Source organism: Leuciscus leuciscus, assembly GCF_965113295.1.
Source record: "Leuciscus leuciscus genome assembly, chromosome: 14".
Taxonomy (NCBI): domain Eukaryota; kingdom Metazoa; phylum Chordata; class Actinopteri; order Cypriniformes; family Leuciscidae; genus Leuciscus; species Leuciscus leuciscus.
Genome location: NC_138738.1, coordinates 37,031,792 through 37,151,121, shown reverse-complemented (window position 1 = coordinate 37,151,121; position 119,330 = coordinate 37,031,792). Strand labels below are relative to the sequence as shown.

At 40.5% G+C, this 119,330-nt stretch overlaps 2 protein-coding genes and 2 long non-coding RNA genes across 6 annotated transcripts; 2 read left to right on the top strand and 2 right to left on the bottom strand.

Moving 5' to 3' along the window:
- Positions 1-10,471: 10,471 nt before the first annotated feature.
- Positions 10,472-11,768, bottom strand: LOC309474002. 2 transcript variants are annotated; one of them, XR_014197166.1, is made up of 3 exons: positions 11,512-11,768; positions 11,177-11,221; positions 10,472-10,999 (listed from the first exon to the last, which is right to left on the bottom strand). It is a non-coding gene; the product is annotated as an uncharacterized lncRNA (long non-coding RNA). The 2 variants fall into 2 exon arrangements; XR_014197167.1 differs by lacking the exon at positions 11,512-11,768 and having other exon boundaries at positions 10,472-10,997; positions 11,177-11,406.
- Positions 11,769-29,697: 17,929 nt separating this feature from the next.
- On the top strand, positions 29,698-34,908 carry LOC309513939 (uncharacterized protein). Its single transcript, XM_082190049.1, has 4 exons — positions 29,698-30,045; positions 31,166-31,324; positions 33,498-33,587; positions 33,703-34,908. Exons 2-4 carry the CDS (start codon positions 31,292-31,294, stop codon positions 33,973-33,975), a joined length of 396 nt encoding a protein of 131 aa, XP_082046175.1. The 5' UTR covers positions 29,698-30,045; positions 31,166-31,291; the 3' UTR covers positions 33,976-34,908.
- Positions 34,909-41,509: 6,601 nt separating this feature from the next.
- On the top strand, positions 41,510-42,806 carry LOC309474244. Of its 2 annotated transcripts, XR_014197263.1 has the most exons (3): positions 41,510-41,766; positions 42,057-42,101; positions 42,279-42,806. It is a non-coding gene; the product is annotated as an uncharacterized lncRNA (long non-coding RNA). The 2 variants fall into 2 exon arrangements; XR_014197264.1 differs by lacking the exon at positions 41,510-41,766 and having other exon boundaries at positions 41,872-42,101; positions 42,281-42,806.
- Positions 42,807-59,697: 16,891 nt separating this feature from the next.
- LOC309473910 (uncharacterized protein) lies at positions 59,698-118,995 on the bottom strand. Its single transcript, XM_082136171.1, has 14 exons — positions 118,933-118,995; positions 103,133-103,261; positions 102,370-102,498; positions 101,753-101,944; positions 95,249-95,365; positions 94,799-95,029; positions 94,513-94,607; positions 94,315-94,365; positions 93,700-94,072; positions 93,422-93,601; positions 92,428-92,664; positions 91,362-91,556; positions 90,423-90,516; positions 59,698-59,928 (listed from the first exon to the last, which is right to left on the bottom strand). The coding sequence occupies exons 2-11, from the start codon at positions 103,236-103,238 to the stop codon at positions 92,630-92,632; spliced, it is 1,509 nt and encodes a 502-aa protein (XP_081992297.1). The 5' UTR covers positions 103,239-103,261; positions 118,933-118,995; the 3' UTR covers positions 59,698-59,928; positions 90,423-90,516; positions 91,362-91,556; positions 92,428-92,629.
- Between the last annotated feature and the right edge of the window lie 335 nt (positions 118,996-119,330).

Below are 119,330 nucleotides of genomic sequence, written 5' to 3'. Positions count from 1 at the left end.
TAATTATGAAAGTTTTCTTTATTTTTCAGTGCATTTGTTTTACAATATATGGCTATTAGGCTACTGTCATGAGATTAATATTATAACTATTATTATGTAGTAGTGTAATATAGACAGACACTGTTACTAAAAGAGGTTTGATTTTTTCTTTGTTATATTTGCACACTTAATATGGGTTGGAGCTTTTAATTTTGAACCCTCAAACTGCACCAGATTGATGAATTTAACATTAAAATGCACAACATTTTCTTAGGGGGAGCATGCCCCCAAACCCCCCTAGAAAGACTTAGGTCCACCCACCACAGTTTTACCTAAATTCCTGTGAAAAACACTGGTATTGCTATGCCAATGCAATAAATGACAATTTTGTACTTTTTTCATCTGTTAACTCTCACTCGTTTATACTCACTCATTACATGGCATTAGTGGTTTTAATGAATAGGAGTTGAACAAAAACATATTCAAGGCCTTGCAAAGATGGGTGGTGTTTATGATCATATATAGTGGGCCAGTCTGGGCCAAAATGCCAGGGCCGATTTTCTGTCCCAGTCCAGCCCTGGTTGAACCTCCTTATTGAAACGGGCCCTGGCCTATTCATTTGTAGTTGTTTGTGTGTGGGTTGTGAAATGCTTAAAAACAGCGAAAAGAAAGTCTCAAAATCCAAATGAATCAAATGAGATCGACTCAGAAAAGACGTCAATGAATGCACGCGTGTCACCTGATCCACACATGCACATCTTCTTTGTTGCATGCGCAAATTATGATACACTTATACAAAGGAAAACATTTGTATTCACAAAAATGTCTCCATTTGTACAAATTGCTACACATTCAATTTTAAATTTTGCACACGCAAGTTGAAAGGCATGGATAAAAAATGTCTGCAACGTATTAAATTCATTGATAAGTGTGCTTGCACGTGCTAATCATTTTGATACTATATTCATCCCATCATATGGACACTAATATTTTGTCATCTACAAGACAGTTGTTTCGCCGATCCCGAAGTGAAGGTAAAATTCAATGCAACAACACTAACAAAAAACAATAGGTTACTGTCGTAACCCCGGTTCTCTGAAACATCGAGTGGAGAGATCCACCTATGGGAAGGGCATCCGTACCTGACCTCTGCAGAAGCATCCAATTGCACCAAGTCTGGCTAGACAGACAGAAGCGCGCAGCCAATGCCAGGTAAGGCCACACCCCCTTACCTAAGGCATATAGCTGTCAGGCGCGCTGCTATTCCTCAGTAAGTATATTCGCTTCTCGTGCGGCAAGCGGGGCGAAGCTGGTGGATCTCTCCACTCGATGTTTCAGAGAACCGGGGTTACGACAGTAACCTATTGTTCTCTTTCATCATCTCGTTTCGAGATCCACCTATGGGAGAGACATGGACAGCTCCCCGATTGCCCAATACACTCACAGTGAGGTTCTGAAGGCCAGAGAAGGACGGTCACCTCAGAGAGGCGGTGCCTGACACGTCCCACAAACATGACCCTGCAAGGGTGATGCCACGCTAAACTGCTGTGGACAAGCAGGGCATGAAACATGCATGAGACCCATACATGATAATGGCCCCCGCACCACCAATGCACATAGCTAAACCCAAGAAGGAATGCGAATGCTTGGTGACAGGAATGAACATGGCCAGCCGGCCCATTCACTCTTCGTTGGTTAACCCAACGGGGCTGTGGGAAAGGGCTAAGAGGACCCTACCCCTAGGACCGAGTGTGCCACCGAGGTTCTGGTGACATCCAACCGGTAGTAACGCTCAAAGGTATGAGGAGAGGCCCAGCTGGCCGCGGAGCAGATGTCTTGCAGTGGCACTCCCCTGAACAAAGCCCAAGAGGCGGCTAAGCCCCTTGTAGAATGAGCTCTGATGCCCCCTGGGGGCTGCACTCCCTTTGCTTCATAAGCCATAGTATAGCGTCCACAAGCCAATGTGAGAGGCATTGCTTTGAAATGGGACTCCCCTTGTGCGGGGGAGCCCTTGAAACAAAGAGCTGGTCGCTCTTGCGGAAAGCACTTGTCCTGGTCATACATGCTTGCAGAGCGCGACCGGGACACAGAGCATTCAGCCCCTGATCCTCCGAAGAGGCAAAGGGTGGAGGGTGAAAAGCGGATAGCTCCAAAACCTCCGAAGTGAACACAGGGAAGCATTTCGGCATGAAGGCCGGGTTAGGCTTAAGGGAAACCTTATCTCCACTTAGGGAGAATTTGGCGCACGAGGGTTGAACCGAGAGTGCATGTAGCTCACTGACCCGTTTAGCAGATGCCAAGGCCGAGAGCAAAGCTGTCTTGAGGGACAGCAGCTTAAGGGAAATACTTCCCAGAGGCTCAAAAGGATAAAGAGACCGCGCTTCCAGCACCATGGAGAGGTCCTACCCTGGAACAGATCTCCTGATGACCGGCAAAGAGCGGCGTGCACCCTTCATAAAACTGCGGGTTAGAGGGTGCTGCCTGACGGTGGAGCCCTCAAAACCCACATGACAGGCTGAAAACGCAGCCAGGTAGACCTTAATGGTGGAAAAGGACCTGCCTCTTTCCATGAGGTCTTGCAGGAAACACAAAATATCAGGCACCGAGCACTGATAAGATGTGAGACCACGCCCATCACACCACCCTTCGAACACTTGCCACTTCCAGCCATATAGGGATCGTGTGGAAACGGCCCTGGCATTCTGAGTAGTGGCGATTACACGCGGCGGGAGCCCCAGTGCATTTAGGTTCGTCCTCTCACAGGCCAGGCCCAGAGAGTCACCCTGTCCGGGTGGGGGTGGTAAATCTCCCCGTTGGCTTGGGACAGTATGTCCGTGCGAGGGGGAAGGCGCCATGGCTCGGCGTACAACAGAGGGATTATCTCTGCCAGCCACGGGGCTTTGAGCCACCTGGGTGCTATCAGAATGAGAGACAGGCCGTGCTCTCTCACCCTGGCCAGTGTGAAAAAATCAGGCACAGGGGAGGAAAAGCATACAGCAGCACTTTGGGCCATGGGTGGGCCAGTGCGTCTGCCCTGAGGGGCGCGTCCACGTCCTTTAGTCGAGAAGAACATAGGACAATGGTGGTTTTCGCGCGAGGCGAAAAGATCTACGGCTGCCTGTCTAAATCTCATCCATAACATCTCCACTATCTGCGGGTGAAGACGCCAATCCCCTTAGATTGGGTTTCCCCTCGATAGCAGATCCGCGCCTCTGTTCAGAATGCCCGAACATGAGTCACGCGTAATGACAGAAAAACCCGTCTGCTCCACACCAACAGCCTGTAAGCTAGAGCGTGGAGTTTCGACGAGCGCATGCCGCCCTGACGGTTGATATAAGCCACTGCCGTGGTATTATCGCACCGTACTAGAACGGGATGTCCCTGCAGGCGAGGCAGAAAATGATTCAGAGCTTTCCAAATGGTAAAAGCTCTAAATAGTTCATGTGCGCTGAACGTAGTCTGCTCAGCCACAGACCGTTCACCATTCTGCCTTCCTGGGTGGTTCCCCAGCCTGTTAAGGACGCATCTGTCGTCACAACTTTCCGCATCGTAACCGTCCCAAGGGGGTTCCCCGAGCGTAAAGTTCTCGCTCTCCCAATGGCGCAGGGCCGCCGAGCAGGCGCGCGTCACTGTTACCGAGCGGCAGAGATCGCGAATCGGGCTGAAATGTAGTGACAAAACCCATTTCGTGAACGCTCTCATTCTCAGGAGACCCAACGGCACAACTTGGATAGATGAAGCCATGAGACCCTGCAGCCTGAGGCATGTGCGATATTGTACTCTCGCCCCTTCTCTGAACTGAGACAGACAGTTCATCAGAGAGCGAACGCGCTCTTGAGAGAGACGCGCTCGCAAGGAGACTGAGTTCAATTCCAAGCCCAGGAAAAAGACATTCTGACTGGGAGTCAGATTGTTTATGCTCGCATTCACCTTGAACCCGAGGGATGTGATGTGCGCGAGCACCCGGCCGGTGTCCAGCGACACCTTCTCCTTCGATTTGGCTATGATGAACCAATCGTATATGTAATTCAGAATTCTCAGCCCTGATAGTCTCAGGGGCGCCACGCCCGCCTCCGCACACAGACAGAAAGTTCGGGGACTCAAATTTCGCCCGAACGGAAGAACTGTGAATTCGTAACAAATGCCTTGGTAGGCGAGACGAAGATATTTCCTGTGTGGAGGGTAGATACTTATGTGAAAGAAAGCATCTTTCAGATCGACTGATGTGAACCAGTCGTTCTGCTTTATGGCACGGGCGAGAGAGCCTTGTGTCACATTCTGAAATTGTATTTCCTCAAATGTTTGTTCAACATTCGAAGGTCCATATAGGGCGGGGGGGCACCACGCCTTTTGGAAACATAAAAATACCAGGAAAAAAAACCATGGTTTATAAGATTGGGTGGCACCATCTGAATCGCTCCCTTGTTTAGGAGGGAGGAAATTTCCTCTTTCAGAATGTGTGAGGCATTTTCTTCTGTGTAAGAAGAGAGAACACCGTTGAAAAGTGGAGGTTTTATTGCAAACTGCAGCCTGTAACCCTAGGTTACGGTACGCAAAACCCACTCGGGCGCTGAAATGGCTTGCCAAGCCGCTTCGTGACTCGAGAGCGCCCCCGCTCGGGCCGGAGCGGGGGTGTATGGGCCCAGCTGGTTCATTCGTGATGCAAAGGCGCCATCTAGTGGGCACACTAGAGGCGACATGCAGGGGTTCGGAGGGATTTCCTCCCTCTGCAGTGAGAAGTTTTCTCTGCGGAGAGAGGTCTTCTCTCCAAAACAAATTCATTTGATTCGTAACTTTGTGTGTTTTGTGTTGGGCAAACACTGGGGCCGGAGCCTTTATTGACAGAGTGAGGGGAACATAGTGTGGTGTCCACTGTGCTAAACTTTCCCTCACAAGGCCTGAAAGTGGGCGGAAAACACACATATCTCCTGAACACATGAACTGGGCAGTCTTAAGTGCAGGCAGGAAAATAATATCCGCGGAGAGAGATATTCTCTCTGTAACGGATTTATTTAATTTGTATGTTTTAAAGTGTTATTTAGTTATGTGTGTGTTTTGTGTTGGGGAACACAGGGGCCGAAGCCTTCCACACACAACGTCCACTAAAAACACACTGCAGGCAGAAAAATAATATCCACGGAGAGAGATACTCTCTCTGTAACGGATTTATTTAATTCGTTTGTTTTAAAGTGTTATTTAGTTATGTGTGTGTTTTGTGTTGGGGAACACAGGGGCCGAAGCCTTCCACACACAACGTCCACTAAAAACACATGGCTGGGCAGCCGCAACTGAGCTGTGTGAGCCCAGCTAGTTGATTTGTGAGGCAATGGAGCCCTCTTGTGGACGGACTCAGGGCGACATGCATGGGATCAGAGAGATTGGCTCTCTATGTTGGCAGATATATAATTCTGCACGAATTCATTTGATTCGTTTGTTAAATGTGTTGTTTAGTAATGTGTGTGTTTTGTGTTGGGAAACACTGGGGCCGAAGCCTTTAATAACTGGGTGAGGGGAACCAAGTGCGTGCAGTGTGGTAACACTGCTACGTACTTTTCCTCACGACAGCCCCGCTTGGGGGGTGTACACACACACAACGTCCACTAAACGTCCTCGTGGCCCGTGAACGCGGGCTCGATAGGCTACTCCCAACGGTCGAACAACAGGCAGGCCGCTTGCGTTCGGGGCCGCCTTCCTAGGAAGGCATAAATTGAAAGCCTCAACACGTAATCGTAACACATCAAGGCCCGTGAGACCGTGTTAACAGTCTAGCGGGACGCTCCAGTTTTAAGAGTTGTTTCCTCAGACTGGGCGGTGGTCTCAGCGCTTACCCGTCGTAAATATTCCTATCCTGGTCGGTGGCGCTCTGTGGAGCTTGCCACACAATGTTGAGACGAACGGCCGCTCGCTCACAAACTTCCAGGAGGATGGACTGAGGCAAAGCCGCGTGAGCGCTAGCCTAGGGAACGCTAAAAAGACCGCGTCATCCCCGTCGCCGGAACCGGCCGGTTCGTCAACGAGAGTGAGGTTTTCCCGCGAAGATGTCCTCTTCAGGGAATGCGGATTGGGCTGATGTCAGCTCAAATATTTAGAGAGGTGGCGCTCCGGGAGTCCCCCGGTAGTGCGTCATCATCACCGTGTCCCCCATCCGAGTCAGAAAGGCCGGGCACGGCGCGCTGGGTCGTGCAACTAAAAGCCGGCTTAGTAAAAAGCTACCGTGCAGCAATTACAATGACCGCAATTCTCCGGGTTCTCCAAAGCTTCTTGAGCGTGTTAAGCTCAAGCAAACAGCGCAGAACGAGAGGGTCCTTAGCGGCGATTAGAGCACCACACGCGGCCGGGCAGGCTCGTCGTGATAGGCTGTTCCCCGGAGAAGCGGCTGTTTAGACGGTCACATAGCCATGGGTGGGCTAGCGGTGAAGAACTCGGAAAAATCCGTGGCGGGCAGCCATGTAAGGAGGAGCAGGTGAAGGACAGCGAGAGCGCGGGCGGCTCCGGATGCAAAAAACACAGCGGATAGGCTGAAGAAACGACTGTCACTCACGTCTGGCGGAGGCTGATCTGGCGATATGTCCTCCTGAAGACTCGAAAGTGAGCAGCGTAACGTTAATCCAACCGAACTGTGTCAGTGCAGAGATCGCGAGAAGCGAATGTCAACTGAGGAATAGCATTAGCAGCGCGCCTGACAGCTATATGCCTTAGGTAAGGGGGTGTGGCCTTACCTGGCATTGGCTGCGCGCTTCTGTCTGTCTAGCCAGACTTGGTGCAATTGGATGCTTCTGCAGAGGTCAGGTACGGATGCCCTTCCCATAGGTGGATCTCGAAACGAGATGATGAAAGAGAACCGTCATGGTTCCCACAGTGCTGTCTGAACTGCAGGAAAGATGATTCATATGTTTTTAATTAGGATCAGGCTAACGTTACTCCCGATTTTCTTGGCATAAGCATTGGTAGTGGTGCATTACATTTTAATCTGTACACGTAAAGTTAGTGCGGTGTAGTCCGTGGCAAAAGTGGTAACGTTGGTTAGCCTACTATTTACATTTCTACAGATGAGGCTGAATTAAGTCATAATAACTTTTTCGAAATTTCAACGCTTCATCATTTATGTTAGTAGCCTATAGCCTGTCAAAATTGATGGATGATCGAAAGTTATAATTTCAGATCATCCAGAACAATTATTAGCCTACATCTTTTTTTATGAATGTTATCATGAATATCTTGGGAGATTTATCATTGTACGTTCAACAGGACGCTGGTTATAATTGTGAATTAACACCAAAATATGTTTTTACATAGGCTATTTAAAAAAAAAAAAAAAACCTGTTAACTTTGAATCTTGTTTTGTTTAAATTTAAAATCCATAAAAGTAAAATAAATAATTCTAAACCTTGTTTGAATTTGTTTGATTTTGAATATGGATTATCTCTAATGTACCCAGATGCACACGTAGCCTATGCCAGGTATAATAGGCAGATGTCCTTTCAGTCAGTGCTCTATTTGTTACTGCTGCTTTGGGTCGCCCCTCTTTACGGGAGGCCGATGTCGCGTTTATATCTATTTATATAGGCCTACCCGATCTTTGTAACCTGCCCCACCCCTACTTTTCTGAATATTACCATTCTTAAGTTGTATTACATTTCGTTGTGTCTGATTGTATTCTGCTGTATTCCCCGTATACATAATTCTCCTTTACTGTACTTCATTGTAAAGTGTCCTTGAGCCCTGGAAAGGCGCTATATAAATAAAACTTATTTTATGTTTGCTTGTGTCAATCTCTTTGCATTCAAACAACAATGTCTTTTATAATTAACCATTTTAATAAAGGATGTGATATATATATATATATATATGAAGAGTTCAGATGCAAAAGCCTCTAAGTGCCATCTGAAATTTTCTTTTAGAATGATCATTTTTATCAAGCTCGTATATTTAAGTTCAGTAATTTCACCTAAATGGCAGTGAAAATGACCTGTAATTTAAGTGAAATTACTGAAATTAAATATACAAGCTTGATAAAAATTATCATTCTAGAAGAAAATTTCAGATGGCACTTAGAGGCTTTTGCATTTGAACTCTTCATATATATATATATATATATATATATATATATATATATATATATATACTACCGTTCAAAAGTTTGGGGTCAGTAAGAATTTTAATGTTTTTAAAAGAAGTCTCTTCTGGTCACCAAGGCTGCATTTATTTGATAAAAAAAAAAAAAAGTAATAAAGTAATATTGTGAAATATTATTCCAATTTAAAACAGCTGTTTTCTATGTGAATATACAGTCAAATGTAATTTATTCCTGTGATCAAAGCTGAATTTTCAGCATCATTACTCCAGTATTGTCACATGATCCTTCAGAAATCACTCTAATATGATGATTTGATGCTCAAGAAACATTCATTATTATTATCAATGTTGAAAACAGTTGCGTACAATTTTTTTTCAAAATTCTTTGATGAATAGAAAGTTCAAAAGAACAGTATTTATCTAAAATCTTAAGCTTTTGTAACATTAAACACTACCGTTCAAAAGTTTGGGGTCAGTAAGAATTTAAATGTTATTTTTGGGGGAAAGAAATAAAAATAAATCAATACTTTTATTCATCAAGGATGAGTTAAACTGATCAAAAGTTACAGTAAAGACATTTATAATGTTAGAAAATATTCTATTTTAAATAAATGCTGTGTCAGGGTTTACAGAGGAATCAGACAAGATGGTAAGTTTAACTCTTTTAATTGCAGAATGAACGGAGATGCAGAAAGATGGTGAGTAACAGCAACACAGAATTAACAGTGAATGCTTAGCTGATTGGTAAAGTCTTTCTCTTTCTCGTAGTATACCCAGGATGGAAGGTTGAAGTGGAAGGCGGACTGGCAACAGGATGAGGCGCACTGGCAGAAGGATGTGGAATAGCGACAGGTAAGTGAGTGGGGAGTCTGTGAGTCATGTAATGACGAACATCGACGAGACCAGACAAGGAGTGAAGGGAGAGTGCTGAATATAAAGGGTGGTTAAAGAGGGAGTGCAGGTGATGATGATTGGTGATTGCGTGAGTGAGTGCAGGTGTGCGCCACGGAGGATTCTGGGGAATGAAGTGCACACACAGATGAAGGCTGACGAACGTGACCGTGACATGCTGTTCTTTTGAACTTTCTATTCATTTTTTTTTATAATTTTGAAAATTTGTACACCACTGTTTTCAACATTGATAATAATAATGAATGTTTCTTGAGCATCAAATCATCATATTAGAATGATTTCTGAAGGATCATGTGACACTGAAGACTGGAGTAATGATGCTGAAAATTCAGCTTTGATCACAGGAATAAATTACAGTTTAAATATATATTAAAATGGAAAACAGTCATTTTAAATTGTCATAATATTTCACAATATTACTGTTTTTTTTATTGTTTTTTATCAAATAAATGCAGCCTTGGTGAGCAGAAGATACTTATTTTAAAAACATTAACAATCTTACTGACCCCAAACTTTTGAACGGTAGTTTGTATATATTACAAACAGACTTCCAGCATTTATTTTCTTTTATTCCATAGCTGGTGTGTGCAGTTTATTTAGCTTGCTTAAAATAATTTTCTCTTGTTTAGTAAATTTTTTTTGATTGCAGTCTTTTTCTGATTCCATTGTTTCCTTGGATTTGCATCTCAGTTCCATGCAATTTTAAGCTTTTCTTGGTTCATTCCATGTTTTACAGGCAACCTCTATCATGCTAATTCAGATTAGCACAATTGGTTTTAAATTAATCTGGTTTATTTTAGTTCAGGACTCCATAGTCCAGGTGTAACTAATCCGTACTTAATCTGTGTTACAGAAAGCCATTTTTTAAGACACGATTAACTATTCTTGATTAAGGCCTACTCCTGGCTTAATTTAAACCCTGTCCTGGAAACCGCCCCCATGTGTAAACCTCTCTCGCAGTCCTGCACAAGTAATATTATATTACTATGTAAAAGATGTTTTTAATTCAATTGAACACTAGTAGTGTCTATCATTAGAAGTGAACGTAGAGTCAAATTAACTAAAATTATAATGTTGGTGATTTAAGGCAGGACAAAAACTAAATGTAGTTAACCTGACAAAACTTTATCTAGCAGGAATGACTAAATTAATTTAAATTCATACAACAAAATTACAACAAATTATTTCAAACTAATTCGATTTTGTTGGAAAAATGTAATTCAATTTCGTGGAAAACCTTTCCTTAATTTAATTAAGTTCGTTCAACAGATTATTTTTTTGAGTGTGTATTTCTAGGGACATTTCTAGCATTGCATTGACTATGCTAATACAGAACACAGAATGATTAATAATACACTTGGTAATAAATCAGATACGACATTGTATCAACAAGACATTATACCCATGCAAAATTGAATCAGGAATATAAAGAGTCTGAATAAACAGAGAAATTAAAAGGATAAACAGAAGAAATTAAAAGGGTTTATAGAAAAGAACAAAAATCTGGATTCTTAACTTGGTTGTTTATTGACTGGTGATAAAAAGATAAGTATGCGAAGACGTACAGACAAGTGTTTTAATCATCAATAAAGATGTCATTGTTTTTGTTCTACCAAGTAAGATTTTGGACCTGATTTTGTGAGAGGTTGTCTGCTTGAAAAAAAAAAACATTCAAACTTAGCTGGTTTTGCAGTAAGTGATAAAACGCCTAGTTTTAAAACAATGGCAATTTAAATTTGAGTAAAGTAAAAATGTAATAGATTTCATCTTCCCGGAGCCTCAAGCTCTTCAATTAGGAAGACATTTGACTTCTTAAGAACATCATATAAAATATCTTTCCCTTTAGTGCCAGCAGATTTAATTGGGCCCATTAATAAATCTCTCATCTTCTTCTGTGGGGTTTTCTCAGCACGAATGGCACTGTAATCCTCGTCTGAGATGACTTTCTTCTGATGAAGTTCATCTAGGATGGGGTCCACAGTATGAACTCGTTTTATCAGCTCTGTCGAATTCCTATCGATGAAGTGTTCCTCTATGAAGGAGATGTAAACATGCATGTGGTCAGATTGTGAGGATACTGATGATGAGTTCATATTAATATTTTGTATGAAGTTATGAACAAGGTTTATTAGGTGATAAATAAACACCCTCATTGTCTTCACCAAAGAGTGAAGAGATTTAAAACCTATACCAACCTAGACTTACTCACCATTAGATGGATCCCTCGGGCCTGGTTGAGGAACAACTGGAGCTACTGAAAAACAAGAGGAGATAGGGTTAGTTCATCTAGGATGGGGTCCACATTATGAACTCGTTTTATCAGCTCTGTCGAATTCCTATTGATTAAGTGTTCATCTATGAAAGAGATGTAAATGTGCATGTGGTCAGATTGTGATGATGGAGTTCATATTAATATTTTTTATTAGGTCATGTATGAAGTTATGAACGCACTTAGGTTTATTAGGTTATAAATAAACACCCTCATTGTCTTCACCAAAGAGTGAAGAGATTTAAAACTTACCTTACCAACCTAGACTTACTCACCATCAGATGGAGCCCTCGGGCCTGGTTGAGGAACAGCTGGATCTGCTGAAAAACAAGAGGAAGTTAATGATTCTCCTACCTATGCAAACCCCCAGGTTCCACATTCAAACCTCAGTTTGCACAATAAACTATGGATTGGGATATTAATGAAGAATTAAGCTGTAATTATTATGACCGATTATACAGCCTAACTGGCCTTTCCTAGTCCTTAAGATTAGGCTATTCTCCTCTTCAAAACATTGCAATCAAGTGTTTAATGGGGGATCAGAGATTTGGTTAAATCAGAGATTTGGTTAAGAGAATAGGACAACAAATAGGACAACAATCAATGGCGAGTTAATCAAGTTTCAAGTTTGTATTTATTTATATAGCACATTTAAAAACAGCAAACAGGGCTGACCAAAGTGCTGAACAATACACAAGATACAAAACAAGGACATAACCACATATTCATGACAAAAGCTCACAATGTATTAAAAGCTAAAGAAAAAAGTAGGTTTTAAGAGAGGATTTAAAAACAGTTAGAGATTGAGCCGCTCTGGTGTAAAATGGAAGGCTGTTCCACAGCCTAGGGCCAGCAATCGCAAAGGCTCTGTCTCCTCTATTCTTTAATCGTGATCTGGGGACAGACAAAAGTTTCTGATCACCAGACCTCAGGTTTCGTGTGGGATTATGTGGACAGAGAAGCTCGGACAAATAGCTCGGTGCCAGATTATTTACGGATTTAAAAACAATTTTAAATTCAATTCTAAAATGCACTGGTAGCCAATGCAGCGATTTTAAAATAGGTGAAACATGATCAAATTTGCGTTTTCTTTTGAGGAACTTTGCAGCAGCATTCTGTACTAATTGGAGACGAGCAACAGAGTGTTTGGGCATGCCATAGTAGAGGGAGTTGCAATAATCCAACCGCGATGTAATGAGCGCATGGACAGCAATCTCTAAGGTTTTCTCAGAAAGAGAGGATCTGATCTTAGAGAGAAGACGTAGCTGGAAAAAACAAGAACTAATCGCTGCATTCATTTGTTTTTCAAATTTGAAGTTCTGATCCCAGAAAACACCTACGTTTTTAATGCAAGATGAAGTTGGAAAGAGGTGATCCAGATCAATGTTACTGCTATTAAAGTTGAAAAACCACATTTTTACTTCTTCTAGGCATGCAAAAAGAGATTTCAGAGCAGTATCTTTGTTGCGTTTCAGAGGCAAATAAATTTGTATATCATCTGCATAGCAGTGAAATGATACACCATGCTTTCTGAAAATGGAGCCCAGAGGAAGTAAATACAGGGAAAAAAGAATGGGTGCGAGAATAGACCCCTGCGGCACTCCACAGGAGAGTTGAGCAGGCGAGGAAGAGAAATTACCAAGTTTAACAGAGAAACTTCTATTTGTTAGATATGATTTAAACCAACTGAGGACAGTTCCCTGGATGCCCACAAAATATTCTAGTCGGGATAAAAGAGTTTTATGATCAACTGTATCAAAAGCCGAGGTTAAGTCTAACAGTATTAGGATCACCGAGTCACCAGCGTCAGTCGGTAATAATATATCATTAGATACCCTTAATAAAGCAGACTCGGTGCTGTGCAGAGGCTTAAAACCAGACTGGAAAGTTTCAAGAATTTGATTTGAGCTAAGAAAAGACTGGAGTTGATTAAGAACCGTTTTCTCCAAAGCTTTTGTAATAAAAGGTGGTGTCGAGATAGGTAGAAAATTATTAAAATCCCTATCATCAAGTGAAGGTTTCTTGAGAAGAGTAACAGTAGCTTGTTTTAGGCTATCAGGGATAGTCCCTGTGCTCAAGCATTTATTCAGAAAAGACACCAAACTTGTTCCAACTGAATCAAAAATTTGTTTCAAAATACGGGGAGAAAGAACATCAAGAGAGCAGAAGGAAGGTTTCAAGTGATCAACAATTTCTCTGAGAGACAGAAGAGAAACTGGGTCAAAGACGCTCCATATGGCTGAAGAACAACCCAGTTCAGGTGAGACAATAGCAGAAGGTTGTAACTGAGATCTTAGAGAGGTGATCTTCTCACAGAAAAACCTTGAGAAACCTTCACATAACGATACTGAGGGATTTGAAATCACATTTACAGGAGGATTTAGAGCAGAATTTAACACAGAAAATAAGGCTTTTGAACTATGATGTTTTTTTAGAAAAATACTTAGACTTAGCAGATATCATGGCTTTCTGAAAAGCACTGAGGGAGTTTTTCAGCATTTCATAAGAAACTTGTAGCTTATCACTTTTCCATTTACGTTCTGCTCTTCTACATGCTCGCCTCAGAGAGCGGATGGTATCATTGAGCCATGGTTCAGTCTTAGGTTTTGGCTTCTTCGTTTTTAAAGGAGCAGTGGTATTTAAAATCTCGGAGCATACAGTATTAAACAGACTAAGATGTTCTTCAGCATCCAAGTCGGGTAAGGGTGACTCCAGGGACAGAGACAGACACACCTCATTAAAGGTGTTAGTGAATTCATCACGGAAACAGGGAGAAAAGGAACGAGTCCATTGTGCAGTAGGAATAATGTGCGATCTTGAAGGAGGAAAGGACATAGAAAACAGTACAGGTATATGATCAGAGATCAGAGTGTCAAAAACCTGAACATCAGTAAACACCATGTGAGAGTACCAGGTCCGCTGTATGACTTAGGTAAAGTTGGTTTTATATTCGATATTCGCACATTCGCGTTAAATAACTTTTTCAATTAAATAGTCAATAAAGCAATTTTTTTTTCAGATTCGAAGCAGCTACATGATATTGACAACAAAGATTGTGAACTACAACATTTTCTACAATCGATCAAAATGGGCAAGTATATTTTTAATGCATACATACTTTAGTTGAATATTCAATGTAGTGTGGTAACCAAGATAGGGGCCGTCTAAAAAGTTCATATTGTTTTTCATCGTGTGCAAACAGACAACTACATTTTAGCCAACTGCAGATGTACTGGCAAATATCTCTCACATTATGTGTTCTGATGCTAACCACACCCCCATAACTAATCCTAAACGTACCAATAGAGGGTAATAATTTGGCGGGGGTTGAAATTTGGCACAACACATGTTTTTCGCACGCTGGAAACGACGCTGTCCACGGTTCTGAATTTCATACATTATCCTGTATTCCAGAATCCACTTCTTCAGGACTTCATAACAAAATTTAACTTGAATCATTACAATAAGGGTGTTGCTTATTTATAACATTGAAAATATGATTAATCTAAAGTATCTGAATATCTTTAATCAATGAAAGAAATGTGTTGTACTAGGAACAGCAGTTATAATACATACTTTTACCTAATACATTGATCAAAGTTAATTGAGTAGAGTGATCACTAGGAACATGCTATAACCTCTGGAACATGAAAAAAGGTGAAATTAGAATAATTTCTTCAGAATATGATTGTAGTATACTTACAGTAAGGTAGGTATTGGCAGTATTCAACATGTAGCAAGTCAGTCTGATCACTAGGAAATTAGGTACTACAACCATTGGAATATATATATAAAAACACTATAGGTGAATTACAGTTTATTACATAAACATATGTAATAAACACATGTAATAATGTTTATTACATAAATATATTTGATAATTGTACAGTAAGGGAGGTACTGTCAAAATTCCACCTGTAGTAAGTCAGTCTGGGCTGCGTTTCCCGAAACCTTCTTAACGCTACGTCGTTCTTAAGTTACACCTTAAGCTGTACCTTATCATTAATACGTGTTTCCCGAAACGTTCTTATTTAAGTATACCTTCTGTAAGTCATACTTTCGGAAGGTTGGTCTGGACCACTCTTAGCTTCACCTTATCACTGTTGCAGGGCTATATGAATATAATTCTGAAGTTTTAATACACCCAGACAGTGTTCAGTTAGGCTTATTCAAGTATTTTCATGCAAAGAATAAATTTGTCATTACACTGATTGTTGTTAGAATTTTAATTATATTATTATATATAATGCAATTTTATAAATTTATTTTAATTAAAGAGCGCTTTTAAAGGCCAGTGAAAGCATAGGCTAGTTAAGTCCTATTCGGACGCTAATATTGTTTATCATGGGCTCGTATACGGTATTTTAAACATTCACAGGGTCGGTTATTTTAGTGCCGTCCGAATCCATAATAATGTCAGAGTTTTTTCTTACCCAACCCACGTAAAAATCCCTGGCCAAATTAGTACCTACTGTTTTTTGACAAACAGGTCGTGTGGTAATTTAATTGCCGTCTGAATCCACATCTCTGCGTTTTCAAGAAGAGATTCAAAATCCACTGTTTAAATCCTTTTTGATCACTGCCGAGCACCGTACGTGACGTACACTTTTATTACTGAAATGCTTGAAAGTATTTACAAGAACAATATTTCATCGCAGCTCCACCTCAGCGAACAAAAATGGGAAAGAGAAGAAAGCATGTAAAAAAATTAAATGGTTATTATGGCAGCAATATATGATACAATTTTAAAATATGTAGGCAAGGCTATTATAGTTTGGATTATTTTTTTATAATATCCCATGAGTCCTAGTAAATGCAATTTCAACTATTTCTAAAGTGCTTTTTTTATAAAGAACACCACTTTCTCACATAAACAGCCCCTTGCACGAGAGAATAATTGATTCTCGAGCCATCGATATCAGCAGATTCAGCACCATCGCCACGGACAGCGCCCGGTAACGTCGCACGTAAGAAGGGATATCTTAAGCGGCTTCCTAAGGTATAGTTCGGGGAACACACCTAGAACTGGTATACCTTCAGTTAAGTTATACCTTAAGAGTCTTCGTAGCACGCTAAGAGACAACGTTATCGGGAAACTCAGCCCAGGGCCCGGTTTCCCAAAGCGTTCTTATCTCTAAGTAGTTCTTAACCTATTCCTTAACCTCTCTCTTAACCTTATGGGACGGTTCCCGAAACGTTCGTACGCTAAGTATATCTTTTGTAAGTCACACTTTCGTAAGGTTGGTCTGGACCACTCTTAGCTTTACCTTATCACTGTTGCAGGGCTATATGAATATAATTCTGAAGTTTTAATACACCCAGACAGTGTTCAGTTAGGCTAATTCAAGTGTTTTCATGCAAAGAATAAAATTGTCATTACACTGATTATTTTTTAAAATTATATTATTATACAATATTATTAATTTAATTAAAACGCTCTTTTAAAGGCCAGTGAAAGCATAGGCTACTGTCAGTTAAGTCCTATACGCTGATTTCACGCAGCCGTTATTTTGAAATCGAAAGCGAGGCTCCGGTGGGCAGAAAACCGGAAGTGTCGCCTTTAATCACAGGAGAGTCGTGAATGCGATGGCATATTGTTGTGTTTAATGATGTTGTGTCAATTCTAAAAATGTACATACATTTCTTTAATACTTTAGACTATATACAGTGAAATTCATTTATAAAGAAAATATTTTTTTTTATACATAATTCAGAAGGTAAAAAAAGAAGCAGGAATGAACTATATACATATCCTATATTGAATATTAACATCCAATAGTGTAAATCGCGGCAGCAGCTTTAGGTTGGTAATCCAAGGCATTGTTGTTTATCTTTACTTCCGGGGTTCTTCCCACCGGAGCCTCACTTTCGATTTCAAAATGGCGGCTGCGTGAAATCAGCGTATTCGGATGCTAATATTGTTTCTCATGGGCTCGTCGTATTTTAAACATTTACAGGGGTAAGTCGGTGATTTTAGTGCCGTCCGAATCCATAATATCAGTGTTTTTCTCACCCAACCCGCGTAAAAATCCCTGGCCAAATTAGTACCTTCTGTTTTTTGACAAACAGGTCGTGTGGTAATTTAATTGCCGTCTGAATCCATATCTCCGAGTTTACAAGAGATTCGAAATTCACGGTTTAAATCCTTTTTGATCACTGGCGAGCACCGTACGCAAGATGTAAACTTTTATTACTGAAATGCTGGAAAGTATTTCCAAGAACAATATTTCATCGCAGCTCCACCTCAGCGAACAAAAATGGGAAAGAGAAGAAGGCACGTACATTTTTGAAAAGGTTATTGTGGCAGCAATATATGTTACAATTTAAAAATATGTAGGCTAGGTTATTATAGGCTATTATAGTTTGTATTATTTTTTATAGTATCCAATAATCATAATAAATGCAATTTCAACTATTTCTGAAGTGCTTCTCTAATAAAGAACACCACTTTCTCACATAAACAGCCCCTGCACGAGAGAATAATTGATTCTCGAGCCATCGATTTCAACCAATTCAGCACCATCGCCACGGACAGCGCCGGGTAACGTCGCACGTAAGAAGGTATATCTTAAGCAGCTTTCTAAGGTATAGTTCGGGGAACACACTTAGGAACATAAACAAATTTGGTAAGATATATCTTTCGAGTCTTCTTAGCACGCTAAGAGTGAGCGTTATCGGGAAACCGGGCCCTGGTCAGTAGGAACATACTACAACCTTTGGAACATGAAAAAAATCTCTTTGGTGAATTACTGTAACTTTTACATAAAACATTTTTGCGTACTGTATGTACAATAGCCTACACAAAAGTACACTAAAGCAGCAAATATCAAACCTGAAACTATTTTTACCCTGGATGGTTTTTAAAAAAAAAACTTGACTATGTTCATAGTGAAGGTCCTAACTTACATGATCAAGTCTGCAACTTGGGTAAAGTTGCTTTTTATATTCGCTTCGCATATTTGCGGAGTTCCGCGTTCAATATGTCGTGAGCTGAATATTGTTACTACACAAATAACATTATTTTAATATTTTAATCTCCTCAAAACTAGCTTTCCTTCGGGTTTGCACTTTGCAGATGGTCCCTTCTTAGCAGCCTGCGCATAGAGATAATGTATTTTGTCCAGTGCGAAGGAAAGATCGTTTTGAGGAAATTTATGTTGTAGCTTCTGGTGTTTTATCTGTAGTTATATGTGATAGGTGTTGTGTGTAGCAACAACGTTTAGTTCACGAGTTATTAAACGCGGAAGTCCGCGAATGTGCATATATGCGGATATAAAACCAACTTTACCTAAGTCAGAGTATGACCATGAGTATGAGTGGGATCTTTCACCCACTGAACCATGTTAAATGAATTGATGAGATTTAAAAACTCCATTGTCAGAGGTTTTGACTGACAGCACACATGAATATTAAAGTCCCCTAGCAGAAGAACATTGCTGTAATTAGTTACACATTCACCTATAAAAGCAGTAAATTCACTTATAAAATCTTTCACTAGGTGAGGGGGGCGATACAACAGCGCTAACAAAACAGGATCGTCAAATTCCAGTCGCAACAGCTGTAACGTTACTTCAAAGCTAATGTAGACTGAAGAAGGAACAGAGCGACAGTAACTAGGCTACTAAAACTGTTTTTTAAAATCACCGCTAGACCACCCCCGCGGCCAGAAGAGCGCGGAGAGTTAAAGAATGTGCAGCCTGCCGGAATCAGCTCAGCAAAAGGACTTAAATCACCAACCTTCGTCCAAGTTTCTGTGATGCACATAAAATCCAATGCGTGGGTAGTAAAAAAGTCATTTAAAATGAACGTCTTATTGACTAGCGACCGAGCATTAATCAGAGCCATCCTGGAAGGTACCGAGTCAGAGATCGCGGGAGAGAAGACTCTATTCAAAGATCGAAGATTCTGTAGATTCCGGCGCGTCCATATAGGCGAACTAGGCAATTGCCTAGAGCGGCACTTTTGTAAGGGCGGCAAAATGTGTGCCAATCGGGAATGAACAATTCACAAAATAGGCTATATGATTTGCTGAGCTGCCGCTGCGCCGCCCCGCGCCGCCCCGCCCCCTGCTCTCACGAGTCATGACTCATGACTGAGTGATGGGAAGTTCGGATAATTTTACTGACTCTCTTGTTCGATCTCGTTCATAAAAATGAACGAATCTTTATTTGAGTCATTTCGTTAATTTAAGTGGCTTTAAATGTTACACAGCCAAAATCCCCGATCACATCCACCTACGCATAGTATACCGGTATGTATATATTTGCTTCCTCTTGGCCTAAAGTGTTCCTGCAACGGGAGTGTTCTCTGGCTAGAGCGCAGAACAGCGGAGTTTGTATGGACAGAACTGTGCATGCCTGAGCTTGTGTTTTGGGTTAAGCTGCGTTGCTTTGACATTGTGGAAAATATAACAATAGAAACAAAATATAGGCAATTAGCATTTTTACCCATTATTATCAATCTAAATTAATCTCGATTTTAATTTAACTTAATTTCGTTTTTCTTTATGTAAATTTCGTTTTTCTTTATGTAAATTTCGTTTTTCTTTATGTAAATTTCGTTTTTCTATATGTAAATTTCGTTTTTTCTTTATTTAAATTTTAAATTTTGTTTTTTCTTTATTTAAATGTTTTTTTTCTTTATTTAAATTTCGTTTTTTCTTTATTTAAATTTTACATTTAGTTTTTTTCTTTATTGAAATTTTGTTTTTCTTTATTGAAATTTTGTTTTTCTTAATTTAAATCTACCCTTTACTGTGTCAGTAATTTGTTAGTCAGAAAAATATAGACTACCTTAAAGTATTGCTTAATTTAACAGACATGTGTGTGTGCGTTTTATATTGCAGCGTGGATAGGGGCGTCACCACTTTTGAATAAGAAACAATATCAAGACTATAAAACTCCTCAAAAAACGCGCACACTCTCAAACCTGACTGCACATCACATTTTTGACTTTATTGATTCTGCTTTTATTCCGGAGTCCCTTTTATTTTATTGCTCCGGAGTCGCATATCAGTCACAAAATGCGCCACGAGGAAGAAAAAAACATATATAGCCTAAGTCGCACTGGACTAAGTCGCTTTTTTTTTTTAAATGTATTTCTCTAAAGCGGCACTAAAAGAATGTTTTAAAACTTTCACAGAGACCTCAAACTGAAAGCACAAAGCCTGTCTTTACATTTAATTTCGTTTTGTATTAATTGTATCTTAATTTTAATCGATGTTTCATCAACCAATTGTCTGGATTCAATAAATAAGAAGAATATATAAGCTATTAGAAAATAGATAATCAGGACACGGAGGCGCTGGCGAACCTGGAGCTCGTCTCATAAATGAACCGAAACTCACCGTGGGCCGTAGCCTATTGCCTCACAGACCTGAGACATATAGATAGCTTGAAATGTCTACTTTTAAGCAGAACAATTCAAAACGAAAGAAAACAGACTGCGCTGCTTATGTAATTCGTATGAAATGTGCATTTCTCTCTGGCTTGGAAGATCGCGAGTCGTCAACTTCATCTGTCTAGCCGACAATGACATAAAAAATAACTGTTTTATTAGTAAACAATTAAAATGTCTCCTGCTATATTTTACATATTTGCCTGTTCCTTACAAAACACTGACAGTGGGGTTTTTGACGGGTTTTTTTTTTTTTTTTGAGCAGCTGCGGACAAATTCTTTCGACACACACACACACACACACACACACACACACACACACACACACACACACACACACACACACACACACACACACACACACACACACAATATTACGTAACACTCTGCGCTTATGTTTTAAAAAGATAATTTAACATATAAATAAAAAAAATTAAATAGCCCACTTATTACAAATAAATGACTAAATGCTAAAAATTAATACATTTTAATGAACAAACATATGCGTTGCATTTACAATTCTGTGAAAACAGGGGGTGCTGCAGCACCCCCAGCACCCCCACTTCCCGCGGCCCTGTTCGGACCAGCCCTAGGGGCGGCACAAATGTTTTTCGCCTAGAGCGGCAGAAGTGCACGCGCCGGCCCTGGCTCCACCGCGGCGAACACGGATCGGAGGGTATCAGTGGATCGTTGAATGAGAGTCCTGGAGAATGGTCCGAAGCCAGCGAACAGGTGGATCGAGCAAACGCCAACAGTGGCGGTTCTAGACCACAGTAACTGGGGGGGCCAGGCAGGGGCCACTTGTGCTTTTAGGGGGCACACCTTTAACATTCATCTTAACCTATTTTCAGTATTATTTCAAGTCATTTTTCACCATGTCATGCATGACTGCAATCTCTAGAAAAAGCTAATTTAAATATATTAGCGAAGCTAATAAAACAATTTCAATTCAAATGAATGTTTCATTATGTTTAATTTTAGTGTGATATAATGATCAATAATAACACATTTTTAGCATCTAAGCACATCTAGACACTTTTTTACACCTGGGGTGGGCGATATGGCAATAATATCATATCACAATTTTTTTATTTTTTTTTTATAGGAAAATCACGATTTTATCACGACTCTTTTTTCATGTTGGTTTTACTATTTTGCATGTGACTGAGCATTACAGCCAAACTAATTTCTCTATTTTAAAAACAAAGCCTTATAGGTAACAAAATATAGGTAAGAAAATATAAAATAAAAAAAGAGTGGCAGACATTTAGGCCAAAGTGGCGAAAATAAAAATCTTTGTCACTATTTTCTTTGTTATTAAAAATTAAGAACAGAGATACATATTACACATACACAACTTAATATACAAATGAAATAAACAGTGCTTTATTTTTTCAGCTATAGATGTATTTAACAGTAGAATTGAAGAAAGTAATTAAATGAACAAATATGAAAATAAAACACAACAGACTTAAAGTTCTCAGTCAAGAGCAGTGAATGATTTCCTCTGTGTGTTTTGTTGTTTTATTAACATTAAAGGGATAGGTCTCCCCAAAAAAGTCATAATTTACTCTCTTAAGTTGTTTTAAACCTGAATAAGTTTCTTTCTTCTGTTGAAAATAAACGTTATTTGAAAGAATGTGAGTAACCAAACAGTTGATGTACCCCTGTGACTTCCATAGTATATTTTTTTCCTACTATGTATGGAAGTCAATGGAGACCAGCAACTGTTTGGTTTTGGGTGAACTATCTCTTTAAGGACAAGCGGCAGCATGTTTATTATTAGGGCTACTGTCTCTTTAAGAACTGCACGCGACTAATAGACACGCATATGACAAGCAGATTTTAATTAATTTTCTCTGTTTGCTTTCACTTTAGACATAACCAACTTTGTTTATGTAAACAATGTCTGTATTTGACAGTATTAGCGCAATATAAGACTTAAAAGATAACTTAGTCCAGTAACAGGCTTTTAGTGCATGTGCGCGTCGAGTGTACCGAGGGGGGGCCAAGCTTGGTGACACGGGGGCACTGGCCCCCCCGGGCCCCCCCCTAGAACCGCCACTGAACGCCAACCAGCACATCGGCCAACGCCTAGATTCCACGTCGTCATGGAGACGAAGCTGGACGCGCAACAGGTGTTGTGCCTAATTCCGACCCCCGGCTGGAGACTATGGAATGCCAAGTCTGCCAATATTAAAAATAAATAAATACATAAATAAATATACAAATAAATGTAAAAAATAAATAAATAAATAAATATATAAATATATAAATAAATAAATATACATAGAAAAGCAAAAAAACGAAAATAAATAATTATTTATACATTTATTTCCTTATTTATGTATATATTTATTTTTTTTCCATATTTATTTATTTATTCTTTTATTTATTTATACATTTGTTCATTTCTACATTTATTTATTTATACATTTATTTATTTTTACATTTATTTATTTCTACATTTATGTATTTATTTTCTACATTTATTTATTTCTTCATTTATTTCTTCCTACATTTCTTCCTGCATAGGGTAATGAGGAGGGCGTGGTTTACCTCAGACATAGCAATCGAGCTCAGAGTAAGCGAAGGCGAAGGGTTGAGGCCACAGTGACACCCTGTGGCGAAATTCAATAAGTATCACTCACTGACGTTGATACGGTCTGTGACTGCGAGGTATATGGTCAGAATCCTAAATCTTACTGTGTGACATGGATAGGCTACTCTTTATTCCGGACATGGCCGTAGAACATCGTTTGGTCTGGATTTGTAAAATGTCCTGGGCTTTTAAGCAGAACAATTCAAAACGAAAGAAAACAGACTGCGCTGCTTATTTTTTATGTCATTGTCGGCTAGACAGATGAAGTTGACGACTCGCGATCTTCGCAGCGCCAGAGAGAAATGCACATTTCATACGAATTACATAAGCAGCGCAGTCTATTTTCTTTCGTTTTGAATTGTTCTGCTTAAAAGTAGACATTTCAAGCTATCTATATGTCTCAGGTCTGTGAGGCAATAGGCTACCTTATAGGCCTACGCTGAGTTTAATTTATGAGACGAGCTCCAGGTTCGCCAGCGCCTCCGTGTCCTGATTATCTATTTTCTAATAGCCTATATTTAGCTACTTCTTATTAAATTCATCAAAATTTGTTGATGAAACATCGATTAAAATTAAGATACAATTAATAGGCCTACAAAACGAAATTAAATTTAAAGACAGGCTTTGTGCTTTCAGTTTGAGGTCTCTGTGAAAGTTTTAAAACATTTTTTTAGTGCCGCTTTAGAGCGCTCACGTCCGTAACGGAGAACTGTCTGTAACTTTTTTTTTTTTTTTTTTGTGAAATAAATTTTTTTTTAAATGCAACTTAGTCCAGTGCGACTTAGGCTATATATGTTTTTTTCTTCCTCGTGGCGCATTTTTTGACTGATTTGCGTCTCCGGAGCGACTTATAAAGGCTACGGTAAGTTATTTGGAATGGAATGGAAATTATTTTATTTGAAACAGGGACAATGCACAAATAAACATTAAACTTGTTAAACAAGAGAATATGTCTTGGGCCAGGTTATAGCAACAATTGCTAATTTCCACCTGTAGTCCCTGCAGGTATGACAAATTTTAAAACTAACAATTTTAAAATAGAAATTTCACAGAATTATGGATAAAATTATGTCCATTGAGATTACAAACAAACAAGTTTGCAAAAAACAGAACCAGGGAGGCCATCAACCCATTTACTCTCTGTCTCCTCTCTCTCTCCAGCAAACACACTTAAACAGTTCAGTAGCATCTTAAGCACACACCTACACCCACATACCCACCCACCACACACACACACACACACACACACACACACACACACACACACACACACACACACACACACACACACACACACACACACACACACACACACACACACAGGTACAATCTCAAAGATGTGTGCAAACTTGCTTACTTAGCAACCAACTCTTTGTCAGGCATGAGAAAGTGTGAGAATCTGTTCACAAGATATGTTCCGTGGGAAGGGTAAGTTATTTATTCTTTTTGTGCAAATGTCCCATAAAGTCCCATCCTTTAAGGATTAATTTATGTCCCATTGACCGGTCCATTGCATTACGAATAAAAGCAGAATCAATAAAGTCAAAAATGTAATGTGCAGGCAGGTGGTTGGAGTGTGTGCACGTTTTTTGACGAGTTTTATAGTCTTGATATTGTTTCTTATTCAAAAGTGGTGAGCACCCACAACCTAAAACCTCTTCCCGCGGCCCTGGTTTCTGTTGCTGTCAGTATTGTTTTTGGAAATTAGGCTACATTCAAATGCAATGGTCTCGTTTCAAAAGCATTGGTCAATATGCTTGCGTCGACTTCACTGTAGCCTATATGTGCCCTGCTTCCTTTCTGTGAGTTCTGACCGAAAAATGGAAAATGTCAATTCCGTTTCAGAGTCCCTGTTTCATGTTTGTTAGCCCAGGACATTTTACAAATCCAGACCAAACGATGTTCTACGGCCATGTCCGGAATAAAGAGTAGCCTATCCATGTCACACAGTAAGATTTAGGATTCTGACCATATACCTCGCAGTCACAGACCGTATCAACGTCAGTGAGTGATACTTATTGAATTTCGCCACAGGGTGTCACTGTGGCCTCAACCCTTCGCCTTCGCTTACTCTGAGCTCGATTGCTATGTCTGAGGTAAACCACGCCCTCCTCATTACCCTATGCAGGAAGAAATGTAGGAAGAAATAAATGAAGAAATAAATAAATGTAGAAAATAAATACATAAATGTAGAAATAAATAAATGTAAAAATAAATAAATGTATAAATAAATAAATGTAGAAATGAACAAATGTATAAATAAATAAAAGAATAAATAAATAAATATGGAAAAAAAATAAATATATACATAAATAAGGAAATAAATGTATAAATAATTATTTATTTTCGTTTTTTTGCTTTTCTATGTATATTTATTTATTTATATATTTATATATTTATTTATTTATTTATTTTTTACATTTATTTGTATATTTATTTATGTATTTATTTATTTTTAATATTGGCAGACTTGGCATTCCATAGTCTCCAGCCGGGGGTCGGAATTAGGCACAACACCTGTTGCGCGTCCAGCTTCGTCTCCATGACGACGTGGAATCTAGGCGTTGGCCGATGTGCTGGTTGGCGTTCAGTGGCGGTTCTAGGGGGGGGCCCGGGGGGGCCAGTGCCCCCGTGTCACCAAGCTTGGCCCCCCCTCGGTACACTCGACGCGCACATGCACTAAAAGCCTGTTACTGGACTAAGTTATCTTTTAAGTCTTATATTGCGCTAATACTGTCAAATACAGACATTGTTTACATAAACAAAGTTGGTTATGTCTAAAGTGAAAGCAAACAGAGAAAATTAATTAAAATCTGCTTGTCATATGCGTGTCTATTAGTCGCGTGCAGTTCTTAAAGAGACAGTAGCCCTAATAATAAACATGCTGCCGCTTGTCCTTAAAGAGATAGTTCACCCAAAACCAAACAGTTGCTGGTCTCCATTGACTTCCATACATAGTAGGAAAAAAATATACTATGGAAGTCACAGGGGTACATCAACTGTTTGGTTACTCACATTCTTTCAAATAACGTTTATTTTCAACAGAAGAAAGAAACTTATTCAGGTTTAAAACAACTTAAGAGAGTAAATTATGACTTTTTTGGGGAGACCTATCCCTTTAATGTTAATAAAACAACAAAACACACAGAGGAAATCATTCACTGCTCTTGACTGAGAACTTTAAGTCTGTTGTGTTTTATTTTCATATTTGTTCATTTAATTACTTTCTTCAATTCTACTGTTAAATACATCTATAGCTGAAAAAATAAAGCACTGTTTATTTCATTTGTATATTAAGTTGTGTATGTGTAATATGTATCTCTGTTCTTAATTTTTAATAACAAAGAAAATAGTGACAAAGATTTTTATTTTCGCCACTTTGGCCTAAATGTCTGCCACTCTTTTTTTATTTTATATTTTCTTACCTATATTTTGTTACCTATAAGGCTTTGTTTTTAAAATAGAGAAATTAGTTTGGCTGTAATGCTCAGTCACATGCAAAATAGTAAAACCAACATGAAAAAAGAGTCGTGATAAAATCGTGATTTTCCTATAAAAAAAAAATAAAAAAATTGTGATATGATATTATTGCCATATCGCCCACCCCAGGTGTAAAAAAGTGTCTAGATGTGCTTAGATGCTAAAAATGTGTTATTATTGATCATTATATCACACTAAAATTAAACATAATGAAACATTCATTTGAATTGAAATTGTTTTATTAGCTTCGCTAATATATTTAAATTAGCTTTTTCTAGAGATTGCAGTCATGCATGACATGGTGAAAAATGACTTGAAATAATACTGAAAATAGGTTAAGATGAATGTTAAAGGTGTGCCCCCTAAAAGCACAAGTGGCCCCTGCCTGGCCCCCCCAGTTACTGTGGTCTAGAACCGCCACTGTTGGCGTTTGCTCGATCCACCTGTTCGCTGGCTTCGGACCATTCTCCAGGACTCTCATTCAACGATCCACTGATACCCTCCGATCCGTGTTCGCCGCGGTGGAGCCAGGGCCGGCGCGTGCACTTCTGCCGCTCTAGGCGAAAAACATTTGTGCCGCCCCTAGGGCTGGTCCGAACAGGGCCGCGGGAAGTGGGGGTGCTGGGGGTGCTGCAGCACCCCCTGTTTTCACAGAATTGTAAATGCAACGCATATGTTTGTTCATTAAAATGTATTAATTTTTAGCATTTAGTCATTTATTTGTAATAAGTGGGCTATTTAATTTTTTTTATTTATATGTTAAATTATCTTTTTAAAACATAAGCGCAGAGTGTTACGTAATATTGTGTGTGTGTGTGTGTGTGTGTGTGTGTGTGTGTGTGTGTGTGTGTGTGTGTGTGTGTGTGTGTGTGTGTGTGTGTGTGTGTGTGTGTGTGTGTGTGTGTGTGTGTGTCGAAAGAATTTGTCCGCAGCTGCTCAAAAAAAAAAAAAAAACCCGTCAAAAACCCCACTGTCAGTGTTTTGTAAGGAACAGGCAAATATGTAAAATATAGCAGGAGACATTTTAATTGTTTACTAATAAAACAGTTATTTTTTATGTCATTGTCGGCTAGACAGATGAAGTTGACGACTCGCGATCTTCCAAGCCAGAGAGAAATGCACATTTCATACGAATTACATAAGCAGCGCAGTCTGTTTTCTTTCGTTTTGAATTGTTCTGCTTAAAAGTAGACATTTCAAGCTATCTATATGTCTCAGGTCTGTGAGGCAATAGGCTACGGCCCACGGTGAGTTTCGGTTCATTTATGAGACGAGCTCCAGGTTCGCCAGCGCCTCCGTGTCCTGATTATCTATTTTCTAATAGCTTATATATTCTTCTTATTTATTGAATCCAGACAATTGGTTGATGAAACATCGATTAAAATTAAGATACAATTAATACAAAACGAAATTAAATGTAAAGACAGGCTTTGTGCTTTCAGTTTGAGGTCTCTGTGAAAGTTTTAAAACATTCTTTTAGTGCCGCTTTAGAGAAATACATTTAAAAAAAAAAAGCGACTTAGTCCAGTGCGACTTAGGCTATATATGTTTTTTTCTTCCTCGTGGCGCATTTTGTGACTGATATGCGACTCCGGAGCAATAAAATAAAAGGGACTCCGGAATAAAAGCAGAATCAATAAAGTCAAAAATGTGATGTGCAGTCAGGTTTGAGAGTGTGCGCGTTTTTTGAGGAGTTTTATAGTCTTGATATTGTTTCTTATTCAAAAGTGGTGACGCCCCTATCCACGCTGCAATATAAAACGCACACACACATGTCTGTTAAATTAAGCAATACTTTAAGGTAGTCTATATTTTTCTGACTAACAAATTACTGACACAGTAAAGGGTAGATTTAAATTAAGAAAAACAAAATTTCAATAAAGAAAAACAAAATTTCAATAAAGAAAAAAACTAAATGTAAAATTTAAATAAAGAAAAAACGAAATTTAAATAAAGAAAAAAAACATTTAAATAAAGAAAAAACAAAATTTAAAATTTAAATAAAGAAAAAACGAAATTTACATATAGAAAAACGAAATTTACATAAAGAAAAACGAAATTTACATAAAGAAAAACGAAATTTACATAAAGAAAAACGAAATTAAGTTAAATTAAAATCGAGATTAATTTAGATTGATAATAATGGGTAAAAATGCTAATTGCCTATATTTTGTTTCTATTGTTATATTTTCCACAATGTCAAAGCAACGCAGCTTAACCCAAAACACAAGCTCAGGCATGCACAGTTCTGTCCATACAAACTCCGCTGTTCTGCGCTCTAGCCAGAGAACACTCCCGTTGCAGGAACACTTTAGGCCAAGAGGAAGCAAATATATACATACCGGTATACTATGCGTAGGTGGATGTGATCGGGGATTTTGGCTGTGTAACATTTAAAGCCACTTAAATTAACGAAATGACTCAAATAAAGATTCGTTCATTTTTATGAACGAGATCGAACAAGAGAGTCAGTAAAATTATCCGAACTTCCCATCACTCAGTCATGAGTCATGACTCGTGAGAGCAGGGGGCGGGGCGGCGCGGGGCGGCGCAGCGGCAGCTCAGCAAATCATATAGCCTATTTTGTGAATTGTTCATTCCCGATTGGCACACATTTTGCCGCCCTTACAAAAGTGCCGCTCTAGGCAATTGCCTAGTTCGCCTATATGGACGCGCCGGAATCTACAGAATCTTCGATCTTTGAATAGAGTCTTCTCTCCCGCGATCTCTGACTCGGTACCTTCCAGGATGGCTCTGATTAATGCTCGGTCGCTAGTCAATAAGACGTTCATTTTAAATGACTTTTTTACTACCCACGCATTGGATTTTATGTGCATCACAGAAACTTGGACGAAGGTTGGTGATTTAAGTCCTTTTGCTGAGCTGATTCCGGCAGGCTGCACATTCTTTAACTCTCCGCGCTCTTCTGGCCGCGGGGGTGGTCTAGCGGTGATTTTAAAAAACAGTTTTAGTAGCCTACACTGTAAAAAGTGATTCTGAGTTTTAGTCAGGTGAACTAGTGAAATCATGTCCTGTCAACTTGCAGTGTCTCACTACACAATAGGATGAGTTATGACAACCTCAACTTGAAGGGAAATGGAAAACTTTAAATAACGTGTTCATATAACAACAAAACATAGGTTCTATCAACTTTCTGTGTAATGCGCATGTGCCAGAAACTTTACGTCATGATGACGTACTATTTGAACGAGTTTGAAGTAGACGCGCCATCGCCATTTTCTGCACGAGAAGTTGCCGATGCAAGAAAAGAGGAAGGAGCCCGCGTTTGAACGAGTAACGGGACTTTTGTGGACTGCAAATAATGAAATGAGTAAGTATACCGTGATTTGTGCTTTCTTTCATGTTAAATTAGGCTTGTTTCGTCAGTGCACCTCGTCCGTGTTTTGTTATCAGGAGCCACACTCACTGCCAGGCAAATTTCTGCTCGCTAGACAGAGACACCGAGCTGCTGTCGAGACGTGAGCAGAAAGAGAAGTCGTCATTATAAGTTAATGTTGATAAATAGCTAAAATAGTGTACATATAAGTTATTTTTAGCGTGTTGTTAATCGGATCTCATTATCGTTAGAAACACCTACTAACCAGTAAGTTAAGTTAATATCTGAAGCAGCGCCGCCAGTCCATATTTGTGTTTAACATGACAAATAAAAATGCTTGATTGACTTATTTTTCTTAAACACCCAGTTGTTATTTTTTCAAATGACATGAGTTAGGCTACCAATGTTTTTGAGCACGTGCAAACGGTGTGTCTTCTGTAGGCCTTAGGTAGGCTAACTTGAGATGTAAGTTATTAATATAAGGTCATCATAACTTTTTGAAGTGTAATAATCACATTATTAAACTTGTATGTTATTTGTGTTACCTGTTAAGCCCTGAAGAATCATGAAATTCAGAATTACGTTATTTGTAGAAAACATTTTCACATAATAAAAGCTATATTTATAGCATTGCTCACTTTTATATTGACAGCAACATCATCAGTATAATATTCAATGCATCACCCAGCCATAGAAATAAAAAATGTTGATATTTTTTTCCTCATTGTATTTGGGGAGTAAGATGTTTTAGGGCTACATGATTATGGAAAAATCATAATTTTCGATTAGGCTATTCCCTTGAAATTGTAATTGGCGATTATTAATTACGATTATCTGCTCAATTTACATTGAATGATGTTTTAAATAGCTTTATAACAGTGGTTCTCAACTCGTTTAAATTCGACCCACATTTTCCCATGGTCATCAAGCCATGACCCATTTTTTTATGCCTATTATAACAATTGTAGACACAAACAAGTGCTGTTCTATTAGAAGATATGGGCAAACTTAATATCCTAAGATTATATGACCAGTTCTTTCATGTTGAGTGAAATTAAAATGTTTTAACTCTTTCATCTTTGTTCAGTTTGTTAATGTATTTATGTTTTTATAGATCAGCAAAGAATTCTCCAGGCTTGTGTCAAAGGACCCGAGCAAGTCCTTTTTGGAAGGCCTAGATGGTCATCTCTCAAAGCTGATACAGTTATTCAGGTCAAAGCGGTATGAGGACATTCCAGAAATGACTTCAGTACTGGAGAGCCTTGATAAGGATGTAAGTCAATTTATTTTAAAGCAGTCTTTCTCTCCCCAAAATGACAATTCTGTGATCATTTACTCACTTACATCATAAACCTAGTGATAGAGACATCTTTTCATACAATTACTTCAGAGTAAGTGTCTAAAAAGTAACCCATACGATTTGTATGTCATATTCAAAGTCTTCTGAAATCATACAATCTCTTTGTATGATGAAAACATACAAATTTCAGTCTTTGTTTACAATAATGTTTTATTGTATTAACTACTTCATAAATATCAAGCCTCATTAGGTTCTTGCAAGTCTTTTGATCAAATGTCATGACACAAGAACTAATGAGGTTTGATGTTGTTGTTGTAGTATGTCGTAGTAACATTAACACTGATATGATCAGTTCATTACAAAAAGTTTTACAACTTTTAAAATAGGCAACATGACTCATCCACTACTTTTAACTGCATTTTTTATAGTGTTGACTTGTCCTTTATAGAGCTTAACAGCCTAGCCATTGTTCATTTATGAATATTTTTGCATGTGTTTGGAGTGGCATGTTGGTGAGTAAATGACAATTATCATCTTTGGTAACCTATCCTTTTAAATCTTTTAAAGTGTTGTTACAACCCCAATTCATTTAAGGCAGGGGTGCCTAATCCTGCTCCTGGGGAGCCAAGATCCTGCAGAGTTTAGCTTCAACCCCAATTAAACACACCTGAACCAGCTTATCAAGGTGTTCAGGATCACTACAAACTTCCAGGCAGGTGTGTTGTTGAACCAAGTTGGAGTTAAACTCTGCAATACATTATTGGCCCTCCAGGAGCGCTTTGGTCTGGTTTCACACTCAACTTGATTCTATCGAACCCTGGTGCGTTTGCGTGCATATTACATCATGGCAAACGTGCACGGCGCATAATAGAAAACAGAACACGGGTCAGTATAATTCGGTGCTATTATGCGCAGCTGAGTGAAAAACACAGGTTTAGTGTGTGTGTGTGTGTGTGTGTGTGTGTGTGTGTGTGTGTGTGTGTGTGTGTGTGTGTGTGTGTGTCATAAGGTGACCTTCTGCTGCTTGCAAAAGGACTCTTTTGAGGAGACAGTGGATTTCCAAATTTGTTGCCCTGATTCCACGCGCTGTGCGCGAATACACTGCAGGCTCACTCTCGCTCGTATCCAAGGTAAATCATCAACACTGTCATCCCTTACATGTGTTTTATTTAACTAAATACATCATAATCAGCTAAAACGCATGCGTAGGTCACTTCACTTCCTGAACAAGCGCGCACCCGAGTCCATGTTGCTTTCTCATTCACGCGAACTGCGGCATGGTTCAGGAGCAACCGAACTCAGACCACCTCCTCTAGGTAGTCTCGGGTTCGGTACCCCAGTGCACACCCGGGTCCGCCTGACAGCGTTCACATTAGCGATTTTTCATGCGAACCGTGCCCCGTTCCGAATTAAACTTAGGGTGCTATCACACTGGCAGTTTAGTTCGGAACGGGGCACGGTTCGCATGAAAAAACGCTAATGTGAACGCTGGTCTGAGTTCGGTTGCTCCTGAACCATGCCGCAGTTCGCGTGAATGAGAAAGCAACATGGACTCGGGTGCGCGCTTGTTCAGGAAGTGAAGTGACCTACGCATGCGTTTTAGCTGATTATGATGTATTTAGTTAAATAAAACACATGTAAGGGATGACAGTGTTGATGATTTACATTGGATACGAGCGAGAGTGAGCCTGCAGTGTATTCGCGCACAGCGCGTGGAATCAGGGCAACAAATTTGGAAATCCACTGTCTCCTCAAAAGAGTCCGTTTGCAAGCAGCAGAAGGTCACCTTATGCCACACACACACACACACACACACACACACACACAGTAAACCTGTGTTGTTCACTCAGCTGTGCATAACAGCACCGAATTATACTGACCCGCGTTCTGTTTTCTATCATGCGCCGTGCATGTTTGCGATGACGTAATATGTACAAAAACGCACCAGGGTTCGATAGAATCAAGTTGAGTGTGAAACCAGACCAACGCTGCTTGCGGCGCCGGGAACAAATTTGAAATTAATGTTTTTGTGTTTTTATTTTTTCTAAAAACAAGACAGAGGGAGGGGGAGAAAGGATAAACAAATAAAGAAAAACAAAGGATTGAACCAATAAAGCTGGTACTTTAACCATCCTTTAATTTACAGACAACAAACCAAAGGATGATGACTGCAGCATTGCTTGGCCTGCCGTCGTACATGCGAGAGAGTCCTTCAAAATTCATGAAAATATGTGAGGTAAGCTGAAACCTTTAAGGCAAAACAATTTGCAGGGGTCTGGAGACTGTATATTGTTTGTGTAATTGGTTTTAAGTAGGCTAATAGTACCTTGTTTTGTTTGCATTCTATAAAGCCCAGTGACATTGAAGAGGAAGTGATCAAGGGTTTGGTGATAGGAATCCTACTGGTTGTGGAAAATGTGATGGAACCTCAGTCGGCGTTCTACAAAGACGTTGTCCTGGTGATTGAGGAAGAAGTGGTAATGCGTCACCTGAGTGATGTACCTAATGCTTTTCTGAACTTGATGGGCCTGGTGTACGCATTAAACCTTGAGTACCCAAAGAAATTCAAATTCACTTTTGAAGTGATACAGGGCCTGTTTATTGGTGTTGGATCAGACTCTTGAACTCAAGAGTTCACTCTTTGAAGAGCAAGTTGCTGAGATGAGACAGAAAACAAACAAAATCTTTTTTCCTTCTTGCTACTGTTAAATCGTTGCACTGTTTTAAAGTTTAAGAGCATTGTTATTTTAGATATCATTGTTTTAAGTGTAACATTGGTATTCTTGATTTTCAAACAGACTGTTTTCTTGTTACCTTGTCCTGCTTGCTCTTTCCTTGTCATGTTTCTACGAGTGTGAATTGAAGACACTGTTTTTAAACAGTTTAATCTGTGAAGTTTTTTAACACAGCTTATTGTGAATTCTTCATGTACACTTGTTCCTGCAATGAAAATATCTGATAATGTCAAGGAGAGATATTTGTACTATTTTGGCTCTAAGATGGGTCTGTGCATAGAGAAGTTTGCACTTGTTTGTGTGAGCTGTATATTTGTGAGGGTTTTTCTTGTGGTGTTTTTTTGATCTTTGCAAGATAATTCTTTGTGTCTGTGTCTTTTGGGTGCAATGCATCTGTTTAAAAAAAATAAATGCTGAGAGTTTCAATTTTGCAGTTGTTGATTTCATTAAAAATCTGGTTCCAGATAGATATCTAGAATTTCTTGTTAAAGCAAGCAATGAAGTCCAGTAAACTCAAATAGTTAAGTTATGATGTTGAGGAAAAATTACTTTTTTATGTCAATTAGACTTGATTAATTGTTGTGAAAACATGAAAAATTAAGTTCGACCAATATGTTTCTCAGTTGACTTAACTAAAACTTATAAATGCTTATTAATTGATACAGTACGTTGGCTCAATTTACTGCAAGTTATTTCAACAAATACATACAAGTTGAGTGAACTTAAATCCTAATGTTGGCTAAACTTAACTGAGTCAATGCAACAAGATGACTTGACTAAGTCAAGTTGTGTCAACAAATCATTTTTTACAGTGTAGTTACTGTCGCTCTGTTCCTTCTTCAGTCTACATTAGCTTTGAAGTAACGTTACAGCTGTTGCGACTGGAATTTGACGATCCTGTTTTGTTAGCGCTGTTGTATCGCCCCCCTCACCTAGTGAAAGATTTTATAAGTGAATTTACTGCTTTTATAGGTGAATGTGTAACTAATTACAGCAATGTTCTTCTGCTAGGGGACTTTAATATTCATGTGTGCTGTCAGTCAAAACCTCTGACAATGGAGTTTTTAAATCTCATCAATTCATTTAACATGGTTCAGTGGGTGAAAGATCCCACTCATACTCATGGTCATACTCTGACTTAGGTAAAGTTGGTTTTATATCCGCATATATGCACATTCGCGGACTTCCGCGTTTAATAACTCGTGAACTAAACGTTGTTGCTACACACAACACCTATCACATATAACTACAGATAAAACACCAGAAGCTACAACATAAATTTCCTCAAAACGATCTTTCCTTCGCACTGGACAAAATACATTATCTCTATGCGCAGGCTGCTAAGAAGGGACCATCTGCAAAGTGCAAACCCGAAGGAAAGCTAGTTTTGAGGAGATTAAAATATTAAAATAATGTTATTTGTGTAGTAACAATATTCAGCTCACGACATATTGAACGCGGAACTCCGCAAATATGCGAAGCGAATATAAAAAGCAACTTTACCCAAGTTGCAGACTTGATCATGTAAGTTAGGACCTTCACTATGAACATAGTCAAGTTTTTTTTTTAAAAACCATCCAGGGTAAAAATAGTTTCAGGTTTGATATTTGCTGCTTTAGTGTACTTTTGTGTAGGCTATTGTACATACAGTACGCAAAAATGTTTTATGTAAAAGTTACAGTAATTCACCAAAGAGATTTTTTTCATGTTCCAAAGGTTGTAGTATGTTCCTACTGACCAGGGCCCGGTTTCCCGATAACGCTCACTCTTAGCGTGCTAAGAAGACTCGAAAGATATATCTTACCAAATTTGTTTATGTTCCTAAGTGTGTTCCCCGAACTATACCTTAGAAAGCTGCTTAAGATATACCTTCTTACGTGCGACGTTACCCGGCGCTGTCCGTGGCGATGGTGCTGAATTGGTTGAAATCGATGGCTCGAGAATCAATTATTCTCTCGTGCAGGGGCTGTTTATGTGAGAAAGTGGTGTTCTTTATTAGAGAAGCACTTCAGAAATAGTTGAAATTGCATTTATTATGATTATTGGATACTATAAAAAATAATACAAACTATAATAGCCTATAATAACCTAGCCTACATATTTTTAAATTGTAACATATATTGCTGCCACAATAACCTTTTCAAAAATGTACGTGCCTTCTTCTCTTTCCCATTTTTGTTCGCTGAGGTGGAGCTGCGATGAAATATTGTTCTTGGAAATACTTTCCAGCATTTCAGTAATAAAAGTTTACATCTTGCGTACGGTGCTCGCCAGTGATCAAAAAGGATTTAAACCGTGAATTTCGAATCTCTTGTAAACTCGGAGATATGGATTCAGACGGCAATTAAATTACCACACGACCTGTTTGTCAAAAAACAGAAGGTACTAATTTGGCCAGGGATTTTTACGCGGGTTGGGTGAGAAAAACACTGATATTATGGATTCGGACGGCACTAAAATCACCGACTTACCCCTGTAAATGTTTAAAATACGACGAGCCCATGAGAAACAATATTAGCATCCGAATAGGACTTAACTGACAGTAGCCTATGCTTTCACTGGCCTTTAAAAGAGCGTTTTAATTAAATTAATAATATTGTATAATAATATAATTTTAAAAAATAATCAGTGTAATGACAATTTTATTCTTTGCATGAAAACACTTGAATTAGCCTAACTGAACACTGTCTGGGTGTATTAAAACTTCAGAATTATATTCATATAGCCCTGCAACAGTGATAAGGTAAAGCTAAGAGTGGTCCAGACCAACCTTACGAAAGTGTGACTTACAAAAGATATACTTAGCGTACGAACGTTTCGGGAACCGTCCCATAAGGTTAAGAGAGAGGTTAAGGAATAGGTTAAGAACTACTTAGAGATAAGAACGCTTTGGGAAACCGGGCCCTGGGCTGAGTTTCCCGATAACGTTGTCTCTTAGCGTGCTACGAAGACTCTTAAGGTATAACTTAACTGAAGGTATACCAGTTCTAGGTGTGTTCCCCGAACTATACCTTAGGAAGCCGCTTAAGATATCCCTTCTTACGTGCGACGTTACCGGGCGCTGTCCGTGGCGATGGTGCTGAATCTGCTGATATCGATGGCTCGAGAATCAATTATTCTCTCGTGCAAGGGGCTGTTTATGTGAGAAAGTGGTGTTCTTTATAAAAAAAGCACTTTAGAAATAGTTGAAATTGCATTTACTAGGACTCATGGGATATTATAAAAAAATAATCCAAACTATAATAGCCTTGCCTACATATTTTAAAATTGTATCATATATTGCTGCCATAATAACCATTTAATTTTTTTACATGCTTTCTTCTCTTTCCCATTTTTGTTCGCTGAGGTGGAGCTGCGATGAAATATTGTTCTTGTAAATACTTTCAAGCATTTCAGTAATAAAAGTGTGTCTCTTCTTGAAAACGCAGAGATGTGGATTCAGACGGCAATTAAATTACCACACGACCTGTTTGTCAAAAAACAGTAGGTACTAATTTGGCCAGGGATTTTTACGTGGGTTGGGTAAGAAAAAACTCTGACATTATTATGGATTCGGACGGCACTAAAATAACCGACCCTGTGAATGTTTAAAATACCGTATACGAGCCCATGATAAACAATATTAGCGTCCGAATAGGACTTAACTAGCCTATGCTTTCACTGGCCTTTAAAAGCGCTCTTTAATTAAAATAAATTTATAAAATTGCATTATATATAATAATATAATTAAAATTCTAACAACAATCAGTGTAATGACAAATTTATTCTTTGCATGAAAACACTTGAATAAGCCTAACTGAACACTGTCTGGGTGTATTAAAACTTCAGAATTATATTCATATAGCCCTGCAACAGTGATAAGGTGAAGCTAAGAGTGGTCCAGACCAACCTTCCGAAAGTATGACTTACAGAAGGTATACTTAAATAAGAACGTTTCGGGAAACACGTATTAATGATAAGGTACAGCTTAAGGTGTAACTTAAGAACGACGTAGCGTTAAGAAGGTTTCGGGAAACGCAGCCCAGACTGACTTACTACAGGTGGAATTTTGACAGTACCTCCCTTACTGTACAATTATCAAATATATTTATGTAATAAACATTATTACATGTGTTTATTACATATGTTTATGTAATAAACTGTAATTCACCTATAGTGTTTTTATATATATATTCCAATGGTTGTAGTACCTAATTTCCTAGTGATCAGACTGACTTGCTACATGTTGAATACTGCCAATACCTACCTTACTGTAAGTATACTACAATCATATTCTGAAGAAATTATTCTAATTTCACCTTTTTTCATGTTCCAGAGGTTATAGCATGTTCCTAGTGATCACTCTACTCAATTAACTTTGATCAATGTATTAGGTAAAAGTATGTATTATAACTGCTGTTCCTAGTACAACACATTTCTTTCATTGATTAAAGATATTCAGATACTTTAGATTAATCATATTTTCAACGTTATAAATAAGCAACACCCTTATTGTAATGATTCAAGTTAAATTTTGTTATGAAGTCCTGAAGAAGTGGATTCTGGAATACAGGATAATGTATGAAATTCAGAACCGTGGACAGCGTCGTTTCCAGCGTGCGAAAAACATGTGTTGTGCCAAATTTCAACCCCCGCCAAATTATTACCCTCTATTGGTACGTTTAGGATTAGTTATGGGGGTGTGGTTAGCATCAGAACACATAATGTGAGAGATATTTGCCAGTACATCTGCAGTTGGCTAAAATGTAGTTGTCTGTTTGCACACGATGAAAAACAATATGAACTTTTTAGACGGCCCCTATCTTGGTTACCACACTACATTGAATATTCAACTAAAGTATGTATGCATTAAAAATATACTTGCCCATTTTGATCGATTGTAGAAAATGTTGTAGTTCACAATCTTTGTTGTCAATATCATGTAGCTGCTTCGAATCTGAAAAAAAAATTGCTTTATTGACTATTTAATTGAAAAAGTTATTTAACGCGAATGTGCGAATATCGAATATAAAACCAACTTTACCTAAGTCATACAGCGGACCTGGTACTCTCACATGGTGTTTACTGATGTTCAGGTTTTTGACACTCTGATCTCTGATCATATACCTGTACTGTTTTCTATGTCCTTTCCTCCTTCAAGATCGCACATTATTCCTACTGCACAATGGACTCGTTCCTTTTCTCCCTGTTTCCGTGATGAATTCACTAACACCTTTAATGAGGTGTGTCTGTCTCTGTCCCTGGAGTCACCCTTACCCGACTTGGATGCTGAAGAACATCTTAGTCTGTTTAATACTGTATGCTCCGAGATTTTAAATACCACTGCTCCTTTAAAAACGAAGAAGCCAAAACCTAAGACTGAACCATGGCTCAATGATACCATCCGCTCTCTGAGGCGAGCATGTAGAAGAGCAGAACGTAAATGGAAAAGTGATAAGCTACAAGTTTCTTATGAAATGCTGAAAAACTCCCTCAGTGCTTTTCAGAAAGCCATGATATCTGCTAAGTCTAAGTATTTTTCTAAAAAAACATCATAGTTCAAAAGCCTTATTTTCTGTGTTAAATTCTGCTCTAAATCCTCCTGTAAATGTGATTTCAAATCCCTCAGTATCGTTATGTGAAGGTTTCTCAAGGTTTTTCTGTGAGAAGATCACCTCTCTAAGATCTCAGTTACAACCTTCTGCTATTGTCTCACCTGAACTGGGTTGTTCTTCAGCCATATGGAGCGTCTTTGACCCAGTTTCTCTTCTGTCTCTCAGAGAAATTGTTGATCACTTGAAACCTTCCTTCTGCTCTCTTGATGTTCTTTCTCCCCGTATTTTGAAACAAATTTTTTATTCAGTTGGAACAAGTTTGGTGTCTTTTCTGAATAAATGCTTGAGCACAGGGACTATCCCTGATAGCCTAAAACAAGCTACTGTTACTCTTCTCAAGAAACCTTCACTTGATGATAGGGATTTTAATAATTTTCTACCTATCTCGACACCACCTTTTATTACAAAAGCTTTGGAGAAAACGGTTCTTAATCAACTCCAGTCTTTTCTTAGCTCAAATCAAATTCTTGAAACTTTCCAGTCTGGTTTTAAGCCTCTGCACAGCACCGAGTCTGCTTTATTAAGGGTATCTAATGATATATTATTACCGACTGACGCTGGTGACTCGGTGATCCTAATACTGTTAGACTTAACCTCGGCTTTTGATACAGTTGATCATAAAACTCTTTTATCCCGACTAGAATATTTTGTGGGCATCCAGGGAACTGTCCTCAGTTGGTTTAAATCATATCTAACAAATAGAAGTTTCTCTGTTAAACTTGGTAATTTCTCTTCCTCGCCTGCTCAACTCTCCTGTGGAGTGCCGCAGGGGTCTATTCTCGCACCCATTCTTTTTTCCCTGTATTTACTTCCTCTGGGCTCCATTTTCAGAAAGCATGGTGTATCATTTCACTGCTATGCAGATGATATACAAATTTATTTGCCTCTGAAACGCAACAAAGATACTGCTCTGAAATCTCTTTTTGCATGCCTAGAAGAAGTAAAAATGTGGTTTTTCAACTTTAATAGCAGTAACATTGATCTGGATCACCTCTTTCCAACTTCATCTTGCATTAAAAACGTAGGTGTTTTCTGGGATCAGAACTTCAAATTTGAAAAACAAATGAATGCAGCGATTAGTTCTTGTTTTTTCCAGCTACGTCTTCTCTCTAAGATCAGATCCTCTCTTTCTGAGAAAACCTTAGAGATTGCTGTCCATGCGCTCATTACATCGCGGTTGGATTATTGCAACTCCCTCTACTATGGCATGCCCAAACACTCTGTTGCTCGTCTCCAATTAGTACAGAATGCTGCTGCAAAGTTCCTCAAAAGAAAACGCAAATTTGATCATGTTTCACCTATTTTAAAATCGCTGCATTGGCTACCAGTGCATTTTAGAATTGAATTTAAAATTGTTTTTAAATCCGTAAATAATCTGGCACCGAGCTATTTGTCCGAGCTTCTCTGTCCACATAATCCCACACGAAACCTGAGGTCTGGTGATCAGAAACTTTTGTCTGTCCCCAGATCACGATTAAAGAATAGAGGAGACAGAGCCTTTGCGATTGCTGGCCCTAGGCTGTGGAACAGCCTTCCATTTTACACCAGAGCGGCTCAATCTCTAACTGTTTTTAAATCCTCTCTTAAAACCTACTTTTTTCTTTAGCTTTTAATACATTGTGAGCTTTTGTCATGAATATGTGGTTATGTCCTTGTTTTGTATCTTGTGTATTGTTCAGCACTTTGGTCAGCCCTGTTTGCTGTTTTTAAATGTGCTATATAAATAAATACAAACTTGAAACTTGATTAACTCGCCATTGATTGTTGTCCTATTTGTTGTCCTATTCTCTTAACCAAATCTCTGATTTAACCAAATCTCTGATCCCCCATTAAACACTTGATTGCAATGTTTTGAAGAGGAGAATAGCCTAATCTTAAGGACTAGGAAAGGCCAGTTAGGCTGTATAATCGGTCATAATAATTACAGCTTAATTCTTCATTAATATCCCAATCCATAGTTTATTGTGCAAACTGAGGTTTGAATGTGGAACCTGGGGGTTTGCATAGGTAGGAGAATCATTAACTTCCTCTTGTTTTTCAGCAGATCCAGCTGTTCCTCAACCAGGCCCGAGGGCTCCATCTGATGGTGAGTAAGTCTAGGTTGGTAAGGTAAGTTTTAAATCTCTTCACTCTTTGGTGAAGACAATGAGGGTGTTTATTTATAACCTAATAAACCTAAGTGCGTTCATAACTTCATACATGACCTAATAAAAAATATTAATATGAACTCCATCATCACAATCTGACCACATGCACATTTACATCTCTTTCATAGATGAACACTTAATCAATAGGAATTCGACAGAGCTGATAAAACGAGTTCATAATGTGGACCCCATCCTAGATGAACTAACCCTATCTCCTCTTGTTTTTCAGTAGCTCCAGTTGTTCCTCAACCAGGCCCGAGGGATCCATCTAATGGTGAGTAAGTCTAGGTTGGTATAGGTTTTAAATCTCTTCACTCTTTGGTGAAGACAATGAGGGTGTTTATTTATCACCTAATAAACCTTGTTCATAACTTCATACAAAATATTAATATGAACTCATCATCAGTATCCTCACAATCTGACCACATGCATGTTTACATCTCCTTCATAGAGGAACACTTCATCGATAGGAATTCGACAGAGCTGATAAAACGAGTTCATACTGTGGACCCCATCCTAGATGAACTTCATCAGAAGAAAGTCATCTCAGACGAGGATTACAGTGCCATTCGTGCTGAGAAAACCCCACAGAAGAAGATGAGAGATTTATTAATGGGCCCAATTAAATCTGCTGGCACTAAAGGGAAAGATATTTTATATGATGTTCTTAAGAAGTCAAATGTCTTCCTAATTGAAGAGCTTGAGGCTCCGGGAAGATGAAATCTATTACATTTTTACTTTACTCAAATTTAAATTGCCATTGTTTTAAAACTAGGCGTTTTATCACTTACTGCAAAACCAGCTAAGTTTGAATGTTTTTTTTTTTCAAGCAGACAACCTCTCACAAAATCAGGTCCAAAATCTTACTTGGTAGAACAAAAACAATGACATCTTTATTGATGATTAAAACACTTGTCTGTACGTCTTCGCATACTTATCTTTTTATCACCAGTCAATAAACAACCAAGTTAAGAATCCAGATTTTTGTTCTTTTCTATAAACCCTTTTAATTTCTTCTGTTTATCCTTTTAATTTCTCTGTTTATTCAGACTCTTTATATTCCTGATTCAATTTTGCATGGGTATAATGTCTTGTTGATACAATGTCGTATCTGATTTATTACCAAGTGTATTATTAATCATTCTGTGTTCTGTATTAGCATAGTCAATGCAATGCTAGAAATGTCCCTAGAAATACACACTCAAAAAAATAATCTGTTGAACGAACTTAATTAAATTAAGGAAAGGTTTTCCACGAAATTGAATTACATTTTTCCAACAAAATCGAATTAGTTTGAAATAATTTGTTGTAATTTTGTTGTATGAATTTAAATTAATTTAGTCATTCCTGCTAGATAAAGTTTTGTCAGGTTAACTACATTTAGTTTTTGTCCTGCCTTAAATCACCAACATTATAATTTTAGTTAATTTGACTCTACGTTCACTTCTAATGATAGACACTACTAGTGTTCAATTGAATTAAAAACATCTTTTACATAGTAATATAATATTACTTGTGCAGGACTGCGAGAGAGGTTTACACATGGGGGCGGTTTCCAGGACAGGGTTTAAATTAAGCCAGGAGTAGGCCTTAATCAAGAATAGTTAATCGTGTCTTAAAAAATGGCTTTCTGTAACACAGATTAAGTACGGATTAGTTACACCTGGACTATGGAGTCCTGAACTAAAATAAACCAGATTAATTTAAAACCAATTGTGCTAATCTGAATTAGCATGATAGAGGTTGCCTGTAAAACATGGAATGAACCAAGAAAAGCTTAAAATTGCATGGAACTGAGATGCAAATCCAAGGAAACAATGGAATCAGAAAAAGACTGCAATCAAAAAAAATTTACTAAACAAGAGAAAATTATTTTAAGCAAGCTAAATAAACTGCACACACCAGCTATGGAATAAAAGAAAATAAATGCTGGAAGTCTGTTTGTAATATATACAAACTACCGTTCAAAAGTTTGGGGTCAGTAAGATTGTTAATGTTTTTAAAATAAGTATCTTCTGCTCACCAAGGCTGCATTTATTTGATAAAAAACAATAAAAAAAACAGTAATATTGTGAAATATTATGACAATTTAAAATGACTGTTTTCCATTTTAATATATATTTAAACTGTAATTTATTCCTGTGATCAAAGCTGAATTTTCAGCATCATTACTCCAGTCTTCAGTGTCACATGATCCTTCAGAAATCATTCTAATATGATGATTTGATGCTCAAGAAACATTCATTATTATTATCAATGTTGAAAACAGTGGTGTACAAATTTTCAAAATTATAAAAAAAAATGAATAGAAAGTTCAAAAGAACAGCATGTCACGGTCACGTTCGTCAGCCTTCATCTGTGTGTGCACTTCATTCCCCAGAATCCTCCGTGGCGCACACCTGCACTCACTCACGCAATCACCAATCATCATCACCTGCACTCCCTCTTTAACCACCCTTTATATTCAGCACTCTCCCTTCACTCCTTGTCTGGTCTCGTCGATGTTCGTCATTACATGACTCACAGACTCCCCACTCACTTACCTGTCGCTATTCCACATCCTTCTGCCAGTGCGCCTCATCCTGTTGCCAGTCCGCCTTCCACTTCAACCTTCCATCCTGGGTATACTACGAGAAAGAGAAAGACTTTACCAATCAGCTAAGCATTCACTGTTAATTCTGTGTTGCTGTTACTCACCATCTTTCTGCATCTCCGTTCATTCTGCAATTAAAAGAGTTAAACTTACCATCTTGTCTGATTCCTCTGTAAACCCTGACACAGCATTTATTTAAAATAGAATATTTTCTAACATTATAAATGTCTTTACTGTAACTTTTGATCAGTTTAACTCATCCTTGATGAATAAAAGTATTGATTTATTTTTATTTCTTTCCCCCAAAAATAACATTTAAATTCTTACTGACCCCAAACTTTTGAACGGTAGTGTTTAATGTTACAAAAGCTTAAGATTTTAGATAAATACTGTTCTTTTGAACTTTCTATTCATCAAAGAATTTTGAAAAAAAATTGTACGCAACTGTTTTCAACATTGATAATAATAATGAATGTTTCTTGAGCATCAAATCATCATATTAGAGTGATTTCTGAAGGATCATGTGACAATACTGGAGTAATGATGCTGAAAATTCAGCTTTGATCACAGGAATAAATTACATTTGACTGTATATTCACATAGAAAACAGCTGTTTTAAATTGGAATAATATTTCACAATATTACTTTATTACTTTTTTTTTTTTTTATCAAATAAATGCAGCCTTGGTGACCAGAAGAGACTTCTTTTAAAAACATTAAAATTCTTACTGACCCCAAACTTTTGAACGGTAGTATATATATATATATATATATATATATATATATATATATATATATATGAAGAGTTCAAATGCAAAAGCCTCTAAGTGCCATCTGAAATTTTCTTCTAGAATGATAATTTTTATCAAGCTTGTATATTTAATTTCAGTAATTTCACTTAAATTACAGGTCATTTTCACTGCCATTTAGGTGAAATTACTGAACTTAAATATACGAGCTTGATAAAAATGATCATTCTAAAAGAAAATTTCAGATGGCACTTAGAGGCTTTTGCATCTGAACTCTTCATATATATATATATATATATCACATCCTTTATTAAAATGGTTAATTATAAAAGACATTGTTGTTTGAATGCAAAGAGATTGACACAAGCAAACATAAAATAAGTTTTATTTATATAGCGCCTTTCCAGGGCTCAAGGACACTTTACAATGAAGTACAGTAAAGGAGAATTATGTATACGGGGAATACAGCAGAATACAATCAGACACAACGAAATGTAATACAACTTAAGAATGGTAATATTCAGAAAAGTAGGGGTGGGGCAGGTTACAAAGATCGGGTAGGCCTATATAAATAGATATAAACGCGACATCGGCCTCCCGTAAAGAGGGGCGACCCAAAGCAGCAGTAACAAATAGAGCACTGACTGAAAGGACATCTGCCTATTATACCTGGCATAGGCTACGTGTGCATCTGGGTACATTAGAGATAATCCATATTCAAAATCAAACAAATTCAAACAAGGTTTAGAATTATTTATTTTACTTTTATGGATTTTAAATTTAAACAAAACAAGATTCAAAGTTAACAGGTTTTTTTTTTTTTTTTAAATAGCCTATGTAAAAACATATTTTGGTGTTAATTCACAATTATAACCAGCGTCCTGTTGAACGTACAATGATAAATCTCCCAAGATATTCATGATAACATTCATAAAAAAAGATGTAGGCTAATAATTGTTCTGGATGATCTGAAATTATAACTTTCGATCATCCATCAATTTTGACAGGCTATAGGCTACTAACATAAATGATGAAGCGTTGAAATTTCGAAAAAGTTATTATGACTTAATTCAGCCTCATCTGTAGAAATGTAAATAGTAGGCTAACCAACGTTACCACTTTTGCCACGGACTACACCGCACTAACTTTACGTGTACAGATTAAAATGTAATGCACCACTACCAATGCTTATGCCAAGAAAATCGGGAGTAACGTTAGCCTGATCCTAATTAAAAACATATGAATCATCTTTCCTGCAGTTCAGACAGCACTGTGGGAACCATGACGGTTCTCTTTCATCATCTCGTTTCGAGATCCACCTATGGGAAGGGCATCCGTACCTGACCTCTGCAGAAGCATCCAATTGCACCAAGTCTGGCTAGACAGACAGAAGCGCGCAGCCAATGCCAGGTAAGGCCACACCCCCTTACCTAAGGCATATAGCTGTCAGGCGCGCTGCTAATGCTATTCCTCAGTTGACATTCGCTTCTCGCGATCTCTGCACTGACACAGTTCGGTTGGATTAACGTTACGCTGCTCACTTTCGAGTCTTCAGGAGGACATATCGCCAGATCAGCCTCCGCCAGACGTGAGTGACAGTCGTTTCTTCAGCCTATCCGCTGTGTTTTTTGCATCCGGAGCCGCCCGCGCTCTCGCTGTCCTTCACCTGCTCCTCCTTACATGGCTGCCCGCCACGGATTTTTCCGAGTTCTTCACCGCTAGCCCACCCATGGCTATGTGACCGTCTAAACAGCCGCTTCTCCGGGGAACAGCCTATCACGACGAGCCTGCCCGGCCGCGTGTGGTGCTCTAATCGCCGCTAAGGACCCTCTCGTTCTGCGCTGTTTGCTTGAGCTTAACACGCTCAAGAAGCTTTGGAGAACCCGGAGAATTGCGGTCATTGTAATTGCTGCACGGTAGCTTTTTACTAAGCCGGCTTTTAGTTGCACGACCCAGCGCGCCGTGCCCGGCCTTTCTGACTCGGATGGGGGACACGGTGATGATGACGCACTACCGGGGGACTCCCGGAGCGCCACCTCTCTAAATATTTGAGCTGACATCAGCCCAATCCGCATTCCCTGAAGAGGACATCTTCGCGGGAAAACCTCACTCTCGTTGACGAACCGGCCGGTTCCGGCGACGGGGATGACGCGGTCTTTTTAGCGTTCCCTAGGCTAGCGCTCACGCGGCTTTGCCTCAGTCCATCCTCCTGGAAGTTTGTGAGCGAGCGGCCGTTCGTCTCAACATTGTGTGGCAAGCTCCACAGAGCGCCACCGACCAGGATAGGAATATTTACGACGGGTAAGCGCTGAGACCACCGCCCAGTCTGAGGAAACAACTCTTAAAACTGGAGCGTCCCGCTAGACTGTTAACACGGTCTCACGGGCCTTGATGTGTTACGATTACGTGTTGAGGCTTTCAATTTATGCCTTCCTAGGAAGGCGGCCCCGAACGCAAGCGGCCTGCCTGTTGTTCGACCGTTGGGAGTAGCCTATCGAGCCCGCGTTCACGGGCCACGAGGACGTTTAGTGGACGTTGTGTGTGTGTACACCCCCCAAGCGGGGCTGTCGTGAGGAAAAGTACGTAGCAGTGTTACCACACTGCACGCACTTGGTTCCCCTCACCCAGTTATTAAAGGCTTCGGCCCCAGTGTTTCCCAACACAAAACACACACATTACTAAACAACACATTTAACAAACGAATCAAATGAATTCGTGCAGAATTATATATCTGCCAACATAGAGAGCCAATCTCTCTGATCCCATGCATGTCGCCCTGAGTCCGTCCACAAGAGGGCTCCATTGCCTCACAAATCAACTAGCTGGGCTCACACAGCTCAGTTGCGGCTGCCCAGCCATGTGTTTTTAGTGGACGTTGTGTGTGGAAGGCTTCGGCCCCTGTGTTCCCCAACACAAAACACACACATAACTAAATAACACTTTAAAACAAACGAATTAAATAAATCCGTTACAGAGAGAGTATCTCTCTCCGTGGATATTATTTTTCTGCCTGCAGTGTGTTTTTAGTGGACGTTGTGTGTGGAAGGCTTCGGCCCCTGTGTTCCCCAACACAAAACACACACATAACTAAATAACACTTTAAAACATACAAATTAAATAAATCCGTTACAGAGAGAATATCTCTCTCCGCGGATATTATTTTCCTGCCTGCACTTAAGACTGCCCAGTTCATGTGTTCAGGAGATATGTGTGTTTTCCGCCCACTTTCAGGCCTTGTGAGGGAAAGTTTAGCACAGTGGACACCACACTATGTTCCCCTCACTCTGTCAATAAAGGCTCCGGCCCCAGTGTTTGCCCAACACAAAACACACAAAGTTACGAATCAAATGAATTTGTTTTGGAGAGAAGACCTCTCTCCGCAGAGAAAACTTCTCACTGCAGAGGGAGGAAATCCCTCCGAACCCCTGCATGTCGCCTCTAGTGTGCCCACTAGATGGCGCCTTTGCATCACGAATGAACCAGCTGGGCCCATACACCCCCGCTCCGGCCCGAGCGGGGGCGCTCTCGAGTCACGAAGCGGCTTGGCAAGCCATTTCAGCGCCCGAGTGGGTTTTGCGTACCGTAACCTAGGGTTACAGGCTGCAGTTTGCAATAAAACCTCCACTTTTCAACGGTGTTCTCTCTTCTTACACAGAAGAAAATGCCTCACACATTCTGAAAGAGGAAATTTCCTCCCTCCTAAACAAGGGAGCGATTCAGATGGTGCCACCCAATCTTATAAACCATGGTTTTTTTTCCTGGTATTTTTATGTTTCCAAAAGGCGTGGTGCCCCCCCGCCCTATATGGACCTTCGAATGTTGAACAAACATTTGAGGAAATACAATTTCAGAATGTGACACAAGGCTCTCTCGCCCGTGCCATAAAGCAGAACGACTGGTTCACATCAGTCGATCTGAAAGATGCTTTCTTTCACATAAGTATCTACCCTCCACACAGGAAATATCTTCGTCTCGCCTACCAAGGCATTTGTTACGAATTCACAGTTCTTCCGTTCGGGCGAAATTTGAGTCCCCGAACTTTCTGTCTGTGTGCGGAGGCGGGCGTGGCGCCCCTGAGACTATCAGGGCTGAGAATTCTGAATTACATATACGATTGGTTCATCATAGCCAAATCGAAGGAGAAGGTGTCGCTGGACACCGGCCGGGTGCTCGCGCACATCACATCCCTCGGGTTCAAGGTGAATGCGAGCATAAACAATCTGACTCCCAGTCAGAATGTCTTTTTCCTGGGCTTGGAATTGAACTCAGTCTCCTTGCGAGCGCGTCTCTCTCAAGAGCGCGTTCGCTCTCTGATGAACTGTCTGTCTCAGTTCAGAGAAGGGGCGAGAGTACAATATCGCACATGCCTCAGGCTGCAGGGTCTCATGGCTTCATCTATCCAAGTTGTGCCGTTGGGTCTCCTGAGAATGAGAGCGTTCACGAAATGGGTTTTGTCACTACATTTCAGCCCGATTCGCGATCTCTGCCGCTCGGTAACAGTGACGCGCGCCTGCTCGGCGGCCCTGCGCCATTGGGAGAGCGAGAACTTTACGCTCGGGGAACCCCCTTGGGACGGTTACGATGCGGAAAGTTGTGACGACAGATGCGTCCTTAACAGGCTGGGGAACCACCCAGGAAGGCAGAATGGTGAACGGTCTGTGGCTGAGCAGACTACGTTCAGCGCACATGAACTATTTAGAGCTTTTACCATTTGGAAAGCTCTGAATCATTTTCTGCCTCGCCTGCAGGGACATCCCGTTCTAGTACGGTGCGATAATACCACGGCAGTGGCTTATATCAACCGTCAGGGCGGCATGCGCTCGTCGAAACTCCACGCTCTAGCTTACAGGCTGTTGGTGTGGAGCAGACGGGTTTTTCTGTCATTACGCGTGACTCATGTTCGGGCATTCTGAACAGAGGCGCGGATCTGCTATCGAGGGGAAACCCAATCTAAGGGGATTGGCGTCTTCACCCGCAGATAGTGGAGATGTTATGGATGAGATTTAGACAGGCAGCCGTAGATCTTTTCGCCTCGCGCGAAAACCACCATTGTCCTATGTTCTTCTCGACTAAAGGACGTGGACGCGCCCCTCAGGGCAGACGCACTGGCCCACCCATGGCCCAAAGTGCTGCTGTATGCTTTTCCTCCCCTGTGCCTGATTTTTTCACACTGGCCAGGGTGAGAGAGCACGGCCTGTCTCTCATTCTGATAGCACCCAGGTGGCTCAAAGCCCCGTGGCTGGCAGAGATAATCCCTCTGTTGTACGCCGAGCCATGGCGCCTTCCCCCTCGCACGGACATACTGTCCCAAGCCAACGGGGAGATTTACCACCCCCACCCGGACAGGGTGACTCTCTGGGCCTGGCCTGTGAGAGGACGAACCTAAATGCACTGGGGCTCCCGCCGCGTGTAATCGCCACTACTCAGAATGCCAGGGCCGTTTCCACACGATCCCTATATGGCTGGAAGTGGCAAGTGTTCGAAGGGTGGTGTGATGGGCGTGGTCTCACATCTTATCAGTGCTCGGTGCCTGATATTTTGTGTTTCCTGCAAGACCTCATGGAAAGAGGCAGGTCCTTTTCCACCATTAAGGTCTACCTGGCTGCGTTTTCAGCCTGTCATGTGGGTTTTGAGGGCTCCACCGTCAGGCAGCACCCTCTAACCCGCAGTTTTATGAAGGGTGCACGCCGCTCTTTGCCGGTCATCAGGAGATCTGTTCCAGGGTAGGACCTCTCCATGGTGCTGGAAGCGCGGTCTCTTTATCCTTTTGAGCCTCTGGGAAGTATTTCCCTTAAGCTGCTGTCCCTCAAGACAGCTTTGCTCTCGGCCTTGGCATCTGCTAAACGGGTCAGTGAGCTACATGCACTCTCGGTTCAACCCTCGTGCGCCAAATTCTCCCTAAGTGGAGATAAGGTTTCCCTTAAGCCTAACCCGGCCTTCATGCCGAAATGCTTCCCTGTGTTCACTTCGGAGGTTTTGGAGCTATCCGCTTTTCACCCTCCACCCTTTGCCTCTTCGGAGGATCAGGGGCTGAATGCTCTGTGTCCCGGTCGCGCTCTGCAAGCATGTATGACCAGGACAAGTGCTTTCCGCAAGAGCGACCAGCTCTTTGTTTCAAGGGCTCCCCCGCACAAGGGGAGTCCCATTTCAAAGCAATGCCTCTCACATTGGCTTGTGGACGCTATACTATGGCTTATGAAGCAAAGGGAGTGCAGCCCCCAGGGGGCATCAGAGCTCATTCTACAAGGGGCTTAGCCGCCTCTTGGGCTTTGTTCAGGGGAGTGCCACTGCAAGACATCTGCTCCGCGGCCAGCTGGGCCTCTCCTCATACCTTTGAGCGTTACTACCGGTTGGATGTCACCAGAACCTCGGTGGCACACTCGGTCCTAGGGGTAGGGTCCTCTTAGCCCTTTCCCACAGCCCCGTTGGGTTAACCAACGAAGAGTGAATGGGCCGGCTGGCCATGTTCATTCCTGTCACCAAGCATTCGCATTCCTTCTTGGGTTTAGCTATGTGCATTGGTGGTGCGGGGGCCATTATCATGTATGGGTCTCATGCATGTTTCATGCCCTGCTTGTCCACAGCAGTTTAGCGTGGCATCACCCTTGCAGGGTCATGTTTGTGGGACGTGTCAGGCACCGCCTCTCTGAGGTGACCGTCCTTCTCTGGCCTTCAGAACCTCACTGTGAGTGTATTGGGCAATCGGGGAGCTGTCCATGTCTCTCCCATAGGTGGATCTCGAAACGAGATGATGAAAGAGAACAATAGGTTACTGTCGTAACCCCGGTTCTCTGAAACATCGAGTGGAGAGATCCACCAGCTTCGCCCCGCTTGCCGCACGAGAAGCGAATATACTTACTGAGGAATAGCAGCGCGCCTGACAGCTATATGCCTTAGGTAAGGGGGTGTGGCCTTACCTGGCATTGGCTGCGCGCTTCTGTCTGTCTAGCCAGACTTGGTGCAATTGGATGCTTCTGCAGAGGTCAGGTACGGATGCCCTTCCCATAGGTGGATCTCTCCACTCGATGTTTCAGAGAACCGGGGTTACGACAGTAACCTATTGTTTTTTGTTAGTGTTGTTGCATTGAATTTTACCTTCACTTCGGGATCGGCGAAACAACTGTCTTGTAGATGACAAAATATTAGTGTCCATATGATGGGATGAATATAGTATCAAAATGATTAGCACGTGCAAGCACACTTATCAATGAATTTAATACGTTGCAGACATTTTTTATCCATGCCTTTCAACTTGCGTGTGCAAAATTTAAAATTGAATGTGTAGCAATTTGTACAAATGGAGACATTTTTGTGAATACAAATGTTTTCCTTTGTATAAGTGTATCATAATTTGCGCATGCAACAAAGAAGATGTGCATGTGTGGATCAGGTGACACGCGTGCATTCATTGACGTCTTTTCTGAGTCGATCTCATTTGATTCATTTGGATTTTGAGACTTTCTTTTCGCTGTTTTTAAGCATTTCACAACCCACACACAAACAACTACAAATGAATAGGCCAGGGCCCGTTTCAATAAGGAGGTTCAACCAGGGCTGGACTGGGACAGAAAATCGGCCCTGGCATTTTGGCCCAGACTGGCCCACTATATATGATCATAAACACCACCCATCTTTGCAAGGCCTTGAATATGTTTTTGTTCAACTCCTATTCATTAAAACCACTAATGCCATGTAATGAGTGAGTATAAACGAGTGAGAGTTAACAGATGAAAAAAGTACAAAATTGTCATTTATTGCATTGGCATAGCAATACCAGTGTTTTTCACAGGAATTTAGGTAAAACTGTGGTGGGTGGACCTAAGTCTTTCTAGGGGGGTTTGGGGGCATGCTCCCCCTAAGAAAATGTTGTGCATTTTAATGTTAAATTCATCAATCTGGTGCAGTTTGAGGGTTCAAAATTAAAAGCTCCAACCCATATTAAGTGTGCAAATATAACAAAGAAAAAATCAAACCTCTTTTAGTAACAGTGTCTGTCTATATTACACTACTACATAATAATAGTTATAATATTAATCTCATGACAGTAGCCTAATAGCCATATATTGTAAAACAAATGCACTGAAAAATAAAGAAAACTTTCATAATTAGTTTTGTACTAATTTCTAAACTTGAAAGAGATAAGCACATGATCTTTTATTTTGACGGAAACTGTATCAAGCTTTTATTTTGGCGAAAAACATGGATAAAAACGCGTCTCATTAAACTTCTAGTAAATTTAAGTAATCGTCAACTATGCAGATGTGGAAATAATGCGTAACTGGGTAATGGGTTCCTACACTCATAGCCAAAGTGTTTTGAAAGTAGTTCTGCTTACCGCGCGCGGACTCTACACTTTCTCATCTCTCTCCTGATCCTCCTCACTATCCTCATCAGCCACGGGAGCTGATGAAGGTCCTGCTGCTGCAGAAAACGTATATATTTTGACACATTTTACAGCGTCTGCTATTTCTATTACACGCTATTTATCTGCACATTCCTTGCGTTTCTTCTCCATCTCTTAGACTATTTTGACAGATACACACTTGACACTGCACGCTCACTCAAAGCCCAAAGGGGGAGGTTTTTAAAGCTGTGATTGGGCCAGCCCAGTGTCAATCAAGAAAACAACCAATGGGGCGCTGATCTACGCGTTTCATGGGCCGGTCTGTCAGTGGAAAAAAAACTAATGCTTACTTTTTTTTTTACCAATGCATTACACCGGCACTAACCCAGCGCCGTCAATTAAACAAAACAAAACGAATGGGCCGCCGATGTACGAGTTTTATGGGCCGTAAAAAAAAAAGTAATAATAAAAAAAAAAGTATGAGATGTATCGGCCCAAAAAGCACGTCGGCCCACCAGGCATTTGCCTACTCGAGTAGTATGAAGCTGCAGACTCGGAGCCTGCTGCATCAGTGTTGCCAGATTAGAAATGTCGAAGTATCGTACCAAAACCTCAAAATTATCGTTTTTTGAGAAAAATTATCGTACACGAACCAAACACATAAAATATAGCTATTTTCCAACAATTTTATTTTCCAAATAATTTTACAGCCAATTTAAACAAGCTGTGTAATACGCTCACACTAACTGGAGGAAGTCTGGCTACTTAACTTTTTTTTTGCCAAAGTGCAAAAGATATGCCGACAGTCCACATTTTGAACAAGACCATAATTAAACTATGAGACAGAGAGAAAAAAGTGCACAATTAACACTAGAAAGATTCAAATTCCGTCTCTAAGTCGCTGTCATCATCGGATGCCACATCCACTTGTGCTGTGTTGGCAGATGTTGTTGGTTGGGGAATCCTTTTACGGTACAGATTGGATGCCGTCATGGAACTGATCTAAACTGAACTGTCTTCTTCGGCAAAACTGTAGTGTAGTGTTGACGTGCGGTCGACACCGTGTGGTGTGTGTGTGTGTGTGTGTGTGTGTGTGTGTGTGTGTGTGTGTGTGTGTGCGTGCAGGCAGGCAAGCCTGCGAAATGATTCGGGGTCAGAGAGAGAAGCGGTAGGATGTGTGTTTGGACGAACGACTGAAAACTCTGAAATTATCGTACATTATGGGATTTTTTTCATTATTGATCGTACATCGTACAGAGGTCAAATTTATCGTACAAATACGATAATTATCGTACATCTGGCAACACTGCGCTGCATCTACAGTCCCGCACCCAGAGTCCCGCATTCTCAGACCCCTCGTTTTTCGAGACAGCGCCTCCTATCAAATTAGATCGGATAAACATGTGAAGAACTTAAGCCGAAACGTGAGTATCGTCAATTTTATTTAGCGAATCATACCTCAATCGATTTCCTTTTTAATCAAACTACTTTATAGCTCATCGATACACCAACATATGAATAGTCCATTTAATATTTGTAAAGTAGTTTGTAACTAAATTTGAGCCGTTAATGTATGTTTTTTCGCCTTTTTTCCCAGAAAATATTTTGATAGCTTGCCTTTAACCTTGGACTTTTGGTAGACAAGCCATTGTAAAAATTTGATTAAAATTCGTTGACATTAAAGTAGACCAATTAAATACATTAAGTGATTTAATATCAAAGAATGTCATCATTAATTATTTAATCAGATTCACCATTTTACCTTTTTTTTAATTACCGGACCCTTAAACTATTAAGTTGAATTAATTAATGCCGGAGTAATTATTTTACTTTATATAATTTATGTAGATTACTTAAATTAGTTATTATAAAACGTAGTATTAAAATGAATCAATATTAATTTAACTGATATGAAGTTGTTGCCAGCCATTTCCTCCGTGGCCCTACTTATCACCCTAGGTATGCTTGTAATTTGCATTTGCAAAAAAATATTATTTATTATTACACAATATTTTTGACAATGGCATTCATCTTTTATTTTAGTGAAGTCGAGGAATTTGACAGAGCGATTCCAAAAAGAAGGAACATTCGCCTACCAGAAATTATTTTACCTTATGCATTTACATTTTACATTTATTCATTTAGCAGACGCGCTTTTATCCAAAGCGACTTATAAATGAGGAGTTTTTTTTTTTAATGCAACTGAAGACGAAAAGTAAAGTCACCAACACAATTCTTTCCTTTTTTCTTTCCTTTGTCCTGTTTACAGCAAGATGATGCTTAGGTGATCGTTAAATAAAGTACAGAATTGTTTATTATTGGTGTTTTGTCTATTCTTATTTGAGTTTTGCTTCGCATTCAAAATATAAAAAAAACAGGTTTTGTAATGTTAGCATGGTATAATGTTAATTAGACCATTATTGAACTGAAAGAAAAATTGGAATTTGAATAAAAAAAACAAAACATTGTAGCAATACAGTATAATATCACATAATATTTTTCAGAAGATAGTTCAATATGCAATTGCGACTTTATTTCTCAGAATTGCGACTTTATATCTCGCAATTCTGAGAAAAAGTCACAACTCTGACTTGATATATTGCAATTGTGAGAAAAAAAATCAGAATTGTGAGATAAAAAGTCGCAATTATTATTATTTATTTATTTATTATTCAGTGGCGGAGTCAAGCTTCCATAGTAATTGTATCCCTTCCATCAGTAATTTTCTTTCAATTACACCCACGCTCAAAAAATAACTACTGGGTCATTTGTTAGTCAGAGAACACAATGAGTTTTTTTTTTTTGGCACATGCATTAAGCAGGGAACACAAATATTTATTTGGATAACTTTAAATAAAACGAGACCGTATTGCATCCTATTGTTTTCAATGGCATTTGGATAAGGGTGTTATACGATTTTCCGAACAGCAGGAGGCGCTGTCTCGAAAAATGAGGGGTCTGAGAATGCGGGACTCTGGGTGCGGGACTGTAGATGCAGGCTCCGAGTCTGCAGCTTCATAATGTTGCATTTGCCCGGTATGCCAGAATACCAGTCCAGCCCTGGGCGTGCCAGATGAAGCCGCGATTCGAGGCTTGTGTTGTTAACGTGAAAATCACGTGACTAATGACAAACGAGGCCTCGGTTTGTGTGGATACGTCATCGGTTCGGTCCGAGTGTCGCTTCCGGATAAAAGGCGGTTCGAAACTCGCGCCACCTTGTGGGTGTTGTCAGCAGTAGTAGAAGCAGTTGTAGTGTCACTGTCAGAGAGTTAGATAACTATCATTGTCATTGTCGTTATTGTGTCATATATGTGTTAGGGCTGTATATTATTACATTATCAGGTTAGAATAGTTATAGTATATTGTTATTATTAATTATAGTAGCTATATTATAGTCTTGTTATATTAATTAGATAAGATTATTTAGATTGCTCTGGATTTTTGGATCTGGACTGGACTGCTTTTTGATTTGGATTGCCCTTTTGGATTTGTTTGCTTTTGTGACTTTTTCCTGGTAATGGAGTCAGCAAGGAAGAGGAAATCCTCCCCTGTCTGGGCTCAACAGAAGCATCAGTATCCTCATTTATACCAGCTGGCACTGGCATGTTCCCCTGCATCCTCTGTTCCTTGTGAAAGGATCTTTTCCAAGGCTGGGGCACTGGTTCAGAATGAATTAATTTGTCTGCTATTTCTTTGCACAGTAGCTAGGTGTCACTAGTGAGCAATGCTGAATGAAGCTTCGAGTAATGAACCTTTGGCTGAAGCAATGGGCTGCGAGGTTTCAGTGGTCCAGGAGGCCTCACTTTGCCATCAAAGACCTCTTTTTGTCTGGCTGTTGCCATGGTGACTCATAATATCTGCGCTCCATTGATAATGGCTTTTTATAGTTGTGGCACGCGCTTAACTCAGAGTCAGTCAACTCAGAGTTGATTGAACTAACTCATTTCAGCTGTTCTGTAACCGAAAACTCAGAGTTTCCCATCTCAGGGTAAGTCAACTCAGAGTTCAAGTTTTAACTCAGAGTTGGTGCCGCACGCCCATTTTTTCTCGACACAAGCTCCGATGCCTCGGTTCAAGTGTCACATCACTAGTCTGCATATTTCTCACCAGCAGAACTGGATGATAGCAGAGAATGTCTAATAGGAAGAGAATTGGCACTCTCTGGTTACTTCCGGTTTCTGGACTGGCTGCAGTAACACGTCTCTGTCCATGCGGGGGCGCTCGCAGGCGAGTGCAGAATGAATGGAGGTCTATGGCGCTATTCATGGGTTTCATCAGGTCCCTTTCCACAGGTGTATTAATCAAGCACAATGCAGTCTGCATTCATAATCTAGGTGCTTGATTTTATACACCTGTGGAAAGGGACCTGATGAAATCCATGAATACCCATCAAAATCCACTTTTCTCAGGATATAATTTTTTGTCTAGTAATTTGAATGTTGTATTCGAAAGGAGATGCAAAGAAATTACACACTGCTGGGTGTTAGATTTTTTAGAGTCACTTATTTGCTTTAAAAAGTCTTTTAAAAATGTCAATGACGTCATACACATCGTACGACCAGAGATACTGCTTTACGGCAATCCTTCAGTCGCTTTGGTGCTTTCGCGCTCTGCACTTTCTTTTCTCTCGAGGCATCGACAACACAGCTGACACAGTTAAATACACGTGCTAGAAGAGTTTTTGTTTTGTTTGTTTCTGGTCCCGCTTCGGATGCCACGATGCCATCAAGCGGTATCTCTGGTCGTATTCAGTCCTTCACTGACCAATCAGCGTTCATTAGCAGAATGCTAGCGTGTTATGGGCAACAACAACTCAACCTGTAAGGAATCGAAAGGACATAAGTACTAGTTCATTCAATTTTCGACCTATAACCCATGTTGAACTTGCAAAACCTACAATAAAATCTGAGATTTCTCAACGGCAATCGGGTGAAAGAGACAAATTTAGCCGTCTAGCCCCATAGACTCCCATTCAGTCTGCACTCGCCCGCGATCACCTCCAGTGGAATTCTAGTGGAACTGCAACCAAGATCGATACAATGGGGCTAATAGGAAGTGCAAAGGCTCTCCGTAGACCGTAGCTCTCATGAATCACTAAGGCTTTCCCATAGACAGTATAAGAAGTGGACGGAGCTATCTCATTGGAACTCAATTGAGACAAGTGAAGCCCATTTTTAGCGATTTTTTAGGACTTCCGTTCCTGACGCGCAGACTCAAACCGAGCTTGACGACGTAGATGTGACGTGAGCAACCCGTCTGTCTTCTAGTGGCTGTGGCATGAGAAATCTGAATCATTCCCTTCCGAATCTTGCAGAGACGGAGAGTGTGAGTAGGAGGTATCCACGAGCTAGGAGCAAGAGAAACTTTTGCTAGGTATTCTGATGAATTATTTTGTCATTTTGCCTCCACGCCTCCCCGATTGCCCGCGAGCTTCTCCTCCTGTCCATACGGTAATCTCTCTACTGTGCGACAGAGAGTCGCGTGGTTTTGACGCAATCGTTAGCCTACTTTTACAAAAACTGTTTCTACGGGGCCATAACATAAGCTACAAGGTAATGGAGCATTTTATACATTGTCGTGTTTCTTTAGAAATAAATAATGGACAAATGGAGTCTTTAAACGCCTCAGATGTGAAGTTATTCGCTGTCAAAGTGACGCCAAAATGAATGGGAGTCAATGGGATGCTAACAGCAGGTGAAGTTCTGCTACAAGATGGTTGCACGCGGCCGGCTTCAACTTCCGGTCGACTTCCTTCCCGCTTGGGCTTTCCCCTGACTGTTCCGGGAAAAGATTCAAAGCTTCGAGAGTGTCGAGAACAGCGCCATCTGGTGCTTAATTAAAATAAAGCAGCCAGAAGCCTGTGTTAGAAGCTCTGGCAGATGAAGCAACCACAACACACTCCATAGTTTCAATGTTATGTGTACAAATAAAAGCCTTACATGTTTTGGTTTGATTTGTTCATTAAATAAATAAATGTTCCCATTAAAGTGTGACAATAAAATATAAATAAGCTTATATGATTCAATAAGATTTAATGTAGGCTTTCTCTCTCTCTCTCTACACACATGCACACACACATAATGAATATGGACATTGTCTGATAGGATCATCTGTTATTAAATGTGCTTATGACACTTGTTACTGATAGTGCTTATGTAACTGTAGGAATGACAGAAAGGTGATAAAGTTTTTAATTATTTTTATTAAGAAATAAAAGTTGTTTCACAGTGTTGGGGCTGAGTCTATTTCCACTCTTAGACAGTACTTCCACCAGCCTTAGAGAACACTCTTTCACATGGTACAGAGGAGGCCGGGGTACAAAGAAACTGTAATGCCAATGTATAAAGGTGGGGGTAGACTTGTTTCTGCATTCTCCAGTATTCAAGTGGATCTTCAGCTCTCTGTATGTTTGTCTCTGTAAGTCACCAAAAGTGCAAAGATTTTACAAAAACAGAAAGACACAACAACAACAACAAAACATAATAGCCTAAGTAGTGAAAAATAGATTTTGGTTATTTAAATGTAATATATTGATTAACTTTCAAAGTACAGCACTCTCCTCACAAACCCATCAACCAGACTGAGGCAACAATGACTCCTTAAATACGATCTGGAGTTCGAGCCTTCTGACCTATGCTTCTGACACCCAAAGCGAAACGCGCACGTGATTGGACAGAAAGTGAGGCTTCGTTTGTCGTCGATCACGTGACTCTAGTAAACCAATACACACCCCTATACGAGGCTTCACTAGTGCTTGTGTGATACGCGCATCGAAGCTTCAGTGTCATACGTAACATCACTACTGGATGAGCTTCTGCAAGCATATGGAGAGTATGAACACATATTATTATTATTTTTCAAATATCGGCTGCAGCAGTGAAGGACAGAGAGTTAGCTAGGGAGAAAATAGCTGCTCAATGCGTAAGTTTACATTTTAATTACTGTTATACAGTGATGGGTGTAATTAATTACCAAGTAATCTAAATACTGTCATTTAATTAAAGGGATTACTCTTAATTCTTCTGTAATTTAAAGTAAAATCTGATGTAATTGCATTAGACTATAGAACAATTCTGTATATTTAACACATTTTTCAAAGGTATATTTTTAATGTAACCTTCTCCCTCTACACACTTTGGTCAATTCAAGAAAAGTTAATGCAATTGTATATTAATTTGAAAGCATTAAAAGTGCAAATTCTTGTCTCCTTGTATTGTTCAAGTGGTTGAGGTTGATATGGGATTTAGTAATTAGTATTAAGTATACCAATACTTTCTAAAGATAGTCATTATTACATTAATCTGATAACACTGTTGAAGATGTAATTTGTAGTTAGTAATTAATAACTATTTTAGAGTAACTTACCCAACTGTTATAATATCAGAGGTGAAACTGGAAGAACAGAATGTTATTCAACCTAATTTTAATTTTCATGTAGGTGCAATCCTGCAGGTGTTAAAAGAACATGGCAGCAGCTGAAAATTAAATATAAAAACATAATTCAATCAGGTAAGGCTTGAGCATATCATGGGTGTAGGCTACCTGACTTTACAAACATTTGACATATTAAATAACTAAATATCATCCAGTGTCTAGCAGTGCAGCAGCATTTTTGGCTGAGGGAATTCCTGGAGGGACTTCATCAGAGCCAATCACTCCCGAAGATCCAAGGGCCTTCATAACATGTAAGAGGTTTACATGTGTGTTATTTCTTATATAGGCTATTTTTGATATTTCCATTTATTTTACTTTGGGTTGGGTTTTTTGTTGGTCCCGATGGTAATATCTGTCTTTTGGAGCCTCCTGTCCCAACAGAACCTGCAGGCAGTTGTATTAGCCTACTCAATACACCAGAAATTATTACAAATAGTGTTATAAAGTGTACTCAACCAAATGCTCATCTTCACAGGACGATGGGGATAAAGAGTTTCTGCTGCCACAGAAAGGCCTACAGAGGTAATGTTAATATTATGTGTCTACACATCAAACAATCTACACATTCACATTTCTTCACATTTTTATGTGGAGTAGCCTATAGAATCTAAGTTTAAATCTAAGTATAAACGGGTATTCTCATCTCTCCCCCAGAGTGTGGAAGAACAGCAGGAGGACGGTCCAGCAACTTCTGGTGCACAGATGAACACAGTTCAGTGATTTTCTGTAAATGCCACAGTTTAATTCTGTAGAATTTGTTTAGAACTATATTATGTAACTCTAATCTACTACTGTATTTTCAGTTGGCAGTAGGGGTGGGCGATATGGCAAAAATATCATATCACGATTTTTTTCAGGAAAATCACGATTCACGATTTTATCACGATTCTTTTTTATGTTGGTTTTACTATTTTGTGACTGAGCATTACAGCCAAACTAATGTCCATATTTTAAAAACAAAGCCTTAGGTAACAAAATATAAAAAAAAAAAAAATGGCAGACGGGGCAAAGATAAAAATATTTGTCATTATTTTCTTTGTTATTAAATATTAAGATTAAGACACACATTACACATACACAACTTAATATACAAATTAAACAAACAGGTTCCGGTTCCGGTCTCGACCTCGATGGCAGCTTAGGAAGCGTGCTCCTCCGATAAGATTTTAAAAACGTTACCTGCCGGGTATTAAGACCAACTACGAACAACTAGAACTGATTGAAAAGGCAGGGCATGATGGAAACGTGAGAGAGAAGCAGAAAAAAATGCTCCAGAAAAGCCAGACACCGAAGATGACATACAAAGCCACGACAGCTATGCTAATGCTAAAGATGGCGCCGGGAGACCAAAAGTTAATGAAAAAGCCAAAGTCAATTTGGAAATGATTCTGCAAGAAATACAAGATTTCAGGCACGAAAACAAACAACACCTGGACGTCATCAGAGAAGATATCAACAACGCAAATCAGAGAATTGAAGAAGCCGAAGACCGCATTAGTGCAACGGAAGCAAAGCTAGAGACGATGGAGCTAATCATGAGAAAAGTGCTCAAAACCCAGTCCCAAAATGACCAAAAGCTTATTGACCAAGAAGCCAGGGCGCGGAGGAGAAATCTAAGGATATTCAACGTACCGGAAAACGAAGAACAAGGCAGCACAGTGACAGTTTTTCTGGAAAAGTTCCTCAGAGAGAAGTTAAACCTCCCCGACTCCCTTGAACTCAACATTGAGAGGGCGCATCGAGCCCTAGCGCCAAAACCAGCAGACGGTGAAAAACCCAGGTCAATTGTAGCACAATTTTTGCAATACCGAACAAAGGAAGAAATACTGAGAAAGGCATGGGAAAAGAAGGGAATCTACGTTAACACACAAAGAATCTACTTCGACCACGATTACCCGACTGCCATTCTCAACCGCCGCAAGGAATACAACGAAGCGAAAAGGATTCTGCGGGAGAAGAAAATTCGGTTTCAGACCCCGTACCCATTCAAGCTCCGTGTCTTCTACGAGGATGAGACGCGTGTCTACCACACGGCACATGAAGCAACAAAAGATATGCATGACCGAGGCTTCGCGGTGCGTGTGGTGCCCCCCCCAACGGGACCCGATGGAGCTGCTGGATGCTGAGCCCTGGCATGTTGCGGGCAGAAGAGAGAACGACCTCCGCGGACCGTCCGGCAGACAAGCTACGGTCATAGCCAAGCTCCAGGCTTTTAGAAGAGAACCTCCACATTGAAGAAAAACGGCGAAAAGTTTATCGTGTTTCCCAATGGACAATGGACATTTATTCTAAGCTGTCGGGGAGGGCCCTATTCTTACTACCATCTGAAAAGGACTTCCCTCCAAACTTCGGCCAAAACATTGGTCAGGTAAAGGACTGGTCACACACCTTTGCAATGGAACTCAAAGAGTTGCAATTTAACCAGTTTTCCACCTTATACTATTATTGTTCTAATGTGTTATGTTTAACCAGAGAGTACGGTAGCATAAATAATGTGTTTATTATTTTTAATAACAAGTAAATGGCATCTGAAAAGTTAAAAATAGCATCCTTCAATGTTAACGGAATACTAAACCCAATTAAACGTACAAAGATACTAACAAAGATGAGAAGGGAAAAAGTAGACATTATTTACTTACAAGAAACACATCTAAACGATTTAGAACACCAAAAGCTGACTAAATACGGTTATACTAGAATATACTTTTCTTCATACAGAGGTAAACATAAAAGAGGCGTGGCCATATTAATATCAAGCAAAGTGGTCTTTGAACAGAGTTATGAGCACAAAGATAAAGAGGGATGTGTTATACTGGTCAAGGGTACTATCAATGGAAATGTATATACGTTACTCAATGTTTATGCTCCACCCGGAAGTGATGGTTTGTTTTATACTAGTATTGTGGACTTGATTGTAAACCACTCTGAGGGAACCCTCGTCTGTGGAGGAGATTTCAATCTCCATCTCCAGCCTAACTTGGATGTTTCAAACCAGAAAAGTAATAATAATAAGGCAATAACTATAAAATTCCGCAAACTAATAAAGAATATAGGGCTAATAGATATCTGGAGGGAAATGTACCCAAATGCTAGGCAATATACCCACTTCTCTAATCCTCACTTGATATATACAAGGATAGATTATTTTTTCACTTTCAATAAAGATAGAACAAAAGTTGCTGAAGTCGACATCGGTACAATAGATTTAAGTGACCACGCACCGGTATACATGACAATAGATCTAGGTGAAAAACAAAGAAATACACTCTGGAGATTCATTACTAGCCTTCTTAATGATACTCAATTTAAAAAGAAAATGTCAGAAGATATTTTGAGATACATCAAAGAAAATGATAACGGGGAAACTTCTCCGCCAATCCTCTGGGACGCAGCCAAAGCGGTTCTGAGGGGTAGAATAATTGCAGTAGCCTCTGCAAAGAAGAGGCAAAAGCAGAAAAAATTACAGGAGTTACAAGACAATCTAAAATTGTTAGAGGATAGACATGCTCGAAATAATGATATGCAAATTTTACAAGAAATTAAAAGAATTAGAAATGAAATAAATGACCTGACTACACAAGATATAACAAAGAGAATGCTCTTTACTAAACAAAGATACTATGAAAGTGGCTCTAAATTTTCTAAATTATTAGCCTGGAAACTTAGGAAGCAACAAGCGGAGAGAGCAGTTTTCAAAATTCGAGACAATCAAACTAATACAATAGAAATTAAACAAGATAAAATACAATCAACTTTCGAATCTTTTTACAAAAAATTGTTTTCTAAAGTGACTCAGGATGAAGAGAGTGAAATCGACTCTTTCCTCGATACACTGAATCTTCCCGTGCTGACTGAAGAGCAAAACAACAAATTAGGAGCAGAAATAACCACAGTAGAAATACAAAATGCAATTAAGAGGCTAAAAAACAACAAGTCACCGGGTAGTGATGGGTTCAACTCAGAGTGGTACAAAGCTTTTAGACAGGAGCTCGCCCCCCTACTTTTAACCACATTTAACTGGACACTTAAAAAAACTCGGATTCCTCCAAGCTGGAAAGAAGCTATCATATCATTAATACCTAAAGAAGGAAAGGATAAACTTGAATGTGGGTCATATAGGCCTATTTCAATCCTCAATGTAGATTACCGTATTTACACCTCATTAATGTCTAAAAGAATGGAAAATATTCTGCCAAATCTCATAAATAATGACCAAACGGGCTTTATAAACAACCGACAAACTCAGGACAACATAAAACGAACCCTACATATAATGAATCATATACAAAAATACAAAGAGAAAGCAATGCTAATTAGTTTAGACGCCGAAAAGGCATTCAATTCAGTTAGTTGGTTTTATTTATTTAAAGTGTTGAAAAAATTTCAAATAAGTGATTTGGTAATAAATAACATCAAGGCTCTTTATGACTACCCAACGTCAAGAATAAGGATAAATGGATATCTAACAGACCCATTGACATTGGAAAGAGGAGTAAGGCAGGGCTGTGCCTGGTCCCCTCTGCTCTTTGCTCTGTACTTGGAGCCGCTGGCTCAACATATTAGACAATCAAAAAAGATCAGTGGTATCACGATTAACAAAGTAGAGCATAAAATTGCGTGCTATGCCGATGATATCATTTTATTTTTTACCAAACCTGAAATATCAGAACCGGAACTGATGCACTTCCTTGATATTATGGGCCCAATGTCTGGTTACAAATTAAATATTGGAAAAACTGAAACCCTCTCTTATTGGCAACCCCCTAATCACTTTAAGAAGAAATATCCATTTAAATGGCATGCAGACTCTCTGAAATATTTAGGCGTAACCCTCCATAAAGATTTATCAAAAACTCTGAAGAAGAATTATAACCATCTTTACTCAAATGTGAAAAAAGATCTTGAAAAGTGGAATCTCATCCCATATCTTTGTCTAACAGCAAGGATTGAAACCATAAAGATGAACGTTCTGCCCAGGTTTCTCTACTTATTCCAAACCCTTCCAGTTTACATCCCAAATCACTCATTTGCTGAGTGGGACAAAGCAATTTCCAGATTCATTTGGCAAGGACAGAAACCTCGTATTCGTTATAAAACAATGCAGTTGTCAAAAAAGAAAGGACGATGGGGTCTCCCTTGTCTTAAAAATTACTTCATTTCAGCTCAAGTTCGTACATTACTCTATTGGTGTGATCCAGAATACGATGCTAAATGGAAGGATATAGAATGCAATATGCTCTCGGATGTCCCCCTACAGGCCATACTGGCCGACATGAAACGACTTGAATCAATTGACAACTTGGGGAATAGATGGGTAGAATCTGTATTTACAGTTTGGAAAGAACTGTTGAAAACATATAATTTTAAAAATGATATTAAAATTCTGAGTTGGCCGGCATATGATCAAAACTTCATACCAAACAGCACTGACTCCAGATATAAGACTTGGATAAATAAAGGTATAAAAGTATTTTTCCAAATTGTAAATGATAATCAATTTGATAGCTTTGACACACTGCAACACAAATTTAACTTGGGGAAAGAGGACTTTTATCGATATTTACAAATACGGAATTATTATATCCAGGATATTAAACAAAATGTTCCCCATCACAATTCATTAGTTGAACTTTTTACCAAAGCATACAAATCACAACTTACAAGAGGAATAATAGCAAAACTATACAAGAGTATTACTAACCTTAATAGTCACTCAACAAAATATATAATGGATAAATGGGAAAAGGAAGCAGGTATTACGATAACAGAAGAGGAGTGGGAATGCATATGCACATCTCAGTGGAGAAGTACAAAATCCCATACGTGGAAAGAATTCTGAACACCCCAACAAAGTGCACATTTTTCTCAAGGAAACAGTTGCTGCTGGAGAAACTGTGGGTGCCAGATAGCACATCATTTCCATGTATTCTGGGATTGTCATGTTCTACAAAAATATTGGTATGATGTTAACAATGCCATAAAGCATATTTTTCACACTAACATTCCCCTTGACTTTAAAACTATGTTTTTGGGTTATAAAACCCAAGCAATGCAAACATTAGACGGGTATCTCTGGAATATTCTTTTGGCTGCAGCTAAAAAAGCTATTACAAAAAAGTGGGGAGTACAGAAAGAACCAAATGTCCAAGATTGGGCTCATATAGTAATGGGCATTTACAAAATGGAAAAGATAACTTTCATAGTGAACCTAAAGATAGATCTATTTGTTAATCACTGGGGAAAATGGGAAAAATATGCTAAACAGTACATGCCTGAGATTACATAAATCATTATCTGCTCTTAGTTGACGAGAATGCGCTACAGGTCGATATGGATGCCTTTGCTCCTATTTCATTTTATTTTCTAATATATAATTACTTGAATTAATCCAAATTCTGATAACGATATGCTACTTTTGTTAACTCTCTGGGTGTTCAGTGGTTATATTTTGTTTCTGTTCATCTTATTTCTTTTCCTTAAAAAAAAAAGGGATGGAGACAAAACGAGTAATGTCCTTGAAAATATTTGCCATATTTGTCCTTTTTTTTCTCTCTTTCTTTTTCTAACAAACATGATTGTACTCACAATCTGACAAATGTGCTCTACTGTCTCATATCCTTTCAATAAAAACATAAATTAAAAAAAAATTAAAAAAAATTAAACAAACAGTGCTTTATGTTTTTAGCTACAGTATTTAACAGTAGCATTGAAGAAAGTAATTAAATGAACAAATATGAAAATAAAACAAAACATAATAAACTTTTACATAAACACTGAAATGAGGTAATTGGTGGTCTTTATCTTTAGGCTGTATTTAATTCACATTTGTGTGCCATTGTTTTGTGAATCTCGTGTCAATTTAGAAACCTTTCAAAAATCTGTTTCAGATGATAAGAGCCCTGTTGCGCACACAGGGTGTGCTTGTTACTCGGTCCAGGGTGCGTGAGATGTTGACACGGGTGAATCCTACTGCTGCTGCAAGGAGATGGAGCCGGACAGTTGCTTCTCGTTACGCGTTCCTGGAACAGATTCGGACAGTTCTTGCTCTTTAGTCGCTCTCTCTGCCATGCAAGACTTTACTAAGATGTTCTTTAAATTATAGAGCTGTAATTACCAATCATAAAAGCTACAGAAACACCTCACACAGAACAGAACAGACACATTTTGATTACATAATCTTTTCCACATCTAAGATTTTTCTGGATTGTTCTATCTGAACAAACAAACAGAAGAATGTCTCGGAGAACATAAATAGTTTGACTCTTAGGTTCAGGATCATATGAACTATTTTATAGGGTTCTTTTGAAATGACATATTCTTGGTGTGACTTTTAGGTCTTAAGGGTTCTTGTGCATTAAAGTAAACGTGATGATCTATAGGTTCTTTATGCACCAGTACATCCATGGAACATCAGGCTCTAAAAAGTCTGGAAGTACTCATTTTAAGAGAGGAAATACTCGCTGTTGTTGAAGAAATAAAATGCAGCTTACCTTGTGTGTGCTCGTACCAACAGATCTTCGGAAAACTTTCGTCTGAAGTCCAGTGTTGTTTCTTAGCTGGTCTCCTCCCCTTCTCTCATCTCCTCCACTCACTCACTCACTCTCTCCATAGACTCCCACGTTTGGGAAAAATGGTCCAAGAAGGAATGTGAGCTCGGTTAGAGGAGGAGTTTCCTTCACAGCTCCACAGCTTTGGGTTAGTTAAAAATGGGCTTGAGTTTGTGTCCGCCCAAACCCAGAGAGAGTCTGTTACATAATTACACAACACTCAATGCAATGATGTTCTGATATGATATTTCCTGTTGGATGAAACACAGACCACCCAGACAAACATCAGTTCTCACCCAAATCCCCTGTGAAGGGTTTCAATCTTTCCGCTCAACCAAACTGAACTATTTTTATCTTGTTCTGTACATTTGTGGTTTTATTTATTTCTTTTATTTAGTATAAACAGGCTAAATACTCTAATAAGAGGAAAGGAACATTTAGTAATTTAATACAATATTTTATGCATCTTCACGTGCTCTTAATATCTGGGTCATTCCATAAAAAATGATGTTGTCTTTTTCCAATTTTGTGTCCTTCATGAACATAAAAAAAACAATGAAAAACTAACGCCAGCTTTTATGTGTTGTTAGCATAGCCTATAAATGTCTTTTGTCAATGAGGATGCATTATTTTAAAATAATAGTGTATATAATTATATATATATACATGTAAGGCCCGCTATATTGGTCCAATTGCCGGTTCGCCAATACACGGAGAAGGTTTCACGCGTTCTGTCCTCACTCATGCAAAGTATTGGTTGGTTAAATTTGTAATACATTAATCATATGTATTTACTCGTTACTTCATCTGACTTCATAAATGAAAGGTTTTAATAACATCTGTGCCTCACTAAAGGTGAGCAAATGTATGACTATTCCTTTTAACCATTAAATGAACAATGTCAAAATCAGTTAGAATAATCACATGTAACAATTTAATATTTCAGATATCAGAGATCAATTCCACAATCAATTCAAATATCTAGAACATGGTTATACATTGGTTACACCAAATAATCTTACCCAGCTTGTAGCCTACCTGAGATAGAGAGAGAGAGAGAGAGAGAGAGAGAGAGAGAGAGAGAGAGAGAGAGACCACCTATTCCATTCGTACCCAGCAAAGAAGACCCAGAGAGCCCGAGCACACCTTCCTTTATCCTCCTGACCAGGTGACATGGGGGATGGGGGAGACCACCCTCAAATGGCTTAACCAGTTTCCTCCTGACCAGGTGACATGAGGGGTGGGGGAGACCACCCTCAAATGGCCTAACCAGTTTTCCCTAAACTTCTATAAACCTTATTACCTTTTATTTTATCTATCTGGATATGAGATATCTGTACCACTCACTTTGAGACATTTCAAATGACACCAAAAACATAACAGTCAATGTTAAATATTCACATTAAACCATGTTCTTGTGTGAGTTCCTAGTTTCTGAGAGGAAGTCAGGTTGTATGGGGGAGGTCAAATGTTAATTAGCCAGCAGCAGAGCCATAGAGAGAAAGAGTTGCGACACTCCCATAGACCTCCGTTGTAAAAAATGGCGGCGCTTTTAACCGCCTACTTCCGGGATTTGAAGATCGGATTAGTTCCAAACACTGTCATTTGGGCGTTGGACACCATTCACTTACATTGCTGCGTGTCGAGTTGTTCCAGAGGTAAGTTTCTGAAATATCGACCTCTTTTGAATTGTCAACTGTCTATATTGTATCAGAGGCCCTTTGCGATGTTTACTGGTCTTCATTTGTACATGCACAGCGTAATTATTTATATTTTATGTTGGTTGTTTCAACCAATTTTCAAGCTCTGCCTGCTAGCTAGCGCGACTTCGTCAGCTGTGACAGTAAGAGTTCGGTAATGAATCGCTACCACCTTTATAGCAACTTTTATTTAATTAAATTTTTTTGGGATATACTAACTTTTCATTATGTTTTGTTGTCTTGAGGGAAGCGGCTTGTGAGAACAATGCTGGACCTCTAGGATTGTTATGGCCATCACCTGGTCTGTTTCATGGATCACCTGCCCCTGGTTTTTGTTTTTCTTGTTCACACACAAGCACACATTTTTGTTGTCTGTCATTGTTTAATAAAAAATATTTTATTTGAAAACCTTCATTTGTATAAGCCATGCTTAACTGATGTCTCAATAGCTGTAACAGAAGTTACAAGTGTTTTGTTAGTTAATTGGATTGAGTTACAGCTACCCTTACTCTTAGCCTACTCTGTACAGTAACCCAGAGCCATAGAGAAAAATCTTCACTCTGCACTTACCTATATACCCAAACATAAAAGCGTAAATTCGTTTTTAATCTGTTATAGTTTTGATAATATGTGTATGGCTTAATCTTAAAATTATATTCTTAGTCTTAACATGATCATGTTTCACGTTGTGTTCCTGGGGGTGGCCACTTTCATCAGAAGAAGTGAGCTAACTTCTAAGCGAATTCTGAACGGACCGCCACGGCAGACCTAAGCAAAATCACGGGAATCAATAGCCTAATACGCCCAGTTGTGCTAAAATAAATATCACGAGACGTCCATCATCAGATGAATGATATGGAAAAGTTAAGTTAGAGCCGCTAAAGCCAGTGCTACTACCCATGCGAACATGAACACATTACGCTCCGATCATAATGCTGTTCTGCTTCTACCTCGATATAAGCAAAAATTAAAAACTGAGAAAGTGCAAACTAGGACTGTGCAGGTATGGGACTTTGAATCCACTGAAAAACTAAGAGGATGTTTTGAAGTAACAGATTGGGATGTATTTGTTAAGGATTGTGGAAATGATGTAGATATGCTTAATGCTTCCATATCTGGGTACGTAGATTTTTGTGTTGACAGTGTCATTCCTGTAAAAAATGTGAGGTGTTACCCTAACAATAAGCCTTGGGTTACAAAGGATCTGAAACATTTTTTAAATCTTAAAAAAATAGCCTTTTTAAATGGAGATAGATATGGTTTCAACAAATTACAGAAAGATTTGAAGCTAAAAATTAAGCAGGCCAAACAGCAATATAAACGCAAGGTAGAGGAAAAGTTTACAATGGGGAATGCACGGATGGCATGGCAGGGCCTAAATGCTATGATGGGAAGAAATCAGAAGCAACACAATATCCAATGCCCTGACTCTGCCAGCTTTGCTACTGAACTGAATCAGTTTTATGCCCGTTTTAATGATAACTATGTAAATGAGTACTGGACTCCTACAGAGTACTCTGACTTTCTCCCCATAAGAATTGAGGAACAAAATGTGGGAAAGGTTTTAATGAACGTTAAACCCCAAAAGGCATCAGGGCCGGATGGAATAAAGGGTAAGGTACTGAGGGAATGTGCATCTCAGCTGAAGGGTGTGTTGACACAACTTTTTCAGCTGTCTCTTGATTTTAATGTTGTACCACAGACATGGAAGGAAAGTACCATCATTCCGTTACCGAAAAAAGCTCATGCTAAGGCGCTTGAGGACTACAGACCAGTAGCTTTGACATCAGTGCTCTGCAAGTGCATGGAGAGAGTAGTTTGTCAGCAACTCTCCCAGGCAATGATCGATAAACTTGACCCTTTACAATTTGCTTATAGGGCTGGGCGCGGAGTTGAAGATGCCACCCTCACCTTGCTGGATAGGGCAGTAAAGCATTTGGACATGGCAAACTCGTACATTAGGATTTTATTTATGGACTTTTCATCTGCTTTTAATACAGTGAACATAAATACACTTTTGAGGCGTTTAGAGGAGCTTAATGTGCATCAAACCTTTATTTTATGGATTAACAATTTTTTACGGGACCGTCCTCAACACGTGATAGTAAATGGTAAAAAGTCAGAGAATGTAGTTTTAAAATCTGGTCTACCACAGGGATGTGTTCTATCCCCGATTCTTTTTTCTATCTATACAAATGAGATCACCTGTAATAATGAGAATCTGATGCTGATAAAATATGCAGATGACATGGCACTGGTGGGATGTATGAGAGATACCCAATCACTGGACATTTATTTTGATTTTGTCAACTCTATCATAGCCTGGACAAAGGAGAGTTCTCTATTGCTTAATATTGACAAAACCAAGGAAATGTGTTCCGGGGTAATTAATGCACGCACATTTTTTAAACCCTTGATAATTAATGGAGAGGAAGTTGAGCAGGTGGGATCTTTTAAATATCTGGGTACAGAAATTGACTCCCAGTTTAAATTTGATAAGCACTCAGAAAGTGTTTTTAAGAAGGCATATCAACGTTTAGGCTTATTGAGGAAATTGAGGAGCTTTAATGTGGAAAAAGATATTCTGTTTGTGGTGTATAAATCCCTTATTGAATCTGTGCTTACTTTTAACATTGTATCCTGGTATAACTTTCTTTCCGTTAAATGCAAAAATAGACTTCTAAGGATTATAAATATAGCTGGTAAAATTATTGGTGAGAAACAAGCTACCCTGTCTGATCTTTACATTGTGGCAGTAAAAAGGAAAGCATCTGCTATTGTGTCAGACTCTGCCCATCCTCTGCACAGCTCATTTGATTTACTTCCGTCTGGTAGACGATTTAAAGTACCTTTGGCGAAAAAGGTCAAATATAAGAAGTCTTTTATCCCGATGGCCGTTGATATTTTAAATAGGAAATAGGGGAGGGGTTTATCTTAAATTATGTGGTTGTCTGTGGTATTGTATTGTTGTTAGCTGTGTATTGTTAGTTGTATATTGTTTGTTGAGCCTCTTGTCTAAAGACAATTTTCTACCCCTGTGGGGATAGACAATAAAGCTTTTTGAATTTGAATTTGAATTTTGAATTTAAGCTTTTCCCTCCAAAAATATAGCCTAAAACTTATCTCCAAATGCAAAACTGACATTAACAAAATGCAATAATGCAATAACAGCTGAAAAAGTACTTGGGTGTGTGTTTTATTTTATATTTACCGTTCAATAATGCAATCGCTGCTGTCTGTCCCATAGAAGAACATGACAGCCAGCGTATGTTTTGGAACTATTGGGGCTTACATGAACCACGTGACAGCCATAGCGGCGACATCAAAGAGTGTCGCAACTCTTTCTCTCTATGGCTCTGGCCAGCAGGGCCCTTTTGTCCCATAAATCAGGCCTCAACCAGTATTTTCAGTCTTACATACATATACATTATTATACATATATTATACATATATTATATATACATATAATGTATGTTATATGTATATATAATATACATTATATATATATATACACATTACATTAATATATACAAAATATATATACAGTGGGGCACATAATCCTGCTCGTTTGTCAAGTCAAGTCACTTTTATTTATATAGCGCTTTTTACTATACAGATAGTATCAAAGCAGCTTCACATTGATAACATGAAAATAATACAACAAAGTTTGTTTCTAGAAGAAAATTGCATCGTCGTCCACCCTTAATAAGGCAGATCAATAATATTGTTGAATATTAAATGTCCCCATGGATACAACCGGGATCCACCTCACTTCAGGAAACGGAGAGACTGGTTGACACTTCAGGACTGCATTGTCGTCGTGTCCAGGCGCTGGTCCTTCATCAGATCTGGATACGGCCTGGATCCGGTGGACTGCGGTAAACCTCGGTATAAACAGAGAGACTAATATTAGCGTAGACGCCATTCTTCTTATGATGTAACGAGTACATCAGGATTTATGGGAAGTGTTCCCGGTTCCGGCTGGCCTAATCTATGCAGCCTAATATAGAATTATAAAAGTCTATAATGTGTATGCTAGGTCAAAGAGATGTGTTTTTAATCTAGCTTTGAACTGACAGAGTGTGTCTGCTTCCCGGACAATGTTAGGAAGACTGTTCCAAAGTTTTGTTGCTAAATAGGAGAAGGATCTACCGCCAGCAGTCGATTTTGATATTCTAGGTATTATCAACTGGCCGGAATTTTGAGATTGCAATAGACGTGAAGGACTATAATGGGTTAAGAGCTCGCTCAAGTACTGCAGAGCTAAACCATTTAGTGCTTTGTAAGTAATCAGCAATATTTAAAAATGTATACAATGTTTAATAGGGAGCCAGTGCAGAGTTGACAGAACCGGGCTAATAATAATACAGTTATTATTATCACAATAATTATCACAATACAATTATTCAAATTCTTAGTGTTAAGCATGATAATATGGTAGCATATCACACGAAGTAGGCTGATTTAAAATGAACATTTATTTAAAGTAAAAGTTCTTCTTTTGGCAGAATTACATTTCCTTAATAGGCTAATCAGAGGCTTTACTCCCTTCAAACATAAATTGTCAATGTTTCATTACATCACTGTTTGAAAACACTCAGAATAATTTTTTGTTCAGTTCATTGTTCATTTCAAATTCTTAAATTTAATCAATCTATTAAATTCAAATTATAAGACACTAGGCTGTTACCAATCAAATTAAATAATTTACACTGAAAAATTAAAACTGTATTAAATGAGACTTTGAGAGTGTAAATATTTTTTCAATATACAAATAAGGAATGTTGAAAAGAATGATAGGCTACTTTGAAACTAAACCGCCAGTATGAGCAAAGAGTATAGAAGTACCAAGAGGCGAAACTCCGTGTCAGTTTTGACAACAATCGCTAGATGGCGCTGCTGTCGCCATTTTGGACTGAACCAACGGCTTTACCGTTAGCACAACTACCGTATACAGCATTAACATTATGTCTAGAAAACAGTGTTCTGCCATCGACTGCAACAACTACCAGTGTACAACCAATCAACTAGCATTTCATAGATTCCCCAAAGATCCAGAGAGGTAAAGTAGAAAAGGTTTTTATTAACGTTAAAGTGAGCTAACGTCAACGATAACGTGCTGTAACGTTAATGTAAGCTATCCCATAACCGCAGTAACAGTTTGCTAACGTTATGTATTTGGTCGAAATTGAGTCAAGACTCGAAATGGGCTTTTTAAATCGCATATTTTCAGAGATAGGCTATATGAACACCTAACCTGGCAAATGACCGCTTTATTAATTAATTGTTATCACTAAATTAACCCTTTAACTGTCGAGCCCTGATATGTTTTCCTTGATTGGTTTTCCCTGAAGAAAATTACGTTGTTGAAAACGAAAGTAAAAGAGTGACGCTCGTTCATTGCGTTTTACCGTGATGAGAGTTCCATGTCTTTATTAAGAAACTTCTTAAAAGGAAAGGAAAGGAAAGGAGAGGAACTTCCTGCACAGCTACTGTTCGGACCCTCTTGCTAACTGCTCCGCGCTTTGCTCTATCGCTTTTACATTTTATCTCTCCCATATTTTCATATTTTATTTCCTTTTATCACCTAATTTTAACTTCAGCAAATCAGCACAGTGCTCAAACGACAAAGTTTGGATTATTACAAAAACGCAGAATTCTTTTACCCGACCAGCTTACATTCCGGGGAAAGGAAAACACAACTGCCTACACTCATAAGGATAAGAGAGAAAATGCCTCTTCTGGTTCAAGAATCTACTTGCTGCACTAACTTCTTGAAACAAAGTTACGTACGGGACCACCAAACCAGACGGAACACACAACAGAGCTTCGTCATGGACACCCTCAGCATATAGCCGGTGAGTCCCATGAAACTAGTGCTCCTCGACAGGTAGAGAAACAAGCCGATCGACTTACAAATCGATGGCACAAACAGGGAGCGAGACCCAAAGGCACTCGAGACATCAGATTGTCACGAGCCTCATATATTGCTGCAGTAGCATCCTCTACCCCAGATACAACTCTGACAAGGATTGCAAACACTGGTCTCCTACCACCGCCTATACATCTTGAGAAACAGATTTCAAGTACTAATGAATGTAAATGAGGAATCCCCAAACGTGATGAATGTGATCGAACACAGACTGAATCAGCCAGTAGCTAACACTGATGCTAACTGGCGCTCAAGGTCGAGCAGACAGCGACACTCAGCTCAGAGCGCAGCCGAGCCCAGGACTCTGATAGTGGGAGACTCCATAATCAGAAACATTAGCGGCAGGGATACAACTACGTGCGGCCTTCCACAAGCAACAACTTCTGATATAAACAGGGAACTTCAGAACATTCTGATGAAACATAAGACTGCAAATCGACTCATCATTCATGTGGGGAAGAATGATATTCATAAAGAGCAGTCAGAACTCCTTAAGAAGGATTTCAATGAACTTTTTGAAACACTTAAAAGACTGAAAGTTCAAACATTCATCAGTGGACCACTCCCAGCAAGAGGAACAAACAGGTTTTCACGGTTGCTTGGGCTTAATACTAGGGATGTCCCGATACCACTTTTTCACTTCCGATACGATACCGATGCCGCAGCTTTGGCTATTTGCCGATACCGATATCAATCCGATATTTTTATTTTATTCTTGAACTAATACTACTAATAATAAAATATATGGAAGCACTTTGCTCAATTAGCCACATAAAAACATCTCACTCAAATGGAGAACAAATACTTCTCCAGTATATAGTCCAAAACAACAGTTGATAATGAAAGACTGCCACACTTTATTCAAAAGACCTTGAGATATGTTTGGTAACCTGAATGAATTTAAAATTAATTTGCTATATTTTAGATCAATATATTTGTTTCCTTAAAATTTTTATTAACTTTAACTTTATTCTAATCTGAATTATAAATCATTTATTTCTGTATAAAATAATACTACTTTTAAAAACACATTTGATTTTCTTTTTTAATCAATGTAGAATGTGTAAATTAAAAACAAACAGATTAGTGCTCTGTTTTAGGACAAGAAATGAAAACCAATGCAATATGATGAATGTCCAAAAGATGAGATCATTTTTGCTTTTAAACAGCGTGTGTGTGTGTCTGTGTGTGTGTGTGTGTGTGTGTGTGTGTGTGTGTGTGTGTGTGTGTGTGTGTGTGTGTGTGTGTGTGTGTGTGTGTGTGTGTGTGTGTGTGTGTGTGTGTGTGTGTGTGTGTGTGTGTGTGTGATTTTGGTTGGGTGACAGTTACAGTTTGACAAGAGTTTACAGTTTGACAAAAGCACAATGTTGTGTTTTACACAAATATAAGTAGGCTAAACACTTTTTGCAGTTTTAATGATGTCCTGTATGAAAATGATGGAGTATGTTTTTATGTTTCCACTGTTCGATGGCGCTCGTGCCTCTCTCTCTCTGACACACACACACACACACACACACACACACACACACACACACACACACACACACACACACACACACACACACACACACACACACACACACACACACACACACACACACACACACACACACACACACACACACACACACACACACACACTCCAGCATTGCAATCTTGACATCGCAGCCTGTTCATTTTGCTGCATTCACACCAAACGCGAATAGAGCGTCAAATTCGCGTCTAGTTCGATGATTGATCAGTTTGAATCCATTCGCGCGTCCAAAGTGAATAGGACAGGAGTTCAGAGCTAAGGCGGGGCTACAGATTAGGTGTCCGTCCCTAAAAAACCCGCATATGTCTATGCGCGTATCTAACAGTATCGTTAGTTCCGTATTACATTAAATAATGTGCACGCGAATTTTATTTATTTTTATACCGTGTATTCTCTGTGTAAATCCATGCACCGAACGTACGTTCAGTACGAATACATGTACCGTTCCACCCCTAATAGGTATCGTATCGTATCATTTTTTTCCTCCCCTCCGATATCCGATCTAGCGTTTTGGGCCAGTATCGGCACGATACCGATGCCGTGGATCGGATCGGGACATCCCTAGTAACTACTTCCTCAGGCGGTCTGATCTGTCTGACCCCAGCGCAACTCAAGGATGTGCTGATCACCTTTCTGATATTATTGATTTTCTCAGAGAAGAAAGAAGCAAACTCACTGCACTTGTTGTCTGAGAGCATTTCACTGGGAATCTGGCTTGGGGGGTTTGTCAGTCTCTCTACAGTAGCAAAAAGAGTGCTTGTGTTGTTTAAATTGCTGTTTATAATATTTGAGAAGAAAGTCTGTCTAGCTTTGCCTAGTTCCATATTGAAAGCATGCAGGCCGTCTTTGTAGATGTTATAATGGACTACAAGTTTTGTCTTCCGCCACATGCGCTCTGCTTTTCTGCATTGTCTTTTCATAATTTGCACTGCTGTTGAGTTTCTCCAAGGTGCTTTTTGTCTGCCACTCTTCTTCCTGACTTTAACGGGAGCAATATCATCAATTACATTTTTAACTTTTGTGTTAAAAGAATCAAGGAGAAAATCAACAGAGTCTGCAGATATGCTTGGTGTTAAGGATATAGCCTTCATAAATAGTGCACTAGTGTTCTCATTTAAGCATCTCTTCTTGACAGACACAGATCTAGCTTCAGTGGCAGGAGAGATCAATATATCAAAGAAAATACAGAAATGATCTGTTTTCAGGGAGTTTGGAAAACTCCCAGAGAGAAGTGAGGCATTTACCACTTCTAGGGAGCAATATCATCAATTACACTTTTAACTTTTGAGTTAAAAGAATCAAGGAGAAAATCAACAGAGTCTGCAGATATGCTTGGTGTTAAGCTTGGTATGTTTAACACACTTTTGCCTTCATAAATAGTACACTAGTGTTCTCATTTAAGCATCTCTTCTTGACAGACACAGATCTAGCTTCAGTGGCAGGTAGGGGTATAACGATATTCAAACCGAACCGAAAAACGAAGTCGTCCTTGGGTGCTGAATCTTGGAGCAGTTCTAATGTGTCTGTCTGTGGTGAGCTCTGTGGGCAGGGCTCAGCTGAGATTGTGTCCGTGAGCAGAGGTTGTTGTGGCGGAGTGTCCTTGTGTGATATGTCAACCGCATGTCCATTTTGCTGCTGAAGTGAAGTCCCGTGGTCATTCATACTGTGTCCAGGTGTGTGTGTGCCGTTCAGATTGGCACACACTGCAGAAGGATGATTGACGGAGAAGTAGATATTGTCCTTTAACACTCTTGAACCAAGTTTGTTTGGGTGATGGCCATCCCGGTGAAACAGTTGTCTCTGACTCCAGAAAAGATTGAAGTTGTCAATGAAGTTCACTCCTTTTATATTGCAGGTTTTTTGCAGCCATGTATTAAGTAGGGATGTCCCGATCCGATCCACGGCATCGGTATCGTGCCGATACTGGCCCAAAACGCTAGATCGGATATCGGAGGGGAGAAAAAAAATTATCCGATACCTATTAGGGCTGCATGGATTTACACATAGAATACACGGTATAAAAATAAATAAAACTCGCGTATAGACATATGCGGGTTCTTTAGGGACACCTAATCTGTAGCCCTGCCTTAGCTCTGAACGCGCGTCTATATCGCTTCAAATGCTCGCTTTATCATTATACGCGCGTGGCGCGTCCTATTCACTTTGGACGCGCGAATGGATTCAAACTGTTCAATCATCAAACTAGACGCGAATTTGACGCTCTATTCGCGTTTGGTGTGAATGCAGCAAAATGAACAGGCTGCGATGTCAAGATTGCAATGCTGGAATGTGTGTGTATGTGTGTGTGTGTCAGAGAGAGAGAGGCACGGGCGCCATCGAACAGTGGAAACATAAAAACATACTCCGTCATTTTCATACAGGACATCATTAAAACTGCAAAAAGTGTTTAGCCTACTTATATTTGTGTAAAACACAACATTGTGCTTTTGTCAAACTGTATGAAAATGACGGAGTATGTTTTTATGTTTCCACTGTTCGATGGCGCCCGTGCCTCTCTCTCTCTGACACACACACACACATTCCAGCATTGCAATCTTGACATCGCAGCCTGTTCATTTTGCTGCATTCACACCAAACGCGAATAGAGCGTCAAATTCGCGTCTAGTTTGATGATTGAACAGTTTGAATCCATTCGCGCGTCCAAAGTGAATAGGACGCGCCACGCGCGTATAATGATAAAGCGAGCATTTGAAGCGATATAGACGCGCGTTCAGAGCTAAGGCAGGGCTACAGATTAGGTGTCCCTAAAGAACCCGCATATGTCTATACGCGAGTTTTATTTATTTTTATACCGTGTATTCTATGTGTAAATCCATGCAGCCCTAATAGGTATCGGATAATTTTTTTTCTCCCCTCCGATATCCGATCTAGCGTTTTGGGCCAGTATCGGCACGATACCGATGCCGTGGATCGGATCGGGACATCCCTACTTAATACATGGCTGCAAAAAACCTGCAATATAAAAGGAGTGAACTTCATTGACAACTTCAATCTTTTCTGGAGTCAGAGACAACTGTTTCACCGGGATGGCCATCACCCAAACAAACTTGGTTCAAGAGTGTTAAAGGACAATATCTACTTCTCCGTCAATCATCCTTCTGCAGTGTGTGCCAATCTGAACGGCACACACACACCTGGACACAGTATGAATGACCACGGGACTTCACTTCAGCAGCAAAATGGACATGCGGTTGACATATCACACAAGGACACTCCGCCACAACAACCTCTGCTCACGGACACAATCTCAGCTGAGCCCTGCCCACAGAGCTCACCACAGACAGACACATTAGAACTGCTCCAAGATTCAGCACCCAAGGACGACTTCGTTTTTCGGTTCGGTTTGAATATCGTTATACCCCTACCTGCCACTGAAGCTAGATCTGTGTCTGTCAAGAAGAGATGCTTAAATGAGAACACTAGTGTACTATTTATGAGGGCAAAAGTGTGTTAAACATACCAAGCTTAACACCAAGCATATCTGCAGACTCTGTTGATTTTCTCCTTGATTCTTTTAACTCAAAAGTTAAAAGTGTAATTGATGATATTGCTCCTGTTAAAGTCAGGAAGAAGAGTGGCAGACAAAAAGCACTTCTTTTTGTGATGCTTCTAGAAGTGGTAAATGCCTCACTTCTCTCTGGGAGTTTTCCAAACTCCCTGAAAACAGATCATTTCTGTATTTTCTTTGATATATTGATCTCTCCTGCCACTGAAGCTAGATCTGTGTCTGTCAAGAAGAGATGCTTAAATGAGAACACTAGTGCACTATTTATGAAGGCTATATCCTTAACACCAAGCATATCTGCAGACTTGATTTTGTTGATTTTCTCCTTGATTCTTTTAACACAAAAGTTAAAAATGTAATTGATGATATTGCTCCTGTTAAAGTCAGGAAGAAGAGTGGCAGACAAAAAGCACCTTGGAGAAACTCAACAGCAGTGCAAATTATGAAAAGACAATGCAGAAAAGCAGAGCGCATGTGGCGGAAGACAAAACTTGTAGTCCATTATAACATCTACAAAGACAGCCTGCATGCTTTCAATATGGAACTAGGCAAAGCTAGACAGACTTTCTTCTCAAATATTATAAACAGCAATTTAAACAACACAAGCACTCTTTTTGCTACTGTAGAGAGACTGACAAACCCCCCAAGCCAGATTCCCAGTGAAATGCTCTCAGACAACAAGTGCAGTGAGTTTGCTTCTTTCTTCTCTGAGAAAATCAATAATATCAGAAAGGTGATCAGCACATCCTTGAGTTGCGCTGGGGTCAGACAGATCAGACCGCCTGAGGAAGTAGTTACTAGGGATGTCCCGATCCGATCCACGGCATCGGTATCGTGCCGATACTGGCCCAAAACGCTAGATCGGATATCGGAGGGGAGAAAAAAAATGATACGATACGATACCTATTAGGGGTGGAACAGTACATGTATTCGTACTGAACGTACGTTCGGTGCATGGATTTACACAGAGAATACACGGTATAAAAATAAATAAAACTCGCGTGCACATTATTTAATGTAATACGGAACTAACGATACTGTTAGATACGCGCATAGACATATGCGGGTTCTTTAGGGACGGACACCTAATCTGTAGCCCCGCCTTAGCTCTGAACGCGCGTCTATATCGCTTCAAATGCTCGCTTTATCATTATACGCGCGCGGCGCGTCCTATTCACTTTGGACGCGCGAATGGATTCAAACTGTTCAATCATCGAACTAGACGCGAATTTGACGCTCTTTTCGCGTTTGGTGTGAATGCAGCAAAATGAACAGGCTGCGATGTCAAGATTGCAATGCTGGAATGTGTGTGTGTGTGTGTCAGAGAGAGAGAGGCACGGGCGCCATCGAACAGTGGAAACATAAAAACATACTCCGTCATTTTCATACAGGACATCATTAAAACTGCAAAAAGGGTTTAGCCTACTTATATTTGTGTAAAACACAACATTGTGCTTTTGTCAAACTATAAACTCTTGTCAAACTGTAACTGTCACCCAACCAAAATCACACACACACACACACACACACACACACACACACACACACACACACACACACACACGCTGTTTAAAAGCAAAAATTATCTCATCTTTTGGACATTCATCATATTGCATTGGTTTTCATTTCTTGTCCTAAAACAGAGCACTAATCTGTTTATTTTTAATTTACACATTCTACATTGATTAAAAAAGAAAATCAAATGTGTTTTTAAAAGTAGTATTATTTTATACAGAAATAAATGATTTATAATTCAGATTAGAATAAAGTTAAAGTTAATTAAAATTTTAAGGAAACAAATATATTGATCTAAAATATAGCAAATTAATTTTAAATTCATTCAGGTTATCAAACATATCTCAAGGTCTTTTGAATAAAGTGTGGCAGTCTTTCATTATCAACTGTTGTTGTGGACTATATACTGGAGAAGTATTTGTTCTCCATTTGAGTGAGATGTTTTTATGTGGCTAATTGAGCAAAGTGCTTCCATATATTTTATTATTAGGAGTATTAGGCAAGGCAAGGCAAGGCAAGTTTATTTATATAGCACATTTCATACACAATGGCAATTCAAAGTGCTTTACATAGAAGAAATTAAAATAATAAAAAGAAATAAGAATAATTAAAACAGTTTAGAAAAATAAAATGAAATACAGTACAGTACAGTCGGACGAACAGCGGCACAGTGCTCATTCAGTAAATGCATAGCTAAACAAAAGTGTTTTGAGTCTGGATTTGAATGTGACCACTGTAGGAGCACATCTGATCTCTTCTGGAAGCTGGTTCCAGCTGCGGCTGGCATAATAGCTAAAAGCAGACTCACCATGCTTAGAGTGAACCCTTGGTATTTCTAGCTGATATGATCCTAATGATCTGAGTGATCTGTTGGGTTTATATTCAGTGAGCATATCTGCAATGTATTGAGGTCCTAGGCCATTGAATGACTTACCAGTAATAATACTTTAAAATCAATTCTAAATCTAACTGGGAGCCAGTGTAAAGACCTGAGGACTGGTGTGATATGTTCATATTTTCTGGTTCTGCTCAGAATCCTGGCAGCAGCGTTCTGTATGAGCTGCAACTGTCTTATGGTCTTTTTGGGAAGGCCAGTGAGGAGTCCATTACAATAATCCACCCTGCTGGTGATGAAAGCATGCACAAGTTTCTCTAAGTCTTGTCTGGAAACAAAGCATCTAATTCTTGCAATATTTTTTAGATGATAGTATGCTGATTTAGTTATTGCTTTGACATGACTACTGAAACTAAGGTCTGACTCTAGTGTCACACCAAGATTCCTGACTTGATTTTTAGTTGTTTGACCCCTAGAGTGAAGGTATGCGTTCACCTTGAGAACTTCATCTTTGTTTCCAAACGCAATGACTTCAGTTTTATCTTTGTTTAACTGAAGAAAGTTTTGGCACATCCAACTGTTGACTTCATCAATGCATTGGCACAGGGAGTCAATGGGGCTGTAATCGTTAGGCGATAGGGCTAAGTACAGCTGTGTGTCGTCTGAATAGCTGTGGTAAGCAATTTGGTTCTTTCTCATTATTTGGCTCATTGGGAGCATATACAGGTTGAACAGGAGTGGCGCAAGAATTGAGCCTTGAGGGACTCCGCATGTCATGGATGTCCACTCAGACTTATGGTCTCCTATACTCACATAATAACCTCTTCCATCTAAGTATGACCTGAACCATTTTAGGACTATCCCAGAAAGCCCCACCCAGTTTTCCAGCCTGTCAAGAAGTATGTTATGATCGACAGTGTCAAATGCAGCACTGAGGTCGAGTAGTACCAGCACTGATAATTTGCCTGAATCAGTATTTAAGCGAATATCGTTTATTATCTTTATGAGCGCTGTCTCTGTGCTGTGATGCGGTCGGAAACCAGATTGAAAATTGTCAAAGTATCCATTCGAGCTTAAGAATTTGTTCAGCTGATTGAAGATAACTTTTTCTATGATCTTGCCTATGAAAGGAAGATTTGAGATCGGTCTATAGTTGCTTAATATGGTCTTATCCAGATTGTGGGGCTTGAAAACTGCAGTTTTCAGGGAGTTTGGAAAACTCCCAGAGAGAAGTGAGGCATTTACCACTTCTAGAAGACCTGCTTCTAAACTGTTTAACACACTTTTGAAAAAAGATGTGGGAAGTGTGTCAAGAGCGCATGTTGATGTTTTAAGGTGCTGTACGGTTTCTACCAAAATTTTGCCATCAATTTTATTGAAATCAGACAAAGTTACTACTTTTTCAGGTGGTCTAATCTGTCTGACCCCAGCGCAACTCAATGATGTGCTGATCACCTGTCTGATATTATTGATTTTGTCAGAGAAGAAAGAAGCAAACTCACTGCACTTGCTGTTTGAGAGCATTTCACTGGGAATCTGGCTTGGGGGGTTTGTCAGTCTCTCTACAGTAGCAAAAAGAGTGCGTGTGTTGTTTAAATTGCAGTTTATAATATTTGAGAAGAAAGTCTGTCTAGCTTTGCCTAGTTCCATATTGAAAGCATGCAGGCTGTCTTTGTAGATGTTATAATATAATGGACTACAAGTTTTGTCTTCCGCCACATGCGCTCTGCTTTTCTGCATTGTCTTTTCATATTTTGCACTGCTGTTGAGTTTCTCCAAGGTGCTTTTTGTCTGCCACTCTTATTCCTGACTTTCACAGGAGCAATATCATCAATTGCACTTTTAACTTTTGAGTTAAAAGAATCAAGGAGAAAATCAACAGGGTCGGAAACCAGATTGAAAACCAGTTCAAGAATAAAATAAAACCAGTTCAAGAATAAAATAAAAATATCGGATTGATATCGGTATCGGCAAATAGCCAAAGCTGATATCGTATCGGAAGTGAAAAAGTGGTATTGGGACATCCCTAGTAGTTACTATGTCTGATTTCAAAGAAATTGATGGCAAAATTTTGGAAGAAACCGTACAGCACCTTAAAACATCAACATGCGCCCTTGACACACTTCCCACATCTTTTTTCAAAAGTGTGTTTAACGGTTTAGAAGCAGATCTTTTAGAAGTGGTAAGTGCCTCACTTCTCTCTGGGAGTTTTCCAAACTCCCTGAAAACTACAGTTGTCAAGCCCCTCCTGAAAAAGAGCAATCTGGATAAGACCATATTAAGCAACTATAGACCGATCTCAAATCTTCCTTTAATAGGCAAGATCATAGAAAAAGTTATCTTCAATCAGCTGAACAAATTCTTAAGCTCGAATGGATACTTTGACAATTTTCAATCTATATATCGCTTAATCGATATTCGCTTAAATACTGATTCAGGAAAATTATCAGTGCTGGTACTACTCGACCTCAGTGCTGCATTTGACACTGTCGATCATAAAATACTTCTTGACAGGCTGGAAAACTGGGTGGGGCTTTCTGGGATAGTCCTAAAATGGTTCAGGTCATTCTTAGATGGGAGAGGTTATTATGTGAGTATAGGAGACCATAAGTCTGAGTGGACATCCATGACATGCGGAGTCCCTCAAGGCTCAATTCTTGCGCCACTCTTGTTCAACCTGTATATGCTCCCAATGAGCCAAATAATGAGAAATAACCAAATTGCTTACCACAGCTATGCCGACGACACACAGATCTACTTAGCCCTTTCGCCTAACGATTACAGCCCCATTGACTCCCTGTGCCAATGCATTGACGAAGTCAACAGTTGGATGTGTCAAAACTTTCTTCAATTAAACAAAGACAAAACTGAAGTCATTGCGTTTGGAAACAAAGATGAAGTTCTCAAGGTGAACGCATACCTTCACTCTAGGGGTCAAACAACTAAAAATCAAGTCAGGAATCTTGGTGTGACACTAGAGTCAGACCTTAGTTTCAGTAGTCATGTCAAAGCAATAACTAAATCAGCATACTATCATCTAAAAAATATTGCAAGAATTAGATGCTTTGTTTCCAGACAAGACTTAGAGAAACTTACATGCTTTCATCACCAGCAGGGTGGATTATTGTAATGGACTCCTCACTGGCCTTCCCAAAAAGACCATAAGACAGTTGCAGCTCATACAGAACGCTGCCGCCAGGATTCTGAGCAGAACCAGAAAATATGAACATATCACACCAGTCCTCAGGTCTTTACACTGGCTCCCAGTTAGATTTAGGATTGATTTTAAAGTATTATTACTGGTAAGTCATTCAATGGCCTAGGACCTCAATACATTGCAGATATGCTCACTGAATATAAACCCAACAGATCACTCAGATCATTAGGATCATATCAGCTAGAAATACCAAGGGTTCACTCTAAACATGGCGAGTCTGCTTTTAGCTATTATGCCAGCCGCAGCTGGAACCAGCTTCCAGAAGAGATCAGATGTGCTCCTACAGTGGTCACATTCAAATCCAGACTCAAAACACATCTGTTTAGCTATGCATTTACTGAATGAGCACTGTGCCGCTGTTCGTCCGACTGTTTGTACTGTACTGTATTTTATTTTATTTTTCTAAACTGTTTTAATTATTCTTATTCTTTTAATTATTTTAATTTCTCCTATGTAAAGCACTTTGAATTGCCATTGTGTATGAAATGTGCTATATAAATAAACTTGCCTTGCCTTGCCTTGCCTAATATAATCGTTTGGTTTTAGCCACGTTTCTGTCAAACACAGCACATCTAGATTATAGTCTGTAATCATATCATTAACAATAAGTGCTTTTGAAGTAAGGGATCGAATATTCAGCAACCCGAGCTTTATCATTTGTTCATCAGTATTATATCTGTTTTTTATTTGATGAACATCAATTAAATTTTTACCCTTGAATGGGTTTAGGAGTTTTTTGTATGTCCTAATTTGGGGAACAGACACAGTCTCTATATGATGATATCTAGGTGAAAGAGGCTCTTTGTGATGGGATTTATCTGACCTTGGTGACGTGAGACAGCTAGCAGACGGTCTGTTTAGCCAGTCTGTCTGCTTCCTGACCTGAGGCCCAGATTGTCAAGTTTGAGCTCTAAGACTATGTGCCATATTACTAGAGAGAAGAGCAGCACCATCCCAGGAGGGATGAATACCATCTCTTTTCAACAGGTCAGGTCTTATGGAAGTAAAATAATGTCAAATGTTTTTGAAATAAAAAGCCTGTTGAATTGCACTAATTGAAAAAAAATGCTTGCATTTTAATGCATTGTATTTTTAGTGCTTACATTTTTATGGGCTGAAATTCAACATGGTTGAATATTTAAGCTGTGAATATTTCAATTAAAAACATTTCAAACACCTTTTCATTATAAAAAATTAAATAATCCATATTCACCTTTCATATTTCACTTCCAAAATATTCAAACTGTTTAAAAATACAACCAATAATATTCAACAGGCAATTTTCGGTCCATTTTATTTCGCTTTGCAAATTCGCTTCCACAAATTCAGTGGTTCAAATTCGACAGTAAATTCAACATTGACGTCCAGGAACTGCAGGAAAAGCAGTAGATTGCCGAGCATACTCTCCATCTGCTGTTAGTCTACCTCACCAGCAGATGGTGCAAAAGCGCGTGTTGAAGACCAGCAACAGTTAGAACAAGTCATTCATTCATAAAACTCATTTACAGCAATGTAAGTGTATTTGTGATTATTATGACGGCTGTTTTATGTTAAATTCAGTGCCTTCACGGTTACTTTTCCTGTGTAGCCTACATGCCTCTTTCTCTACCGTGAATGAGATTATAATGTTATTCCCCGATGCGGATATACAGATCCAATGTTACATTTTTGAGGTTGACATATATTTCTCTTGGTTGTTTAGTTGCCTTAACTTTATACTGTGGCGATGTGCTGCATGCAGGCTATTAGGGTTTCCCTCAATACTTAAGGATTCCCCTGCAGGACATATACAACCATGTACGCTTAACGTAGCTTAATGGACTACAGTGATATAAAAGACCAAACTCGCAGGCAAGCAGATGGACTCAGAATAACGCGCAAAGCTTAAAGCCTTGTTAATACTCGACGCGTCCGCACGAGCGCGAAGGTGCGCGCGGCAAAAATGACGTCATTGCGGTGTGGGCGGTCGTGCGCTTTGGGTTCGCAAGACCCAATTTCGCCTGGCGGTGTGCGCGACATTTTTTGTAACAACGCGCGCGGCGCCGCATCCGAAGATGAACGACTTAAGCCTTGTTTATACTTTCGCCTGGCTCCGCAGCGCAAGTCTCCGCAGACTGCGCGCGCACCTCCCCAAACGGACGAGGCGTTTATACTTGACGCGCTCGCCGTTGTACTATTCTTTGAAACGATAGGGGGCGACTCAAGTGATTATCCTCTAAACCATCAGGAATCAGCGGTTAGAAGAAGAAGCTATACACACGTGACAATGTTTATTTTAGTACACGGCCACCAATACCACACTACAAAAAGAATCGTGTAAAACCCAGTAAACCCTGAGATTATTACTAGTGACAATAAAACAAAATATATATATATTATTTACAATATAAATAAATTAACAATCTCTTATATTTTCTAATTTCACTAAACATTTCATTAAGTTTCGTGAACATTTTTATTAAACATGGACCTTTATGTTCATTAAAAACACTTTTTATGCTATTGTATGCTCATTTGTTAAATGTAAGCAACTCATTTAGACGTGCAAACTGGGTGCCGTGTGGTGAGAAGTTCGAGCTCGGCCAGATTCGGCTCGAAGTCGTTCATCTTCGGATGCGGCGCCGCGCGCGTTGTTACAAAAAATGTCGCGCACACCGCCAGGCGAAATTGGGTCTTGCGAACCCAACGCGCACGACCGCCCACACCGCAATGACGTCATTTTTGCCGCGCGCAACTTCGCGCTCGTGTGGACGCGTCGAGTATAAACAAGGCTTTAGAGCCGAATCTGGCCGAGCTCGAACTTCTGACCACACCGGCACCCATTTATGAATGAATGTCTTCGTCAGCAACAAGCGCTTTTGCACCATCTGCTGGTGAGGTCGACTAACAGCAGATGGAGAGTATGCTCAGCAATCTACTGCTTTTCCTGCAGTTCCTGGACGTCAATGTTGAATTTACTGTCGAATTTGAACCACTGAATTTGTGGAAGCGAATTTGCAAAGCGAAATAAAATGGACCGAAAATTGCCTGTTGAATATTATTGGTTGTATTTTTAAACAGTTTGAATATTTTGGAAGTGAAATATGAAAGGTGAATATGGATTATTGAATTTTTAATAATGAAAAGGTGTTTAAAATGTTTTTAATTGAAATATTCACAGCTTAAATATTCAACCATGTTGAATTTCAGCCCATAAAAATGTAAGCACTAAAAATACAATGCATTAAAATGCAAGCATGGTTAATGCAATGCCTATTTTTTTTCAAGTAGTGCAATTCAACAGGCTTTTTATTTCAAAAACATTTGACATTATTCTACTTCCATAAGGTCTGCCCCAAAAACGTTCTATATTATTTCATCACACCCTCTGGGCACTACGAATACCGGGTTATGCCTTTTTGCCTGTCCAACGCTCCAGCGGTATTCCAGGGCTACATGAATGAGGTATTTTGGGAGTTCCTCAATCGATTTGTGGTGGTATACATCGATGACATCCTCATTTCCTCCCGAGACCTCTCTGAACATCGACACCACATCACGCAGGTCCTTGAGAAACTGCAAGCTCACCAACTTTATCTCAAAACTGGAGAAGTGCGAGTTCCACACCACCTCTGTTCAGTTCCTGGGATATATCATCGTCCAACACGGTACAATCTCTGTTCTACTTACCTGCGATACTCATCTTCAGTCTGTGTTCCTGTTTACCATCTGCCATCACCGCTGATCTCCTTCATCTTCCGTTCTCCAGCCTGGTCACCTCCATCTGCAAAAGACATTCTGTTATTTCTCCAGCTGAGTTCATTATTCAATTCCACATTGCCTATATCAACTCAATTATACATCTGATGGATCCGTGCTTCTGTTCCAAATAAATTACTGTTTTATTCTAATCACCTGTCTGATTCATCTCTAAACCTGACACCCTGCTTCAACACAATTCTAACTTCTAGCTTGAAGAGAATGACTTACAGTCATAAAACCAACTGTAAAATGTTCAAGTAGGTGTCAGGCATGATGCAAACTTTTCAGATAGGCCTAGTTGATATTAAAATAAATATGAGAACATACAGTAGACCTACTGAAAAATAGCAATATTTACACATGATTTGACAGTTTATTTGATTAAATCTCAAAAATCTAAAAGGTGTGCGTCATGACCAAAATAAAATGGACCGAAAATTGCATGTCGAATATTATAGGTTGTATTTTTAAACGGAATGAATATTTTGGAAGTGAAATCTGAAAGGTGAATATGGATTGTTGGATTTTTGTTAATGAAAACGTGTGTGAAATGTTTTAAATTGAAATATTCACAGCTTAAATATACAACCATGTTGAATTTCAGCCCATAAAAATGCAAGCAGGGTTAATGCAATGCATTTTTTTTTTTTCAAGTAGTGCAATTCAACAAGCTTTTTTGTTTAAAAAACATTTGTCATTTATTTTACTTCCATACACAAATGTTATATTACCATGTGAACAATTAATATGGATGAGGTGTAGATGGATACACTGTGCAGAAACATCTACACCAGTAGTGAAGAATCAGTGTTCCAACAGTGTGCACTTACAAACTTTAAACACACAACTTGCATCTGACAAACTTACCTGTGTCCTTGGTCGGTGCCATGATTGAAGCACACCGGTGCACGACAGTGGGGTTGGCACAGTTTTCAGCCCCATGGTGCAGTAATGAGCCGTTTGAAACAGAAGTGCTACCACATGGTTGCATAAAGCCATTCCAGCAGCACACGAGCAGGAGCATCCATTTAATTCCACAGGTTTAACGGCATGCAGCACAATCTAGAAATGGAGAACACAAGTTTGGATGTTTAGGCAATACAGTAAGAAGCATTTACTTGACACTAGGAACATTACTGTGAAACTAGTTTGAACAAAATTAAGGCAACAGCAGCAGGACATGCAACAGCAGAAGAACTGAACAAATGCACCTGAACCTGTGTAACGTTAGGTCTGAAACCATACTCTATTCACTACACATTACAAGTGTGGTGTATTTTGGTACTGTAGCACTGTCTGGATCCAAACTGAAAATCTGATGAAATCCATCAGGGATCAGAAAGATTAGGCTACTATCTACATGATGTCCTGTTGATAAAAGACTACAGGAAACCAGTAAAGCAAATTGATGAGTAGGGACTAGAGCATGATTTCGGACTCCTGACAATGTAACCTACGGTGTATGTGGCTCTTCATAGAACGGTAGCAGCTTGCCTGCACTACCACTTCCTCACTCACTAAATCTGACACTGCAGTAAAAAGGGGAAATATTATCACATCATACTGAAAAAGGATTCAATATTTAATGTTAACCACATACAACTTAACCTTAACCTGTGATTCTTAAACAGCCACAATGGCATTTCGGAACATTAATGTAGCCAAAGTGACCATCCAAACTTCGCGCCATTAACGTTAGCTAGAGCCATTTGGGCTCCTCGGGCAAAAGTTTAATAATCACTGACACTGACATACCCAAGTGAAAGCCAAAATATCTTAATAGCATTAATAATCAGTCACATTGTTCTAACTATTCAATAGGATACCTTTTTTTGGCTGTATTTGAACCTATCTAACAAGCTGACGATTAGCTTATTAAACATAACAAGCTAGCAATCAGCGAGAACTCGCCAACAGAATTCGAGCCACTTACCTCTATAATTAAAGATAAAATTCTCGTAGAAGAACTTGTATCCTTTCTCCAGCATGGAAGATTTTACCTTGGAGTGTTCATTCACGAGTCGCACCACATCGTCTTGACCAACTTTTGGGTGATGCGAGAGCGAAGTAGTCCAGCGATAACAGGCAGCCATGGTGAACGCAATAACCGGAAGACGCAGTACACTGCTTCACGGCTACTTCCGGCGTTCTATTGTTTTGTGATAAAGGCCTATTCAAGAGATACAAATGTTAAATAAAATATAAACACGTTAAACAAAATAAACGTTCTTGCTCAGACGTGGACAGGCTCTGAGTTTCTGTCAGGTTGGTGTTGGACTTCTGGCTTCGGGTCAAGTCTCGATCTCAGAGCTCTCAGCAAGTATGTTATTTCCTATCCAAAACAAAGAGTATATGAACAAGTCAACTCATGAATGTTTTTTTAGACCTAGAACAGAATTGAATTCTGTTTGGTTTACTGATTCTGTTATTTTCCTGTTTACTACAGGACTGCCGCTTTAAAACAATCTGTATAGTATCAAGCGCTATATAAATGAAGGTGATTTGACTATAACAAGAACATTACAATGAACACAAATTTGAAAATCTCACTACAAATAATCCAGAATTTAATCCTACTCTGCCTGTTACACTTCCTCACACCTGAAACTGATCGAGTGAATCTCCTCAACTTCTCCAATCTAGATTAGTGCAACTTCAAACCATGGATGTTGTAATATCTGCTCTAAACTGGGGCGTTTAGATGGATCCCGGTCTAGACACTGTCTAATCAGATCCCTGCAGTCTGTACACATTTTAATAAGGAGAGAACTGGTTAGTCATGACCATGTGACCTGGCATTTTTGAAAACAGCTCTCGCTATACGTTGAGCTATATATAAAAATTCTGACACACTACAACCTTTTACTTTCTGTACAAATCGTTTGCTTTATGTGTGTGTATCAATGTTATCATCATTATTCACTCACATTCGGATAAGTTGGGGTTTTCAAATGTAACTTCGGCTTGTGTGATTTCCGTTGCACTATGAAAAGGAAGACATTCGTTCGACAACTCGTACAGCAACACTCCTAGAGACCAGACATTTGCTGGGACGGCGTGGAATCGAGGTTCTGTCAAGACTTCAGGTGGGCAGTATCCCGGAGCTCCTGTAAGAAAGACATTTGCACATTGTTGAGCTTTTTTTTTAAAGCATCATCAAATAATTAGTAAGTCCTTCAGGTTTCCACACTCCCAAAATGCTCACCCCTGTATGTGTTGCTCTCGTAGCCTTCACTACTAAATAGCTGACCGCAGCCAAAGTCTATCAGCTTGAGCTGGTATTCCATCAACAGGAAATTCAGCGCATGAATGTCACTATGGAAAACACCATGTTCGTAGCAGACTGTCACTGCTATCACAGCCTGTGCCATGATGACCTGTGAAAACATGTCAGACCAAGGTCTTCGAGAAATTGCGTCCTTCAAGGTCTCGCAGGGTTCCGGATACTCCATAACCAGAGTGAATTTTCTAGGATGTTCAAACCAGTCGTATAGTTGTATGATGTAGGGGCTTATGGGTTCTCGCCTCATCATCAGCATCAGCGCCACTTCTGTAACGAGAGGTTCGGGATACCCAGGCTAGAGAGAACAAGCAGACAGAAGGTTAGCTGGGTAAAAATCTGAAGAAAACATTATTTTGAAATGTTCTATTCTTTGATCTTTTTAGATGCGTTCAAAAGAGCCTTTTCAGCTCAAAGTTATTTGGTGCCTCTTGGCTTATTTGTTAATCACATTTATACCCAATGCTTCCTACGGGTGTATTAACTACAGTAATCTGCACTTAAACAACTCAACACACATTCAGGTTTTGGCCAACTTACAATATTAAGATAGCAATCGTTGTCAATCTTGCTTATCCGCTTGATGGCAACCTGCACAAAAAAAAGACCCAGTTTCAATAACAGTAACAGTATTCAAGCATCTGGCCTTGTACTAAGTATTAAACCATCTGTAAATTGTTTTAAATGTGTTTTGATGCATGCAAGAGCAAAATGTTTGTACAATTCAGTAAGATTTACCTTTTTGCCATCAAATTTGCGTGTTCCGTGGAACACCTTGCCAAATCCTCCGGATCCAATTTTCTTTTCCACGTTATAGAGAGACTCAAAGGACTCTGAAAAACAAACAGAAAAATATGAGACAATTATTAGCTTGCTAGATTCATTGTTTTATTTTAAAAATATCAGTGCTGGTCGAGCAACAGTAAATGTGAGCGGACATGTTAAAAACTTGACTCAGTTATGCATGAAATAGCAAAATCTCTTTCTGTAGACTTTGCACTGCCCAGCCTTATTTCAATCTCACCTGTTGAGCTCTTGTTCACTGGAGAAGCCTCCACGGCACCCTGAGCAGTTCGGCCAGTTGATGTCTCTGTTGGCTCGACAGGAACTTGACCCGGCAGCGGAGAACACAGAAACTCTTCGAGGCTGTCAGACCTGGACAAAACCTGTTCTTCATCAGGGAGGGACCAAGCTAAAAATGACATGACGTCCGAAGAAGAACATGTGGAAACAGTTGTCCAGGATTCGTCGCGGCCTGAGGATGGAACATTTCAGACATCAAAAACTGTTTTATTTTTTAAATTTTTTTATAATATTAATTATCCATTGTTTTATTTAAAAAATGTCAGCGCTGGTCGAGAAAATAATATTATAATAGGGGAAATAATTTTAATATTCTGTAAAAACAAGCCTTATTTTGAGTGGAAAACAAGATAATACTGTTTAAAATAATGTTGGAGAAATAATGATTTACCATTATTTGGCTTGACGCCGGAGTGATCTGGAGCAGGTGACGATGGTTCAGGAGCTGGATCTGCTGGAGGAATAAAAGGCTCCACAACAGTGCTCTTCCTATGTTCTGTAACTTTTTCTGAAATGAAGAAAAAACAAATGAAAACAACTATTAAACCCATCTCTGACGTCAAATTAAGCAATGATATAATGACATAACTTACATTTTACTACTCAAATCTTATCTGTAATGTTACAAATCTAAAGTAATGGGAATTGTTCACGCTATCCACCCGACTTCTGCTTAATGCCTGCATAAATGTCCCAACATATTATTTCACAATATTAATAGTCATTTTATTTCACTATTATCACGATTACGAGGGTGGAGCCTGGTGATTCCAATTCAACGATAAAGTTATTTTTCTTATTTTATCTGATCTTTTATTAAAAACAAAACATACATTTCCAGGCTTCATTTGGCTTTCATTTCATTTGGCTCACTTTACTGAACATGAAGAGAAAATTAGCGCGGACTCATGGTGCATGAACATACACAATGTCTGATTCCTGGACCAATTATGCCTACTGTAAATATACAAATATGTAAATATAACCAAATTTTAAAAATAAAATATAGCACAGAAATATATCAAATAGAAATAAAATTATCCATTTAAAGAATCTTAAAAGACTTCAATCTTTTGATTTCTGATCTGCTGCAAATCAGCTACAAGAAGTTACTTTAAGTGATGTCAGAGGATCAGAATTATAGCCTAGTAGAAAAGTAGAAAATAACAGATGGCAGAAATCTATCTATAAATTACAGAAACATCTGTGTGTCTGTCTGTCTGTCTGTCTGTGTGTGTGTGTGTGAAAATGTAAAATTTTCTGGTTGCTAGACTCCAGTTGCTACTGTTAAAAGCAAATATCTTGTGGTTCATTTTCGTGTGTTTGTTTCTGGTTCAATAGATGGGGACAAGAAAAGAACAATTACTAAAAATGCACACAAAACGCCTCGGTTACGACTGTAACCTCGGTTCCCTGAAGAGGGAACGAGCGTTGTGTCGAGAAATGACGCTATGGGGAACGCTTTGCGTGATGACGTCTTGAAGCACATGTAAAATCAGTCCAATGGTGTGGCGGAACGTCAGAGGCGGCCGCCACATAAACCTTTAAAGTGGACGGGGTCAGACCTGCAGTGAACCGGTCCTGCAGGAACTCCAGAACTGTACCAATTGGGCAGTTGACTGGATCCAACCGACGGTCACTACACAAAGAGGTGAATACTCTTCAGTTCAGGGCATAAAGTTTCCTCGTGGAGGGAGCTCTGGACTGTAGAATGGTCTCAACAACCTCAGTTGAGAGACCTGACTCTATGAGCTGGGCCCCCTCAGAGGCCAAGCCCACAGGTTCCACAGTTCTGGGCGGGGGTGAAATATTGAGCCCCCTGCTTGGGACAGAAGGTCCCTCCTGACAGGTAGCTCCAGAGGAGGCCCGTCGAGGAGGGACACAAGATCGGGAAACCATACTCTGCCCGGCCAGCGCGGGGCTATAAGAAGCAGGCAAACCCGGTCCCTGCGAACTCTCTCCAGAACTCCCGGGAGCAGAGCAACTGGGGGAAAGGCGTACAGACGTAGCCTCGGCCACGTCTGTACCATAGCATCCAGTCCCAGAGGAGCTGGATGCGTGAAGGAGAACCAAAGTGGACAGTGAGACGTCTCTCGAGACGTAAACAGATCCACTTATAATTTCCATATCAGCTCCACCACCTCGGGGGTGGAGCCATCAATCCCCGGGCCTCGGCCCCTGTCTCGACAGAGTGTCTGCTCCTATATTCTGGACCCCGGGGATGTAGGCTGCCTTGAGTGACAGCAACTTCCCCTGGGACCACAAGAGGATATGGCATGCCAGCGCAAACCCCCTTGATATAGGCGACTACGTGTTGTCCGTATGTACTACACATGGTGTCCCCTGAGACCTGTGATAAAGCTCCTCAGAGCCCGGAAGACAGCTAACATCTCTAGGCTATAGAATGCCAGGAACGATGATGGTCTTCCCACAGACCTTGAGATGAGCGACCCTCAGGATCGCTCCCCAACCCGTGAGGGAAGCATCTGTCGTTAGCAGTTTGCGACGACAAGGAGCTCCCAGCACTGGGCCCTGGGACAGGAACCAAGATTTCTTCCACATAACCAAGGCACGTAGGCATCACCGTGTGACCTTGATTGTGCGAAATGGGTTGCCCCTCGGGGAAAACCCTCTGGTCCTGAGCCACCACTGCAGGGGTCTCATGTGCAGCAGTCCAAAAGGTATCCCGTTGGAAGCTGCTGCCATGAGACCCAACAGTCTCTGGAACTGTTTGACAGTGAGTAGCTGGCCTAGCTTTACACTTCTCACAGCTGCCAGGATGGAATCTACACGTGGCGGTGACAGGCGCGCCTGCATCGACACTGAATCCCAAACCACGCCTAAAAAAAGTGGTCCTCTAAAATGGAGAAAGCACACTCTTCTTGGCGTTCAGCCGTAACCCCAGCTCTTTCATATGGGCGAGAACAACATCTCGATGTTGAACCGCCATCTAATGCGACTGAGCTAAAATCAACCAATCGTCGATGTAGTTCGTGATGCGAATACCCCGGAGGCGCAGAGGCGCCAGAGCTGCATCCACGCATTTGGTGAAAGTGCGGGGTGATAAAGCCAGGCCGAATGGAAGAACTCGATATTGGTATGCTTTGCCCCCGAAAGCAAACCTCAGGAACTTCCAAAGACACGGACGGATGGAAATATGCGTCCTTGAGGTCTATCGTGACAAACCAGTCCTCGGACCTGATCTGTGGCACGATTGTCTCAAGGTTAACATTTTGAACTTGAGCTGCATGGCTAACTCGAAGATCTAAAATGGGACGCAATCCCCCGTCCTTTTTTGGAACTATGAAGTACCGGCTGTAAAACCCGGTTTCCCTGTTGGAGGGGGGTACATATTCTATGGCCCCCTTCTCTAACAGAGTGTTTACTTCCTGTTCCATAACCAGAACCTGCTCGGGGCCCACCACTGTGGGCAGGACCCCCATAAACCGCGGTGGGCGTTAATAGAATTGTATCTAATACCCTCTTTCCACGGTCTGCAGGACCCAACGAGAAACATTTGACAGTAGCTTCCACGCTGTCAAAGATTCTACTAGAGGTACCAGCCTCTCGAGACTGGTTTCTGGATTTTGTTGCTGTCGAGTAGTCGGTTCGACGCCCTGTAACGGCGCACCGGCATGGAACGACCGAACAGACTGCTCTAGCACCCTCCTCGGAGGGGGCGGGCATCCCGAGGCCACTACGTTTCCGGGTGGACCTTGAGATATGTGCTCGCCGGAGACCGCTGCGCCCTGTAACACCAGAGGTGGCAGGGTTGGCAGAACGGTCCCCTGAGGGCACCGAAGAGAGACGGCACCGTATTTTTCTCCTGCTGTTGAGTAGTCAGTTCGTCGCCCTGTAACGGCGCACCGGCAGGGAACGACCAAACAGACTGCTCTAGCACCCTCCTCAGAGGGGGCGGGCATCCCGAGGCCACTACATTTCCGGGTGGACCTTGAGATATGTGCTCGCCGGAGACCGCTGCGCCCTGTAACACCAGAGGTGGCAGGGTTGGCAGAACGGTCCCCTGAGGGCACCGAAGAGAGACGGGCACCGTGAAAAGAGGTGTTAACCGCTCTGCTTCGGGGGGACTACCCTCATTTGTCCTGAGCCCTCAGACATCAGGACTTTTTCCCAGCAGCCTTCTTGGCGGTAATAACGGTCCGCAGATCCATTTTACCCCTCGAAGACTGCTGGGTTTGAGAGCGCCCTCCGTGTCCCCGAGATTTTTGTGGGGGAGCACGAGAGGACACACTCTGTTTTTGAGTGGCACGATGTTCAGCGCTCTTTTTAGAGGAGTGAGGCTGCTCCCGCTCAGCAGCCTCAAAGAAAGAACGGCGGGGGAGAAGTTTTTGTAATGCAGCTGCCTGTTTAGCAGCTTCCTGAGATTTAGCTACCGCACTGTTTACTGCATCACCAAACAAACCAACAGTGGAAACCGGAGCATCTAAGAGAACGTGCTTTTCTTTCTCTTTTATATCGCTCAAATTGAGCCACAGATGCCTCTCAGTGGCCACCAGGGCTGCCATAGACCGCCCGATTGATTTAGCGGTCTCCTTGGTGGCCCTGAGAGACAGATCTGTGGCTCTGCGTAGTTCAGCCACTGTGTCAGGACCAATTCCCCCGCCCTCCTCTAAATCCCCCAATAATTCTGCCTGATAGGCTTGCATAATGGACATCGTATGCAGACACGCTGCAGCTTGACCAGCGGCTGCATACGATTTATGAACCAGAGATGAAGTATATTTTACTGGCTTAGAGGGAAGTGAAGGAGCTTTCAGGGAAGATGCCGTTGCTGGAGAGAGATAGCTCGCAAGCGTCTCCTCCACCTTCGGCATTTCCCCATAACCATAAACTTTATAATTCTGAATAGAAGAATAGTGGGATGTTTGTGGTGCATACACTCTGTATGAAACCGGTTTTCCCCACGATCTCGACACCTCGGTGTGGAGATCGGGGAAAAACGGAAGGCTTCTTCGCTGAGGCTGAGTACGAGATGGCAGGAAGCGTTCGTCGAGCTTACTTTTCGAACGAACGTCCTGCCTATCCTCTGGCCACTCAATAGATAATCTGTGAACTGCTCTCGTGACAACATCGAGCAGTTCCTCAAAAGCGTGAGACTGAGGTGGCGAATCCTCAGACTCAGCTTCAACACTAACAACGTCCAACTCCTCAGAGCTGGACAATTGCAGTATTGGTGCCTCCATCGGGGGGGAAGAAACCGCAGCGCGTGCTTCCACACCCTGATGAGAGGCACTGGATCTATCAGAAGGATGTTGAGATAAGGCAGAGCCCGTCTCAACATCCACTGATAAATCCATTTGTGAACCCCAGGTCTGAGATCGCCGCCGAGCCTCAGCCGCGGCGGGACCCGAGCCCTGGGGAACGTGGTCGGGATTGAACCGAGCCAAACGGGATCGGAGCGTACGCAATGGAAGCGCACCGCAATGCTCACAGTCACCACCCTCGAGTGCTGACTGGGCATGCTCCTCTCCCAAACAAACAACACAAAGAGTGTGTGTGTCACCTCCCGTTATATAACGCGGGCAGGGATGGACACACACTCGATACTGCTGCTTGCTCGCCATGACTGAATCAATATATATATATATAAAGACAGACAACACCAAATAACAAGGACAGATTTCAACACAGAGCGCAACTGAAGACTCAGAAAGCTTTCGTTTTCTGTTTTGGGCCGGCTTTTATAGTTTCCTGGTACGTGACGTCACCCGCCTCTGACGTTCCGCCACACCATTGGACTGATTTTACATGTGCTTCAAGACGTCATCACGCAAAGCGTTCCCCATAGCGTCATTTCTCGACGCAACGGGAGTTCCCTTGAAAGGGAACTGATTTTGCACCTGCGCCGTTTACTTCTGTATATTATATCTATTTATAAATTACGGGAACGTCTTTCTGTGTGTGTGTGTGTGTGTGTGTGTGTGTGTGTGTGTGTGTGTGTGTGTGTGTGTGTGTGTGTGTTTTATTCGCATATCTCTCGAACCGTTATTCCTATGGATTTCAAACTTGACAGGTGTCTCGCTACGGGCATGAGTAAAGTGCAGTGCCAAGTTTGACATTGTTTGGATTAGAAATGCAAAAAATATGGGTAAATATATATCAGTAAAAGAAGCACACACTGGCTTTTGCCGCTCTAGCCACTCTGGCTTTTGACCCTCACAGAGAGGGTCGAAGAAAGCAGTGGAGCTTAAGTAGCTTGGAGTTCCCTGTGTAGCCTGCTCCCTGAATCGTGTAGTTCAATGTTCCACATTTATTGTATGTCATTATGTCAGTATCAGTATTTGCTTTCAACCATGCACAAATAAAAATGTCACTGAACTTTTGCTGTGCAATTGTAACAATGAGCACTCAAACACACCAAACCAACAATTACTAAAAACACACACAAAAACTGATTTTGCACACAAAAACTTTTGCACGGGCATTTTGCACTAGTCTACCTATAAATTACAGAAACGTCTGTCTGTCTGTGTGTCTGTCTGTGTCTGTTATTCGCATATCTCTCGAACCGTTAGTCCGATGGATTTCAAACTTGACAGGTGTTTCGCTACGGGCACGAGTAAGTGCAGTGCCAAGTTTGACGTTGTTGATTAGAAATGCTAAAGATATCGGTAAATATATCGGTCAAAGAAGCCCCAAGAAGGTTGTGGTTTAAAAATAAACATTCTGATATGTCAGCTACACTGTTTACTTCTGAATATTATATTTTATTCACGGCCATCATTTGTAGTAACCTAGCCTGCTCCCTGAATTCAATGCGTTCACAGTCTCTTTCACGGGCACCAAACCAACAATTACTAAAAACACACACAAAAACTGATTTTGCATGGGCATTTTGCACTAGTATCATGAAACAAAGGTAATAATGACTCACTGTCATCCAGATCACAACTGGAGGGCTCTGGCACAGGCGGCAGTTTAGGAGCGACAGGATCTGCATGCTGTGTTTTCTTAATCTTGGATGGACCTGGCACACACAGATCTTCACAGACCTGTCCTGGCAGGCACATCATCATGTCATGATCCACAGGATTTGTGTCCGGCGTTTGCTCCATCTTGGAGGGACCTGGCATAAAAGAAGATGTGTATTTAGCTCAAAATATCTTAAAGAACAGTTGAGTATTGCAATAAGGGACATATAATCATCACTCATCTTAAAATGGTGTGATTTTCAGTAGTTTTGAAAGGATGACCACAAAGCTTGTCTCGTATTTATTGGACATTTTCTTAGTTTTTTGTTATGTCACACCATAAGAAACACTTACAGTACAGTTTAGTAAAACATTTTTTTTTTTTTTTATTGACCAAGTTAGTGATGTTTCTCAAATATCAGACTTTACTACATAAATATGTTTTGTTGTGTTTAATTTTTTGTGTGTTTACTGCATATTTGAGGAGCCAACAGGAGTAGAGAAGGAAAAATGAAGACTAACACCAGAAACATCAGGCTGAAATGGCCATGAATCAGGGTGGTTATAACTGGAGACTCACCATCTGTGTCTGGATGAACCTGTGATTCCTGCTCAGCCACAAAAGGATGCACTTTGGTTTTGGTTTGGAAGGACTGTTTCAGAGCCTTCCATCCTCTCTTGAACATGTTCTTCCCTTTTGCCTGTTTTTCTGCAAACAACAAATATTGATTAGAAACGTCTGTTTTATTAGCACAGATTACAGCTCAATGATTCACTAGTTCATGTTCCAAGAACACTAGAGAAATGGGCTAGTTGCATATGGCCGCCATTTAGATTTCCGATCTAGCGAGTTTGTGCAGACACCAGTGCAGAGAGACTACTATAAATATACAAATATGTAAATATCGCAAATTTTAAAAATAAAATATAGCACAGAAATAATAGAAATATAAATATCCATTTAAATAATCTTAAAAGACTTCAATCTTTTGATTTCAATCTTCACTCATTTTAAAATGGTGTGATTTTCAGCAGTTTTGAAAGGATGACAACAAAGCCTGTCTCGTATTTATTGAAAATGTTCTTAGTTTTTTGTTATGTCACACCATAAGAAACATTTACAGTACAGTTTAGTAAAAATGTTTTTAAAAAAACTGACCAAGTTAGTGATGTTTCTCAAATATCAGACTTTACTACATAAATATGTTTTTTTGTGTGTTTAATTTTTTTTTTACTGCATATTTGAGGAGTCAACAGGAGTAGAGAAGGAAAAATGAAGACTAACACCAGAAACATCAGGCTGAAATGGCCATGAATCAGGGTGGTTATAACTGGAGACTCACCATCTGTGTCTGGATAAACCTGTGATTCCTGCTCAGCCACAAAAGGATGCACTTTGGTTTTGGTTTGGAAGGACTGTTTCAGAGCCTTCCATCCTCTCTTGAACATGTTCTTCCCTTTTGCCTGTTTTTCTGCAAACAACAAATATTGATTAGAAACGTCTGTTTTATTAGCACAGATTACAGCTCAATGATTCACTAGTTCATGTTCCAAGAACACTAGAGAAATGGGCTAGTTGCATATGGCCGCCATGTTGGGATTTCCGATCTAACAAATTTGTGCAGATGCAAAAAATCTTTAAAAAATGTTTAAGGACAGCATAATTTTGTCTATTTAACTGAACATGACTTTAAAGTCCTGACTTGTATTATCTTAGAGCTATTTCCATATGGACATTTCTTTGTTGTGTCACAGTTTGAGTCACAGTTTTTCCTGGCAGATTAAAGGATATTTTGCGATTGTAACTGTAGGCTCGCGCTCGGTCGGCCCAAAGTCCGGCATCCGACCAGCGCGGAAGGTCTCTTCGTGTTACTGTCTTTTCTCGAGGCAAAGTATTTTTTTATTAAATGCAATACATTTTCTCATTTGTATTTTCTCGTTATTTCATCTGACTCAATAAATGAAAAGGTTTTAATGATATCTGTGCATCATTAAATGTGAGCGAATGTTTGACTATTCCTTTTAACTCTTTAATGAAAATAATGTCAAAGTCAGTCAGAATAATCAAATGTAACAATTTATTATGTCAGGTAAATGTATCATGCCAATTTCATAATCAATTCAAAGATAATCGATACAAAACATAAAATGCTCTGGATTAAAGAGAAGAGATGCAAACCCAACGTTATACATGAAGCTGAGAGTCTTACTCTTCAGGCTAATCTGAAGTACAGAAAGGCCCCGAACCCTTTGCTACATTCCATTATATAGACAGAACCTCTTTCACATGGAAACATGTGCTAACAATGGAAATTTGCATTCAGAGGTTACACTTTTTGGGGGTAGGAGACCATTTGCCAGGAGACCACCTTTCTTATGTGCCAGTAATCCCTAAATTCTTAAAAACCTTATTACCTTTTGTTTTACTTATTTGGAAATTAGGCATTTGTACCAGTCGCACTTATGACATTTCAAATGATACTAAATATGTATAATACTCGATGATAATCATTCACATTAAACTATATATTTTCTTGGGTGAATTCAGGTGATCTGAGTATGAGAGAGAGGGGGTGAGGGATGAGGGAATGAAATGTAGATTAGGATGCCTCGGAGGTGAGACTTTTAATGGTGAGTTCAAATGGTAATTTCCAGCAAAATCCTATCAATACAATTATAGTGTATAGTGAGGCGGTTGTTATAGCAAAATAACAGCCCCTTCAGGCTGATTCAGGCGCTATAACAACCGCCTCGCCAGTCGCCATACATTACCCCGGCCTTACTTAAGTATGTATGTGTTAGTTCTGAATGATGTATATTAACTCAGTACCTGTTGGGTGGTCCTCCAAAGGGACTCTCAGGTCCAGTGGGCAGTTTGGAGACATGATATGATATCACATTGACACTGTCTCTGCCTGTTGTTTACAGTTGTAGACTGCGTTTGTTCTCTTCGTCCGCTAGTGATTCTACTGAACTACTGTTATGATCACCTGAACTGAAGATTCCGTCAAAGTAACTCAATTTATATTGTATATTAAATGACACCGTATTCTGTCAGATTCTGAATCTCAACGAGCTGTGTAGACTCTATTTGACTGATACTGATAATCGCTGCTGACCTGAACAACTCAGTGACATCATAGGGATCTCGCGCTGCCTGTGACGCCACAGCTGCTGCTTTTTTGGAAAAAAATAAATGTAATAATTTACTCGCCCTCATATAGTTCCAAACCTGTAAGACTTTCAGTCATCTTAAGAAAAGAAATTCAGATATTTTAAACTAAATCAGAGAGATGTATGGGAAGCCCTTTTAACATTTAAACTATCCGGAATTAACATTGTACAACAACATCTTTCTGACTAGTCGTAATTACATTTTGGATAGTTGGAATTGTCATTCAAGATAGGCCTATCTGTAACGTAATTGTGACTAGTCGAAACGACAGATAGAGATATCTGTAATTCAGTTTTGACTAGGCAGAATGAAAGTTAAAGATATCTCAAACGTCATTATGACTAGTGCAAATTATTGTGCATGACCTTGCTCTATTTTAGATATCCATAAAAACGTAATTTCCACTCCCCGCCATAATCAAAGAAGAAGTGAGTTAATTTCCTATGACTGGCTCTCTCAACAGACATTTACATCGATGGTCTGGCGTTATAATTTATTTTTATGTTTGCATAGATAAAGTATACATTCATTATTATACATAATTAATGTATACATATATACATTATTATTATTTATTTATTTATTCATTTACTTACATTTTTCATGTTAATGTAAATGACAAATATGACACAACAGGATTTTGGTGGCTTTTAATCTGTCAATTATCATTAAATTGCATATATGAGCTATAAAAACCTGATCAATGAAATATACATTCATACCTGATTTATGAAATATGATACTCAAAACACTCAGTTTTTCAAGAGCTCATTACAAGAGCTCCAGAACGTCCGTTGGGTCCTTACGATACTCAAATAGTGTAGGAAAACAGTAAAACCATTTTGCAGGCAGTCACCTAGCTTTGTTTACTTCCGGAACCATCCATCCAGGACATATACCCATCCCGCTGCCACAAAAGAGCCACCAACATCATCAAAGACCCCACCCACCCCACACACAAACTGTTCACCCTCCTACCATCTGGCAAGCGCTACAGCAGTATGCGTTGCAGGACTACCAGATTCAGCTATAGCTTTTTTCCACAAGCCATCAGACAGACTGCTCAACTCACTCATGAAAACTGGATTATAACACCACCCTCCCCCCTCCCCCCACAACCCACACACATAAAGACCTGTGAGACTGTGGAAAAGGCATACTCAATGTTTGCAAATAATCATATGCACATATGCCAATATTCCCTTGCACAAGAACGTAACAAGTTTACAAAACTTATTTATCTCCATGCTGCTACTTGCACTTTGCCATATTGCACCTTATATTGCACTATAGTAAAATACCTTAACCTGACTATATTCTGAAACTCTGTGATAGTCTGGTAACTGTAAGCTCACTGTAGGCCATATGTTATGTTGATCTGTCTATTCTGTTGAATATCTATTTGCACTTGTTTAGTGGTGTCCTATGTTTAGCCGTATGTTTAGTTTATGCTTAGTATGTGTCAAATCTTGTTTTAATATTGCACATTGGAGTATGGGAGAAACGCAATTTCAGTCTGCTGCGTAATGTTCTGTTGCATGGTTTGATTGACAATAAAGTTGACTTGAACTTGAACTTGAACTTGGAATGACAAGGTAAACAGCTAGCAGACTCCCGGCAAAAACACAAACCATGAAACGATCTTTTACCTAACTGGAAGGCTAGTAACTAAGAAATAAAAAGCCTGTTCCAGTTGCATCATGTTAAAACAAAATATATATCCTCACACAAATGAATTATGTTTAGCAACAATTCTTTATATTTATTGATTTACTGTAGGCTATGTAGCCATGTGCTTATTTATGCAGTCATTAATGTATTGGTCTTACACCACTGTTATGTCCACTGGTCACGGCAATAAATACTATATTTTTGCAATTCCACAAGTCTCTCCATTTCCAGTGTAGCCTACTGGTCTATTCATATAGGGCCAGAGCACCGATGGGGTGAGGACCGTCTAGGAATTGCTCTGTTTATTATTATTAACTATATGCAATTTCAGTGCATGTATAAGAATTGGTATGCTGATATAAATTACAAAAAAATTACTTTTTCTTTTTGTAGGGAGAAAAGGCAGACCAGCCATTGATGTTACCAGAGAACACATTGAATTTCTGCTGAAGCAAGGCCATACAATTGCAAAAACTGCTGAAATACTGGGATGCTCCTCATCATTTCTGTACAAGAAGTCAAAGTTGATGGGTATACCTGTTAGAAGTATGCTGTCTGCAATAGATGATGGTGAACTAGAACAACATGTGAGGCAACTTCAGAGCCAATATCCTAATTCTGGAAATGAGGTAATTGGTGGTCTTTATCTTTAGGCTGTATTTAATTCACATTTGTGTGCCATTGTTTTGTGAATCTCGTGTCAATTTAGAAACCTTTCAAAAATCTGTTTCAGATGATAAGAGCCCTGTTGCGCACACAGGGTGTGCTTGTTACTCGGTCCAGGGTGCGTGAGATGTTGACACGGGTGAATCCTACTGCTGCTGCAAGGAGATGGAGCCGGACAGTTGCTTCTCGTTACGCGTTCCTGGAACAGATTCGGACAGTTCTTGCTCTTTAGTCGCTCTCTCTGCCATGCAAGACTTTACTAAGATGTTCTTTAAATTATAGAGCTGTAATTACCAATCATAAAAGCTACAGAAACACCTCACACAGAACAGAACAGACACATTTTGATTACATAATCTTTTCCACATCTAAGATTTTTCTGGATTGTTCTATATGAACAAACAAACAGAAGAATGTCTCGGAGAACATGAATGAATGAATGAATGAATGAATAATTTTATTCTTCTTTTTCCTTTTCTTCTTCAGAACATGATCATTAGTAACAAAACATATTTTAACAGAAAATAATAAAATTAAAAGTCTCAGCATGTTCAAAAAAAAAAAAAAAGGAGAAGGAAGAAGCTAACTTATATTTGCCTTCCCCTTTTACACATCTAGCTTTGAAACGGCTACTATTTACTCTTGCAAGATATCATAATTTATCCTTATTGAGAAAAAACTTAATCATTTGCAGTACATTTATCTGAAAATAAATCACACAATATAATATAAAAAAAATAATAATAATAACAATAATTTAAATATATGCAAAATGGCAAAAAACAGACTGTATGGTAATTAAAATCAACCTCTTGAAGAGGAAATGAGACATTTGTCCCATGTCCACCTTAATTTATATACTTTTCTAATATAGACATTTTAAACCTTCTTTTGAATTGCACAATATGTTTACTTTCCTTAATTGTTACAGGTAAATTATTCCACAGCCTCACCCCGTTGACAGATATGCACATGCTTTTAAGTGTAGTACGTGCCATTGATTGAGAGAGATTTCCTCTCCTTCTTAAATTATATCTACTATCTCTTTCCTTAAACCATTTTTGAATATTATTAGGGAGTACTTTGTTCTTAGATTTGTACATAATTTGAGTGGTCTTAAGATCCACTATATCTTTAAATTTTAATGTTTGTAATTTTAAAAATAAATCATTTGTATGTACATGATAGCCAACATTGCAAACTATTCTCATTGCCTTTTTCTGCATAGTGCATATCGTCTTTAGGGTGGTTTTATAGGTATTGCCCCACACCTCTGTACAATAGGACAAATAAGGAAGAAAAAGCGCGCAGTACAAAATATACATTGTTTCCTGGTTCAATATGTGTCTCACTTTACAAAGTATACCAGTGATCTTTGCCAATTTAGAACTAATGCAATTGACTTGTGGTTTCCAGCTGAGCTTATGATCAATTATTACTCCCAGAAAGGAGTTTTCATAAACTCTTTCTAATCTGGTGTTATCACACAGTACTTCAATAGTTAAATCTTCAGGAATTCTACGTTTCCCAAAAATCATAAATTTAGTTTTCTTTATATTAAGAGATAATTTGTTTAAATCAAACCATAATTTAAGCTTAACCAACTCTTCAGAGACAATCTTCAACAGATGTTGGAGATTCTCTCCTTCACAAAATATATTTGTGTCATCTGCATAGATTACAAATTTCAACAAGTCAGAAGTTTTAACAATATCATTTATGTATAATATAAAGAATTTTGGTCCTAGTATTGAACCTTGTGGTACACCATATATTATATTTTGGAGCTTTGACTTTTCCTCTCCCATCCTCACAAATTGTTGTCTATGTTCTAAATAGCTTTTTATCCAATTTAGCCCTATTCCCCTAATTCCATACATTTCCAATTTTCGAAACAAAATGTGATGATCTATTGTATCAAAGGCCTTTTTAAGGTCAATAAATACACCTATAGCAAACTTCTTGTCATCAATACTAGTTGTTAATTCTTCCACCAGGTCAATTAGAGCCAAAGATGTAGAACGATTTGATCTAAAACCATATTGACTATCAGTTAAGATCCCATATTTATCAATAAAACTGTCCAATCTGATGGAAAATATCTTCTCCAGAATTTTTGAAAATTGGGGAAGCAATCAAATTGGCCTATAGTTAGTGTAAAGATTCTGTTCACCAGCTTTAAAGATAGGAACGACTTTAGCTGTTTTCATCTTTGTGGGAAAAGAACCCAATTTCAGAGAGAGATTGGAAATATATACTATGGGATCTACTATTGCTACAATTAAAGTTTAATTAAAGTTTAATTTAATTTTATTGTTTAATTAAAAACGTACTCGGTTACTAACGTAACCTCGGTTCTCTCTAGAAGAGGGAACGAGTACTGCGTAAGATATCTTGCGCTAGGGGAAAATCCTTTTTCCGCGAGATATTGAAGCCAAAAATTATCCTTAATTTTGTAATAATGCAAAACGCGTTGCGGCAGCATGCAGACATAGGCGAGGCAGCTCGCGCGCCTATTGGCTGCTCTGCGGCAACTGCAGCAGCCTATCGAGCGAGGCCTGGCGTGACGCCAGACCCAATCAGGGCACTTTGCGCCCGCTGCGTCACGTCCCGCCGAAATGGGCGTGGTCTAGGCCTATAAATACCGCTCGCAGGCAGCTATTATCTGGTTTTTCATCATCGAAGCAACCAGAGCGTGTGCATGCACGGCAAGATACGCAGTACTCGTTCCCTCTTCTAGAGAGAACCGAGGTTACGTTAGTAACCGAGTACGTTCTCTTACGAGAGGTCTCTCGTACTGCGTAAGATATCTTACGCTAGGGGACCCAATGCAAAACGCCGTGCATGCTGAGATCTGACACCAAAGACCCAAGGGCGAAAGCCCGGGGTACATATAGTGCACAATCACTCAGGGAACTCACAGGGAGTCCGGGAAGAGGGAGGGGCGCAGCCGCACTCTTCCACATATGGCAGCGTCGCTGAGCCGCGAATTTCATCATACAGACAGGGCGGGGTACGGCCTGAACTGATGGGGGAATGTGGGTCTTACACAGTTTGCCCAGGCACATCTCGTGCTGCTACTTTTTACTGTCGAACATTGAGCTGTGCTCAGTAGACGCAGCATTCTGAGCTGATCGCATCAGGTCAGACAATACTGGTAAACTTAGACCGACAGCAGCCTGGCCTGCAGGGCGGGAACCTCTAGGTTATAAAACCTTATAAATGTAGACGGGGAGGCCCAGCCTGCCGCCATACAAATATCTTGCAAGGCAATCCCACTTGACCAGGCCCACGAAGAGGCCATGCCTCTCGTGGAGTGCGCTCTGACACCCAACGGGCACTGCATGCCCTTGGAGGCGTATGCCAGCGCTATAGCATCAACTATCCATCTGGATAGGCTCTGTTTCGACGAGGCTAGTCCCTTAGAACGTCCGCTAAACGAAACAAAGAGCTGCTCCGTCTGTCTGAAACCAGACGAGCGAGACACATAAGCTCGTAATGCCCTGACTGGGCAAAGGAGGCTCGCGTCTCTTTCCTCATCAGGGACCGGTAGGGCTGACAGGGAGATAACCTGCGCCCTAAACGGTGTGTTGAGGGATTTTGGAACATAACCGTGCTTAGGTTTGAGTATAACTTTTGAGTCATTAGGCCCAAACTCCATGCACGCCGCGCTCACAGAGAGCGCGTGTAGATCCCCTATGCGCTTCACTGAAGCGAGAGCCAACAAATACACCGTCTTGAAAGACAGGTGTTTCAAATCGATTGACTGTAAAGGCTCAAATGGCGCACCTTTCATGGCTTCCAGAACCGTAGAAAGGTCCCATACGGGGACTGAGGGAGGTCTGGGAGGATTCAGTCTCTTAGCCCCTCTAAGGAAGCGGATGACTAAATCGTTCCTTCCTATTGACTGACCAAGCGTTGTTTCTGAGAACGCTGCTATAGCCGCCACATAAACTTTGAGCGTGGAGGGGGCCCTGCCCTCATCCAACAGCTCTTGTAGGAAGGAAAGCACCTCCGTCACACCACAGTCTGTGGGTGACACACCACGGGCTGTGCACCAGCCCGAAAACACTGACCATTTCGAGGAATAGAGTCGTCTCGTAGACGGAGCTCTAGCCTGCGTGATCGTGTTTAATACTCCTTTAGGGAGTCCAACATGTACCCGTTGATGGCCCAGACATGAAGGGACCATAGTTCCGGGTGAGGATGCCAGATCGAGCCGTGGGCCTGTGAGAGGAGGTCTCTCCTCACTGGTACTGGCCACGGGGCAGTACTTGCTAACTGCATCACGACTGGGAACCAAGGTTGGTTTTTCCAGAACGGTGCCACCAGCAGTACTGAGCATCCTTCTTCCCTGATCCGTTCTATCACCTGAGGCAGGAGAGAGACGGGGGGGAAAAGCATAGAGCGGGCGGCGGGGCCACACATGGGCCAGCGCGCTCCTGCTCTTGGAGAAAAATTCCTGACAGTGAGCGTTTTCTTGAGACGCAAACAGGTCTACTTCCGCTCTGCCGAATTTCTTCCACAGCAGTTGGACTGTCTGTGGGTGTAGAGACCACTCGCCTGCCGGAACATTGTTCCTGGACAGTCTGTCCGGTCCTATATTCAGGAGCCCTGGCACGTGCGCTGCTCTGAGCGAGCGCAGGTTGCACTGAGCCCATACCAGGAGGCGTTCTGCCAGCCTGTACAGGTTCTTGGACGCCCTGGCGATTTATGTAGGACACCACAGACATGTTGTCCGAACGGACCAAGACGTGGCGTCCTTTTATTTGGGGACAAAAACGCGTCAGCGCGTTGTCTACTGCCAGCATTTCGAGGCAGTTTATGTGCAGGAGCTTCTCCCGTTCCGACCACTGGCCGAAGAACGGTCTGCCCTCGAGCAGCGCTCCCCATCCCGAGGTGGACGCGTCCGTGGACACCACTTTCACCCTCGAGGAAGTCCCCAGGCTTACACCTGATTGGTACCAGTCGTTCGCTCTCCAGGGTTTCAGAGCTGTGACGCACTTCTGATTGACCCTGAGGCGAAGCGAACCGGATGCCCACGCTCTGCGTGGGACTCGCGCTTTCAGCCAAAACTGCAGCGGGCGCATGCGGAGCAGGCCCAGCTGGAGCACTGACGATGCTGAGGCCATGAGACCTAGCATCTTCTGAAATTTCTTGAGCGGGACAGACGCGCCGCAGCGAAACGAGTTCGCTGTGCGTTGAATGTCTACCGCGCGCTGTGGTGATAGTCGCGCTATCATGGACAGTGAGTCCAGTTCTGTGCCCAGGAAAGATATCTTCTGACTGGGTGACAGAGAGCTCTTCGCCCAATTGACACTGAGACCCAAATCCTCGAGGTGATCGAGTAAAATGGTCGTGTGTTCTATGAGCACTGCGCGAGATTGCGCTAGAATCAGCCAATCGTCCAAATAGTTCAGCACTCGCATGCCTCTCATTCTGAGGGGTGCGAGCGCCGCATCCATGCACTTCGTAAATGTACGGGGTGCCAGGGACAAACCGAACGGCAGGACTGTGTACTGATATGCCTGGCCCTCGAAGGCGAATCTCAAATATCGCCTGTGACGTGACGCTATCTGTATTTGAAAATACGCGTCTTTCAGATCTATTGACACAAACCAATCTCCTTGGCGAATCTGCACAAGGATTTGTCTGGTCGTGAGCATCCTGAACTGTCGCTTCACAAGCACTTTGTTCAGTTGCCTTAGATCTAGTATGGGTCTGAGACCCCCGTCTTTTTTCGTTACCAGGAAGTATCTGCTGTATAGCCCTCCTTCGCTCTGAACTTGAGAGAGAGGCTCTATGGCCCCTTTGCTCAATAGTTTCGCCACTTCGGCTCGAAGTAAATGTGCTACTTCTGTTTTTACCGTGGTCTCGACGCGCGCCACATAGCGGCGAGGGCGTCGGCGAAACTGCAGCAAATAGCCTCTTTTTATAATGTTCAGCACCCACTTCGAAACCCCGGGCAGCTTTGCCCATGCGTCTGCATGGATAGCTAGGGGTTGAATACGAAGCGCGCTCCGCTCGCTCAGCGATGGAGAAGCTTCGGCGTGCTGCAACACAAGCATCGCGCTCGTGACATTTGAGGCATGGGGCGCGCTGATAACAGCGGGCAGATTGCCCGCGCTCAACTCCTCTGCGGTGGTCAACCACGAGGGGAGGGCTGGGCGGTTCCCGTGGGAACTGTCATGTCTATGTGTGGATGTGGGCGCGGGACAGCGGGCACATTTATCACACCGAAAGCATCGTTCGCTTGCGTGAAGCGAGTGCACGTTGGTTTCGTTTTTACAGAAACCGTGAGACATGCATAACGCGGTGTTAGTGGGCACTGGGTAGTGGGCACATTCACCATGTTTGAAGCGCAACCGATCTGAGTCGGTTTTATGTGCGCGAGCCCTGTGTGACAGGCTGTGCTTGTGTGTAGGGATGGGCACTGGGCAGTGGGCATTCTTACTACACATGAAACACCATCGGCCGTGGCCGGGACACCAGAAAATACACTCTTTTGGGGATTTATCTGGGTAGCCGTGAAAACGGCATTTGTGTGCAGGCAAGCGGGTGACAGAACCGACTTGTTGGCTGCAGAAAACACTGGAACAGTCACATTTGCTGGAACTGGACGAGCGAATAGCTTTGGTGTGAGTCTGGCCGCAGCGGGACTTGAACACCGTCGTTTTCATAGCTGTGCTAGGACGACTTCGGGGCCTCGGGCTTCACCGTAATCCTAGGTCGCGGGCCACGCACGGCGGGGCGGCGACCGGATGAGCGGGAGCGTGGTCTCGCGCTTCGGGCCTGGCGGCGCTGTGAAGTGGAGGCAGTGGACGGTGGCTGTGGCTGTGAGCTCTGAGCAGACGGTTTCGCACGGCCTGCTGCAGAGCTGGAGCGCTTCGGGAGGAAGTGCTTCATAGCCTGTGACGCTTTCTGTACCTCTGCGAATCTCTCCGCGAAATCCTTGACGGAGGATCCAAAGAGGCCTGTGGCGGAAAGCGGGGCGTCGAGGAACGCGGTGCGCTCAGACTCGGCCATTTCCGAGAGCGTCAGCCAAAGATGTCTCTCAGTCACGGTGAGAGAGGCCATATTCCGTCCAATGGCTTGCGCTGCAGACTTAGTAGCACGGAGAGCGAGGTCCGTGGCACTCCTTAAGTCCGGCACGCAGATCGCGTCAGGTCCTTCCTCATCCAGCTTACGGAGGAGATCGGCCTGGAAGATCTGAAGCGTTGCCATGGTGTGCAGCGCTGACGCAGCTTGCCCGGCGGCGGAGAAAGCGCAGCGGAGCAGGCTTGACGTCGTGCGGCAAGCTTTAGAGGGTAGGGCCGGCTTAGCACGCCGTCCAGCGGAGGGCGGGCATAAGTGGGCCGCTATCGCCTCTTCGACCGGCGGCAGCGAAAGGTATCCTTTGTTCTTGGCATCGTCAACAGCGGAGAATGTCAAAGAAACAGCAGGACGCACTCTAGCCGAATAGGGGGCGTTCCAGGACTTGGCGACTTCTTCATGTAACTCAGGAAGAAAAGGCGCCGGTCTGGACGCAGGCGAAGCGCGCTCCCCAGGCAGGAAAAATCCATCCAGCCGGTTGTGAGCGGGCTGCTCAGGCGAAGACCACTCGAGGCCGAGGCTCGCCGCGGCGCGAGTACACGCATGAGCTCCGTCTCGATGGACGCTCTCTTGCCTGACGACGTGCGGGCAGGGGGCGTGGGGTCCTCAGAGCCCGCCCAATCCTCACTGCCTGACGCCAGGATAGAGCAGGAATCATCCTCTCCCAGCAGGGCTTCCTCATCCACGATGTCAACGGAAGCGGCGGCAGACGGCGGCCGCTGTCCGTCAGGAAGCGAGGCTGACGAAGCCGGGGAAGCAAGCGGGGGCGAACCGGCGAGCTTTGGCGGCTGAGGGAGGGTTCCGGGGCCCGCTGGGCACGGCGCTTTTTACGGCGCGACGCCGTGGCGGGCGGGGGAGCAGTCTCGGTGAAGAAGGCTAGGCGAGTCCTCAGAGTCGCCATTGCCATCAGCTCGCAGTGAGGGCAGCCGCCGTCAGTGAGCGCGAGAACTGCATGTTCCTCACCCAGGCAGGAAACGCAAACCACGTGGCGGTCCCCGTCGCTGAGTGTGGCTCTGCACGAGCCGCAGGAAGGCATCTTTAAAAAGACGCTAGCTCTTTTAGAATGTGTGTCGCGGCGGCGACACACACACACAAAAGTACAGTGTAATAAGAAAGGATATAAGCGCCGGAAAGCGCAGCAGGAAGGCAGGAAGGCGGCGCGGCCAGCGACTTCAGTGACTCGTCCCGCTGAAGGTGCTCTCTCTCAGACGGCGCGGCTTCTTCTCCAGCTCCAGCGATGCGTGTGCTTCGCTTGAAGGATGAAAAATCAGATAATAGCTGCCTGCGAGCGGTATTTATAGGCCTAGACCACGCCCATTTCGGCGGGACGTGACGCAGCGGGCGCGAAGTGCCCTGATTGGGTCTGGCGTCACGCCAGGCCTCGCTCGATAGGCTGCTGCAGTTGCCGCAGAGCAGCCAATAGGCGCGCGAGCTGCCTCGCCTATGTCTGCATGCTGCCGCAACGCGTTTTGCATTATTACAAAATTAAGGATAATTTTTGGCTTCAATATCTCGCGGAAAAAAGGATTTTCCCCTAGCGTAAGATATCTTACGCAGTACGAGAGACCTCTCGTAAGAGAACATATCAATATCATTACAATCTCTTGATGTTTTATTCTTAAAGTTATTGACAATATCAAGTACTTCGGTTTTATCAGTGTCTCTCAAAAAAATAGTTGCTGGATTTCTTTCTTCAAAAAATTGTGAGACATCGCCCTCTTGTGGAGGGATTATCTCATCAACCAGATTAGGGCCTACGTTCAGAAAAAATTCATTGAAGCCAGCCACGACTTCATCCCTGTTTTTAATTATTTTACCATTATCAATAAATTCATTTGGAAATCCAGTACTTGTTTTTTTCCTTCTGAAAATGTAATTTAAAATGTTCCACGTACCCTTTATATTGTTTTTATTAGTTTCCAGCAATCTACTATAATAATCTTTTTTACATTTTCTTAAGATAACTGTTCATTTATTTTTATATGTCTTATATTTAATTTCTTTCTCTTCTGTTCTATGCTTAACAAAGTCTTTATATAAAGTATTCTTTTTTTTGCAGGCATTCATCAGACCCCTTGTAACCCAGGGTTTATATGGACGTTTAGATGTTATCCCTGATTGCTGAGTTGGACAATTTTTATAATACAAAGTCAAAAAAGTATTTAGAAATAAATTATAGGCTAAGTCAACATCCCCTACTTCATAAACATGCTTCCAGTCTTGAGCTAACAAGTCATTTTTTAATTTATTCAGGGTTTGATCTGTTCTTAATCTCCTCTGTATATTTATTTTGCTGGTATCTACATTATCTTGTTTGCATTCATGGAATACAAATATTGGCAGATGGTCAGTGATATCATTTATTAACAATCCACTTTCTAAATTACTACTCATGTTATTTGTAAAGATATTATCTATTACTGTTGCTGAGTGGGTGGTAATTCTGCTCGGTTTGGTTATACATGGATATAGGCCTGTACTATACATTGCATCTATAAACTCTTCTATTGCAGGTGATTTACTCGGATTTAAGAAATCTATATTATAATCCCCACAAAAATAAGCAACCTTCTGCTTGGCATTCAAAACTATGGCCTCAAACACTTCTTTAAAACTTTCAATGCCAGAGTTGGGTGCTCTATAAACACAGCTAACGATAATATTCTTCATTTTACCCATATCGATTTCCACCGTTATACACTCACAAATATCATCAATAACAGTCGTCATACTTTCAACAATCATATGCTTTAACCTGCTATCCACAAACATTGCGACTCCCCCAGCCCTTTTGTTTACTCTATTCACAAAATGTAAGTGATAGCCTTCTAATTCAAAGTGAATCCCTTTGTCATGACTGAGCCAGCTCTCAGAAATAGCGACTATATTAAATTGCATGGTATTATGTTGCAAATAGTCTCTAATCTTATCAAAGTTTGCATATAGACTCCTACTATTGAAATGTACAATTGATGTACCATTCTCCAAGTTGAATTTTTCCTTAAGTTGATGTTCAGTATAATAAAAACAATTTCTTGTTACTTGGTCAAAAAAATTACTTTCCGGGTCTATATCTCGTTCCTGCATAGCAATTCATCCAAGAGAAATCCAACAAAAAAGTTGAGAAGTTGCAATATTAAAATTCGACAGGTAAGCATATAGTAATAAGAAAGTGGATTCAATATAAGTCTCTGGAACATAAAGAAAAGCACTTGGAAAAACAGTAAGTCAACCATCAGTCTCAACCAAAAAGGGAGAAAAAAACCTTCATAATTTGTAGCAGGATTGTTCCAAGCAAGTGTAGATCTGCTCACCACCACCAAGTTGGGCTCTTTATCTGCGAAACAAACCTCTATCAGATAGATCTGGGCCTCAAGAGAATGTTCTTGTTGGCTAAACAATGCCATATTTCTCCAAGTCTTTGAGGTCCCGGATTAGCAGGACCTTCATCTCCTCACCAGATAAAGCCTTTGTACGTATCCAAATTTTACAATCCCTTGTCCATGTTGAATGGATTTTCCTTTGTTTCTTCAGTGCCCTTGCATGTTTAGCTATTTCAGCATTCCTTTTCGTGAGATGTTCATTCACATACACCTGCGTGTCCTTTAGCTTTTTTCCTTGTTTCAAAAGTTCTATTTTCTGTTTTCTGTTTACAAATCTCAAAATGATGGTTCTTTCCATTTGTCCGTTTCTTTTGGGGAGGGTATAGCAAGCAGCGATACTCTCCTTATGAATAGAGATGTTCCTGCTATTGAAGAACTTAATCACCTGCTCCTCCAGCGTCTGTTTTTCTCCCTCTGTTAGATCAACTTCGCTGCTTTCCCCTCGGATGACATTGGAGTAGGTGCGGTGTGTTGTTTTTAGGCCACTGATGACCACATCTTCTTTTCTTGTATATTGCTCCAAGTCATCAACTCTTTTCTCCAACTCTGCAATTTTCTCATCCTTCTGTGCGAGTAGGTTGTTTAGTTTCTTCACATCCTCTACCAAACCGCTTATCTTGCCCACATTTTCAGCCATTCCATCAATTTTCTTTGCCAGTTCTCTCAAAGCTTTCTTGACATCCTCCATTTTAAATTTGGCTGGTTTTCACACTCTTGACATGTATTATCAAAAGTGCCCCAAAACATCAAAAATAAAGGGAAATACTCATACAAGTTAAATCCCAATGTCCATATAAAGCCATAAACTTCACTTATCTGCTTGGATGTCAAGTCATTTTCATGATGGAGTCACTCAGCAACTCCACACACTCTCAAGAACGCCACACACTCTTCCGCTCACACGCTCCCCCGCATAAATAGTTTGACTCTTAGGTTCAGGATCAAATGAACTATTTTATAGGGTTCTTTTGAAATGACATATTCTTGGTGTGACTTTTAGGTCTTAAGGGTTCTTGTGCATTAAAGTAAACGTGATGATCTATAGGTTCTTTATGCACCAGTACATCCATGGAACATCAGGCTCTAAAAAGTCTGGAAGTACTCATTTTAAGAGAGGAAATACTCGCTGTTGTTGAAGAAATAAAATGCAGCTTACCTTGTGTGTGCTCGTACCAACAGATCTTCGGAAAACTTTCGTCTGAAGTCCAGTGTTGTTTCTTAGCTGGTCTCCTCCCCTTCTCTCATCTCCTCCACTCACTCACTCACTCTCTCCATAGACTCCCACGTTTGGGAAAAATGGTCCAAGAAGGAATGTGAGCTCGGTTAGAAGAGGAGTTTCCTTCACAGCTCCACAGCTTTGGGTTAGTTAAAAATGGGCTTGAGTTTGTGTCCGCCCAAACCCAGAGAGAGTCTGTTACATAATTACACAACACTCAATGCAATGATGTTCTGATATGATATTTCCTGTTGGATGAAACACAGACCACCCAGACAAACATCAGTTCTCACCCAAATCCCCTGTGAAGGGTTTCAATCTTTCCGCTCAACCAAACT

What these genes read in the sequence shown, in the direction of transcription:
- LOC309513939 (XM_082190049.1), top strand. Translation starts at nt 31,292, where the DNA reads ATGACTTCAGTACTGGAGAGCCTTGATAAGGAT. An exon ending in TGGAGAGCCTTGATAAGGAT is followed by an intron (nt 31,325 to 33,497) that starts GTAAGTCAATTT and finishes TTTAATTTACAG; the next exon opens with ACAACAAACCAAAGGATGAT. An exon ending in AATTCATGAAAATATGTGAG is followed by an intron (nt 33,588 to 33,702) that starts GTAAGCTGAAAC and finishes CATTCTATAAAG; the next exon opens with CCCAGTGACATTGAAGAGGA.
- LOC309473910 (XM_082136171.1), bottom strand. Translation starts at nt 103,238, where the DNA reads ATGTTCAAGAGAGGATGGAAGGCTCTGAAACAGTCCTTCCAAACCAAA. An exon ending in GCAAATTTGATGGCAAAAAG is followed by an intron (nt 94,366 to 94,512) that starts GTAAATCTTACT and finishes TTTTTTGTGCAG; the next exon opens with GTTGCCATCAAGCGGATAAG. An exon ending in AAACCCCAACTTATCCGAAT is followed by an intron (nt 92,665 to 93,421) that starts GTGAGTGAATAA and finishes TCTCTTGAATAG; the next exon opens with GCCTTTATCACAAAACAATA.